Raw genomic sequence first — 113,906 nt, forward strand, 5'->3', positions numbered from 1 at the left:
CCCACATGACTTTTTAAAGAACTATGACAGGGCACCTGGGTAACTCTGACTGTTAGGCATCTGATTCTTGCATTCAGGTCAGGGTTTATGGGATTGAGTCCCTTGTGCTTGGAATCCTCTCCCTCCCTCTTTGTCTGTCCTTCTACTGCGTGTATGTGCTGTCGCTCTCTCTGTCTCAAACTTTTAAATAAATAAATAAATAAATAAATAAAAGAAATAGAACCTGACACATTAAAAAAAAAAAAACTATGACAAGCAGTTTTAAAAATCTTTATGGAAGAGTAAAGGGCAGAGACCCAAGATAATTTTGAAGAACAAGAAAATATTCCTTATTATGTATTAATACATAATTTAAAGGTCATAATAATCAAGATTTTTGAATTAGCATATGATAAGATAAATAGACCAGTGGTTTGGCAAATCCAAAAAGACAACCAAACTTGCATAGAAAATCTGTAAAAATGGCAGAAATGGCAATTCAAACAAAATGGGCAAATTTCTATTCAAATCCATGATGCTGGGACTTTTTTTTAATGTTTATTTTATTTTTGAAAGAGCAGAAAAGGGGCAAGAGAGAGAGAATCCTAGGCAGGCTCTGCAGTGTCAGCATAGAGCCTGACACAGAGCCCAAATCCACGAACTGTGAAATCATGACCAGAGCCAAAGCAAAGAGCTGGACGCCCAACCAACTAAGCTAACCAGGTGCCCCAGGACATTTCTAATCAACCGCTAAGAAACCTCATACCACACTCAAAGAATTCTAAATACCTTAACAGGTCAGAACCTAAATATTAAAAGCAAAACTTTAAAGTTATGGGGAAATACATGTATGATCTTTAGGACGGGAAAATAATTTTTTTAATATTTATTTGTAGATTGATTTTTATTACATTAAAGACTTGTATGAAAACAGATGGTACTGGGGCACCTGGATGGCTCAGTCGGTTAAGCATTGAACTTTAGCTTAGGTCATATTCTCGTGGCTAGTAGGTTTGGGCCCCCCATCAGGCTCTGTGATGACAGAGCCCAGAACCTAGAGCCTACTTTGGATTCTGGGTCTCCGTCTCTCTCTGCCCCTCCCTGCTCACACTCTGTCTCTCTCTCAAAAATAAACAAAAAATTTTTTTGGAGCAGATGATACTACAGATTAGAGGCAAAACACAAAAATATTTGCAACACCTAACAGATAGGAAGTGCTTATCACATATAAATAACTAAAAGTCAACAAGAGAGAAGGACAACATGAGTAGGCAGGAAAATGGCTAGGGAACATATTAAAGATGCATAGCTTCTTACAAAATCAGAGTAATGCCACTCAAAACCCAGAGAGATTTCCTTCCGTAGCTATCATTGACAAAAATGCAAAAGACCACATATTAGCAATGGGGGTATGGATAAATTTTCATGGTATCATGCTTTCCAGACTTTAAACTAACAAAGAGTGGGCTTTTGATATTTTTTAGACATCTCTGAAGATGTCATTAAAAATCTAACAGGAGTGGTTTTGATTGGCAAACTCTGATGATTGTTCCTTGGAGGTCAGTTCTCATTGTAAAAAGAGCACCCTTTAGTTTCTTGCTTTTGTTACATTAACTATTAATGATTGAGGAATAAAGTTTGTCACATTTTTGTGGGGTTTTGAGTTTGCAACAGATGACTCTTTTCATAACAACTTATTGGACATCTCTTTTAATATTCTTTTTTTAGGTTCTTAATACTTTTTTAAAAAAATAAATAGTTGTTTAAAAAAATAAAAGTAAATACTTGTTCATATATTTTTCTCTTAGATCAAATGAATGCCTCAGGACCAATTAAAGAGAAGATGGGGATTTTCAAGATACTAGAAAATTCTGAGGATTCCAGTCCTGAATGTTTGTTTTAAATTGGAGCTAAAGACTGTCTTTAAAGTTCTTGTTTACATCTAGTCCTTTACCTGTATTGGTTTTAAAATCCAGATTATCCACTTTGCTTTTTGGTTGTATCAGTTTACATAATGAAACTTGTACCATTGCATAATTAATAGATGGTAATTTTCTGAGCCTTATTAAGAACAAGGAAGTATTCATAGTAAGTTTAGATTTTCCGTTAATTTTTCAGGCTCGGTAAGATTCTTGGGTACAGGCTGATGTGTACTTAACCACTGCCAGATTTATACAGTCTTCCTGTGGAAGTTTAAAGTCTTTTTCCCCCCCTTTTAGGAGTACAGTTCATGGGTTTGGGGTACTTCATTTATGGAGTAGGCTTTTGATGGGGGAATGATTGGGATTATGCTTTCTGGTGTTGAAATAAGAAATTATTTGATTTTAGAGTCTATTTCTATAAAACAGCTTACTGAATAAATGTTTGTTATAAGATGATCTCAGATTTTTTTTTCCCCAGGAAAATAATGAGTCAGGTGAAGTAATAGCAACAAAAGTCTGGACTAGCATTGTTACTCAATATAATTATGTTGACTTGATTTTATTTATTAGTGGTACTGTACACATAGTACATGTGAAGATTACAACTGGACATTGGTTAATGCAGAGAAGGCTCTCAGAGAAACTGTAGGGTCTTAACAAAAACAAGGCCAAAAATTGAAAGTTGTAATATATCGTGCAAAACAAGAATAGAAAAAGAGAGAAAAGTCCTTAAAGATGTAAAGTAGTAGGAGTACATAGTACCCCAGAGAAGAAAACAAGATGTAGGAATGTAAGTAATATAAAATTCTTAGGATATAGTAGAAGAACATAAAGACCAAAATGGGAACAATTTAGGGCCTGTTGTATGTATGTCAGATTGTAAGGAAGAGAGTTCCTGAATGCTCTCTGAACCATAAGTTTCTGTGTAGGTTGTTTGTCTCTTGTGAAAATGTTATTGTATTCAATATAGATTAGATTATCTCTTCCTTCAGGTAATTGAATTATGACTCGGAAGAAAAACTGTTTTGAGAGAATATTCAGATCAATAGACTGCAGAGCAGGTGTATTAAGTGGGAATGTTTACCAATCAGTCATGCTGGCCAATCATACCTGTAACTTGGTTGCTTAGTGATCCAACTAAGTTTCCCTAGTCTGTTCTTAATTGCTCATGAGTAGGACAGGAGTTTGACAACAGTGCCATGCAAATGACAACCAGACAATAAATGGTGTCTTAAGGTGTTACTTGAGCATTTAACTCCAGGATATAGGTACAGGATATAGGATTATGTTTTCCAATGACTTTCATGGGTTCACCTCTGTCCTCACATCTGTAGTAACTCCACCCTCTTATCTTGTTCCCCATTGGCCCTGAGAAAATAGAAATAATCAGAAAAGAACTTGGAAAAGTTGCTCCCACCCCTTCCATAAACCAGCATCTGTGTTCCTGTGTCCTCCTTTCCTGTTAACTATGGATGTATCATCCTGTCTGGAGCCAACAGAAATGCCTCATTCCTTTCTTTTACAGAAAGTTCCTTGAAAAGTTGTCTTTGTTTACAATTTAAGATATAGGGTTGTGTTTCTCATAATGAAATCTGTGGACATAGCTCAGGAATTGTAGCTTCTATGTGTGTATTCCTTTTAATCAATCCTAAACAATTCATATAATAGAGACAACTATCTTTTCTCCTCTTCTGTTTTTTTTCCCTAGATTTATTCACTGTTCTCCGTTGGAACAATCCTTACTGAGATCTCCTGTCACCTCAATTTGCTTGCTGTTTAAGCAGCAGTGTAACCTCCTTAACAATTTCCTGGGTTTGCTCATTTCTAGCAAACCCATTGGCCTGGTTTTCCTTCCTACTTCTCTGGTTCTTCTTCTTCCCCTTTGCTATTTCTTTTTTATATCTTTGACCCCTGGACATTAGAATGTCCCAAGCAGAGCCTAGGACTCCCTTGATGGTCTTATCTCATTGCTTTAAATAGATGACTCAAATTTCTTTATTTCTCTAGCCAGAATTCTTTCCCCTGAACTCACATCCAACTGACTACTTGACATTTTTAATTGGTTGCCTGATAACTCAAACTATCACAAGGCTGAGCTTGTGCTCCATCCTTTAGAGACTATTAAAACACATGCATTTATTTTTCAGCCTCCAAAATCTTGTGTTACCATCTCTTCTGTTCTCTTCTGGGAGTTTAATACCTCTTTCATCCTATTATGTTCTCTTTGTTCTAGATTTTAGCAAGGAAGGGGCAAAAGGGAACAGATGTTCTCATTCTGTGATGCTGAAATATGCTCCCTACTTTGCCTCATATACTCTTTATCTCAAAGAATATTCTCAAACAGGACTTGTCTTCCTTCAGTTGGTCACTGTCATGAAAAATACTTAATAGCTTTTGTTGTTTTTCTTCACAGTCTTCCATATCCATGGACGGTTCCTTATGTGTTGAAGAAGTGTAGTGAAAGTGGTACTTGAACATTTCTAATCTAAGCAAACATGTTTGATAGCATTTTTCACTAAAGTCAGTAATTGTATGATTTTTTTTTAATCTTAGCAGTTTGAGGTAATACTTTATGAAAATACTTTATGAAAAGTAATAGTGTTATAATCAAGACATTAGGTACTTCTATTAGTTTTTATGGTCTATACTCAAATTATTTTGCTTTTGAGCTTTTTAAATTAATGCTAGTTAATTTTTTTTATCTTGTTTGCTGTATTAGCCAGTACATCTCTGAAAATAACATGTTTTTTATTACTTCACTGTCAATTATGATTACCTAATTAAGCCCAAGGAATCATACTTAGGAGTAAAATTTTAAAAACTTTTTTTAAATGTTTGTTGGGGCGCCTGGGTGGCTCAGTCGGTTGGGCCTCCGACTTCGGCTCAGGTCAGATCTCACATTCGTGGGTTCGAGCCCTGTGTCGGGCTCTGTGCTGACAGCTAGCTCAGAGCCTAAGCCTGCTTCCGGTTCTTTGTCTCCTTCTCCCTCTGACCCTCCCCCTTTCATGCTCTGTCTCTCTCTCTATCAAAAATAAATAAAACGTTAAAAAATTAAAAAAAATAAATAAAATAAAATGTTTATTTTTTGAGAGCGACAGGGTATAAGCCTGCAGGGACAGAGAAGGGTGGGGAGACATAATCCGAAGTAGGCTCCAGGCTCTGAGCTGTCAGGGCAGAGCCTGACACGGAGCCCAAACCCATGAACTATGAGATCATGACCTGAGCTAAAGTCAGATGCTTAACCAACTGAGCCACCCAAGCGCCCCAGGAGTAAAATGTAAAAGATCTCTTGCTGTTCAGTTCTTTGGAATCATTTATGATCCTGACTTGACTTACTACCATTACTGTTACATTCGGAGATGTCATTTCTTGTCAAAATCTAGTGAAGATTGTCTTTCCATTATATACATTTACATCCCTAATTTACCTAATAATGCTAAATCTTTTTTTTTTTATTTTTTAATGTTTTATTTATTTTTGAGACACAGAGAGACAGAGCATGAACAGGGAGGGGCAGAGAGAGACGGAGACACAGAATCGGAAGCAGGCTCCAGGCTCTGAGCTGTCAGCACAGAGCTGGACGTGGGGCTCAAACCCACAAACATGAGATCATGACCTGAGCCAAAGTCGGAGACTTAACAGACTGAACCACCCTGGCGCCCCAATAATGCGAATCTAAACAGGTTTTGTTGATCCATTCATCAGGTGATGGACAGGAAGAATGAAATATGGCCAAATTTGTAGCAAAGTGGATGGACCTCGAGGGTGTCATGCTAAGTGAAATAAGTCAGGCAGAGAAGGACAGATACCATATGTTTGCACTCATAGGTCTAACAGAGGACCATAGGGAGGGGAAGGGGGAAAGAGCTTGGGGAGAGTGAGGGACACAAATCATGAGAGACTATTGAATACTGAAAACGAACCAAGGACTGAAGGGGGAGGGGGACGGAAGGAAGCGGGTGATGGTCATGGTGGGGGTCACTTGTGGGTAGAAACACTGGGTGTTATATGGAAACCAATTTGACAATAAACTATTTTTTAAAAAAAATAAACAGGTTTTGATTAGAAATTAAAATCATTTAAAATTTTATTTAAAATATTTTTACTGGGCGCCTGGGTGGCTCAGTCGGTTAAGCCTCTGGCTTCGGCTCAGGTCAGATCTCACGGTCGTGGGTTCGAGTCCCGCATCAGGCTCTGTGCTGACAGCTAGCTCAGAGCCTGGAGCCTGCTTCCGGTTCTGTGTCTCCTTCTCTCTCTGCCCTTCCCCCTCTCATGCTCTGGTTCTCTCTGTATCAAAAATAAATAAAACATTAAAAAAAATTTTTTTTAATATTTTTACTTTTTTTTTTCAGAATTTTATATACTTTTGGTTTACAGTTGGCAAACTATGCTTAAAACTCCCACATAATGTAGTCCAATTGCACATGAGTAGGATGGGAGTTTGACAATGGTGCCAAGCAAATGACAACCAGAGAATAAATGGTGTCTCGAGGTGTTACTTGAGCATTTAATTCCAGGATACAGGCAGCTGTAATTGATGGTAAAGTTGTTTGGTCATTCCTGTGGTCTAGAATGTGCTTGTATAAATTTTTCAATTTGATTGAAATGAATACACACTAAGGTGCATATTAGTGGCTCAGTCAGTTAAGCATCAGACTTCAGTTCACATGATCATGTAGTCCATGAGTTCAAGCCTCATGTCAGGCTCTGTGTGGCACAGAGCCTGGAGTCTGGTTCGGATTCTGTCTCTCCCTCTCCCCCTACCCTTCCCCTGCTTGCTCTCTTTCTCTCTCAAAAATAAACATTAAAAAAAATTTTTTTTTAAATAAACATTTAAAAGCTCCAATTCCTGAGCTATGCCCACAGATTTAATTATGAAAAACACAGCCCTAAAGCATAAATTATCCATAATTTTTCCAAATCTTCCTTTCACAGATTTTCTGTCCTAGCCAGATCAATCTACAGATTGACCCCCACGTCACTGCTGAATCTTATGTTTCTTTCCTAAGTTTTGTTACTTTTTAGATTGTTCAATATATGTCACTGACTTGGTTAAATGTCACCATCTTAAGAGGTCTTTCGGGAGTGTGTGGTATGATTACATGAGCTGCTCCTCTTTTAAGTGTCCAACTTTGGCTTAGGTCTTGGTCTTCTTGTTCATGAGTTCCAGTCCCACATCAGGCTCTGTGCTGATACCTTAAGACCTGGAGCCTGTTTCAGATTCTGTCTCCCTCTTTCTCTGCCGCTCCCCTATTCATGCTCTTTCTCTCTCGTCTCTCAAAAATTAATGTTAAAAAAAATTTGTAAAATATGCATCTATTCATGCTCAGTACTCTACCAACACTCACCCTATTAAGGCGGTCAAATGAAGGTTTCATTCCTTTATGAGCTTTATAAGTTATTTACTGAAATATGAAAATAGCATAATCATTAGAGAAACATGGCAAAGTTCTTTTTTACTACTGTGGAGGTATAACTTCTTTCAGGGGAGTAAAAAAAGAATCTCTGGTGAGAATAGATCTGTTACATTTATATTGCCTTTCTACCTCTTCTGTGTACCATTTATTACTGAATTTTGAATAAGGTTTGTGTGTTTTGCCACCCCAAACACTTATTTTGAGAGCGAGTGAGAGGGAGAGAGCCTACATAGGCTGGGCTTTCAGCACAGAGCATGATGTGGGACTCCCATCTCATGAACCCTGAGATCATGACTTAAGTTGAAACCAAGAGTTGGTTTCTTAACCACCTGAGCCACCCAGATGCCCCACTTAAGTTTCTTTCTCTGGTTACTTGAAAGATATAAGATGAATCCTACCTTAATGCTTTATCAAAATGAGATGTGACATGACTTTTGTGCTGCAGAACCAGGCACAGACTCACCTGGGAGCACTGAGTGCAGGTGGCTTTCCTTCACTCTATTTCTCTCAGTTCCAAGGTTGAACCTGTTCCTACTTGTTTCTCCATTTTCCATTGAATCCATTTTGTACCAGCACTAGGGTGCAAGAGAAGTGCTACTCGAATATTAGATGACTTATCACAAGGTAAGTTTAATCCTTCCATGGAAGAGTATGGAAAGTTTAAGATCTGAATGGACTCTGAGAGGCACCAACAATGCCAAAGGTAATCAGAAATTCACAATTCATCAATTATTATTTGGATTTGATGTTTGGTCATGTTCCTCACTTAAATATTTGCATGGTTGGCTCCTTGGCATTCAAGTCTCAGCTCACAGGTCATTTGAAAATGAATGTCCCTCATCTATCCCTTCCTCCTGCCAAAGGATCTCACCTTCCCCATCTGTCAGCCTCTCATAATCTCCATGAGACTGGGCACTTTGTCTTTTTCACTGTATAAAAGAGCATGTTGGAAACAAAGGAATAAAATTATAAAGGAGAACTAGATGAACACATGAAATTTAAAAATACGGACTTTGTTTCCTAGAAAAAGTTTAGTTTACCAAGTGCTGGACAGAAAGGATAAGGAAAACTATACCTGGATGCATTGTAAATAAAATAACCTCAAAGAATTTCTAAAACTAGATCATTCACAAATAAACAAAGATCAGGAGACAGTCACATGTTTTTAAAAAAATACCATAAAATTTTCAGTGTGTTGAAAAATTCCAACCTAAAGTTTTATATCCCTCCTTTGCCATCCCCTAGATGCGCACATAATGTTCAGCTGATCCAGTAGGTGTTCAAAGCTCCTGTGGAAAAAGAATAGAGGTGTGATGTAATTTTTTAAGTTCGTTTGAGAGAGACCACACAAATCAAGAGGGACCACCAAGCCCTCCCTGGGGTAAGGATGTTCTTGATCTGCTTGGGCAACAATAATTAAACCAAGCCACCGTTCCATATAGATGGCCTGTTCACCCTGGTAAGACCCTGATAATCCACCAGGGAGCACCCCTCTGGGCAAGCCCTTATTCTGCTGGGCCTCATGAGCCCCATGTCAGGGTGGCAGCCCCATGTTGCACACAACTCTCAATATGTGTGCACTTTGGCTCTCCAAATAGGGCAGCTTCCACCTTGTCCTTGTGAGTGGTAAGTGTTCTCCCTACCTCTTGGGCCAACATACCCCATGCTAATCCTTCAGGAGGATGCCCTCTACTCAAATCCCTTGCAAGGCAGCCCTATCTTCTGCATCAATACCACTCAAACTCTTGACACCTCATGAATAAACAATAAGTCTCAATAATAAAAATGCAAAGAAACTAAAATGGGCATAAGACGACAATTTGCAAAGAAAAGCATACTGTGTGAGAAGGTAATCATTTAATCATACACCAGAGAAAAGCACAATGAGATACTATCCACCACAGAAAATATTAAGAGACTGAAAAGACTCCTTGAAGATAGAAGTTAGAACTCTGGGGCATCTGGGTGGTTCAGTTAAACATCTGACCAGCTCAAGTCATGATCTGTTTTGTGGGTTCTCTTCCCTCTTTCTGCTCCTCTACCATTTGTACTTTTTCCTCTCAAACTTTTGAAAAAATTAGAACTCATACTATGTTGGAGAGACTATAACAAGTTACACCCACTTTGGAAAGGATAGGCAAACAACATTCATGTGATCTCTGCCAACTAAAGTTTGAAATGCCAGGAGCACCTTCCAGGTTAGGGTTACTGAAGGCCTGACCCCTCTGAATACTGCAGGAGGGTAAGTTCAGAGATTCGGGGAACATTGGGTCACCCCTCTGCGCTTGTTTCCACATCTGTACACAGAGCCCCCAGTTTTCCAAAACTAGAGAGCTGTTCTCAGAAAATGAGTGGTTCACATGATACCAGCAAACTTCCCAGGAGCATACGCTTTACCACCAGGATTTTTAAGTTAATTTATTTTGAGAGAGATTGAGAGAGTGTGTGCATAAGCAAGGGAGGGGCAGAGAGAATCCCAAGCACTGTCAGCACAGTGCCTGATATGAGGGCCAAACCCACAAACATGACCAGAGCCGAAATGTCAGCTGCCCAATGACTGCCACCCAAGCACCCTCCACCAGATTTTAAACTCTACTTGAGGGAACCTTCTGCAGAGTCCACTGAATTCACTGGGCATCCAGAAAAAAAAAAGTTCATACATTTTTGTATCAAAAATTCTGATTTTTAGAGCCTTAAAATATTTTGTCAAAATTACTGTTAACTTTTTATAGCCTTTTAGTTTGTTTCAAGCTGCATTATTGTTACTTTTTACGTGTCATAAATGCTCTCGAGTATTAAAAGGCACAGTTTCTTCATTGAATGTTATTTCTGTCCTAGCTGTGATTACATCCATTGTTAGTGTTTTAAACGTATTGTGCAATCTTTTTTGGTGCCTTCTTTGATCCAAATATTTATTTAGGAGTTACAAAATTTGTGCCTAGATGGCTCAATCACATTAAGCTTCAGACTTTATTTCGGCTCAAGTCACCATGTTGCGGTTTGTGGGTTTGAGCTCCACACTGGGCTTTGTGCTGACGGTGTGGAACCTGCTTGAGATTCTCTCTCCCTCTCTGCTCTGCCCCTGCTCTTGCTCTCTCTCTCAAAATAAATGTTTTTTTTTAAATTTACATTCAAATTAGTTAGCATATAGTGCAATAAGGATTTCAGGAGTAGAATCCAGTGATTCATGCCCTATATGTAACACCCAGTGCTCATCCCAACAAGTGTCCTTAATTCCCCTTACCCATTTAGTCCATCTCTCCACCCCAACCCCTCTAGCAACTCTTTGTTCTCTGTGTTTAATAAGAGTCTTATTGTTCCTCTCCTTATTTTTATATTATTTTTGCTTCCCTATGTTCATTTGTTTTGTATCTTAAATTCCTCGTAAGAGTGAAGTCATATATTTGTCTTTCTCTGACTAATTTCACTTAGCATAATACCCTCTAGTTCCATCCATGTAGTTGCGAATAGCGCAATTTTATTTCTTTTTTGATTGCTGAGTAATACTCTGTGTGTGTGTGTGTGTGTGTGTGTGTGTGTGTGTGTGTGTACACATCACATCTTTCTCCATCAGTCGGACATTTGGGCTCTTTCCATATTTTGGCTATTGTCAATAGCACTGCTATATACATTGGGGTGCATGTGACCCTTCGAAACAGCACACCTATATCCCTTGGATAGATACCTAGTAGTGCTACTGCTGGGTCATAGAGTAGTTATATTTTTTATTTTTTTGAGGAACCTTCATACTGTTCCAGAGTGGCTGCACCAGTTTGCATTCCTAATCTTTTCTCTGCGTCCTCACCAACATCTATTGCCTGAGTTGTTAATGTTAGCCATTATGACTGGTGTGAGGTGGTATCTCGTTGTGGTTTTAATTTGTATTTCCCTAATGATGAGTGATGTTGAACATTTTTGTTCAACATTTTTGTCAACTAGCCATCTGGATGTGTTCTGTAGAGAAATATCTATTCTTTTGCCCATGTCTTCACTGAATTATTTGTTTTTTGGGTGTTAAGTTTGATAAGTTCTTTATAGATTTTGGATACTAACCTTTTTTTTTTAATATTTATTATTGAGACAGAAACAGAATGCAAGTGGGGGAGGGGCAGGGAGAGAGGGTGACCGAATCCGAAACAGGCTCCACGCTCTGGGCTGTCAGCACTCCCCTGTTCCAAACTCTGGAACAGGGAGATCATGCTCTGAGCCAAAGTCAGATGCTTAACTGACTGAGCCACCCAGGTTCCCCTGAAACTAACCCTTTATCTGATGTCTTTTGCAAATATCTTCTCCCACTCTGTCAGTTGCCTTTTAAGTTTTGCTAATTGTTTTCTTTGCAGTGCAAAAGCTTTTTATCTTGCTGAGGTCCCAAGAGTTCATTTTTGCTTTTGTTTCCCTTGCCTCTGGAGACATGTTGAGTGAGAAGTTACTGTGGCCAAGGTCAAAGAGGTTTTTGCCTGCTTTCTCCTCTAGGCTTTTGATGGCTTCCTGTCTTACATTTAAGTCTTTCATCCATTTTGAGTTTATTTTTGTGTATGGTGTAAGAAAGTGGTCCAGGTTCTTTCATTCTGCATAATTGCTGTCCAGTTTTCCCAGCACCACTTGTGGAAGAAACTGTCTTTGTTCCATTGGATATTCTTTCCTGCTTCATCAAAGATTAGTCGGTCATATGTTTGTGGGTCCATTTCTGGGTTCTCTATTCTGTTCATTGATCTCAGTATCTGTTTTTGTGCCAGTACCATACTGTCTTAATGATTACAGCTTTGTAGTACATCTTGAAGTCAGATTGTGATGCCTCCAGCTTTGGTTTTCTTTTTCAGGATTGCTTTGGGTTTTCAGGGTCTTTTCTGGTTCCATACAAATTTTAGGATTGTTTGTTCTAGCTCTGTGAAGAATGCTAGTATTATTTTGATAGGAATTGCATTGACTATGTGGATTGGTTTTGGTAGTATCAACATTTTCACAATATTTGTTCTTCCAGTCTGTGAGCATGGAATATTTTTTATACTTTTTGGTGTCTCCTTCCATTTGTTTTATAAGCTTTCTATAGTTTTCAGCATATAGATTTTTCACCTCTTTGGTTATGTTTATTCCTAGGTATTTTATGGTTTTTGGTGAAGTAAACCTTTTAATGTTTATTTTTGAGAGAGACAGCATGAGCAGGGGCAGGGCAGAAAGAGAGGGAGACACAGAATCTGAAGCAGGCTCCAGGCTCTGAGCTGTCAGCACAGAGCCCAACGAGGGGCTTGACCATGAGACCATGATCTAAGGTGAAGTCCAATGCTTAACGCACACACCCTGATAAATAAACTTGAAAAAATATTATAAAATTCGCAAGCAGTTGCTCTGTTTACTTCACACTTTGTTTTTAGTTATTCTGAAATGGGATTACAAAAAATGATCTCCATTACAGTGTTTAATTATTTCAAAGGTTAAGGATCTTTTGTTGTCCAAAATGGTGAATTTTAATACTTTTTTTTAATGTTTTATTTATTTTTTTGAGACAGAGAGAAACAGAGCATGAGCAGGGAGGGGCAGGGAGAGGGGGAGACACAGGATCAGAAGCAGGCTCCAGGCCATGAGCTGTCAGCACAGAGCCCAAAACAAGGCTCGAATCCACAAACATGAGATCATGACCTGAGCCAAAGTCGGAGGTTTAACAGACTGAGCCACCCAGGCACCCCCAAAATGGTGAATTTTAAATATTATGCAATCATCTATTAACATTAAAGTTACATCACTTCTTGGGGTGCCTGGGTGACTCAGTCCGATGCATGATTCCATAATGATATATAAATAGCATTGAAAAACTTGATGACTAGTTGTATAGCCTCAAAGAGTCTACCCTCAAAATATTTCTTAGTTACAAATGCTATTAAAATAATTTTAATGGAAGAGACTGACAAAACATTCCTAAGTAATCAAAGCGAACATCCGTAATGGGCAGATGGAAATTTGTTTGTGACCTAATAGGATACAATAAGAAGAACATTCTGTGATATTCATAGCAAAGATGCATAACCTGTGCACACCTGGCTGGCTCGGTCAGTGGGGCGGGCAAATCATGATCCCAAGGTTGTAAGTTTGAGTCCCATGTTGGGTGTAGAGATTACTTAAGACATTTTTTTTAAAAGATGCATAACCTGAATCTAATCATGAAGAAGTCCCAGACAAGCCCGCATTGAGGGACATTTTACAAATATATTCTTCAAGAGTGTCAGGGTCGGGGCGCCTGGGTGGCTCAGTCGGTTAAGCGTCCAGCTTCAACTCAGGTCAAGATCTCACGGTTCGTGGGTTCCAGCCCCGCATCAGGCTCTGTGCTGACAGCTAGCTCAGAGCCTGGAGCCTGCTTCAGATTCTGTGTCTCCCTCTCTCTCTGACCCTCCCCTGCTCGCGCTGTCTCTGTCTCTCAAAAATAAAATAAAAACCATAAAAAAAAATTAAAAATAAATAAATAAATAAAAGAGTGTCAGGATCATGGAAGTTAAGAAAAGGCTAAGGAACTATTCCAGACTGAAATAGATTAAGGAGACATGACTACTATTTGCAACATGTGATTATGGTTTCTGAACTGAATATAAAGGACATTATGGGGACTTTTTGATGAAACATTAGTAGAAATAGAGATTGATACTAATACATCAATTTAAATTTTCTGACTTTGAGAGAGCGCCGAATCCTAACCACTAGACCACCAGGGAACTTAAATTTTCTGACTTTGAAATTAAATTTTGTTTATATGAGAGAATTGTATTGTTTTTAGGAAACACCAAAATATTTCAGTTTTGGAACTTCAGGTTAGCAATTTTACTCAAATGTTCAAAATAAATAAAATTCTTTATATGTAGTTCAAACTTTTCTATACCCTTAGGGTTGTTAACAGTAAATTATAAAAATATACATATGGAAGCAGCAATGGGCTCAAATCTAAGCTAAACAAACCCTTCTCAAAAGAATTGACATTGCCAATGGGCATCTGAGAAAGTGCTAAGTAACATGAAGCTTCTTGGAAATGTGAATTAAAACTACAATGAGTTTACTACATTGTAACTACATACCTGTCAGGATGGCTAAAATGAAAATAAGCTGAATATACTAGTGTTGCCAGGAAAGTAGAGCTACTGGCAATCCCATTGTAAAATTTTTCAACCATTTGGATAATTCTTTGGCAGCATTTACTAAAACAGAACACGTGCATCTCCTGTAATTGTACCTGTGGATACATGCTGAACAGAAGTCCACTACATTGAGATACAAAAAAAGCCATCTATAGGAATGTTAGTAACAACACTTCATAATAACTTCATACTAGAATACACCCATGTGTCCATCACAATACAATGGGGAAAAAAAACTGGAATAGTTATAAGACACTGTAAGAAACCCTAATTAATGAGTGCTATTTATAACATGAAGAAGCTAGATACTAAGCTATAATGTATGATTTAATTTATATAAAGCTAATACAAACTAATATTTTTGCCCTATATAAAGGCTAAAACTAACCTTTGATGTGATATTGGATATAATTAGGGAAGAGGAAGGTACTCAATAGGAGAAGGCATAAAGGGGCTTCTGGGGTCTTGGCAAAATGAATTCTTGGCCTGTGTGTTGGTTTCACTCTATAGATTCAGATGATAATTCACTGAGCTAAACTTTTAAAACTTTATATTCTGCCTCAATGAAACATTTATTTAAAAAGAATTTTTTTTCCTTTTTTTAAATTTAATGTTTATTTTAGAGAGAGTGCATGAGTGTGAGTAGGGAAGAGGCAGAGATAGAGGGAAACAGGATCCAAAACAGGCTCTACTCAGGAACTGTGAGATCATGACCTGAGCCGAAGTCAGGGCTTAATCGACTTAGCCACCCAGGAACCCTTAAAAAGAAACTTATTTTATTTTAATGTTTTATTTTATTTTTGATCCAGAGAGAGACAGAGCATAAGAGGGGGAGGGGCAGAGAGAGAAGGAGACAGAACGGAAAGCAGGCTCCAGGCTCTGAGGTAGCCGTCAGCACAGAGCCCGACGCAGGGCTCGAACCCACGAACGTGAGATCTGACCTGGGCCGAAGTCGGAGGCTCAACCGACTGAGCCACCCAGGCGCCCCTATTTTATTCTTTAATATTTTATTTTTGAGAGAGAGACAGACAGAGTGAGCAGGGGAGGGGCAGAGAGGGAGACACAGAACTTAAAGCAGACTCCAGGCTCTGTTGCAGAGCACGACATGGGACTTGAACCCACAAACCACGAGATTATGACCTGAGCCAAAGTCAGACATTCAACCAACTGAGCCACCCAGGCACTCCCCAAAAAGACACTTTTAATTAACACTTCTACCCTTAGGTCTATAGTATTCTGTGACTGTGGAGGGCTTCATGCTGATGCCTCCCTGACCATTCGTTTGGGCAGTGATGGGAAATCACTTCAGTGTGCAGTGTCCCTGAACTGGGACTTTTTTTTTTTTTTTCATTTATTTTGAGAGAGAGTGAACCTGGAAGAGGCAGAGAGAGAGAGAGAGGGAGGGGGGGGGGAAGAGAATCCCAAGGAGGTTTGTGCAGGGTCCAACACGGCTCGAACTAGTGACCATGAGATTGTGACCTGAGCTGAAATCGAGAGTAGGAAGCTTGATGAACTGAGCCACCCCCACACCCCAAGCTGGATTCTAAGGCAAGGTCTTGTACTTGATGAGCTGGTGATTCTTCACTTTACAAAGTCAGCAGTTCCTTATTCCACAAACTAACATAGAGATTACACTAAGGATTTCTGATCCCTTCTATCTTGAATCATTAGTCACTCACTTTATAAAAAGAAAGGGTGAGACAGGAGCCTCAGTGAGAGGAAGGATGAGCAAAACAGGGACACACATCTCCCAAGTAATAAAATGATTGCTTTAAAGAGAGCCAAGGAGGGGTGCCTGGGTGGCTCAGTCGATTGAGCCTCCGACTTCGGCTCAGGTCAGATCTCACATTCGTGGGTTCGAGCCCCGCGTCAGACTCTGTGCTGACAGTTAGCTCAGAGCCTGGAGCCTACTTCTGGTTCTGTGTCTCCTTCTCTCTCTGCCCCTCCCCCTCTCGTGTTCTGTCTCTCCCTATATCAAAAATAAATAAAACATTAAAAAAAAAGTTAAAGAGAGCCAAGGAGAGGTGGTGCCTGGCTGGCTTAGTTGGTAGAGCGTATAACTCTTGATCTCTGAGTCATTCGTTCAAGCCCCACCCAGGGTGTTGGAGCCTATTTAAAAAAAAAAAAAAGAAAGAAAGAAAGAAAAAAAGCTATGGAGTTCATTAGATTGTGTGGCTCTTTTAAATCTAGAGCTATGTGAGTGAGGCAGCAAAATTAATGTTTCTCTTTGCCCTTGATAAATTATGAAGGTTCACCGAGACTTGGACTCTAGTTCTAAAGGTTATAAATCTTTTCTGACTCCTGTTTTAACCAACCTGTGCTGCCATTATTGACTCAAATGTTTATGTAAAAGTCACTGAGTCAGGTAAGTCCTAGAATAGTGAATCATACTCAGTTCAATAAACGTGGTGAAACTTACTTGCACTGAGTGTTTTTCTTCTGTGGATGTACACACCACTCAGGGGATGTAGGGCCTGAGCTCTACCACCTGCAGTCTGTGTATCCTTGGCAAAGGTGCCTCAGCTGCCTCAGCTCTAAAATGGGAATAATTTTATCTTAGGCAAAGGTGACTGAGTGTATCAAAAAAGAGATGATGTGAAAATTCCATAAGTTGTCAATATCTCTGTAAACATGAGGGATAAAATATTGTGTGACTGGGGTCTTAGTAACACTTACTTTTCTTTAGTAAAAGAGCTTGGAAATGTCTGCACTAGTCAGTTTAGAACAGATATGATATTTGCAGAACAATCCTTTGTACAAGAATTATAGTTAGTGATCTGATAATGGTCATCTTTTATTCGATCAATATCTAGATCCTCATGATCACTGAAGGTCATATGGTCAGGTCTGCATGTTTTGCTAGTTCTGTGGGGTTTTTGGTGTTTGTTTGTTTTTAAGATTTTTTTTTAAGTAATTAAACCCAATATGGGGCTCAAACTCACAACCCTGAGATCAGAGTCCCATGCTTTACCAACTGAGCCAGCCAGGTGCTTCAGTTCTGTGGGTGTGTTTAATGAATTCCCTGCTTCCCATTCCCATTCACTGAATCCATACCTTTTGTTTTAAAGTCTTCTATTTCTTGGGGCGCCTGGGTGGCTCAGTCGGTTAAGCCTCCGACTTCGGCTCAGGTCAGATCTCACGTTGGTGGGTTCGAGTTCCACGTTGGGCTCTGTGCTGACAGCTAGCTCAGAGCCTGGAGCCTGCTTCCAGTTCTGTGTCTCCTTCTCTCTCTGCCCCTCCCCCTCTCATGCTCTGTTTCTCTGTATCAAAAATAAATAAAACATAAAAAATTAAAAAAAATAAAATAATATCTTCTATTTCTTGCCATGCATACTTCATTATTTCTAACAATGCCAGGCCACAAAAAGCAACACAAACAGCTATGTCTGGAAGTGACTACGAGATGGGGGAAACCATAGCTTCTCAAGTCTTGCTCCCTAATTTCTGAGATTGGCATTTTTCTTAGTTACCTGAGCAAGTTTTACCTCTGCAGTGATAAGAAATCCTTATGTTTTATTTTTATTTTTTTAATTTATTTTTATCCCTATGTTTTTATTTTTTTTGAGAACTTAAAGTCCTTTTATCCTTGGAATCAAATAAATAAAGGTTTCTTTTTAGTGAACTCTATTATTTTTGTGAACAGTCAGGTGTACATACAGAGGAACTAATGTTTTGGGGGTTTGATTTTGTTTTCCTATCATTGTTGAGGTGGCCGTAGTGTGTCACATATGGGCATAGTGAGCATCAAAAGATCTCAATTTGGATCCCACTTTTGTCACTTGTAAGCTGTGCGGCACTGAATGGGGCTCTTGTTGTCTTCAAATTTCCCTTCCTCCATTTGTAAAATTAAAATTCCTTTTTCCAGTGTTTGAGGGAACAAGATTTTGATTGCAATGTGTACAGTAAAACCTTCGAGTATGAGTAACTTGTTCTGAGTGTTCTGCAAGATCCACAAACAATTCTAATAAATTTTAACTTGATAAATGAGTGATGTCTTGCAATATGAGTAGTGTGTGTGACACTGAATGTCACATTATCACAAATGAGCCAATGGTTCTTTCTGTCTCTCTTGTTGTGGGGTTGTGGTGATCATCAATGCAATGTCAGTTCCATGAAATTCTCAAAAGGAGGCAAAAGCAAGTGTATTGGATAGGTTCCTTGTTAAAGCTGCATGAAAAGAAGAAGATTCCATTGAGCCAGTAGATATCATTGCTTTCATTAGTGACGGTGAAAGTTGTCTTGTTTCCCTCAGACTAGCCACAAAGGTTTTCAAAGGTAAGTGCAGGTCAATTTGTTTATTTTCTTCATATTTTGTATTTTCTTTGTTATTTTGTACTATATTACAGTATTATAATTATTTTTGTGTGAATAATTTTGGGTTGTAGAACAAATCGTCTGAGTTTCCGGTATTTCTTATGGGGAAATTCACTTTGATATACAAGTACTTTGGATTACCTCCTGAACGAATTGTGCTTGCAAACCAAGGTTTTACTGTATAAGTCTACTTAGCTAATTATTTGATACATGTTTGGACAGTCAAGGGTTATGTTACCTAGTTTACGTTTAGATAGTTGTAATGTTAGTACAGTACCCTAAAATATTTCAAAGAGCTTTCATTTTCTTGGACAAAATATACTATTGTGTTTGATAAACCATTAAAGGATAAACTTTTTTATAACAAGGATTCCCCCCCCCCCCAAATCATACATTCACAAACTGGTCATTAATAAAAATCCAGAATGTTTTGCAAATTTTGTGATCAAATCATTTACTTCACTGGCTCTCAATTGGAACCATCTAGAGTGTTTAAAAAAAAAAGAAAAAGAAAAATATTACCTGGGCTCCAACCCAGACCTGTTAGAATCTCCAGGGCAGATATTAGAAGCAAAAGAAGAGTAAAGTACACTGTACTTTTATCTTTATCAGTGGGTCAAAGTCCCTTTAAGAGAGAGATTAAAGTAAATCTAGCTGATTGGTTACCTTGGGTCTTGGGTCATGTGGAATTGCCGGTGAGTACACGGAAGCTTTCAGGCTCACAGTTGTCTTAAGAACACCTCCATGGATCTACTTGTGGTTCTGCTGCTCTGTCTCTCCTGTTGGCTTCTCCTTTCTCTCTGGAAACAGAATCCTGAGAAGGGGAAGCTCCCGCCTGGCCCTCATCCTCTCCCTTTTATTGGAAATATCCTACAGATAGATGTGAAGAACATCGGCAAATCTTTATGCAGTGTAAGTGTGCTTTTTGCTCCTCCAGCAGTTTGCAAATGGTATGTAGGCAAACCAGTACTTTTAAATAAAATATATTTATCAAAATATATTGAATTATAGTATATTAAAGACATCAAGATATGTCTGTAAGCAATACTCCTTGTGGAATATTGTCAAGAATAGTGGAATAAGGGGTGCCTGGTTGGGTGAGTCAGAGCCTGAGTCTCTTGATCTCAGGGTCATGAGTTTGAGCCCCACATGGAGTGCAGACATCACTTAAAAAAAAAAAAAGAATAGTGGGATAAAATAATGTGTTCTATGAGTAGAGAAATATTTAGATCGTTCTGTGGTAGCATCAAAATGATCAAATGGCAAAAGCCAGGAATGTTGCTGCCCTTCTTTTGTTTCAGAGCCATTTGGTATGATTTCTGGCTGGAGGTAAATGGTAAGGAAGGTGGTTTGTGACTGGAGATTTTATTCAAGAAGTCATCTACTATATAAACTATGTGTTTTGTTCAGAATAGTCATGAAAATTGAACTCTGAAGAAGCAAACTGTGCCTGATGTCAAGGAAGTAGATTTGGGTTCAGGACTAGCATGAGTAAATGAAAGTAAAAAAGAAATCCTCAGGGCCGCTAGATGGTAACAGAATCCCCTTCGATTCTGCACAAAGCTACTATCTGTCCCCATGAATGCTGCAGAAAAGAGGCAATGGTCCTTCCCTGAAATGCATGTCCTAACACTGCCTCTATGATGCTTGCGCTCTTTTTCTGTTAGTAATACCAGATCTCAAAGTGGGGTTGACCTTAGCATCATCTGCGGTAATTTAAAAAAAAAAAAATACATAGATTTCTAGTATCCATCATAAGGCTACAACGTCAGAATCTCCAGGGGTTCGCTTTATAGATGATCCTGAAACCATCATCTGGATACTGGTCCCAAGGTGGGCACTGGGGGCTGGTAAATTACTCAGGCATCAGAGGTCTGCTAACCAGGGTTGAAATTTGGGTGTTCTGTTATTAGACACTGGAAATGTATACGAAATTCTTTGAACTTCGATCTCTTTATAAAACAGGGTAAATAAGGGGCGCCTGGGTGGCTCAGTCGGTTAAGTCTCTGGCTTCAGCTCAGGTCAGATCTCACGTCCGTGGGTTCGAGCCCCGCGTCAGGCTCTGTGCTGACAGCTAGTTCAGAGTCTGGAGCCTGCTTCAGTTCTGTGTCACCTTCTCTCTGCCCTTCCCCCTCTCATGCTCTGTCTCTCTCTGTATCAAAAATAAATTAAAAAAAAACCATTTAAAAAATAAAACAGGGTAAATAAACCTACCTCAAGGTGTTGATGTGATGATTAGTTGTAATAATCTGAATACCAATAGTCCAGGTCATTGCCTGTCACATCAGAGGCCCTCTCTCTGTATCAGCTGTAACCATCTTATTTATACAGAAAATCCAGAAATAGGTGAAGCTACATTCAGCAGAATAAAAACATTAACAATATGATGATGATATCAGGCTTAATCATGCACACACAAAAGAATCATGCACAAAATATAGCCAAATTGTGACCTCTTTGGGTAATAAATACATTTTCTTTGCATTTCTCAGCTCTCAAAAACCTATGGCCCGGTTTTCACTCTGTATTTGGGCATGAAGCCTGTTGTTGTGCTGCATGGATATAAGGCAGTGAAGGAAGCCCTGATTGATCTAGGAGAAGAGTTTTCTGCAAGAGGAAGTTTCCCATTAGCTGAAAGAATTAATAATGGGCATGGTAGGTATGCTGGTATGCATGTTCAGCACCGGTTATGGGGGTAGGAAGAATGAAAACAGGAATTTGAATGGGCAACTCTGCAGAACTTGGCTCATCCACAAGGCTTCCTCCTCTTTGCCGAGGATATCTGTCCCAGTTTCTGTCTTCCCTCTGATAGGAATCCTTTTCACCAATGGAAAGACATGGAAGGAGATACGGCGCTTCTCCCTCATGACCCTGCGGAATTTGGGGATGGGGAAGAGTGGCCTTGAGAGCAGAGTTCAAGAGGAAGCCTACCACCTTGTAGAAGAGTTGAAAAAAACCAACGGTGGGTTATTCTGTAACTCTGACCTTGACAAGCTGTTCTCTTGCCTACTAATATCTTTGGAAACATTTCAGCCCTCTTGTGGAGGAGAAAGGGTGTGCAGCAGAGCTTTTGTGTAACTGTGCTTGTTATGTGTCCTTTCATGACTGCATACAGTGTGTATATAAAAGGTCATTTAATCCTATTCTGTCTCAAATTTGCTTATTTCCAAATCATTACATCATGAAGGTGGAATGTTTGGGGACTCGTTATTTTCAAAGAGTTAGCGAACAATGTTTTTCCCATAATGTAAATGTGGATCACCTATTTCAGAACATGTCACCACAGAGTACTTGTCAAATGGACACAGTGGAAATGGCCTCATCACCCCTTGATGGAGCACATGTAACAAGTGACATGTGCTTTTACTTAATTGGTCTATATGTGTTTGGTCAGCTTCATTGATCTGTCTGATGGTTTCTTCCCAGGCCCATGTCTACATTTCTGACAGTAATGATACTTTTTTATGGTTGTAATTCCTCAGGCATCTTTAGTGTAGCCCTTATCAGTTGTGATTTCCCTGTCAACAGCTATTTAAATTTTTTAAATTTAAATTCCAATTAATTAACACAGTGTTATATTAATTTCAAGTGTACAATACAGTGATTGAACACTTTCATACATCACTCAGTGTTCATCACCAATACTCTCCTTAATGCCCATCATCCATTTAACACATCCCCCCCACCTCCATGCCGGTAACCACCAGTTTGTTCTCTGTAGTCTGTTTCTAGGTTTGCCTTTCTCTCTCTTTTTTTCCCCCTTTGCTCATTTGTTTTGTTTTTGAAATTCCACATATGAGTGAAATCATATGGTATTTGTCTTTCTCTGACTGACTTATTTTACTTAGCATAATACACTCAAGCTCCATCCATGTCATTGAAAGTAGCAAGATGTCATTCTTCTTGGTGGCTGAGTAATATTCCATTGGTTATATACACACCACTTCTTTATCCATTCATCAGTCAGTGGACGCTTAGGCTGTTTCTATAATTTGGCTCCTTCATGTAATGCTGCTATAAACATCGGAGTGCATGTATCCCTTTGAGTTAGTATTTTTGTATCCTTTGAGTAAATATCTAATAGTGGAATTGTTGGATCATAGGGTAGCTCTATTTTTTGAGGAACCTCCATACTGTTTTCCAGAGTAGCTGTACCAGTGTAAACAGTTTTAAATTATCAGTTTGAGTTATTTAATGTTGCTCCCTATTTACTGTAGTATTGTTTAATATATATTAAGAAATATATGTTCTAGCATAATCCTGAAAATTACACAAATACCAAGTTATAAAATGATTTATTTAACTAAGTTTCAACCTATACAAAGCCCATTTCCCCAGCTGCTTCCTTTACCAAGTTCTCATACACGAAGCCAATACTCTCCCTGCTCTAAATCAACCCAGGGTCAGTTACTGAAGAACTGGGGAACACCCCGGTCACCCAGAGCCTTCTGCAATTATTTGAAAGATCTAATCATAAATGTACTCAGCATACCTGCCCTGCCTTGCTCACTCCTTCCCATGAAAACCCCAATAAATGCTCTGGCCAATGCTTTCCCCCTCTTCCCTCTGCCTCCTGATCTACATTGGTGCTTCCCTCTTGGATGATATGCCCCTCCTCTTGAGAAGTCTATATAATAAACTATCTTTTCAATTGCTATCTTCTCCTGATCTATTGGCCTCATCATCTAAATAATAACAATGCCAAGTGCATTTTGAAATTGCATTTGGATTTGGGGTTAGAACTTTTATGGTAACTATTTACCCCCCTTTGCCAGCTCTAGTGACCTATGAAGTGCTTGTCACAGTGAATCTGATTTTCAGCCTGGATTCCAAATTACCCTGCTTTTTAGTTCTTTCAAATGAAGTGAAAGATTAAAAACCAAATTTTAGCTGTGAAACACACACACACACACACACACACACACACACACACACACACACACACACAGAAATCTCAAGGCCTTCCTAAATTATTCCCTACCTTCTAAAATAAGTTTTTGTAAAAGTTTTCTATCCTTGCATGTTTCACCTGAAAAGGAGTCTGGAATGGGGGCATTTAACTAAACATATTTAATATTTTTTTAATTCCCTTTCATTTCTTTCTTATTTTTGATTCAGGTCTCCTTAATTACGTTGATGATGTCAATTTGGGGGCCTTTTTCATATAAAATTTATTGATCATTTGATTATAGAATTCATTTAAATATTTTCCACTAAAAAGTTAAAACTTTTACTCTGCAATTTTTCTGTAAAATTACTTAATTGACTTAAATTGACTTAAATGATAGTCCAATTAAAAAATTTATAACAGGGGCGCCTGGGTGGCTCAGTCGGTTAAGCCTCCGGCTTCAGCTCAGGTCAGATCTCACGTTCGTGGGTTCGAGCCCCGCGTCAGGCTCTGTGCTGACGGCTAGCTCAGAGCCTGGAGCCCGCTTCCGGTTCTGTGTCTCCCTCTCTCTCTGACCCTGCCCCTCTCATACTCTGTCTCTCTCTGTATCAAAAATAAATAAAACATTAAAAAAATTTTTTTTAATTTATAACAATATGGGCTTCTTCTTATGGCTATATATAGCAATATTCCAGAATTCCACAAGAGGGCAGGCTGTCCAAATTAACGTGGGGCCTGATGGACGCTATTGGATAGACACTATTTCCTAGAGAAGGAAGTTATTCTTTTCTATGTTGCAATAAAGAAATAAAAGGACTTTACTTATTGCCTTTTATTTTATTTTTTAAAAATTTTAAGTAGGTTCCATGCCAAACACGAGGCTTTATCTCATGAGCCAGCCAGGCGTCCCAGGACTCTATCAAGTTAATCTTTTTTATCTGCCTTATCTGTGACTTACGTTTGAAATGAAGATTTCTTATTTTATTTTAGGCAGACAACTCTGTATTATAATTTGTATTCATTTGTGTTAATTTTTCTTCTACATGAATAGCCTTTGCTTTTTTAATGTTTGTTTCATCAAATATCTGAAAGTTTTCCAGGGGTGCCTGGGTGACTCAGTCGGTTAAGCCTCCGACTTCGGCTCAGGTCAGATCTCACGTTGGTGGGTTCGAGCCCCACGTCAGGCTCTGTGCTGACAGCTAGCTCAGAACCTGGAGTCTGTTTCCGGTTCTGTGTCTCCTTCTCTCTCTCTACGCCTCCCCCTCTCATGCTCTGTCTCTCTCTGTATCACAAAAAAAAAAAAAAGTTTTCCATAATCTTCTTTCCTTTAATCTTTTCCTCTGCTGATTTTACACATGATTCACTTCAGCTATTCGTTGTACATTAAAGGTTTCCAGGTCCTTAGCCATTTTCTTCCTTCCTACATGAGTGCTGATTGTCTACAAGCTTACCAGACAGGTGTGATTCTTCATTCATATCCTGAATTATTATGTGGTTTTTTTTTAATTTATTTTTAGTATTATTATTTTAAGTAATCTCCACACCCAATGTGGAGCTTGAACACAACCCCAAGATCAACAGTTGCACGCTCCATCTACTGCCACGCACCCCTGTTAGTATTTTAAAAGTGGCTTCTTGGGGGAGCCTGGGTGGCTCAGTGGTTAAGTGGCTGACTTCGGCTCAAGTCATGATCTCACAGTTTGTGGGTTCGAGCTCCATGTTGGGCTCTGTGCTGACAGCGCAGAGCCTGGAGCCTGCTTCTGATTCTGTGTCTCCTTCTCTCTCTGACAGTCCCCCGCTCATGCTCACTCTTTCTCTCTCTCAAAAATAAATAAATGTTAAAAAAAAATTTTTTTTAAGTGGCTTCTTGGAGCAACTGGTGGGCTCAGTAAGTCAAGTGTTCAGGTCTGACCTCAGGGTCATGAGTTCAAGCCCTGAATTGGCTAAAAAGTAAAAGAGAGAGGGAAGGAGGGAGGAAGGAAGTGGCTTCTTTAAATTTTTTCCTTTGTTCTTCAAAATAGTAGTCCCATTGGGTCAAAATCAAGTAAACAAATGTAGTAATGTAAATGGAGTATTTGGAAAAAACGATTATTAAACAAGGATGGAATGGGCTTCACTTTTAAGGGAAAAGTAACAAGTTGATTTTAAGCTTACTGAAATTTTCACTGATAAGGGAATTGATAGGTCACTATTGCTTTAGAGGTTCTAAAATTAGCCTTATTTGTTATTAACAACAAAGACTTTTATATGTATATTTTGATGGTATTTAATAAATCCTTCCTTTTTTTTTTTTTTCAACCTTTCCTATTCTTTAGCTTTACCCTATGACCCCACTTTTATCCTGGGCTGTGCTTCCTGCAATATGGTCTGCTCCATTATTTTCCAGAATCGTTTTGATTATACAGATCAGACCTTAATTGGCTTCCTGGAAAGATTTAATGAAAACAGCAAGATTTTGAGCTCCCCATGGATCCAGGTGAGGTCAAGATCCTCTCTTCCTGAGAAGCTACTTATACTGTTTTGTCCAACAAGCCCAAAATTCTATATGAACCATACTGTGAAGTGAATGAAAACTAGACATTTTGGATATTATAATGTGGTAACTGTGGGTATCAGATTCTTCCTTCTTGAGATTTGTTTGTTTTGCTTGCTATGGTTTTGTGCTAGTTTGTTTTTTTGTTTTTGTTTTGTTTTTGTTTTTGTTTTGCTTTCTATAGGCTATAGATGTTTATTTAGTGACGTTTCTTAACTGTTTTTGCTAAGTCTCTTCTTTGTCGTGTGAGGTCTCCAAATTCTCAGTTCCTTTGGCTTGTATTGTATTAAGCTAATGTTTTAATGGAAGTTTCCTTGAATGTGAGGAACTGAAAAGAAGGGAGAAAGAGGAGGTGGAGGGAGTAAAGGGAGTGGGAAAGGGGAGAGAGAGAGAACTAGAGGGAAAGAGGGAGGGGAGGGAGGAAGGAAGGAAAGAATGAATGAACAAACTCTTCCAGATTGGCTCTGTGCTGGGACACTCCTTCAATGCTTTCATCAGACTGTTTTCAGTTCTTTCTCAGCTTGCACTGAGCCAAGATCAACCAAGGTAAAAGCTTAGGGTCTTCTGAGGTCTTTTCTTAGCCTATGTCCTGCTTTCTAAACTTTAAATTTCTATATTCCTCAGTATACATAGGTGCTTTTGAATGCCCTAATTTCCAGAAGATACTCTCTCCTCACCTTTTCTTCCTAGGATTTTGGTGTTGTATCTTATGCCTTAACTAATCTTTGCCCCAGGAGGCTGTGGGTTATTCACGTGCCTTAGAGTTCTTGAGATATACCTACTGCTTTTCCACTCTGACTTTTTTTTCTTTTTAAATTTTTTTTAACATTTATTTATTTTTGAGAGACAGAGACAGATCATGAGCAGGGGAGGGGCAGAGAGAGAGGGACACACAGAATTGGAAACAGGCTCCAGGCTCTGAACTCTCAGCACAGAGCCCGACGCGGGACTCAAACCCACAAACTGTGAGATCATGACCTGAACTGAAGTCGGATGCTCAACAGAGTGAGCCACCCAGGCACCCCTCCATCCTGACTTCTAAGTTAGATGAAACAAAGGCAAGAGTCCTTCTGATTGCCCTAGAGAAGTTGCAACAGAGAAAACATAATTTAAAAAAATTTTTTTAATGTTTTATTTATTTTTGAGAGAGAGAGAGACAGCATGAGCAGGAGAGGTTCAGAGAGAGAGGGAGAAACAGAATCCGAAGCAGGCTTCAGGGTCTGAGCTAGCTGTCAGCACAGAGCCTGACGCTGGGCTCGAACCCACTAACCGTGAGACCAGGACCTGACCTGAAGCTGGATGCTCAACCCACTGAGCCACCCAGGTGTCCCGAAAACACAATTTTATTATGAGGATGATCAGCTCTAGTCTTTCTTGAATTAGAAACCAGAGTCCCACTCAAGAAGCTGCCCTTGTTAAGACCACTGCCAAACTGAGGAAAGAGGTGGGACAAGGACAAATTAAAAACTCCACAGAGCTTTCCCACCATTTTCAAGTTGCCTTTTTCTTAATTCAGCATTCACTTGATTGATTTGTTTTCTAGAGTTTAGAAAAGTTGATTCTCATGGTTTTTGCTAAAATTTTCAGCCTTTTCCACCAGTCATACTTAGTGAATTTTTGAATACCGAACTTACCCCCCAGGGCAAGCGTCCTGGAGTGTGCATCTGAGAAAGATAGTTGAAACCTTTATTTCACAGACAAGAAGACAAATGTCCCAATATAAAGCTGGTGGAATTCAAGCCCGTTGGTTCCCTGGCCCGTGGTTTTTCACTAAACCTCAAACCTCAGTTTCCATAAGCTACTTTGGTAACTGCCTGGAAATATGACCACAGCAAACCATGGGCATGCAAGCCCTTGCTGGAAGGTTCCCATTGCCCACCAGGCTTGTCCTCCACTTACTTAGTGACCTCTTTATCACATTACTTAGCAGAAGTATGCTGACTTAGGAAAGAAGAGAATATCTCCTTTAAGAAAAGAAAACATTTGGGACCACAGATGCTACCAGGGAACACTGACTAGGGAAGTTTTGTGCTGTATATCAGGTTTCCCAAACTTCCTTAACCTTGGTCTTCTTCTATAAAATGTGTATCATAGTAATTCATATCATTCTATATTTCAAGGTTGTGGGGAGATATTAATATTTAAAAAATGAGACAATTGGGGTGCCTGGGTGGCTCAGGCAGTTGAGCACCCAAACTCTTGATTTTGGCTCAGGTCATGATCCCAGGGTTATGGGATTGAGCCCTGCTTTGGGCTCTGTGCTGACAGCATACAGGGTCTGCTTGGAACTTTCTCTTTCCTCTTTGTCTGCCCTTCCCCCTAGTTGCACATTCACTTTCTCAAAATAAATAAACTTTAAAAAAAAGGTTTTTCTCTTTCTCTCCCTCTGCCCCTCTGCCCTGCTCATGCTCTCTCTCATTCTCTTTAAAAATTAAAAAATAGGCATGCCTGGGTGGCTCAGTCAGTTGAGCATCCAAACTTTTGATTTCAGTGCAGATCATGATCTCATGGTTCACGAGATTGAGCCCCACATCGGGCTCTGTGCTGATAGCATGGAGTCTGCTTGGAATTCTCTCTCTCCTTCTCTCTCTGATCCCCCCTTTCTCTCAAAATAAGTAAATACACTTAAATATTCATTTAAAAAATTTAAATTAAAAAAAGAAAATTGATCTAAAGACACTTTAATTTTTTAAGGTTGATATATGCATATAGGAAATTATTATTATCTTCCATCATCTGGCCAGGGTTTTCTCCCTTAAATATCTCTATGAGCATTAGACAGTTACTTTATATGAACAATATAAAATGCTCCCCCAGAAGATAGGGGCCATTTTTTCTTCGTCTCATTTCTTTAATGTTTTTAATTTAATAATTAAAAAATTTTTTTTAATCTTTAAGGTCTACAATATTTTCCCTGCTCTCATTGACTATCTCCCAGGAAGTCATCACAAAATATATGAAAATCTTGCTTATACAAAAAATTATATTTTGGAGAAGATGAAAGAACATCAAGAATCCTTGGACACTAACAATCCTCGGGACTTCATTGATTATTTCTTGATCAAAAAAGAACAGGTAAAACGTTGGCGACAGATAATTTATTTGTTTGCCTGCATTTTTGGGGTTCACTGATTAATCCTGTACTTACTGGGGATGTTTAAATAGTCAGGCAAGAAATGCTGGACAAACACCTGAGGTATCCATATATGCATGTATCCATGAATGCACGGATCTGGATTGAGCATCTTGGAAGATCTAAGATTGAACTGCTAAATAACTGGAATACATGGAACCTGTTTGTTAGGTTTCTACCTGAAAAGAAAGAGAATGTAAACTTTAGGGGATATGAAAATATAAACAAGTTAGAAATGACAAAATATTGAGCCATAAAATGAAGGTGGATGTGATTATGTCACAGTATGTAGGAGAGTTAGAAGGAAAGGCTTAACCTCACTAGGCTTCCTCCTTGTTCTGAAGGTTGATGTAGATCCTCCAATATTTGCAATAACGAATAGGGGAGGGAATTTCAGATTGGTAGAGTGGTATGAGGAGAGGTTCAGAGGTGTATATTGGCAGAGAGATTCGATGGGTAGAAGAGATAAGCCTTCACTGAGTGTAACCAAACATGAATTTGGACAGATACAGAGTTGGACATTGGTGTCTGTCAGGTAACTGTAAACCTGAGTGTTGGCGTGACAAGTTTTGATTTGATCAGGTAGGTGGATGAGCCAAAACAAGAGTGGAATGTAAATAATTATTGAGGAAGATTATTCTGGGAGTCCTGTGGAATGATCTGTATGGTATGAATGGGACTCAAGAACCAACTGTGAGATTTTTCATTTCTTTTGATTTTGGCTTGATGGGAGTCTGGACCATGGAAATACAGAGGATCCTGAAATCAAATCACGTTGTTCATTTTATCACATCTCAGAGATCTATAGAAATTGTTTTTAGTTGGAGGAGAGGATAAGTAGGGATTATATGGGAAGTTTTAGTAATAAGAACAGATATAGTATTTGAGAAGTTTAACCAAGGAGTGAAAGATTTAGACAATAAATCTGAATAAGTGATAGGTAGGATCAAGTTGGAATCGTGACAATAGTAATGAAGATGCCATAAGGATATTTTATCTCTCTGGTAATCATCTGATTTGAGAATCTGATTAAAAAGTATAGACATCTTCCCAGAAGAATGGACCTACTTGAAATTTTTTTTGCATTCATTTTGAGGAAATACCTTGATACTAAGAAGCCTCTCCACTGATCCTGGGCTAATGAGGGCTCTGACATCTCTCATATTTCAATTAATAGTATTTCCTTAATAGTATATTTTAAAACTTCATTGTTCCTCTGAACTTCATCATAGTATTTAAATTCTAGTTTATTCATTTTTGTTGTTGCTGTTAACATCTTCATTGAGTATAATTCACATACCATACCCTTCACACATTTCAAGTACAATTCAGGAGTTGTGTATTTTCAGAGTTGTGCTATCACCACAACAATCAGTCTGAACATTTTCATCACCCTGAAAAGAAGCCCCATAAGCACGATCAGAAATCTCCATTGCCCCTGAACCCTCTCAGCTTCCAGCTTCACTGCTCTACTTTCTGTCTTTATAGATTTGCTATTCTGAATGTTTCATATTAATGGACTTCTATAGTATATGGTCTTTTGTTCTAGCCTCTTTCACTTAACATCATGTTTTCAAGGTTCATTGATGTAGCTTATATCAGTACTTCATTCCCTTGGTTGAATGCTGTTCCAGAGTGGATATGCCATATTTTATATATCCACTCATTGGTTGATGAACATTTTGGTTGTTTCTGGTTTTCTGACTATTATGAATAAGCTTCTATGGACATCTGTGTGCAGGTTTTTGTGTATACCTATGTTTTAGTTTCTCTTGGGTATGTACTTGGTAGTAGAATTGCTGGGCCATATGATAACTTTGTATTTAACATTCACTTCAACAGAAGGAAATGCTAAAAATGGTTTATAAGTGCCCTACTCTTTTTCCTGGCCTTAGGATAATTTTGGGTTGGTAACATTAGAAAACTGTGTGAAGATGATATTACCAGTAGGTCTAGCAAGTACAGCTACTGAGTGGGTTAAGCCTGTCTTAATGGAGTTGATTACATGTTAGGCATGCCACAGGTCACTTGGGGATTATGAGAACCTTACTAAATTAATGCTGCTGTAGAGGAAGGGATAGGAAGAAATTATTATTATTATTATTATTAGTATCTATATTTGTATTTTAGTGAACTCCATAGTTATTATTTCAAAAGGCCCTATGGTTATTGTCAATTTTGTGTGACCCTTATCTTAAACCAACTTTGGTTGTCCTTATGAAGTGCTTTTACATACAGTTTATGAGATTTCTATCCAGTCAGTCTCTTATCCTCAACATCTGCATTTCCCCTGCACTCTCCTTCATCCCTTATGAGTAGTTAATGCCTAAATTTTCTGTCTTCATGTCTATAGTATTTCTTCTATCTGTATATCCCCATTAATTCCTGCACTTGTTTCCTACTCCAAGTTGTCTCCTGCCTCACATCTGGAATGCAGTAGTGGCTGGCCCCCTTTTGTCTTTTTAAATTCATTTTCACTATAATCTGTTTTAGGATGTGCTGCCATGTTAGCTTTTGTACATTTTCAACCTTATAATGAGATTTTAGGCAGTATAGAATCCACATAAATTCTATAATAGAAGAAGAGAATTACAAATACTTGATCTTGGCTTATACCATTTTTCGAGATATCACTCTAATTTACTCATTTCTATCTGTTCAAACTGTGTTTGTCTACCAACAAGAGAAAACCCAGCTAACAATGTTTTAAGGAAATAGCAGGTTTATTTATCTCATATACAATGAATTTCATGTTGAGCCATCCAGGACATGTACAGTAGCCCTGACATATCATGGACTCAGATGCCTTCCATTTTTCTTTAGCATACTTATTGTATAGGCTTTATGTTCATGCTCAAATACTCAGTTTCAAGATGATGTTTACACCACCACCACCTATGTATCTGTGTTTTGAGTAAAAAGAAGGAAAGAGAGAAAGTGGCATCAATAGGCCATTGGTAAGAAATAGGTTGCTTGGCCTATTTAGCTGCAAAAGAGGCTGGAAAGTGGAATTTGTAGGCAAGCAAGAGATAAAGGAATAGGAAATGAAGATTGGGTCAACTAATCCATACAGTTTTCCATATCATGTAGTTGTTATTTTAACAATGCCTTCTCCAGTTTCTAAGTTTGCTTCACTTGATAACAATGTGCTATTTGAGATTTATTGTAATGACATATGCTGGCCAACCATCAAATAATTGCATCGAATAATTCCTAGGAAAACCACAATCAGCAGTTGGAGTTCACTTGTGAAAACCTGGTAGCCACTGCAAGTGATTTGTTTGGAGCTGGGACAGAGACAACAAGCACCACCCTAAGATATGCTCTGTTGCTCCTGCTGAAACACCCGGAAGTCACAGGTACAGCCAGCATGGCGATCAGGGTGAATTTCAGAAATGATGTTGGGAAGACAGTCTTAGGGTCTTCCATCTTGTTTCGCTTAGAAAAGCTTTATTACTGAAATTCCTGTGCCACCAGCTCTAATATTTCCAAAAACAAAAAGGGAGATAAGTGAGGCAAATTCACACCATAGTGGAAGATGCCTGAGAAGTGAAGACACTGTGAGTGATAATAATAGCAAAGGCAAAAAGCTATGGATTTTATCAATAAAAACTTTGGATACGCATCTAGATTTTATGGGAAAGGATTTGTAGCAGGCACAACCAGCATAAATTGAATATCAATTTTCCTAAAAGAGGCTACTTTGAACTGTAGATATGTTCTTGGAGAAATTTTTCTTGGTGTCACTGGGTGTTTCAGTCATTTGTGCATCTGGCTCTTGGTTTCAGCTCAGGTCATGGTTCCAGGGTCATGGGATTGGGCTTCGCATCAGGCTCCATGCTGAGTGTAGAGCCTGCTTAAAGTTCTCTCTTTCTCTCCCTGTCTCTGCCGTTCTTCTCTGCTTGTGCTCTCTTTCTAAAAAATTAAAAATAGAAAGGAAGAAAGATAGAGAGAGAAACAAGAGAGAAAAAGAAAGAAGAAAGAAAAAGGAGAGAAAGAAATCTTTCCTTATTCTGAATATGTAGTATTCTTTTTTATTTTATTTTATTTATTTTTTTAATTGACGTCCAAGTTTGTTAGCATACAGTACACAATGATTTCAGGAGTAGTTTCCTTAATGCCCCTTATTCATTTAGCCCATCCCCACTCCCACAACCCCTCCAGTAACCCTATTTGTCCTCCATATTTAAGAGTCTCTTATGGTTTGTCCCCCTCCCTGTTTTTATATTATTTTTGCTTCCCTTCCCTTGTATTCATCTGTTTTGTATCTTAAAGTCCTTATATGAATGAAGTCATATGATTGAATATGCAGTGTTCTAATGCTAGGGTAGGGAAGATGGGTGTTTGTTGAAATATAGCAGAAATTTGGTGAGAAGGCCTGAGAAAATTTCCAGTCTGGGAAGTATTTTAGAATTATAAAATTAAAGTTAGATTTATAAAAGATAACATGCTATTTAGACAGAATGTGGTCTAAAGGATTTTTTCCTTTTTAATTTTTTTTAACTTGGTTTATTTTTAAGTAGGCTTCCTACCTAGAGCAGAGCCTAATGCAGGCTTGAACCCACAACCTTGAGTTCAAGACCTGAGCTGAAATCAAGAGTCAGACACTTAACCAAATGAGACACCCAGGCACCCCATTTTTTTCTTTTTAAACAACTTTATTTTTTTCCACCTTTTTGATATATAATTAACAAGTAAAAATTATATATACTTCTACAATGTGATGATTTGATATACATGTACATTGTGAAATGATTGCCATAATTAAGCTAATTAACCTATTTATCATCTCACATATCTACCTTTTGGAGGGGTGAGGTGTGGTGACAACCCTTAATAGCTACTCTCTTAGCAAATTTCCTTTTTTTTAATGTTTTATTTATTTTTGAGAGAGAGAGAGAGAGAGAGAGAGACAGAATCTGAAGACAAAGCTCAGGCTCTGGGCTAACTGTCAGCACAGAGCCCGATGCAGGACTCGAACCCATGAACTGTGAGATTGTGACCTGAGCCAAAGTCGGACGCTTAACTGACTGAGCCACCCAGGCACCCCTACTCTCTTAGCAAATTTCAAGTGTACGATACAATATTATTAATCACAGTCATCATGTTGTACATTAGGCACCCCAATTTATTCATCTTATAACTAAAAGTTTGAACCCTTTGACCAATATCTCTCCATTTCCCCCACCCCCAGCCTCTGGCAGCCACCATTCTACCTGTTGCTTCTATGAGTTTGACTTTTTAGATTCCACATATATGTGAGATCATGCAGTATTTGTCTTTTTGTGCCTGGCATATTTTACTGAGTGTAGTATCCTCCAGTTTCATCCATATTGTTGCAAATGCCAGATTTTCTTCTTTACTGGCTAAATAATATTCTGTTATTATCCTTTTCTTTATTGCTCTATTAATGGACACTTAGGTTTTTCCATATCTTGACTATTGTAAATAATGCTGCAATGAATATGAGAGTGCAAAAATCTCTTTGAGATGCTGATTTCATTTTCTTTGGATATATGCCCAGAAGTAGAATTATTGGATCACTGTTAGTTCAGGTTTTAATTTTTTTGGCAACCTCCATACTGTTTTCTATAATATCTGTACCAATTTACATTCATATCAGTGCACAGGGTTCCCTTTTTTCTGTATCCTCACCAATATATGTTATCTCTTGTCTTTTTGGTAATGGCCATACTAATAGGTGTAAGGTGACATCTCATTGTGATTTTGACTGACACATCCCTGATATTCAGTACCTTTTCATATATCTATCGGCCATTTGTATGTCTTTGGAAAAATGTTTATTCAGGTCTTGTGCCCATTTTATTTTAGGTTAATTTTTTTTGCTGTTGAGCCGTATGAGTTTCTTATATATTTTGAATATTAATCCCTTATCAGATATATACTTTGCCAATGTTTTCTTCCATTCCATAGGTTACCTTTTCATTTTGTTGATTATTTTCTCTGTTGTTGTTGTTGTTAAATAAATTGTAAGCCCTTTGTGGGGCTCAGACTTACAACCCCGAGATCAAAAGTCGCATGCTCTCCTGACTGAGCCAGCCAGGCACCCCCATATACTACTGTTTTGATTACTATAGCTTTGGAATAGAACTTGAAATTAGAAAGCGTGGTACCTCCAGTTCTGTTCTTCTTTCTCAAGGCTGCTTTCACTATTCAGAGCCTTCTGTGATTCTGTATGAACTTTCGGATTTCTTTTTCTATTTTTGTGAAAAATGTCACTGGAATTTTGATAAGGATCATATTGCATCAGTAGATCACTTTAGTTAATATAGGCACTTTAACAATACTAATTCTTCTAATCCATGACCACAGGATATCTTTCTATATAACTGTGTTCTCTTCCATTTTTTCATCAATGTTCTATAGTTTTCAGTGTACATATCTTTCACCTCTTTAGTTAAATTAGTTAGTAAGCATTTTATTCTTTTTGATGCCATTGTAAATGGAATTGTCTGATTTCTCTTTCAGATAGATTATTGTTAGTGTATAGAAACACAACTGATTTGGGGCACCTGGGTGGCTCAATCAGTTAAGTGTCCGGCTTCAGCTCAGGTCATGATCTCACGGTTCATGGGTTTGAGCCCCGCGTCAGGCTCTGTGCTGACAGCTAGCAGCCTGGAGCCTGCTTCGGATTCTGTGTCTCCCTCTCTCTCTGACCCTGCCCTGCTCGTGCTGTCTCACTCTGTCTCTCAAAAATAAATAAAAAACATTAAAAAATTTTTTAAAAAAGGAGTTTTATTATTTAAGAAGTCTGAGTCCAGAAAAATGGTATTTGCCATAAAAGTTTCTTTTTGGGTCAATAGTTTTACCTTTTATGAACAACTTAAAAAATGTTCATAAAACTTCTCTTCAAGCATATTCTGCTTATGCACAGCAAATCAGTTATACACATAATTTTCTGAATCAGGATCCCATTGAAATGATAAATTAATTATAAATGAGCACTATTCCTGTTTAAGTCTGAGAAAAACAGTAAACAGTTATCAATTTCAACAGATTTCTAAAGCATAGAGAGTGAATGGAGGGCTGATACCAACTCAGAAGGGAGATTGATGTTTTAACCTAAATGTCAAAAAGGAAGATTAATTATGGGTAACAAGCCCCTACAACTACATAAGGCTCAGTATTGAAAGAACCAAGTCTCAAGGAAGGTAGAGGGAGATTGGAGTGGAAAACAGGAGGCTCCCTCTGGCCAGATTCCCTGTACAACTTCTCTTAGCAGGTAACTGGTTGCCCTCCACAGAAAAGGGAGGCTCACTCTCTAGAGAAACTGAACCTAAAAGACCTTGCACTCAGGGACACTTAGCAGACACAGAGAAAGAGTGAAGTGTAGGGCTTAAAAGAAAGACTGAGTAGTAGTCCACTTGAGTTCTGAGACCCTTAGCTCCTTTCTCCATCCTCTTCCCAAAATTCAGCAGCCAAATACTGACTGCAGTGAATGAACAATTTCAAGAGAAAAGGCCTTCTTCTTCTCCCATCTAGACCAAAAATTTCTCACCAAATTCCCAGCAAAGTGAATAAAATAATAATATTCTCCCTAAGACAGAGGGTCATGGAATTTCAGAACACCAGGATTAAAGAGAAATTCATAAAAACTTTCAGAGATAAATCAAGTAATATATGGCATTAGAATTCTCAAGAGCGACTATATCTTGAGTATTAAGGATATTTTCAGATCTATAAGCTGGCAAAAAACTTACCATCTGATTTTACTTTCTTAGAAATATGCTAGATGGGCATCTAGCTGGCTCAGTCAGTAGAACATGTATCTCTTGATTCAGAGTTATAAGTTGGGGCGCTTGGGTGGCTCAGTCAGTTGAGCGTCTGGCTTTGGCTCAGGTCATGATCTCACAGTTAGTGAGTTCGAGCCCCACATCAGGCTCTGTGCTGATAGCTAACTCAGAGCCTTTAGCCTGTCTTCACATTCTGTGTTTCCCTTTCTCTCTGACCCTCCCCTGTTCAAGCTGTCTCTCTCTCTCAAAAATAAATAAAACATTAAAAAATCTTTTTAAATAAGTTTGAGCCTCACTTTGGGTGTAGAGAATACTCAAATTTTTTAAATTAAAAAATATATATACTAGAGTGTATGCTCTATATAGATATCTGAAATCAAATCAGAGAAAGTCATGGGCTCCAGGAATCAGGAGATCTCATGTAGGAGAATGGAAATGGGAATGTGCTGGGCACCAGGCTTAGAAAATATCCATTTCAAATTGGACTAGGTGGGATGTGAGGGCGATCTGGCTGTGACATCTGTCACCCCATTGATCGCCAGGGTTGATTCGGCTGATCTGGCTGGCTAGACGGGTGTCCCCTTCCTCCCTCACTGCTCCATGTGCGTCCCTCCCGAAGTTGCGCGCTTAGTCGAAGAGGACGATCATCCCCGATAGAGGAGGACCGTTCTTCAGTCAAGGGTATACGAGTAGCTGCGCTCCCCTGCGAGAACTTCCAAACAAGCTCAAATTGGACTAGGTGGACAAAGCAGATGTGAGAGGAGATACCCAAGAAGAAAGAGAAAGGATCAATCATTTGAGCTTTTATAATAATTACATTACTAGGAGTTTGAAACATCTACCTGAGCATTTGCCATATTTCTAAATTAGGAATTGAAATAAGCACCCGTAAGACCAAGAATGTACAAAAGATGAAACATAATCTTAGTTGTTACACTTGTATAATATTTATTATAGTCCTAATACAAACAATGAATATTGAGATAATCAGAAAGTATATAAATATATTGGGGAAAATGGAGTAAGGAGAAGCATGTGGGTGGGTGTATCTGTCTGTGAATATGTGCATTTTGTATAGGGTAGGGGTTGAAATGTAAGTCCTGATCTCTCACCAGAACATCATTAGACGTTGTCTAAAAAAGAATAAGTCGTGGGGGGCACTTGGGTGGCTCAGTCAGTTAAGCATCCTACTCTTGATCTCAGCTCAGTTCTTGATCCTCATGGTCACGAGTTCAAGCCCTGCAATGAGCTCTGTGCTGGGCATGAAGCCTACTTAAAAATAAAGAAATAAAAATAAAATAGAGGAAAAAAATAAAAAAGTAAGTTGAGAAATAGGAATAGTCACCATTTAGAAACGTGAAGCATAAATTTCAGAAGAAATTGCTAGAATCTTTCAAACTTTTAAACCTTTGGGAAATGTGGGAATGAGAGAAGATATCATTGTAAGGTGCAAATAAATACATACAACATACGTTCAGTCGCACAAACCATACATACAAATACATTAGCTATAGAATTTGATTTTTAAAGTATATTGTTGTGATATGAAAAAGATACTTGATCCCTGTTTTCCTTTCTTTGAGGACAGCAATTTCTTGAGTTAAAATGTACTATTAAAGGGCGCCTGGGTGGCTCAGTCAATTAAGCGTCTGGCTTCGGTTCAGGTCATGATCTCACGGTTCGTGGGTTTGAGCCCCTCTGACAGCTAGCTCAGAGCCTGGAGCCTGCTTCAGATTCTGTTTCCCTCTCTCTCTGACCCTCCCCTGCTCACACTGTCTCTCTCTCTCAAAAAAAAAAAGGACTATTAATATTTGAAACATTCCATCATTTTTATTTGTATTAATGATCCTGCATGCTAATATAGGTGTGCACAGATTTTTCTCAAAGCCTAGCTTGTATAAGAGTCATATGTGTCAATATTATGGCAACTCTCTCTAAGATGTAGTTCTGGGCACATAACAGATGTTCGTGATGATGTTAGAATACCTCAGAGTGTTCATAGAACTGGAATTGGCATGCAAATGTGTATGTAATTTTTCACTTTTTTCATCAGTCTTTTTTGTGCTTTATCAGCTAAAATCCAGGAAGAGATTGACTGTGTAATTGGCAGACACCGGAGCCCCTGCATGCAGGACAGGAGCCGAATGCCCTACACGAATGCAGTGTTGCATGAGGTCCAGAGGTACATTGACCTTATCCCAGTCGACGTGCCTCATGCAGTGACCTGTGATGTTAAATTCAGAAACTATGTCATCCCCAAGGTAAGAGCTATTTCTCCTCCACTGACTTTAGTGCTCTTGAAGTTCGCCTATTCCCAGTGTTGGTCCGGTCCTTTACCAATACCAGATGAGAAAGGTGCACAACTCATATATGTGGCAGCTTGATGGATTTTGTGTTGTTTCCAGTTTACAGACTTTTTTTAAACTTTATTTTTATTTTTATTACTTTTTTTAATTTAAAAAAAAAATGCATGAGCAGGGGAGAGTCAGACAGAGAGGGAAACACAGAATCGGAAGCAGGCTCCAGGCTCTGAGCTAGCTGTCAGCACAGAGCCCGACGTGGGGCTCAAACTCACGAACCGCGAGATCATAACTTGAGCCCAAGTCAGATCCTTAACCGACTGAGCCACCCAGGCGCCCCTAAAGTTTATTTAAAAAAAATTTTTTTAAACATTTATTTATTATTGACAGACAGAGGTGAACATGGGAAGGACAGAGAGACGGGGAGACACAGAATCAAAACAGGCTCCGGGCTCTGATCTGTCAGCACAGAGCCCAGCGTGGAGCTCAGACCCACAAACCGTGAGGCCACGACCTGAGCCAAAGCTGGGCGCAACCCAGGCGCCCCTGTTTGTTTATTTTTGAGAGAGAGAGACTGTGCAAGTAAGGGAGGGGGCAGAGAGGAGAGAGAACCCCAAGCAGGTTCCACACTTCCAGTGCAGAGCTCTATGCAGGGCTCGAATTCATGAACCATGATGCGGGGGGCCAGCCCACGCACCCCAGTCGAAAGGTCCTGAGTAGGGAGTTGGTGTTGGCGCAATATAAGAAAGAAGACAGACAACGACAAACAAGACAGACAACAGGCATGGTGGAAAAGCCACGTTTTACTTAGATGGCCAGGGTCTTACATACCATGGGTGATTACATCATTTCTTTAATGGTTACATAGTTCAAGATTTTTGAAGTAAAGACATGCTCCGGAAAAGGTCATTTTTATCAGGACAGTAGTAGATAAAAGGAAACAAGTCATTACAAGGGAGGGATTCCCCAATAATAGTCTGGCTACAAGCGGAAGATGAGCCTGAAGAATTCTATGAGGAGAGATTTACAGTCCTTAAGGCCCTTCATCAGTGATTCATGGGCAGGACGCTTATCCTTTAATATGCAAATTTTATGGCAGAGGTTTGGGTTAACTCCCTACACCAAACAAAGAGCTAGAAAACAAAGCAAGGGGAGGGCCAGGTTCCACTGACTGAATGAAAGCCTAAAAGTACATGTCTCTTTACAAAGCAATGAGAAAATCATAGGATGAACAGAAGCCACATGTGCGGCCCAGGAGGCCAAATATTGTTTGAGGGTTATTTTTGCCTACTGGGCCCCAACACCATGAGATCATGACCTGAGCTGAAACCAAGAATCGGATGCTTAAGCTACTGAGCCACCTAGGTGCCCCACTGAGGCTACAGACTTTTATGACAGGTTTTGATATTTGGCTGTGTAAGTCTTCCAAATTTTTTCTGCTTCTTTAATATTGTTTTGGCTATTAGCCATTTATATTTCCAAATAAATTTGTATCATTTTTTCATTATCCAAAGCATTTGGCTGTGATTTTTATCAGGGTGATAATAAAATAATTTAGAAAGAATTGAAATGTTGCATCTTGAATTTTTCAATTCATATATATGTTATATTCTCCCAATATATTTGGTCTTTCTTTCTTTAATTTTTTCAATATTGTGTTCAGTGCAGTGGCTTGTGTATCTATTAGGTTTTTCCTAGATAAGTGGTATTTTTGATGTTATTATAGGTTGTATAATTTTTAAAATATCTTTTCTACCTTTTTTGTGATATGGAAATATAATTGATTTTATTTTTTTGATGACCTTAGATCTAGCAACCTCTCCAAATTCACTTATCATTGCTAATAAGTTGTGGATTTATTTGTGATTTCTATACACATAATTCTTGAATCGGGTTTAATATATTTTTTAATGTTTATTAATTTTATTCATTTTTTTAACATTCATTTTTGAGAGAGACAAACAGAGTATGAGCAGGGGAGGGTTAGAGAGAGTCAGTGAGACACAGGATCTGAAGCAGGCTCCAGGATCTGAGCTGTCAGCAAAGAGCCCAATGTGGGGCTTAGACCCACGAACCATGAGATCATGACCTTAGCTGAAATGGGAAGCTTAACCACTGACTCGCCCAGGCACCCCAATGTTTATTTATGTGAGAGTGAAAGAGAGTGCAAGTAGTGGAGGGGCAGAGAGAGAGAGACACACACACACACAAAATCTGAAGCAGGCTCCAGGCTCTGAGCTGTCAGCACAGAGCCCGAAGCAGGGCTCGAACTCACAAGTAGTGAGATCCTGACCTGCGCCAAAGTCAGATGCTTAACCAACTGAGCCACCCAGGTGCCCCAATATTTTTTTTTAATAATTAATACTTGAACTTTAAAGTTTATATACTTACAATGAGCTTTAATTTAAATATAAATAACCATGGATCACTCAAGACTACTGTGTTGGACAGAATTGATCTAAGGTATTTTTCTTTTTAAGATAATACTTAAAATTTTACCTTAAAACCTTAATTCTGCAACATTAAAAACTCAGAAAATTAAAAATAAATATAATTTCTTTCAGTGGCCAAAATCTTGAACTGAAGTGAATCTGTCAATTGCTTATTGATGTCCTTTGTGTAAATATTCATGATTTGCGAAAGAGGTATCAATGTGTTTGATTATATGATACCACGTTATTGGGAGTATTTAAAAATTTATGGGATATACATCATAATATCTTTCTAAAATCATCAAACAGTTCTGAATTTGAAAACATATTAGGCCTCAGGAGGTTCAGATGAAGGGCTGTGTATTTATACTTTCAAGAAAACAAGTGTTCATATTTTATGGGCTGATATAGAAAAATAAGAAGATGCTAAAATAGTCATGCTATATATAACTTTGAAATGGTTGATAAAAACAACTTTGGAGGGGTGGTACATGGCTGGCTCAGTCAGTAGAGCATACGACTCTTGATTTTGGGATTGTGAGTGCAAGCCCCACATTGGGTGTAGGGACCACTAAAAAAAAAAATACGTAAACTTAAAAAAAAAAAAAAAAAACACCTTGGGGCACCTGGGTGGTTGAGTCAGTTGAGCATCTGACTCTTGATTTCAGCTCAGGTCATGTTCCCAGGGTTTTGGGATTGAGCCCCGCATCCCGCTCTGTGCCGAGTGTAGAGCCTGCTTAGGAGTCTCTCTCTCCCTCTCCCTCTCCCTCTGCCCCTCTCATCCACTAGCAGGTGCACACCCATGCTTTCTCTCTAAAATAATAATAAAAGGAAAGATATGAATTTACATATTAAGCCAAAAAAAAAAAACGTTTGGGGGAGAGATGACTTCCTCTGAGTTGCAGATAACCATTTGTGCTTCATCTGGTTTTCCCGTTATTTCCCAGCCAGGGAAATGCCTGATCAGAATCACAGTTGCATGCTTAGGACAGAGGGGTGAAAGAAGTGACACTTGTGCAGAGAGGGCTCTTTCTCGTCTGGGTTTTCTAAGTGAATCAGGTGCTTCCTTCTGCCAAATGTGTTCTAAAAATAGAAAACTCAAGTAGGTATTTGAAGTGCCAGACAGAAGGATACAAGTTCAGGAGAACCTCCGTAGAAACTCTGGGTTGGGTACGCTTTACTATAATCTTGAATACATTTCTTAATCCTATATACCTTGGTTTTCTCATTTGTAAACTGTTTATAGCACTGACCTTCTTTACCTCACTAGAATGTTGCAAGAATCCAACAAGGTATACAAAATACAAGCTAAAAGTATGAGACACCCTTTTCACTTATTAGATTGATGAAGTCAAAGGCTGAGAAAATGTTGTATTAGTGAAGATGTATGTAAGTGAACACTTTCAATCGCCACTGGCAGGAGTATAGATAAGTACTTTTTTTTTTTTGGAGGACATTTTGGCACTATCAGAAATAAAATATAGAATCCTCTAACACAATAATAATTCTTGGTATCTACTACAAGTATTAACAGAGGAATATTAAAAAAATAAGTCCTCGCATCACTGTTTATAATTAAAATATTCTGGGTTTTTTTGAGAGAGAGAGAGAGAGAGAGAGAGAGAGAGAATCTTAAGCAGGCTCCGTGCTCAGCACAGAGCCCATCATGGGGCTTGATCCCACAACCCTGGATCGTGACCTGAGCTGAAATCAAGAGTTAGATACTCAGCTAACTGAGCCACACAGGTTCCCATAAAAATATGCTTAAGGATCTGAATGTTCATCAGTAATGTAATGATACATTCATATTTTATAGCATGAATAAGGCAGATGTATATATGTTGATATGGGCCAGCATCAAATTATTTTTTTGTTACTTTTTATGGAACAAGTACTAAAACATGACAATGGCATCATTGCCTCTAAGTAAGTCTAAATACGCTTTCAAATTATACCTTGTTTAGAAGGCTAGGCAATGCATCTACAGAAGTACTGCATCTTGAGATGATTTTCATCAATGATTCTAGAATTCCTAATAAAATTCCTGCTGTGTCTCTCAAATTCAAGTAAAATTTAAAAAATCAAGATGAAGTGGATGCTTGTCATTTGATAAAAAAGAATAAAGTTCTAGGTGGAATAAACATGTAGATTTATTTGCCTGATATATATATTCTCTGGAAGGGCATATTCTATGGAAGGACATATTACTAGTTGTGAATAGTTGTTTTGGGGAAGTATTTAAATGGCAGGGAGACCTACTTTTCACCATATGCTTTTTGTGATTTAGTGCATTCCTCTATTTTTAACTTGAGGTATAAGTTATAGAAAAGAAAATTCACATTTTTAAGGGTAAAGTCTAATGAGTTCTTACCAATATGTGAAGTCAAGTAACTACCACTACAACCAAGATGTAAAACATTGCTATCTCAAAAAATTCCCTCACTCTCCATTTACAATCAATCCACTTCCCCCAGTTCCAACCCTTGATATGTTTTTGGTTCTATGGTTTTGCCTTTTTAAGAATGTAATATAATAGAATGCAACATAAATAGACTAACTTGTAATCAATATAAATAAGCCTTCATCTTTTTTATGTGACAGAATGTGTTTGAGATTTATCTTTGTTATTGGATGTATCATTAGTTTGTTCTTTTTTTGATGAGTGATTCTCCATCCTACAGAGTACCACAAATTATTTATCCACTCACTCGTTGATGGATATTTGTGTTGTCTCCAATTTGAGGCTATTTGAATAAAAGTGCTGTGAACATTTGCATACAGGGTTTTTTTTTTTTTTTAATAGAGAGAGAGACAGAGCATGAGAGGGGGAGGGGGAGAGAGAGAAGGAGACACAGAACCGGAAGCAGGCTCCAGGCTCTGAGCTAGCAGTCAGCACAGAGCCTGATGCGGGGCTCGAACCCACAAACGTGAGCTCTGACCTGAGCCGAAGCCGGAGGCTTAACCGACTGAGCCACCCAGGCGCCCCTGCATACAGGGTTTTATGTGGATATAAATTTTCATTTCTTTTGGGTGAATGCAGAGTGGGGCTTTTGCTTACCTGTTTAACTTTATAAAAAACCATCAAATGTTTTCTAAATGTGACTGTGATATTTCACATTCCCACTAGCAAAATATGAGAGTTCCAGTTGCTCCAGGTACTTTCCACCACTTGCCATTGGTGGTCTTTTTTTTTTAATGTTTATTTATTTATTTTTAGAGAGAGAGGGAGGAAGAACACAAGCAGGGGACAGGCAGAGAGAGATAGGGAGAGAGAATCCCAAGCAGACTCCATGCTGTCAGCTAAGATCCTGACGCGAGGCTTGAACTCACAACTGTGAGATCATGACCTGAGCTGAAATAAAGAGTTGGGTGCTTAACACACTGAACCACCCAGGTGCCACATTGTTGGTGGTTTTAAATTTTAGTTACTGTAAGTGGTTGTGTAGTGACATCACATTTTGTTTTATTTCTGTTTTCTGGATGCATGATGATGTTTGACCTCTCTTCATGATTGATGGGCTCTTCATATATATTCTTTGGTATATTCCTATTTTGTATTGTGTTGTTTGTCTTATTTAATTACTGCAATCCTTCATATATTTTATACACAAGCTTTTTATTAAGTGTAAGTGTTGCTAATATTCACTCTTTGTCCTGTCTGGAAAATTTTTTGCCAATACAAGTTCCCAAATATTTGCTCTTTTTTTTTTTTAATTTTTTTTTAATTTTTGATACAGAGAGAGACAGAGCATGAGGGGGGAGGGGCAGAGAGAGAAGGAGACACAGAATCGGAAGCAGGCTCCAGGCTCTGAGCTAGCTGTCAGCACAGAGCCTGATGCGGGACTCGAACCCACAAATGTGAGATCTGACCTGAGCCCAAGTCGGAGGCTTAACCGACTGAGCCACCCAGGCGCCCCCAAATATTTGCTCTTATCTTTTCTTCTACAAGTTTTATGCTCTTAGCTTTTGTATTTAGGTCAATGATACATTTAAAGTTCATTTTCACTTATAGTGTGAAGTACTAATTATACTTCTTCATTCCTTTTGTTAAGGGACACCCACTTGTTCCAGCATCTTTTATTGAAAATATGCTTGCTTTTTAAATCTTAAAATAACACTTTCACATATTACTTGTCTTAAAATGTACAAGGCAATAATTTTGAAAACAAAATTATAGACCTTAACTATGATAAACTTAGAGGATGGAATTTCCTTACAATTTTGAATTAAAAAAATTCAAAAATCAAAATAGCATTTAAACACACACACACACAATGACTGTATAATGTTTTGTGTATATATAAATAATACATATGAAAATGTGTAAACATCTATATTTTAAGTACATATCTATCTGTATGCATTGATCTATCACACTTAACACCTAAATACTTTAGTATGTGTCTTGTAAGAACAAGGGCTTCCTGCATAGCAATAATAGCATTCACACTCAAGGAATTACCATACATACAATAACTGTATCTAAAATATACCTATCATTACATTTTTCCAGTTATCCTAAAATGTCTTTTTTTTTTTTTGATGTTTATTTATTTTTGAGGAAAAGTGAGAACGGCAATGTGGGAGGGGCAGAGAGAGAGGGAGACAGAGGATCTAAAGCAGGCTTCATGCTGACACTAGAGAGTCCAATGCAGGGCTTGAACTCACAAACTGTGAGATCATAACCTGAGCCAAAATCAGTGCTTAACCAACTGAGCCACCCAGGCACCCCCTGCTAAAATATCTTCTATAGCTTTTTTTGAGGGGGCATCTAGTATCTAATCAAGGAATAAATGTATAATTTGATTATCTGTCCCTTTACACCCCTTTTATAAAGAACAGTTCCTTTTTATTTGTTTCACTTCAACACACTAACAGTTTTTCAGAGTCCAGGATAGTTGTCATGGAAAATATTTCTCAGTCTGGTTTTGTATAATTTTTAGGGTTTTTTTTTTTTGAGAAAGAATCTTCAGCAAACTCCATGCTCAGCAGAGAGTCTGACATGGGGCTCAATCCCATGATCCTGGGATCGTGACCTGAGCTGAAACCGAGAGAGTCAGATGCTCAATCAACTGAGTCACCCAGGTGCTCTGTGCGATATTTTTTTAGAGATAAGATTCCAGTTCTGTGTTTTGTAGAAGAACGTTATATATGTGATGTTGTATATGTATCACATTTTGGCTGGATACATATGATATCAATTTATATCATTATTGATGATGCTAAGGTAATCACTTATTAAGGAGGTTATCTGCCATGGGGCGCCTGGATGGCTCAGTCGGTTAAGTGTCCGACTTTGGCTCAGATCATGATCTCATGACTCATTGGTTTGAGCTTGATGTCAGGCTCTGTGCTGACAGCTCAGGGCCTGGAGCCTGTTTCAGATTCTTTCTCAGTGTCTCCCTGACTCTCCACCACTTGCTCTCTGTCTCTTTTTCTCAAATATAAATAAACATTAAAGAAAAAAAGGAGGTATCTGCCATAAATCTTCATTGCTGAAGTTCTGTTTTTCTTAGGTAATTAATAAAAAAATCTATAGCCTGGTACTTTGAGACCTTATAAATATCCTGTTTCCCAAATCATCGATCCAACAGTTTTAGAACTAATTGATGATCTTTACCTTTAAAAAATGATAATTTTCCCAATTTTACCGTGTGTGTGTTTAGCTAGGATTCATCTATAACAAAGAATTCCCCTACAATTTTAAATTAGAAACAAATTGCATTCTAAAGATAAATTCTCAGTACTTGTTAGTGTATTAATATTACCTAAGAAGTCATTTTTCCTTTTGGGAAAATTTTCTTTTTTATTGTAAAATATACAGAATGTAATAGTTACCATTTTTAGCTATTTTAAAGTGCACAGTTTGGGGAAACTGAGTACATGCACAGAATTGTGCAGCCACAGATACTGTCTAGTTTCAGAACATTGTCATCTCTCCAAAAGGAGATCCCATACCCGTCAAGCAGTCATTCCCTACTCCTCTCGCCTCCAAGCCCCTGACAACCACTAATCTGTTTCTATCTGTATAGACTTGCCAGAGTCATTTTTTGAAAGTAATTTCTGTGATGTGTATGGGGCTCAAACTCACAACCCCAAAATCAAGAGTCACATGCTCTACCAACTGGGCCAACCAGGCACCCTGCCAGAGTCATTTTAAATCAGATCAGATCTCTATTATAAAAAGCCCTATGAGGGGCATCTGGGTGGTTCAGTCAGTTAAGCGTCTGACTTCGGCTCAGGTCATGATCTCACGGCTCATGGGTTCGAGCCCTGTGTCAGGCTCTGTGCTGACAGCTGAGAGCCTGGAGCCTGCTTCAGATTCTGTGTCTCCCTCTCTCTCTGCCCCTCTCCTGCTCATTCATATTCTCTCTCTCTCTCTCTCTCAAAAATAAGTGAACATTTAGAGGCGCCTGGGTGGCTCAGTCGGTTGGGCTTCCGACTTCGGCTCAGGTCAGATCTCACGGTCGTGGGTTCGAGCCCTGCGTCGGGCTCTGTGCTGACAGCTAGCTCAGAGCCTGGAGCCTGCTTCCGGTTCTGTGTCTCCTTCTCTCTCTGCCCCTCCCCCTCTCATGCTCTGTCTCTCTCTGTATCAAAAATAAATAAAACATTAAAAAAAAATAAGTGAACATTTAAAAAAAAATTTTAAGAGCCCTGTGAAAAGATTCTAAATAGTCCTGACTTCTCAACTTTTCAAGAGCCAGCAGAGGCTTCCATTTTATTCTATCTTATCTTATTTTATTTTTTTTCCATAATATTTTATTGTCAAATTGTTTTCCATATAACACCCAGTGCTCTTCCCCATAAGTGCCCTCCACCATCACCACCACCTCTTTTCCCCCCTCCCCCTTCCCCCTCAACCCTCAGTTCATTCTCAGCATTCAATAGTCTCTCAAGTTTTGCATCCTTCTCTCTCCCCAACTCTCTCTCCCTCCTCCGCTCCCCCTGGTTCTCCATTAGGTCTCTTTTGTTTTCCTTATTTTATTGTTTAATTTTACTTTATTTTTAAGTTTAAATTCATGTTAACATAGTGTGGCTCAGTCGGTTAAGCATTGACTTCGGCTCAGGTTGTGATCTCACAATCTGTGAGTTCGAGCCCCATCAGGTTCTGTGCTGAGAGCTCAGATTCTGGAGCCTGCTTAAGATTCTGTGTCTCCCTCTCTCTCTGCTTCTCTCCTCTGAGCTCTCTTTCTCTCTCAAGAATAAGTAAACATTAAATTTTTTTAAAAAACACATAGTGTAATTAGTATTGATTTCAGGAGTAGAATTTAGTGATTCATCACTTAAACGTAACACTTAACGTTCATCCAACCAGTGCCCTCCTGAATGCCCATCACTCATTTAGCCCATCTCCCATGTACTTCCCTCCAGCAGCCCTCAGTTTGTTCTCTATAGTTAAGTCTCTCTTATGGTTTGCCTCCCTCTCTGTTTTTATCATATTTTATTTTTTCCATATGAGTGAAATCATATGATATTTGTCTTTCTCTTTCTTGGCTTATTTCATTTGGCATAATACACACTGGTTCCATCCATGTTGTTGCAAATGGTGAGATATCATTCATTTTGACTGCTGAGTAATATTGCATTGTGTGTGTATATATATATATATATATATATATATATATCACATCTTCTTTATCCATTCATCAGTCAAGGACGTTTGGGTTCTTTCCATACTTTGGCTATTGTTGATAGTGCTGCTATAAACATTGGGGTGCATGTGCCCCTTCAAATCAACAGTTTTGTTTTCTTTGGATAAATACCTAGTAGTGCAATTGCTGGGTTGTGGAGTAGTTCTATTTTTAGCTTTTTGAGGAAACTCCATACTGTTTTCCAGAGTGGCAAAACCAGTTTGCATTCCTACCAAGAGTGTGAGAGGGTTCCCCTTTCTCCACTTCCTCACCAACATCTGTTGTTTCCTGAGTTGTTCATTTTAGCCATTCTGACAGGTGTGAAGTGGTACCTCATTGTGGTCTTGATTTGTATTTTCCTTATGATGAGTGATGTTGAGCATCTTTTCTTTTTTTTTTTTAAGTTTTTTTTATGTTTTTTTATTTACTTTTGAGAGACAGAGAGAGATAGCATGAGCAGGGGAGGGTCAGAGAGAGGGGAGACACAGAATCTGAAGCAGGCTCCAGGCTCTGAGCTAGCTGTCAGCACAGAGCCCGACATGGGGCTCGAACCCATGAACCATGAGATCATGACCTGAGCCAAAGCCGGCCGCTTAACCACTGAGCCACCCAGGCGCCCCTGAGCATCTTTTCATGTGTCTGTTAGCCTATGGCCATAGGATGTCTTCTTTGGAAAAGTGTCTATTAATGTCTTCTGCCCATTTTGTAATTGGATTGTTTGTTTTTTGGGTGTTGAGTTTGATAAGTTCTTTGTAGATTTTGAATACCAACCCTTTATCTGATACATCATTTTCAAATATCTTCCTCCCGTTCCATTGGTTGCTTTTAGTTTTATTATTGATTGTTTCTTCACTGTGCAGAAGCTTTTTATCTTGATGAGGTCCCAGTGTTGATTTTTTAAAATGTTTTTTTAGTGTCTTTAATTTATTTTGAGAGAGCAGAGAGTGAGCGGGGGAGGGGCAGAGAGAGAGGGAAACAGAGAATCTGAGCAGGCTCCAGGCTCTGAGCTGTCAGCACAGAGCCCGACGGGGGGGCGGGCCTCAAACCTTTGCACTGTGAGATCATGACCTGAACCGAAGTCAGATGCTTAACCAACTGAGCCACCCAGGCACCTCCCAGTAGTTCATTTTTGCTTTGGTTTCCCTTGCCTCTAAAGACGTGTCTAGTAGGAAGTTACTGTGACCGAGGTTAGAGAGGTTACTGTTTTCTCCTGTAGGATTTTGATGGCTTCCTGTCTTACATTTAGATCTTTCATCTTTGGAATTTATTTTTTTTTCACATAAAAGTTCTTAGTTTATTAATCCTCTCATGAAAAATCTGCACAATCACCAGAGAGTCACAGCAGAATCTTTACTCCTTCTTTTTGCCAGCACCAACATTGGCTTTTGCAGTTCCCCTGACTTTCTTCATTCTGTTCTTGCGTTCCTTTCGCTGTTTTCTTGATGTCTTTTTCTTCTCATACAGGCCATGTCTTGCAAGTCTATGTTTGGGTTCGTTTTTCTTCGCATAATCCAAGGAATCATAAATCATGCCAAAGCCGGTTGTCTTGCCACCTCCAAAATGGGTTCTGAATCCAAATACAAAGATGACATCTGGTGTGGTCTTGAACATTTTGGCCAGTTTTTCCCGAATTTCTGTCTTAGGTACTGTTGCCTTTCCAGGGTGAAGGACATCAATGACCATCTGTTTCTGCTGAAGTAGTTGGTTGGTCATGAACTTCCTGGTCCGGATAGTTACGGTGTCATTCATGATGGCGGTGGAGCTTCAAGCAGCCGCAGAGGAAAACAGATGGAATTTATTTTTGTGTATGGTGTAAGAAAGTGGTCCAGGTTCATTCTTTTGCATGTCGCTGTCCACTTTTCCCAACGTCGTTTGTTGAAGAGACTATTTTTTTTCCATTGGATATTCTTTTCTGCTTTGTTGCAGATTAGTTGACCAAACATTTGTGGGTTCTTTTCTGGGCTTTCTATTCTGTTCCATTGATCAATGTGTCTGTTTTTGTGCCTCTACCATACTCTCTTGATGATTGCATCTTTGTAATATTGCTTGAGGTCCAAGAATTGTGATGTCTCTAGCTTTGGTTTTCCTTTTTCAACAATACTTTGGCTATTTGGGGTCTTCTCTGGTTTTATACAAATTTTAGAGTTGTTTGTTCTAGCTCTGTGAAAAATTATGGTGTTATTTACATAGGGATTGCATTGAATATGTAGATTGCCTTGGGCAGTATAGACATTTTCACAATATGTTTTTCCAATTCATTAGCATGGGATGTTTTTCCATTTCTTTATGTCTTCTTCAGTTTTTTCATAAATGTCCTATAGTTTTCAGCATATAGATATTTTACTTCTTTGGTTAGGTTTATTCCTAGATATCTTATGGTTTTTGATCCAATTGTAAATGGGATCAATTCCTTGATTTCTTGTTCTGCTGCTTCATTATTGCTGTATAGAAATGCCACAGATTTCTGTATGTTGATTTTATATCCTGCAACTTTGCTGAATTTATGTATCAGTTCTAGCGGTTTTTTGGTGGAGTCTTTCTGGGGTTTCCACATAGAGTATCATGTCATCTGAAAAGAGTGAAATTTGACTTCTTCCTTGTCAATTTGGATGCCAGAGGCTTCCATTTTAAACCATAGTCCACGTAAGATATATGAAAACCAAAGTGATGAAATAGAGCAGAGTGTGGGACCTACACCATCGTCCAAAGACAGTGATCAGTAGAGGGCATTCAGAGGTCTGGCCCCCAAGTAACCAAGCACTCAGCATTTCAAATCCTCTTGGAGGACACTTTGCCAACCTTACTAGCACTGGTCTTAATCTCATCCCTGTTTAATACTTGGTGTGTCTGGCTAGAAATGCCGCTGCCCTTCTTTGGGCCTGGGATTCCTCATGGATAGATCAGAAGATTGAACTAAGTGATGTGCAACATTTCTTCCACCTCCACAACTTCTTTGTAATGCAGTTTATCTTCATCTATTCACTCCAGGGCACAAACATATTAATATCAATGACTTCTGTGCTACATGATGACAAAGAATTCCCCAACCCAGAGATATTTGACCCTGCCCATTTTCTGGATGATAGTGGCAACTTTAAGAAGAGTGACTACTTCATTCCTTTCTCAGCAGGTAATAAACATTAATTTCCTTAGGTACTGAAGGGGACAAGATATTTTTGAGTGATCCGTTGAAACTTATTTGGTGCCTAGCTAGGACTGATAGAATTGTCCTTTGTCCATGACTGGAAGCATCACTCCCAATGCCCGTGCACTTCCCCCACTCACCATACAACCCCATTATTGGAACTTTGGCTTGGTGACCCACTTCTTCCAAAGTGAATAGGTTCATTGAATTCTGCCTCTAGATAGATCACACAACTACCAAGAGCTCCTCTTAGCAGGTGAAAGTCATTTAGACCTTACTCACTCACTATGAAAGAGGACTATAACTCCTCAACTTTGAGTTAAATATCTTCTATGTGATATCCCCCACTCCCCAGAGTGGGCTCCAGAGTTACAAGTGTCCACAAGCACAGAATGGGCACCAAAAGGGCTCATCCCCTAGTTAGGGAAACAGATTAGTAAATAGATTGTTGTAATCCAGCGAGACTAGTGTTGTGGAAGAGGAAAGCACAGGTTGCTTAGGAGATCAGAGGAGGAAGCTGCTTGCTTCCTGATCACTTTATGAGGCATAAAATGGAATAATCAACATTCTAATAGAAAGGGAATTTGAGCTGCCTCACAGGAGACAGGGAGCAAGGGAAAGAAGAGAAGGTAGGGCACATTTAGAGAGTCAACTATAGGAGCAGGACGTTTCAATAGATCAGGGCAGTCAGAACCTGCCAACTAACTAGGGCATTAAGGAAACCTTGAATACATGGCAGAATACCATGCAGTGTTCCCAAGCACCTGATCTTCCTCTGCTCAAGTTCAGAGATCTGGGATCCACATCTACAGTGTGTGTTCTGAATCTCTGGCCACAGAGTCACCTTTATTTATCTGATAGCTTTTGATGCCTGCTTTGGCTCTTGTGCCATACATACCGAGATTTCAAAGACTGAGCTTTCCTTACAAGGAACACACATTCTAACATAGTAGAAAAAGAAATAGAGAATCATGATTCAAGGTGATGATCCATACTTTAATGGAAGAGTGAATAAGATTCTGAGGAAACCCAGAGAGGCAAGACTGTAGTTCCCAAAGCAATCATAAAGATTATAAAGTGGAAATGACATGTGACATAGGTCCTGGAAGAAGTATAAGAGAAGTGTACCTTTACCAAAAGGAACAGCAGGAGATACTGATGGAAACTTCACAATGTATTGGAGATTGATGAAGAGTTGGAATGTCTAGACCCAAGAGTAGAGATATGAAGGGTGGAAGGAGGGATATGGCTCATCAGACTGAGAACAGAATGTGGAGGGCCAGTTCAACCTATTTGACCTCATCTCATAGATCAGGGAGGCATTTAATATTTTTTTCTTTTTTTAATAAAAAAAATGTTTTTAATGTTTTATTTATTTTTGAGAGAGAGAGACAGCATGAGCAGGCAAGGTCAGAGAGAGAGGGAGACACAGAATCTGAGCTAGCTGTCACCACAGAGCCTGACGTGGGGCTTGAACCAATGAACTGCAAGATCATGACCTGATCCGAAGCCAGACACTCAACTGACTGAGCCACCCAGGTGCCCTGGCATTTAATATTTTATTTTATTATTTTTATGAGGAGTGCTATTTTTGACTGCTTGCCAGTCAATGCGCCTGACTGATCATTTGTCAGGGGGCTTTCCCAGGCCTAAGATAGATATGCCCTCCTCCAGAGAGGCTTTGTGTTTGTAGTTCCCAAGTCCCTAGAGTTATTTTTTTTAATTTTTATTTATTTTTGAGGGACAGAGACAGAGACAAAGCATGAATGGGGGAGGAGCAGAGAGAGGGAGACACAGAATCTGAAGCAGGCTCCAGGCTCTGAGCTGGTAGCACAGCCCGACACGGGGCTCAAACCCACGGACCGTGAGATCATGACCTGAGACGAAGTCAGATGCCTAACCAACTGAGCCACCCAGGCACCCCCATTTAATATTTTAAAGTGAGAAAGTGGCACATTTATTTTTTTATTTTTATTTTTTAAAAAGGTTTATCTTGAGAGAGAGAGCACATGTGCACACACATGTGCATGAATTAGGAAGGGGCAGAGAAACAAGGAGCGAGAGAATCCCAAGCAGACTCCATGCTGTCAGGTAGGGTCCCAATGTGGAGCTCGATCCCACAAACTGTGAGATCGTGACCTGAGCTGAAATCAAGAGCCATTAGCTTAACCGACTGAGCTACCCAGGTCCCCACGAGAGGACACATTTAGACATGTGCTTTTGAAATCACATGAAAATGAAAAAACTTTGTCTAAATTTTGCACCAGAGGTAGAAAGGGAGACACAGATTTATGAGCTCCCTTTTCTCAGTCCTCCTCCTCCAAAGCACTTGGACAAGTGGGTGTATTTCTACAAAGATTTATGGAAACTGGGACTGTGAAAAGTGCAGTTATAATGTGGGGATACATAATGAAATGCTTGATGTAGGCCTAATGCTCAAGAGATTTGTTGAATGAAAGGTTCCGATTAAAATACTAGGTGAATAGCAGACATTTCCCTCCTTCTATCCATCTATCCCTCTAGCCATCCTGCCAGCTCTGCATCAGTTCAGCCATTCATCAGATACTCCTTGTGACATACTTCTTGTGACAGTTCAAAACATAATGTTCAAGGAACACATCTCTTGTGTTTGTTATTTTCAGGAAAACGGATGTGTGTGGGAGAAAGCCTGGCCCGTATGGAGCTGTTTTTATTCCTGACCTCCATTCTACAGAATTTTACCCTGAAACCTGTGGTCGACATAAAGGACCTTGACACCACGCCCATCACCAATGGGTTTCAACATATCCCACCCCCCTACCAGCTGTGCTTCATTCCTTTGTGAGGAAGGGCAGACCGTCTGGCTGCTGCTGTGCTGTTGTAATTCCTCCTCCTCTTGGGTGTCACCCACCTCCTTCTCACTACTGGGGATGCTTTCTGTGACCTCTCACCTCATAATTCCCTGTTGCCTCCACACACACTGAACATCCAGCCTCCATTAAAGGAGAGTTTCCAGAATTTCATTGCACAAATGGTATGCTGTACTGTTCTTTATATTCAATAGCTCTTGTATTTGCCACCACAGATGCTAATACTTATCAAATATTGGGCTATTACTATGTTATCGTGAAACAAAACAAAATGGCTAACCCACAACCATCTGTCCTCTGCATGTTCTAAATAGAAAGCACTGCTATTTGCTGAGCTTTCCTTCTTTTGTGCATGATACAGGTAACAAATGGAAGAAAACAGAGTTCAAGGAGGCCACACTGGTCCTCATACTGATAAGCACAGAGAGGAGCAAAGTGGGAGAGCTCAGAAAAGCTCTTTTGGCTGCATGTCACCTAGAGTTACTTGAGGTTTGGATTTTTTTTTTAATTTTTTAAATTTATTTTTAAGAGACAGAGAGTGTGAGCAGGGGAGGGTCAGAGAGAGAGGGAGACACAGAATCTGAAGCAGGCTCCAGGCTCTGAGCTAGCTGTCAACACAGAGCCTGATGTGGGGCTCGAACCCACAAACCATGAAATCATGACCTGAGCCGAAGCCAGACGCTTAACCGACTGAGCCACCCAGGCGCCCCTTGAGGTTTGGATTTGAAAGTGAGCAAAGTTGTATCCAAGAGCTGAGTAATGGAAGATCAACAATAGGGAGGAAGGAATAATTACCATTAGAATTTATTCCTCTGGGGCGCCTGGGTGGCTCAGTCAGTTGAGCATCTGACTTCGGCTCAGGTCATGATCTCATATTTCGTGGGTTCAAGCGCTGCGTCTGGCTCTGTGCTGACATCCCAGAGGCTGGAGCCTGCTTCACATTCTGTGTGTCTCTGTCTCTCTGCCCCTTCCCTGCTCATGGTCTGTCTCTCTCTGTTTCTCAAAAATAAATAAATATTAAAAAACAAAATAAAAAAAAAATTCATTCCTCTGCTTTGGTGCCACTGTGAACACCAAAGCTTTGACATGTTCTCATTACTTAGTGTTTCAAATTTAGAGTCAACTATTAACATATGCTTTCATACTGCTAATCAATTTTCCTTTTTGTAAAGAAATTTTTAACATTTATTCATATTTTGAGAGATAGAGATAGTACAATGAGGGTAGGGGCAGAGACAGAGAGGGAGTCACAGGCTCTAGGCTGTAAGCTGTCAGCACAGAGCCCAATACAGGACTCGAACTCACCAACTGTGGGATCATGACCTAAGTTGAAGTCAGATGCTTAACTGACTGAGCCATCTAGGTGCCTCTAATCAGTTTTTCAATGTGTCATTTTTTTCTCACCAACCTAGAACAAAATCCCTGGGTGTCTAGATATTTTTTTTCTGCTCTCCACCACATCGTTTTACATCTAACATAAGTGTGATGCTATGATCCTAAAGTCTTTATCTAAATACTTTATTGGGGCTCCTATGTGGCTCAGTCATGTATCTGACTCTTGATCTTGGCTCGGGTCATAAATCTCATGGTTCATGAGATCAAGTCCTGCATTGGGCTCTGCTGACACTGCAGAGCCTGCTTGGGATTCTCTCTCTATCCCTCCCCCTCTTCTATGTGCCCTCTCTCCCTCTAAATAAGTAAACATTTAAAAGAAAAAAATAAAAACTTTAAAACATAGACAACTGAACATCATATAGAAGTCCAATAATTTTCATCTTTTTTCTTTTTTTAATTTTTTTAATGTTTATTTTTGAGAGAGAGAGAGTGTGTGAGTGGGGGAGGGCAAAGAGAGAGGGAGACACAGAATCGGAAGCAGGCTCCAGGCTCTGAGCTGTCAGCACAGAGACTGACACAGGGCCCGAACTCACAGATCATGAGATCATGACCTGAGCCGAAGTCAGACAACTGAGTCACCAATGTGCCTCTCATCTTTTGTTCTCTTATGGCTTTAAGTATATGAAATGAAATCTAATAACTTTTTGCCTGCTCACCTCCTAGAGGAAACCTTTTATATTTCAGCATTAAGATAACATATAGGGATAAATGTGCATATATTATATATACCCATATACATATGAGATTTAAAATGTTTCCTTACAGCTGGGCTCATATTATACATAATATTCTATAACTTGTTGGTCTTCTCCCATACCATATGACAGCGAAAATTCTAAGTAATAAAAGCATGAGTAGATTATTTCAATGGACAGATTACAGAATAAGAGATGAAATGGTTACTAAACAAATGAAAAGATTTTAAAAATAAAAGGTACAAACTAAAACTGCATTATATTCCTTTAAGCCTTGATTGGCAAAAGAATTTAAAAGTTATTTATCTGTTTATTTTAAGAAAGAGAGTGTGAGTGGGGAAGGAGCAGAGAGAGAGGGAGAGAGAATCCCAAGCAGGATCCGAGCTATCAGTGTAGAGCCTGATGTGGGGCTTGATCCCACAAACAGTGAGGTCATGATCTGAACGAAAATCAAGAGCCGGCCATTTAACTGACTGAGCCACCCAGGTGCCCCACTCCCCCTTTAGTTAAGTTTTTTATTATTTATTTATTTTGAGAGAGAGCGTGAGTGGGGAAGGAGCAGTGATTGGTAAATGAAAAGATTTTAATGGTAGTATTAGCAAATGTGTGTGCCAACACGTAGTGCCTTGTTCTAAAGTTACTGTCTCTATGACTCCTATCCTGAGATTCTTATTGAAACGTGTAGTCTCTTCTCCATTGCCACTTCCCATCCTTCAGATTCTGAATCTCCTTACAATGCTTTTACCACTTCTCAGGTTTTGTATTAAGTAATCTTTCTCATAAACTTAAGAGGCAGATAGTGTTTGTATTCATTCCCTAATGCTGCTATAACAAATTACCACCAAGTTAGTGACTCAGAACAACACAGATTTACTATCTTATAATTCTGGAGTTCAAAAGTCCAATATCTGTTTCCTTAGGCTAAAATCAAGGTGCTGGCAAGGCTTCCTTCTGAAGCTCAGGGAGAGAACCCGTTCCCCTGAGTGTACAGCTTTGAGACACTGCCAGAATTCCTTGGCTTGTGACTCCTTCCTCCCATCACTCCATCCTCTTGCTTGTCTTCCTCTGCTTACTCTAATCTTCCTACTCCAAAGGACCTCGCCATTGTATTTGGTCTACCTGGCTAGTTTAGGATTACCTCCTTATTTTAAAATCCTGAACTTAATTGTATTGACACAGTTCCTGTGACCCTGTAAGGTATGTAAACACCCATCCTGGGGGTCAGGACATGGACATCTAGACAAGGAAATATGATACTTAAGCACTTCCCTCCCCCTGCCACATATATTTCCCTTAATTCCTAGACCAGACCCTGAGGTTAATTGTTCAGTAAATATGTACTGAATAAACACATAGATCAAAGAGTTAGAAGACCTTCAAAGAGGGTTTTAGGATATAAGAAGGTCCCTCAACTCCCGCGAGAAGTCCTCTTGTATCTTAATTATTATGTTTTTCTATAAGGAAAAAAATGCTTAAATTTCAGTAAGGCAGTTAAAAAAAAATCCACAGGCCCAAAATGATATCATTTAGGCTGAAGTCCCAAACTGCAGCTTAATATATAATCTAACTGCAATTTCAACCTCTGCCAGAGACGTAGTCTTAGTCCAGAGTATTTTAGCAGCTCCCATGAAATGCCACTTGGGTCCTCTCCACTCCCCCAAAGAAAGATAAGTCAATCTGCATGATAAGGCACCTTGCTTTTCTCCTTAGGAAGCAGCCACATCTTGAAACAGTCCTTTTGCTAATAACACTCTTGCCTTACCCTCCTATAAAAACCTTCTTTTTTGTATATCTTCATAGAGTCCTCTCTGTTATTTCGATGGGATGCTGCCTGATTCAGAAATCAGTTAGATCTTCAAATTTAGTTGGTTGAATTTTGTTTTTTAACAAGGCTTATTTAAACTGATCTTACTTAAAGTGTTTCTTTAAAAAGAAACAAGCAAATCACACCCAGACTTCCCAGTGATTATTTTTCCTAAGATTATTAGATGTAGGCTACCCATATCTTATTCTTCCACTGTATAATTATAATAGCATTTGATGGTTGAGTTATGAGACTAATCTCATAGTAACTAGGTAGACTTCCAAAACTAGAAGGCTTCCTTCAATCATTTAAAAAGATAATTTTATTAAAGGCAATTTTAAACCTCTAAGTATCGTGTTTGCAAAGAGCCAGTTTCATCATTCAAGAATATCTACTATGAAGTTCTTAAAAGAGGTAAAACTAATTGCTAGGAGAGTGGTTGCTTCTGAGGATGGGGATTGCCACTAAGAGGTGGGAAGGAATCTTCCAGGGGGATGGGATTGTTTTGTACCTTGATATGATGTGATTACTCAGGTATTGGTGGTTGTTGAAACTGTGTGAGCTGACCAGAAGGTCCAGTGCCCCACCCGCCAAGTGGGCAAGATGTTTAAGGCCATTTCAAAAAGGGAAGGTGTTTCAAGTATCTGAAAGTACGCCTTTTCTCATATCCTGATCAGGTCTGACCACATTTTATACTTGTCCTTTTGAGACAGAGAAGGTGAAGGGACCCCATGAAAAAAAGCCATTTTTTTTCTTTGCTGCTTTTCCTGCTTCTATTCTTGCTGGGACCTGCACTCCCACTTTACACATGCCTTAATATATGTCCTCCTTATAAAGGTCAAGGAGCTAATGTTTCTTTGGAGTCTTCCAGCACAATAGGTAACATTTAAGGAGTCACCAGGCACGGTCGTCATAAACGTTCTCCAAGACCACTGATTCCAAACATCTTGATGCCAAGACCCAGGGCTTCAGGGAACAAGTGACTTATGAAGGACACCTGGACCCTATCCTTGTTCTACCCAGCTGCTGGATGCCTGAGGATGTGTACACCACACCACAATCATCAGTGGAAACCCCAGGTGCCAAGCAAGGATGAGACTCCCTCCTTTCCTTTCTGAGTCTTCCGGACACTCAGTCTGTGTATGTTCTCTCTGTGTCCTCAATAAACTCTGCTTCCACCTCCTCTTGCCTCATGTTTGATTTCCATCCTATGTGAAGCTAAGGACCCTCTTGGCTGGTCTTGAGGGACCCCCCTCTGGGTCTCTGGACCCAGCCTTTCTATATCACTTTCAAGGTATAGCTGGTCTTCGTGTTTTGCATTCTGATTAGTGTTAATCTGGATAAAAATGCTTTCTGATGCCAAATAATAAAATATTTAAGACCAGGCTGGTAAGTGCATATGCAGAAACTCTCCAGGCTTTTTTTTTTTTTAAACATCTATTTATTTTTGAGAGAGAGAGATAGATCATGAGCAGGGGAGGGGCAGAGAGAGAAGGACACACAGAATTGGAAGCAGGCTCCAGGCTCTGAGCTGTCAGCACAGAGCCCGATGCGGGGCTTGAACCTGTGAACTGTGAGATCATGACCTGAGCTGAAGTCAGATGCTCAACCAACTGAGCCATCCAGGCATCCCTCTCCAGGCTTTAAAAAAATCAAACCATTGTTTTAAAATAACTTGTGCTATTTTGTTTTCTTTTTTACTAAACTAATACATGTTCTCAGGGAGTCTAGCTGGCTCAGTTGGTAGAGCATATGACTCTTGATCTCAGAGTTGTGAGTTCAAGCCCTGTGCTAAGTGTAGAAATTACTTTAAAAATAAACTAATACATGTTCTGTGTTGAATGAGTCAAAACATCAGGTACTTTAAAAAAACAAAAGAGAAATTACATAATTTCACCACCCAGTAGCTACTTTTAAAATTTGGGAAAAATCCCTTTCTGTACTGTTTTCTTTAAAATGGAAGCTATGGGGCGCCTGGGTGGCTCAGTCGGTTAAGCCTCCGACTTCGGCTCAGGTCAGATCTCACGTTAGTGGGTTCGAGCCCCGCATCAGCCTCTGTGCTGACAGCTCAGAGCCTGGAGCCTGCTTCCGGTTCTGTGTCTCCTACTCTCTCTGCCCCTCCCCCTCTCATGTTCTGTCTCTCTCTGTATAAAAATAAATAAAACATTTTTTTAAAATTAAAAAAAAATTAAAATGGAAGCTATCTGGGGCACCTGGGTGGCTCAGTCGGTTAAGTGTCCGACTTCGGCTCAGGTCATGATCTCACAGTTCGTGGGTTTGAGCCCCACATCCCCACATCGGGCTCTGTCCTGAAAGCTCAACCCCTCCCCTGCTCATACTCTTTCTCTCTGTGTCTCGCAAAAATAAATAAAATGGTAAAAAAAAAAAAAAAGATTTAAAAAATAAATTTAAAAAAACATTCCTTTCTGGCTTGGTACATTCTGAATGTTTTGTGACCAAGACAGTTCCCTGAGTAGAAAAGCAGTGAAGTCACACTGGAACCTGCTGGAGAAGGGAGTGGGAAGACAGGACTGACCCTGTAGCTTTTTGCCGTCACTCTGCCTCTCCTGGTCACAACCTGCTTCTGCAGAGAAGCTTGTGTCTCCAGAGAGGGGCCACCTGGGGTCTGGAGTCATGGAGGAAAAGTCACTTTTCTTTCATGGAATCCTGCCTGTCCTGACCTACAGGAAGCAAAAAGGAGCACATGGACAGGCAGAATCTGTTGCCTATAGCATATTTTAACCACATTTCAAACACTTAATGCCTTTGTCAGGGAGATATGAAGCTTGAGTCACAAGCTGTTATAATCATCCAAAGGGCAATGTTGTTTTTCTACCAGCATTTTGTGTACTATCCTATTGCAGAGATTTTTGTTCAAGGCCAGCTTGCAGACAACAAAATTCTACAACAAAAGTGATAGCATGATGATAAATACTTGTGTAGTGCTACTGTGTGCCAGGCGTTGTTCCAAGCACTTTATCTACACTAAATCTTTCAATGTTATATTGTTCCAAGGCCATCTTTGAAGGATAACTCCATGTCAGAGTTAAAGTTATCAACCCAGTATGCCTTGTTTTTCCTTTAAAAAATCAAAGCCTATCAAATAACAGCATAATGATTCTCTAATAGCTGCTTCTATTTTTCTGTATTTTAGGGAATAATATAGATTGGTGCGGTCTTTTGCAACATTTCTACGGTGATCAATTACTTTGAGTTTTGATTAACTTGGTCTTCTGTGAATCTGTCCTTAGCTCTTATTTTCTTTTAAAGAAATTGCTTGTCTTGAAAAAGAAAACCAAAGCTGGAGGCATCACAATCCTGGACTTCAAGCTGTATTACAAAGCTGTAATCATCAAGACAGTATGTTATTGGCACAAAAACACTCAGATCAGTGGAACAGAATAGAGAACCCAGCAATGGACCCATGAACGTATGGCCAACTAATCTTTGACGAAGCAGGAAAGAATATCCAATTGAATAAAGACAGTCTTTTCAGAAAATGGTGCTGGGAAAACTGGACAGTGACATGCAGAAAAATGAACCTGGACCACTTTCTTACACTATACACAAAAATAAACTCAAAATGGATGAAAGACTTAAATGTTAGACAGGAAGCCATCAAAAGCCTAGAGGAGAAAGCAGGCAAAAACCTTTATGACCTTGGCCACAGCAACTTCTCACTCAACATGTCTCCAGAAGTAAGGAAAACCAAAGCAAAAGTGAATTATGGGGCCCTCCTCAAAATTAAAAGCTTCTGCACAGCAAAGGAAACAATCGGCAAAACTAAAAGGCAACTGACGGAATGGGAGAAGATATTTGCAAATGACATATCAGATAATAATAAATAATAACAAATGACATATCAGAGGGTTAGTATCCAAAATCTAGAGAACTTACCAAACTCAACACCCAAAACCCAGATAATCTAGTGAAGAAATGGGCAAAAGTTATGAATAGATACTTCTCCAAAGAAGACATCCAGATAGCTCACAGACACATGAAAAAATGCTCAACATCACTCATCATCTGGGAAATACAAATCAAAACCACACCGAGACACCACCTCACACCTGTCAGAATGGCTAAAATTAACAACTCAGGCAACAACAGATGTTAGGATGTGGAGAAAGAGGATCTCTTTTGCACTTCTGGTGGGAATGTAAACTGGTGCAGCCACTCTGGAAAACAGTATGGAGTTTCCTTAAAAAATTAAAAATAAAACTACCCTATGACCCAGCAAATATACTACAAAGTTTTTATCCAAGGGATACAGTTATGCTGTTTTGAAGGGGCACATGCGCCCAATGTTTATAGCAGCACTAACAGCAATAGCCAAAGAGTGGGAAAGAGCCCAATGTCCTTTGATGGATGAAAGGATAAAGAAGACGTGGTATGTGTATACAATGGAGTATTACTCAGCAATAAAAAAGAATGAAATCTTGTCATTTGTAACTACGTGGATGGAACTAGAGGGTATTATGCTAAGCAAAATTAGAGAAAGTCCTATGACTTCACTCATGTGAGGACTTTAAGATACACAACAGATGAATGTAAGGGAAGGGATGCAAAAAGAATATAAAACAGGGAGGGGGACAAAACATAAGAGAGTCTTAAATATAGAGAACAAACCGTTTTGTTCATGGGGTTATGGGAGGGGGGATGGGCTAAACAGGTAAAGGGTTTAAGGAATCTACTCCTGAAATCATTGTTGCATCATGTGCTATGGGCTAATTATCCTGGATGTAAATTATAAAAAATAAATTATAGACAAAAAAAGAAATTGGCTTGGAGCTGTATAACTGGTCAACCACTGTTTAGGCCTCCTTCTAGGTTGGCTCTCTGCACCCACTGTCCCCTCCCAGCACCATGACCTGTGTTTACTCTCCCTGCAACCATCTCACCAGCCTGAACTGAGCTTGGACCACAGCCACTGAGGGGTCCAATGATCAGCTTGGCTTCTGAAGTGTCTCTCAGCTCTTTAATTTTTCACTTGACAAAAAAGAGAAACCATTTCTTAGTGACTTCCGTAGTTCTCTCCAAAGAATATAAAAATTCTCCAAATTTAGAATTAATATTTCAATTAAAAAGGAACTTTATTTAGAAATTGGCCAACTCAAAAGACTTCCTATTATTGACAGCAGTGTTTCAGTAAACACAAACATTTTATTGATGAGTCTTAACTAGATCATTGCATTATCTTTGCCTCAGGTAAGTGACATGAAGTCAATGGGAGCCCTTCACCATGCAAGCTGGAGGATAGATATCCTCAAAAGGTAGTACTGAAATTTTTTTTTATGTCTTTATTTTTGAGAGACAGAGAGAGACAGCATGAGCAGGGGAGGGTCAGAGAGAGAGGGAGACACAGAATGTGAAGCAGGCTCCAGGCTCTGAGCTAGCTGTCAGCACAGAGCCCGATGCGGGGCTTGAACCCACGAACTGTGAGATCATGACCTGAGCCAAAGCTGGCCGCTTAAACGACTGAGCCACCCAGGCGCCCCAAAAAGGTAGTACTGAAATTTATACTGAACATGATTGTATATGGCAGTATGCTAAAAGACCACAAAAAGTAACATGATTTCCCCATGAAAACTGATGTTTGAGGGGCATCTGGCTGGCTTAGTCAGTAGCCTATATGACTCTTAATTTCAAGGTCATGAGTTCAAGTCCTACATTGGATGTACTTAAAAACAACAACAAAACTGACTGCTGGGGTTATAAATAACATGATTTCAAGCAGTACAGGGCAAAATTTAAATTTATTTTGCCTGTTGATAATTGAAATTAAGTTGAAAATTATCCTATAATCTATCTTTGCAATGTATTGTAGTTTCCTATATGTGTTTCATATAATTTCTTAAATTCTAAATCTTTTATTATTTTTGATGCTCTTGGTGGATGGAATGTCTTTTGAAATGTCATTTTCTGATAGTTTCTTTCTAGAATGTAGAACAGTTGATTTTCTTCTTGAGCTTTGGACATTGGCCTTATATCCTGCTAAATTTATTAGTTTTAGGGATCTTTTTTGTGTAGATTCCTTGGTGTTTTTGCCTACAGCATCATACCATCTACAAATAATGAATGGCAAGTGTACTTCTTTCTTTTAACTGAAATGTTTTCTGTTTTTTCCTTGTCTTAATAAATGATTAGAATATCTAGTACAATGTTAAATAAAAATGGTGAGACTGGATGTCTTTCCTCTATTCTTGATCTTTGGCAGAAAACTTCAGCCTTTCTTTATTTTATATGTTATTAGCTATAGGTTTTACATGGATGCCCTTTATCAGGTTGAGAAAGTTTCCTTCCTGGTTAGCTAAGTGTTTTTAATCATGTGTCAAACAACAAAATTTAACTGAATAATTTAAAATATCAAATTGGTTTTATCAAATGATTCATGATAAGGCAACATCCTATCCAGCAAATGGAAGGGAGTTCCATGAGCTCAAGAAAAGGCAGGTTTTTAAAGGCAGAGAGGGGGCTGGAAAAAATACATTATTTTAGGTAGTGTAACCCTCCTAAGAGGGAACAGAAATTGTCTATCAGTAAATTTCCTAGTGCTGACTAGTGAATTGTATGTTGACTCGTGAAAAGTTACATTCCTGGGTGGGTTGAATCTACAGTTAGGCTAGGCATTATGCCTTGGGTTGCTGATGTGGGGCCTTAATATAAGTGACTCTTTTGGGGGCCTGTGGTTTTCTTTTTAACACAGGAAAGAGTATTGAGCTTTGTTAAATGCTTTTTCTGCATCCACTGAAAAAAATCACATATTTTTCTCCTTTATTAATATTTTGAATTATATTAGTTGATTATCAGATGTTAAACCAACTGCATGCTGAAAATAAACTCCACTTCGTCATAACAAATGATCCCTTTAGTGTAATATTGAATTCAATTTGTTAATGTTTTGTTAAGGCTTTTTGCATCTATGTTTATGAAAGTTATTGATCTGTAGTTCTTTTGCCTTGTGATGTCTCTCGTTCTGGAATCAGGGTATTACTGGCCCCATAAAATGAGTTCAGAGTGCCTTCACTTTCCTGAACAATTTTGTGTAGTATTGATTTTTTTTCTTTTTCCTTTAATTGTTGGTAGAATTAACCAATGAAGTCATATGAGTCTGGAGTTTCCTTTGTTGGAAGGTTTTTAATTACTAATACAACTTTTAAGATTTATATAGGGCTGCTCAAGCTTTCTCTTTCTTGTTGGGATAGATATGGGATTTTGTGTCTTTTTTAAAAAAATTATTATTATTTTAATTTTAGAAAGAGAGCACAAGCAAGGGAAGGGCAGAGAGAAGGGGAGTGAAAGACTCTTAAGCAGGATCCACACTCAGTGCAGAGCCCAACATGAGGCTTGATCCCATGACCCTGGGATCATGACCTGAGCTGAAGTCAAGAGTTGGATGCTTAACCAACTGAGCCGCTCAAGCACCCATGCATGGATTTTGTGTCTTTTAAGGAATTTGTCCATTTTACCTGGGTTTTCAAAGATGTTTATAATAGTCTCTTATTCTTTAATGTTCTGAAGGCACTATAGTGATGTCTCTTCTTTATTACTGATACTGGTACAATGTATGTTTTCCTTTTTTAATTTTTTAAAATGTTTTTTATTTTATTTTTGAGAGACAGAGAGAGACAGTGCAAGCAGGTGAGAGTCAGAGAGAGAGAGGGAGATACAGAATCTGAAGCAGGCTCCAATCTGTGAGCTAGCTCTCAGCACAGAGCCCAACGCGGGGCTTGAACCCACCAACCGTGAGATCATGACCTGAGCCGAAGCTGGACACTTAATTGAAACTTACTGAGCCACCCAGGCGCCCCTGTTTTCCATTTCTTTTGTTTATAGCCAGAGGTTTATAAATTTAATTAATTTTTTAAAAAGCATCAACTTTTGCTTTTATTAGTTTTTCCCTTTTGCTTTTCTATCTCTTAAAAAAATGTTTATTTGGGGCTCCTAAGTGGCTCAGTTGGTTAAGCGTCTGACTTCAGCTCAGGTCATGATCTCATGGTTTGTGGGTTTGAGCCCTGCGTCAGGTTCTGTGCTGACAGCTCGGAGCCAGGAGCCTGTTTCCAGATCTGTATCTCTCTCTCTGTCCCTCCCCTGATCATGCGTTTCTCTCTCAAAAACTTAATTGAAAAAGTTAAAAAAAATTTAATGTTTATTTTGAGAGAGAGTGAAAGTGCACTCACGTATCCACACACGAGTAGGGTAGGGGCAGAGAGGGGGAAAAAGAGAATCCCAAAAAGGCTCCTCACCATCAGTGCAGAGCCCAGTGTGGGGCTCCATTCCATGAACTGAAATCATGACCTGAGCTGAAATCAAGACTTGGACTCTCAACCAACTGAGCTACACAGATGCTCCTCTCTTTTTTATCTCATTTCTGCTTTTATATTTTATTTCGACCTTCCTTCTTGCTTTGAATTTAATGTTCTCTTTTATACTTTATTAAGGTGGGAGATGATATCATTGATTTGGGTCTTTTCTTATTTTTCTATTTTAGGTATTTCAAGGCTTTAAGTTTTCCTCTAAGTGTCCTGTGTTAGCTGTATCCCTATAAATTCTGGTAGGTTGTATTTTCATTATTATTCAATTAAAAATATTTTTCTTGTGACTTATTCTTTCACCCAATGATGACTTAGATGTGTATGGTTTAATTTTCATATATTTGGGGTTTTCTTGTTATATTACTATTTTAAAAATTAACTACTAAAGTTTACTCAGTATGGTTTCCTTTCATTTGCATTCATTAGCTTATTATGTTGCAAACTAGTAAATTGGGTCATTTATTTTAAGGCACAAAGTTTTCTGCTCTGAGTTAGAGTTTTTTTTAAAAAAGCTGCCATTTAAAGTGTTAGAAGTTCGAGTTTTCTTTTCAGAGATTTTCTTTTATTTTAAATTTATATAAATGTTTATTAACCCTTATAATCAAGTTAAAAAAGAGTTCTGTTGGATCTAGGGAAATTTATAATCTAATTCATTAGTTATTTAATTTGGAGATGTCAAGGTAAACTAATTTGTTGAGAAAACATTTCATATTTAGAACATGAAAAAGTTGTATCAAACTCTTGAGCAAGCTAGGGAATCCATTTGGAGTTCATAGCCAGATTTCTATTTCTTTATTTGCTCTTTGTTTTCTGCAGTAATTGTGTGGTCAGACTATGGCTTGAGCTAAAGATTTAACTTTAAAGTCCTTCCTGGGGGAGGGGGGTGCCTGGGTGGCTCAGCTGTTTAAGCATCTGACCTCAGCTCAGGTCATGATCTTAAGGTTTGTGAGTTCGAGCCCCACATCTGCTCAGCCTCTGCTGTCAGCACAGAGATTGCCTCAGATCCTCTGTCCTTCTCTCTCTCTGCCCTTCGTCTGCTTGCCCTCTCTTTCTCAAAAATAAATCAACTTAAAAAAATACAAATAAAGTACTTGCTGGGACAGGGCACCCTTCTTTACATTTTGACCTAGCTCATTTATATCATTGTGTGCAGCTATTTTATTTAAGGTGAAAGAGAAAAAATTACATACTCAGAGCACTTCAGATTTCTCATGTATTTACCAATGGAGGACACGAACCTCCTGATGAGCATTAATTCCCAGTACAACATGCATTTATATTGTTTATACAATTGTTGTAAATATTAAGAAACCCTTCCTGATAAGTCCTTTATCTTTTATTAAAGCCATATAAAAATCAGTATAAAGTTTTTTTTTAATTTTTAAAATTTTTGTATAAGGAATTTTTTCTAGCCTTATTGAGCTGACTATAACGTTGTATAAATACAAGGTATATAGCATAATGATTTATGCATGTATCACATAGATTACCACAGTAAGGTTAACACAGGCATCACCTCCATAATCAGTTTTTTTGTATATGTTGAGAACTTTTAATATTTATTTTCTTAGCAACTTTCAAATATATAATGTAGTTTTATTAACTACAGTCACCATGTTGTACATTACATCCCCAGAACTTACTCATCTTACGACTGGACGTTTGTACCATTTGACTATATTAACTCATTTACCCCACCCCCAACCCCTGGCAACCACTAATCTGTTCTCTGTGTCTATCAGGTTAGTTTTTTAGAGTCCATATATAAGTGAGATCATACAGTATTTGTCTTTCTCTGACTTATTTCGTTTAGCATAATGTGTTGAAGATCCAATCATGTTGCAAATAGGATGTTTTTTATGGCTAAATAATACTCCATTATATATACAGTTGACCCATGACTAGTGTAGGTTTGAAATAAGTATATAGTACATTATTGAGATTGTTTTTTTTTTTTATCCTTCACTTATTTTTTTGGACTAGTTTAAGGGGAATAGGTCTTATGTCCTCTTCTTTAAATGTTTGGTAGAATTCACTAGTGAATTCACTAGTGAAGCCATCTGGTCCTGGACTAATTTTATTGGGAGGTTTTTTTAATGTTTTTTATTTATTTTTGAGGGAAAGAGACAGTGCAAGCAGGGGAAGGTCAGAGAGAGAGGGAGACAGAATCTGAAGCAGGCTCCAGGATCTGAACTGTCAGCACAGAGCCCGATGCAGGGCTCAAACCCACAAACCATGAGATCATGACCTGAGCTGAAGCCAGATGCTCAACTGACTGAGCCACCCAGGCGCCCCTACTGGGAGTTTTTTTGATTACTGATTCAATTTCCTTACTAGTAATCAGCCTCTTTAGCTTCAGGCTTTTGTTTTTCTCTTTAAGATTTTATTTTTCAGTAATCTCCATACCCATAGTGGGGATCAAACTCACAATCCCAAGATCAGGTGTTGGATGCTCTTTAGATTGAGCCAGCCAGGTGCCCCCAGGCTTATTCTTGATTATTGGGTGCAGCTCACTAATACTTTCAGGCTTCAGCTCAAGTGGAGGTGTTTACTTGGTCCTTCTTACTTGGCCAGCTCTGAGCTCCATTTTGTTTCTTCTACTCCTGAGAATCTGCAAAAATTCTTTTCAGATTCTAAGGCTCCTAAATGATATTTTATAGTTAGCCTTTCAGCCACTTAGCACTTGATTTTAAATCAGAAATCACCTCAAGAATAAAATCATAAAATTTCAGCCTTCCCAGTATGGATTTCCCAAGCCCTCTGCTATTTTGTCTCTACAAATCCTCAGAGCTTTCTTCTCTTCCCCATGCTGACAAATTTATATGTACAGTATGTGTGATAAGTTAGAGACAGAGAGACCTAGTATATAAATGTTATTTATTTCTGGAAATTCCTGGTCATTGCAATGAAATATTTACAGGTGATAGGATTTCCTACTTGAAAATCTATGAATTTTTAGTTAAAAATTACTAAATCTACCAAAGAATTCAATCCTCAGTATTATACAAGTGTTTGGTCAAATAGTGTTTTTATTATACACTCATGATAGAATAAACACAATTTTTTGTGTTATGCTTTAGTATGTATGAAAAATAAAAGTGCACATATATGTTCAGCCACTGTCACATTTATTCCTGAATAAGGAGAGACATATATATCAGCATTTTTATATTAACAAAAATTCAAAAATACCCTTGAATAAGGAGATTTTATGTCACCACCAAATCACAGGTGTATAATACATAAATATATGTGTATACACACTTACATAAAAACTCATATTTCTGATATGTGTATTCAAATATAACCATATATACACATTATCTTCCCCTCTTCTTTGTCTTACTATGTGTATGTGTGTGTTTCCATTTGTATGTTGAACCAGTAAGGGGAAAACAAGAAGGGCATCCTTGGACAGAGCAGCGAATTCAAGTTTTACCTCATGTTATTTCCTCTGGCTAGAATGATCTTCTCCTGTTTTGTCCCTGCATGTATATACTTATACATACATACACATACACAAACATACGTCACACACAATCATTTTTTCAATGTTTATTTTGAGAGAGAGCGAGCACAAGCAGGCAAGGGGCAGAGAATCCCAAGCAGGCTCTAAGGTCAGCACGGAGCCCGATGTGGGGCTCCATCCATCTCATGACTATGAGATCATGGCCTGAGCTGAATCAAGTGGGATGCTTACTCAACTAAGCCACCCAGGCACCCCACCACAAAAATTTTGTTTTAATAACCACTAGGAAAAAAAACAGAAATTGTTCATGCCAAACTATCGAGATTATTCTTCTGGAGAACTAATTGGAGTAAGAGGTGAGTACATTTTATGTATTTGAAAAACATTTTAAACTCATAGGATACTTTTTAAGAAAGAAAATATGACATTAATAAGGTCTCTTACATTTGGTATACACTGCAGATGAGATAACGGCCTAAGATCTCAGGATTGTATTACAAAAAGAATTGGAAACTAACAGTGAGTTTTTGTTCCATGTGCGGAAATCTGAACTGAATCTTAAAGGATGAGGAAAATTAGAAGAGACAGGGTCAGGAATGTCGTTCCTGAGGTGAACAATGGCTAACACACGGGACAGAAAGCATGTGGCTGTTCCGATGAAGCCAGAGAGTGTCACCTGGCAATATGGCAGCCTGCCCCGCCCTTTCTTCAGACTGGAATGAAACACACCTCATATACAGGTGGCGGGGCCGCCAGCCCGTTGACAATCGGGGCAGTGTCAATGTCCTTTGGATCAACCAGAGATTTCAATGTAAAATGCTGTAAAATGTTGGTCAGTAGTAAAAACAGCTCCATGCGGGCCAGGCCTTCTCCAGCACAAGCTCTCTTTCCTAAAAATGGCACATAAGTTAAATGTTCATTTAATTCTTTTTCTGAGTCGGCACACAAGGAACAAAATAAATATATTAGTAGACTAATTAAACTATGCCTTTTATCTACACCAAAAACCGGTTACCTTCATTCCCTCAGTACATGTTTCTGTGTGCATGTGTAAAGGCCAGGGCAGGTCACCACAAGATGGGCCACTTTGGCATAAAGATTATTTTTAGTTAAAAGCAATCAAAACCCAGCAGATTCAAGAAAAGCTCCTTACCTCTCCCTCAACTGCCAGCTTATACCAAGAAGACAGCAATTCACAGAAACTCTTCTTTACCTAAGAAACTTCTCTGCATAACAGGGCAACCTTTGTTTTCAAAACAGCTCTCTCACCTTTCTGCTGAATCCCCAGACCCCTTCCCCTCTCAACTCAGGATGTCATAGGAACCTCATGTTGCCTGACTGCATTTGAAATTTCATGTCTGTGGATTCCCCATACCTGTGAAACTAAATCTGATTTTCTCCTCTTAATCTGTCAACTTCTCTTTTAGTCTAGCTGGGAAGGACCTTGAAAGGCAGAGGAAAATTCCTCATCCCAGACACCTGGCATCTTTGGCAGTCCACTTGAACCACTGGACACCGCTTGCCACAAACACAGCTGTGGCCTGGAGAACGCTGGGACATCTGACCTATAGGTGGCAGAAGGTAAGTCTTCTGGAATCTGAAGAGTCTGATGGAGCAAGAATGGTGAGAGTCTTCCTCTCTTTCTAAACTGAGATTAGCAGGAGAAAATACTTGTGGAACTAGGTCCTTGGGCTTAGCAGCTCTTGGTAAATTAACCAAAGATGGTCTTTGTTTTCCTTTGTTTCTTTTATGTTGTTTGTCCTAAAAAGGAATTAGCATAGGGCAGAAAGCAGGCATAGGCCCTATAACCCTGCTGTTTGAGCCAGTTCCACAGACTGATGAGTTCATGACTCTCATCAGACTGCCACCTGTTTAGAGGCTGTTGTTAAGAGACATCTTGGAAACCAAAGCTGCAAAACTGGTGGGCGTTGTTCGAACACTTGAGAGCTGTTAGAGCACTTGCCACCTTAAGAAGGCTCCTGTGATAGGATAAGTTAACAGGTTAGATTAACATCTGGTCAGTTGCCAACCTCAAGAAACAGCCGTGCAATGAAGTTCACTGGAAAACAACACACAATCCCCAACCCAGTGGCACATTCCTCTTAGGAACGAGTGTGGCTCCAAGAGACCCAGATTTAGCTCAAAGAAAAACCAGATAGGATCTTTCCTTTTCTCTTGTTCATAGAACAAGCTCCTAAGAGCTTGGCTTTGTGAGCAGTGAGAATGTGCTCTTTGGTCTCCACCATCTGGAGGATACACCTTTCCAGGTGCACCGTAATGGCCAGTTGAAAAGAAGGGGGAGAGGAGTCTCTCTCTCTCTCTCTCTCTGTCTAGCCATGCCAGCTCTCAAGGGTGTTTGTCTCAGCCCAATGGACCCTTTATATTCTCGACCTTCATTTCTTGTTAGTGCTGGAAACTCCCATTATAGGAGCACATGCCTGGTGTCACAGATTATGGTCTGTGACTGGAGGCATCTCAAGATTTTGTTGGAGACCAGCAATGAAGGCCTCCGCTTTCTTAGATTAATTATGGGAGTAAACTTTTGGTCATGAGGGCTGTGTCATCTATGCCCTTTCTCTGGATACCTCTTGTATCTTTGATTAAGGCATTAAAAGGCTTATTGGTTTGAGTTGCTCATAACAGATCTTGCTCATCAACGGCCAGATGATGGATCCTTTAATGTTTGAAAAAAGAAGAAAAACATTTTATATTTTAATTTTTTAACGTTTTATTTATTTTTGAGAATGAGAGAGAACGTGAGCAGGGGAGGGGCAGAGAGAGAGGGAGACACAAAATCCGAAGACAAGCTCTAGGCTCTGAGCTGTCAGCACAGAGCCCAGCGCAGGGCTCGAACCCACGAACCATGAGATCATGACCTGAGCCGAAGATGGAAGCTCCACTGACTGAGCCACCCAGGCTTCCCAAGAAAAACATTTTAAACTTAGTTTAATGGGTAGCCTCAGGGACTCCCTTGATAAGATGAAAGAAGAGAAACTAAACTCAAAATAAATGTCCACATTCAACATAAATTCCCCCTAAAATGCAGCCTTATCTGCCTATTTTAACTTCCCTTTCCCTATAGGATTTACTGAGAGCACTCCAACTTCATCTCTAGGTTCAAATTCTAGAGGCTCCTCACATAATTGCTGAAAGCCAGGAAAGGAAGTTAACAAGAGCAGTCTTCTACCTTCCAGGGAGCCGTAAGTAGTTCAGGACAGCTTCAGGCATTCCTATGCAATGGACTTGGCTGGTGTATCCTGGACCCCCCAAGGCAAAAGAATTTGTGTCCGCTGGACAGCAGCAAAGCTTTTAAATTATAAAGCCCTTTAAACCTCTACTTTCAAAGGATCCTACCAAATTTAGAGAGAAATTTAAAAGATTAATCACTAGTCACAACCCTTTCTTCAGAGAGGAACCCTCCCTTCAGGGATGAAACATGACCAAAATTTCTCCTAGGCCCTCATATAAATGAGCAGGAAAGGCCAATATTCAGGGACTGACAGAAGTCCAGCTTAAACTGTACAACCAGGAAGAAGGCTTTTGTTAAAATCTTCATGCAGACTTTACAAAGGCATGAATGAATCTGTTGATTCTCATTTTGATAAAAAATCTGCCTGACATAAAAAAAAGCAAATTTAGTTTAAAAGGGGGGCCAGCCCCTTGATATTCAGGCTGTACTCCAGTCCTTTGAGGAATTAGAAACAACACTTCTACAAAACCAGAGACGCAATTCTAGAAGCAAGTCAAAGCTCACCTCTCTTTACCAATCCCCAAACCTGGTCTATTTCTCTCAAAATGTTTATGATTTGGAACGGTATTGTTTAGTACTTAAAAGAAAGAGTAAATTTTAAATAGCAATTACCCTGAAACAATAGAAAAAATTTTTTTGCCTTCTTTCTCTGTCTCTTGAAATTATAAATCTAATGTCTTTGAACACAGACCACAATCATGTGAGACTGAAAAACAAGCAAGAGGCGGGGTAAGGTGACAGTGGTAGGGGAAGAGGCTTTTCCAAGTACAAACTGCTAAAATGCCTCTTATGTTCAGACTTGGAAAAAAACATGGATACTTTTCTCTGTGCCTTTGTGATGTAAATTTTCTATGCTTATCATCTCTAAGATGTAAAAGCCTTTCTTCAAGGGCACCTGAGTGGCTCGGTTGAGTATTTTTTTTCTTTTTTAAAGTTTGTTTATTTTGAGAGCGAGCGAGCATGCATGGCTGAGGGGCAGAGAGAGGGAGCGAGAGAATCCCAAGCAGGCTCTGGGCTGTCAGTGCAGTGCCAACTCAGGGCTTGTCTCCACAAACCATGAGACCACGACCTGAGCTGAGATCAAGAGTTCATGCTTAACTAACTGAGCCACCCAGGCACCCCAGCGTCAGGTCATGATCGAGCCCCACATTGGGCTCCATGCTGAGCTTGGAGCCTGCTTGGAATTCTCTCTCTCTCTGTCTCTCTCTCAAAATGAATAAACATTTAAAAAATAAATTGTAGAAGAGTTCCATTTAGTGGGCTTGAAGGCAAGTATTTATAAGGATTAGGCATTCTAAAACTCAGGAAGATAGAAACTAACCTAAGTATTTTTCAAGTTTATGTGATCTCTGAAAATATTCAGTATTATTATTTTTAATGTTTATTCAGTTTTGAGAGGGGCAGAGAAAGAGGGAGACACAGGATCCAAAGCTGTTAGCACAGAGCTTGATGTGGGACACAACTCACAAGCAGTGAGATCATGACCTGAGCCAAAGTTAGATGCTTAACCTGAGTCACTTAGGTGCCCTGAAAATATTCAGTATGAAAGTCGTTGGTTTAGAGGACCTGGGTGGTTCAGTTGGTTGAGCCTCTGACTCTTGATTTCAGGTCATGATCCATAGGGTCATGGGGTCAGACTCCACATTGGGCTCCATGCTCAGTGTGGATTCTCTTTCCCTCTCCCTGCTCACATGCACTCTCTCAAAATAAAATTGTTGGTTTAATTCAAATAGCCATGTCTTTAGAGTTATCAGGATTAAACATAAACCTTTTATTCTGCCCGTGTTTACTGAGTGTCAAATAAGTCCATGTTAAGGGGCCTGGGCAGCCCAGGTCATGATCTCGCAGGTTCAAGTCCCATGTCAGGCTCTGTGCTGACAGCTCAGAGACTGGAGCCTGTTTCAGATTGTGTGTGTCATTCTGTCTCTGCCCATCTCTCAAAAAAAAAAGTCCATGTTATAGTTTACAAAATTTGTCAGAAAAAAAAAACTTAATGGTTGACTTTGTCTAATGCCTTATAAAATTTTGTGACTAGTCTAAACATAATTGTTCAGAACAAGTAAATTAAATAGATGTAGGGGCACCTGGTGGCTCAGTCAGTTGAGTGTCCAACTTCAGCTCAGGTCATGATCACATAGTTCATGAGTTGGAGCCCCACATTGGGTTCACTGCTCTCAGCTTGTCAGCACAGAGCCCACTTCAGATCCTCTGTCCCCCTCTACCCCTCCTCTGCTTGCACGCTCCCTAAAAATAAATAGATGTAAATAAGATAAAAAGGTTCGTAGGTAAACTTTTAAAGAACTACCAAAATCTTCAGTAACATGAATTTTTAATGTTTGGCTAAGTTAACTATTAAGTTAAATTCATTGAATATCTAGATAATTTCCAAATAAGATAAACCTATGTTAAGTACTTAATGTTTTGTTATTTTATCTACTTTTGTCTCTTTTTTAAATGTTTGTTGGGGCACCTGGGTGGCTCAGTCGGTTAAGTCTCCGGCTTCGGCTCAGGTCAGATTTCACAGTTCGTGGGTTCAAGCCCTGCATCGGGCTCTGTGCTGACAGCTAGCTCAGAGCCTGGAGCCTGTTTCAGATTCTGTGTCTCCCTCTCTCTCTGACCCTCTCCTGCTTGCACTGTCTCTGTCTCTCAAAAATAAATAAAAAGCATTAAAAAATTTTTAAATGTTTGTTGATTTATTCTGAGAGAGAGAAAGTGAGCATGAGCAGGGGAGGGACAAAGAGAGAGAGAATTCCAAGCAGGCTCTGCAATGTCAGAGCAGAGCCCAATGCAAGGCTTGATCCCACAAACCATGAGATCAGGACCTGAGCCAGAATTAAGATCTAGTCGCTTTACTGAGTGAGCCACCCAGGTATTCCTCTACTTTTGTCTTATTACAGAGAGACTAAAGATAAATTTGGGTCTGTTAGTAAATCTGGTTTGTTCTTTACTGAAAGACTGTACTATAATGAAGTACATGTTTCTAAGTTATAAAATGTATTTGTAAACTTGCCAATCTAAAAATACGAGTATGACAGCTCACTGTGAAAGTGAGGGGCCTCCAACACTTATCTGCTAATCTGTGACACCAGGCAGGCACTCCTGTAATGGGACTTCTGGCACCAGAAACAAAGGTTGAGGTGACAAAGGTTCCTAAGGGCTGGGGCCTCTCACGACAAACACCTTTAAGACCTATCATGACAGAGACTTGAAGCCTCATTCTATTCGGTCTCCGCCATCTGGAGGAGGCACTTAACAGGGTGCACCTTGGTGGCCAAAGAGAATATGCTCATTGGTCACAAAGAACAAGCAAAAGGAAAAATCCTATCTTGTATACATGCACATTAACGGCTTTAGCTAGGCGTTGGGTGGCTCGGAGACACGCAGATACCTGATGGAGGTGCCACAGGGCGGGGGTTGTACGTTGTTTTACAGGGTATGGTGCCTTTTTCTTGAGTCTGGCAGGTGACCTGTTATCAAACCAACCTGTTCTGCAATCAACTTATCCTATCACAGGAGACTTTTTAAAAAATATATTTTATTTTTGGGGGCGCCTGGGTGGCTCAGTTGGTTAAGCATCCGACTTTGGCTTAGGCCATAATCTCATGGTGGGTTTGTGAGTTTAAGCCCCACATCAGGCTCTATGCTGACAGTAAGTAGCCTACTTAGGATCCTCCCCTCTCTCTCTCTCTCTTTAAAAAAATTCTATTTTTTAAGCAAAATCCACACCTAACATGGGGCACAAACCCACAACCCCGAGATCAAGAGTCACACACTCGACTTCTGAGCAGCCAGGAACCTTAGTTCTAACTTCTTTTAAGTGTTCAACCTGTGTCCACCAATCTTGCAGCTTTGGCTTCTAAGAAGTCTGTTAGCAACAGCCTTGACCTCATGTACCCATTAACATAGGGCAAAGTTTGTATGACAAATGACATAAAAGACACAAAGGAAAACAAAGACCATCTCTGGTGGGAAATAGGCCAGTTACCAAAAAGTATCCTACCAAACTCAACAAGAGTCCCGAAGCCCGAGGAACCTGTTAATCTAAATTTGGAAAGAGAGAAAAAGGACTCTCATCATTCTTGCAGATTCTCAGAGACTGACATGCTAAGAAATCTCACCTTCTGCCAGCTGTCCTAAGGAACTCTTGTCTGTAGCAGTGTGTGGGGCAAGCAGAGTCTGACGAGTTAAGGTGTCCTACTGACACATCAATTGTTGGGTGGGGAGCAAGGGTTTCCTATCCCCCTCAAGGTTTTTTTGGCTGGACTAAGAATAAAATGTCATGAAACAAACAGAAGAAAATCAAATTTAATTTTACATGTGCAGAGAATCCACACAGGCCTGGAAATTCCAAAGATGATCAGACAAAATAAGGTATCTATGTCATCTTGAGCTATCTAGATTCCAGTCATTCCTCCAGCCAAAAGAGCCTTCCATTCTACTCTGCCTGCTGATATTTTCCACATCCTTCTCGATCCAGCTCAGTTGTCATTTCTTTTATGCAAAGTTCTGTGATGTGCTCAGAGTATATAACTCACTTCTTTAGCTGTTTTCCATAACACTAGTTAATGCTTCTAAAATAGCACATTTCAGATTAAATTATAATTATTCACCTGTCTCAAAAGCAGGTCTCCAAGCCGTGTGACTTGAATAGAAATCTCAAGGAGTCTCATTATGCAGTAATGGGCCCAAAATATAGGAAGAAAGGTAAGGGGTAATAAAGCAGTATCTTGCTTTGAGATTATCTCTGGGCATTGCACATAATAGTGGGATTGTGATAGCAAGGGTTACTTGATACTTGTTTTTCTTAGATATTCAATCAGAAGGAAATCTCCTAGTTTTGTCTCTGTTTCAATTACTTCCATAGCAAAGGCCTTATTGCCCTCCTGTCTCTCCTTTGGAGTGTGCTGAATATTCTCCATTTCTCCTTCCTTCCAGCTCTATTTTGTGTTTGCCTTTAATGCCTACTCTGTGTTCAGGAAGCTGATTTCTATGGATGTATAAACCGAGAAGTCAGTTCCTTTCTGGGTTCTGAATAAATTCAGAGCATTAGATATTGAAAAAAGTCAGAGTATTTATTCCCTCGATTCTACCCTGCCAGGCTACAGTTCAGGCAGTGGCTGTACTGCTTTACTATAGACCCATTACCTGCTGAGGCATCCACTCTTTCTTTCCTAACCGTCTATCTGGGTTCCAGTGATGCCCTCCTTCCCTCATCCCTTCCAACTTAGGATGGTAACCTCTTCCTGCTGATACTAGTCCCTGAGTACTTTATAATATCTTCTTATTTTCCTTAATCCTACCCACCCTCTGAAAATTGTCTCATCATTACATTCTTTTTAATTAGCCTTTTTGTTTATTCCCAGGACACTGACAAATTGAAGGAAGATACTCAAATTTCTGTTACCCTCTGTCCCCTATCCCCTTTTTAGGAATCTCAGTGGTGGGTCCTGGTGTCAAACTCGGTGAGGGCAGACTCCAATCAAACAAGAAATAACCTGGGCTTTGGGAGTGATGCCTCTAGCCTCATACAAATGAGTTTGTCCAGAATAGCCTCCATGCAAAGCCTGCCTCATCTCACTGGCCTCTGATGGATAGATAAAAATGAAGTTTGCTTGCCTGCTGAGAAAGCCAGAAAGTAGTCACTCTTCTTAAAGTTGCCACTTTCATCCAGGAAGTGGCCAGGATCAAACTGATCTGGGTTGGGAAACTCTTTGTCATCATGCAGGACAGAAGTCAGAGATGTTACTATAGTAGTACCCTGATATAAAGAGAAACAGATAAACTGGATTATGATGAAGGTCATGGAGCTTGAAATCCTTTTGTTTTATAGATGAGGACACCGAGGCACAAAAATAATTTATTTACTCCATGTGATGGAACAAACTAATGACCAACCTTAAAAGGTTTTAAATCATGTAATGGTAGTCCAAGACACTGTTAACTGCCTCCAGACTTTGAGCCTGACACTAGCACTTGCTTTTCAAAAAATTAAGGGAGCTTAATTTTGAGTGCATTGTTGACAAGTTGATTGCAATATTGTTTCAAGATACTGATGCCACTGAAAATCTAGCTCATTCTCTTTGGAACCAAGTATGAGGTCTTCAAAACTCTACTTGAGTGGCCATATTCTTGAAAATCCTTCATCTTCCCATCAAGATGACAATCTTAGGGGTGTCTGGCTGGCTTAGTTGGTAAAGCATGTGACTCCTGGTCTCAGAGTTCTGGGTTCCCACTTAGGGCATAGAGCTTACTTTAAAAAAATTTTTAAAGATAACAAATGGGTAAGTATTACCTCCTCCTGTATGCTCTTTCAATTGAATTGTTGCGTATTATTGTAGAAATGAGAGAGCATTTATGCTTCTTAGTAGGGTGTTCTTAAAACTCATAGCATAACATAATGACTTGGAGGTTAGTTTTCAAAATCAAGGGAATCTTTCTATTAACTTAAGCTCTGTGATCATAGGTTAGTTGTTTGACATTCCCATGCCTAATTTTCATTACTAGTAAAATGTGAATGCACTAGTTCTGCACTAGTTCACTGTAAATGTAAAATGAAATAATACATGAAATACTTTTGCACAAAGATTACCACATGCAAAAATGCTCAATAAAGAGAAATTTGATGGGGTGCCTGGGTGGATCAGTTGGTTAAGCATCTGACTCTTGATTTTGGCTCAGGTCATGATCTCATGGTTCATAAGTTTGAGCCCTACATCAGCCTATGTGCTGACAGTGCGGAGCCTGCTTGGGATTCTCTCTCTCCTCCTCTTTCTCTCAAATAAATAAACTTAAATAAATAAATATTTAGAACTAAATATAAATTAATTTATTAAATAAAATTTTCAAAAGAGAGAGAATCTGTTACTATTATGATAATGACTCCATTCACAATCTTGGTATCTTAATTAAGGTCATACATTTATTACATAGCAGAGACAAAATTCAAATCCCAATCTGTCTGGATGCTTTCTGGTGTACTGTATAGCCTTTCCAAATGCATGATATAGTTCATATTGCAGAAGGGTCATGGGTCAAATGCACAGACTACATTTCCATGTAGACAAATGAAACTTTACTGAACTTCTTCCCCATAGCCCAGTTACTGTTGTGACTCATTTTCTGTCCCAGGTGGACTCAGAGACATGGCCTGATATGTAGTACCGGAAGACAATATGGGAAGCCCTAGGATAGGCTTCCATATAAAGCAAAACACTTCTCCTGGCTGATGGGACCATCTACTTCAGACTATAACAGAATAATTGCTTTGGAGTTGTCCTCACAACTAACACAAATATAAATCCAGGAAAAAATATATGAAGAAATAGCCCTCCTGCACAGAGCAAGAGGCAATCCAGGATTGTGATACTTCACTAAAGAGAAATTAGGTAGACCCTACAATCACTCTGAATTTCTGCCTGACAACACTTTCTTCCTCCTGGAGTTCAGAAAGGTGAAGGTCAAGCAAAGTGCTACTTTTTGAGCTAAGGAGACAGAGATTAAAAACTTGGCATCTAAAATTCATGAAGAAGAGGAATCTACAAACAGAGTATCTCAAAGGTATATATGACCTGTGACACTGTAAGACTGTGAGACGATGATTATGGATTGGGAGGCACATACATAGGAAACTCCATGAAGCCTATCAGAATATGACTGCTTGAGAACTGCAGGTGGATAACAGATGTTTTGCAGTGATAGAGGAATTGAGATTTCAACCCAGCTAGGATGGAGAGAACTTTCTTAGCATTTCAGATGCTAAGGTGACCCCAAACTTCTAAATTGTTGGGCTAAGGAACTCACATCAGACTAAGGGCCATGCACAAAGACCAAGTTCAGAACTGAAACTAATCCACAATGAAAGAAACATAGTAAGCCTCACAGATTGAAAAGCATCTGTCAGTAATTCAGCTGCCTGCCAAAAGAAAAGTCAATGCTCTTTAAAGGAAGACAGCATAATCCAGACTCTCACAAGGCATCATTCAAAACATTAAGCATATAATAAATTATTAAACATGTGAAAAGAAGTAAATGTGACCCAAAATTAGACGAGATCAGGTGCATTCAGGGTGGTATCGCCGTAGACCATGTGACCCAAAATTAAAAGAAAAAAATAATCCATAGAAACAGACCCCATAGTATACTAGTTGTCAGATTTATCACATAAGAGTTTCAAAGCATATCAATATATGAGTGTGTAAGAGACACAGTACAAGTCCATCCAAAAGCAACAGAGTACATGTTCTTCTCAAGCACATGTGGAATATTCTTCAGGACAGATAATACATTAGGGCACATAATAAGCATTAATAAATGGCAGAAGATTAAAATCATATCAAGCATAGTTTCGATCACAATGATATGAATCTAGAAACATGAACAAAATTGAAAAATTCACAGATTTGCATGCTACTGAACAACAAATGAGTTAAAGAAGAAATCAAAAGAGAAAAACATACCCTGAGAGTATGGGATGCAGGAAAAGCAGTTCAAAGAGGAAAGTTCATAGTAATAAATGCCTACATCAAAAATTATGAAAAATCTCAAACAACCTAACTTTACACCTCAAGGAACTAGAAAAAGAAGAAATGAAGCCCAAAGTTAAGAGGAATAAGGAAATAACAAAGATCAGGATTGAAATAAATGAAATAGAAACTAAAAAGATAATAGAAAAGATCAATGAAACTAAGAGCTTGGTTTTTGAAAAAAATGATAAGCAAAATGACTAACCTTTAGTCTCACCAAGAAAAAAGAAGACTCTATATCAGAAATGAAATAGGCTATTACAACTGCTACCACAGGAATACAAAAGAACATGAGACTACCATGGATAATTATCTACCAACAAATTAGACAACCTAGAAGATTTGGATTAATTCCTAAAAACATACAACATACCAAGACTGAATCATGAAGAAATAGAAAATCTGAACAGATCTATTACTCTGCTTGAATCAGTAATTAAAACACTCTCAAGAAACACAAGTCCAGGACCAGATGGCTTCAGTGGCGAATTCTACTAACTATTTAAAGAAGACTGAATACCAGTCCTTCTCAAACTCTATGTAAAAATAGAAGTGGGAATACTTGTAAATTCATTTTGTGAGGCCAGCATAATCCTAGTACCAAAACCAGACAAGGATACCACAAGAAAAGGCCAATATCTCTGATGGATAAAGATGGGAAAATCCTCAGCAAAATCTTAGCAAACTGAATTGAACAGTATACTAAAAGGATCATATGCATAATCAAGTGGTATATATTCCAGAGATGCAAGGATGGTTCAACATCCACAAATGAATATGATATACATTAAAAAATGAAGGATAAAAAACATATGATCATCTCAGTAGATACAGAAAAAGGCATTTGGCAAAATTCAATGTTCACTTATGATAAAAATGCTCAACAAAGTAGATAAAGAAGAAATGTACCTCAACATAATAAAGGCCATAAATGATAAGACCATAGCAAATATCATACTCAATGGTGAAAGGCTGAAAGCTTTTCCTCTAAGATCAGCAACAAAAGAAGGATGCCCACTCTCACCACTTTTATTAAACATAGTATTACAAGTCCTCGTGTAGAGCATTAGCAAGAAAAAGAAATTAAAGGCATCCAAATAGGAGAGGAAGTAAAACTGTTACTATTTGAAGATAACATGATATTGTTGATCTAAAGACTCTACCCAAACTATTAGAATAAATTGATACAAAATAATACACAAAAATCTGTTGCTTTTCTATACATTAATAATGAACTATAAAAGAAATTAAGACAACAGTCCTATTCACAATGGCATAAAAAATCTAGTAAGTTTAACCAAGGAGGTGAAAGATTGTACAATGAAAACCATATGACACTGATGAAAGAAATGGAAAGATATTCTGTGTTCATGGATTGGGGAAAATTAATATTGTTAAAATGTCCATACAACCCAAAGCCATATATAGATTCAATGCAATCCCTATCAAGATTCCTATGGTATTTTTCACAGAAATAGGAGAGCTAAAATTTGTATGGACCCACAAAAGATCCTCAATAGCTAAAGAAATCTTGAGGAAGAAAAACCTGGAGGCATCACACTTTGTGATTTCGAACTGTTACAAAGCTATATTCATTAAAACAGTATAGTATTAGCATAAAAACAGACACATAGATAAATGAAACAGAATAGCCCAGTAATAAATCCATGTATATATGGCCAATTAATTTCCAACAAAGAAGCCAAGACATACAATCAAGAAAAGACAGTCTCTTCAATAAACGGTGTTGGAAAAACTAGACAGCCACATGTTAAATAAGCTTAGACCCTAACTTACACCACACACAAAAATGAACTCAAAATGAATTAAAGAATTGAACATGAAACATAAACCATAAGACTCCCAGAAGAAAACATAAGCAGTAGCAATGAATACTATGAAGAAAATCTTATATATAATAATGCTTAGACTTCTATAAGATTGTATCAACAGAGTAAAAGTACAGGAGCATGTAGTCAGAGAGTAAGATGCCTAGGTTATGAGTGTTCCATACCTGTAGATGATTATCTTCAGTTCTACTATTGTGATGGCAGATAACCTGAGATTCTTAAGGAGTAGTACAGATGAAATACCTCTCACCTTGGGAATAAGGTATCCTCTGAACTTAGTGTCCTGAGTCACTGTATGGTGCAAATTGTTGGGGACAAGGTCAATGAATCTCTGGATCTCATGTATCACAGCATCTGTGTAGGGCATGTGGCTCCTGTCCTGCATGCAAGGGCTCCGGTGTCTGCCAATCACACGGTCAATCTCTTCCTGGACTTTAGCTGGCAAGATAGGGATCAGAATTTATGTGAAATGGAACTGTCTTTTGATTTAATCTTCTTAATCATGGTTACATTGTGGTAGGAGATTGGGAGAAGGGACAGTCACATATGGTTACAACCATAGGGAAAAAAAAGAAACAGTTTGTTTCCCAGGCAAATAGGGACCTCATTAGAGACTTATATGTACATATAAAACATAATTATACCACGAAGTATAACATTCTCTGTGTATTTTTGTTTGATAAATCAAGGATCTATGATCTTAAAGGCTCACTTCAGACCATGCTGTCTAACCACGTTGTGATTGCCAGTTTTTTAAGAAGTTTTTTAGGGGCACCTGGGTGGCTCAGTTGGTTAGGCGTCCAGCTCTTGATTTCAGCTCAGGTCATGATCTCACCGTTTGTGGGATCGGGCCCCATGTCAGGCTCTGCACCAACAGTATGGAGTCTGCTTGGGATTCTCTCTCTCCCTTTCTCTCTGTCCCTCCCCCCTCAAAATAAACAAACATTTAAAAAAAAAAAAGAAGTTTTTTAAAAGTTTATTTATTTATTTTGAGAGAGAGAGGAGAATGGGCAGAGAGACAGGGAAAGAGAGAATCCCAAGTAGGCTTCGTGCTGACAGCTGAGATCTATACAAGGCTCGATCTCAGGATTAATGAGATCATGACCTGAACTGAAATTAAAGAGTCAGATGCCTAACTGACCGAGCCACCCCGGCACCCCCAGTTTTCGTTTTAAATACCTAAGTTCCAAGAGGATAAGAACTACCCAGCGCCATAGATGTTTAATAAATAGAAGAATTGTGTCACTCAAAGGAAACACAGTGCCATTATATCCCACAAAGTATGAAAGCATGGGAATTTTGAGGCTATGCTTCTAAATTGCACCATTTGAAAAGCAGTTCTTCTTTATAATGGGAGGCCAGAAGGACCTTCAACAAAGGAGGAAAATCTGGTGCTCATGTCATGGAGATAACTTCCTGAGAGATAATTGTACTAAGATTGTCTTAACGTGCCAAAGCACAGAACATGATACAGTAGTGAAGGAAATACCCTGAGATGAGCACTCAATATAAAAAGAGGAGGAAAAATGGAAAGATTGTATTTCCAAGGTATGTTTGTGAGGAATAATTTATTTGCCCAAAAGAGTATATTTGAAAAGAATTTATTTAAATAAAGTTTTAGAGAGTGAGTCTCTATGATAAAGAAAAGACTGTAATTTTGTTGAGTCAACCCTTACACTGTGAATTCATTTGAGCAGAAGTAACTTTTGAAATAGGCGCCTGGGTGGCTCAGTTGGTTAAGTGTTGGACCCTTGATTTCGGCTTGGGTCGTGATCTTGTGGTTTATGAGTTCGAAACCTCGGGCTCTGTGCTGACAGTGCACAGTGCTTGGGATTCTCTCTCTCTGCCCCTCTCAAGCCTCCTCACCCTCTCTCTCTCCAAATAAACAAACTTAAAAAAAATGTTTTGACAAAGACACATTTATCTGGACATGGAAGACAAAGACATATCAAGTGACATCTTTTTAGAGAAAGTGGAAGGCTGACCCTTTTAGATCCTAAGAAAACTCTGCTATTGCATCTGTCCCAACACAAATCAGGGACATCCACCATAGCAGGGAAAACAAGAGCTCTGTCCTTCAAATCTCTGCTGCTGTTTAAATATTTCATTATCTTTTTGTGCTATAATCTAATTTGAATTTAATCTATCCAATGACAGGAAGATTTACTAATAGTGAAAATATTTTTTTAAATCTTTAATTTTGAGAGAGAGAGAGAGAGAGAAAGAGTGCAAGCAGGGCATGGACAGAGAGAGAGAGGGGGAGGCTCAGAATCCAAAGCAGGCTCCATGTTCTGAGCTGTCCACACAGAGCCTGACAGAGGACTCAAAACTCAAAAGCTGTGAGATCATGACTGAAGCTGAAGTCAGATGCCCAACCGACAGAGCCACTCAGGTGCTTTGAAATATTTTTTAATTTATTAAAAATAAATTTTATAGGGGCACCTGGGTGGCTCAGTCGGTTAAGCCTCCGACTTCAGCTCAGGTCAGATCTCACGTTCGTGGGTTCGGGCCCCGCGTCGGGCTCTGTGCTGACAGCTAGCTCAGAGCGTAGAGCCTGCTTTGGATTCTGTGTCTCCCTCTCTCTCTGACCCTCCCCCTCTCATGCTGTCTCTCTCTGTATCAAACATAAATAAAACATTAAAAAAATTTAATAAAAAAATAAATTTTATAAAATATTTTACAAAAATAAATGTTTGTTTGTTTATTTTTGAGAGCAAGTGAGCAGTGGAAAGGCAGAGAGAGAGAGAGGGAAAGAGAATCCCAAGCAGGTTCTACAGTGTCAGCTCAGAGCCAGACTCGGTGCTCGGTCCCGCAAACTGTGAGGTCATGACCTGAGCAGAAATCAAGAGTCAGATGCTTAACTGAGTCACCCAGGTGCCCCTAATGGTGGAAATTTTTTCCTGTGCATTGTGTAGGCAGGTAAAGCGCGGGATGGTTGTCTGTGTCGCCTTCCAGTGTCTACCTGGAATTTCATCCTGCCCATCACCTGTGACTGTACCTGTGACCTCTGGGTGCTTCAGCAGAAGCAGGAACCCGTATCTCAGGGTGGTGCTCGTTGTCTCTGTTCCTGCACTCATCACATCCCAGACAGTAGCGATCAAGTTTTCCATGGTAAATTCAGACTGTTTATTGTGTTTTTCCTAGAAATGATGTGTTAGAATTGATAAATGAAAGACCCTCAAGAGGTAACATAACTCAATAGGACACCATTATTTGGTGTGAGCACTACAGTTAAAATATAACTAGAGTTATAAACTTCCAACAAGCCCTTTCTGATTCTTCACTTTCTCATCCCCTAGTCGACCAGTTCCTCTATAATTTCTTTGGACCATAATTTTTATCAAGTCCTCACTGCTACTCACTGTCCATTCTAGCATCTAATTGCCTATTTTATTATGTCTGATTTTCTCATTCAAGCCCCCACAAACACTGATCCCCCAAATGCAGCTCTATTCCGAACCTCACCGGCATTACCCTTGACAGTTGCTCAGTTACAATCAAGATCACCTCTCCGAAAGTTCCACATGCTTGATCACTGCACTTACCATTCCCTTGACCTACTCTGTTATCTCTGTTCATCTAAGCTAGAGTTTCTTCAAAACCCACCTCATCTGTGAAGATTTCCTAGTGCCACTCCAAATGTAAGCCTGTCTAGATTCCTCTCCATTCCTGTGTTCCCTTAATGTTACATCTTCCATTCTCAGAACTTACTTGATGAAGGATGATTATGTTGTGTATCATTAATCTTGAATGTGTGTATATTTCAATCTGCTCCCAAATAAAAAAACCAGCTTCCACATCATAAATATAAAACCTCCTAAGTCACTTTCAGTGAGAATTCAGAAATATCTCAAGATACTCAATATGATTTGCACAATTAATAGGTTAGACAAGCAATTAATACATCTTTAGGAAGCACCTTTTGTTTTAATATCCCAATTTCACTGGGAAGAACAAAGCTAATCCATGAGTCACACCACCCACAAAGATGGAGAAGCACATTATACCTTTTCTATTTTGATCAGGAAGTAGTCAATAAAGTCTTGAGGGTTATTGAAGTCCAGGGAATCTTGGTGTTCTTTTACTTTTTCCACAATAAATTTATGTTGGTAAGCAATGTTTTTAAGTAACCTATTGTGACTTCCTGGAAAGTGTAGTAAAAGAGGGAAAGCATTGCAGAGCTGAAAGAGGAAAGAATCTCTCATTAATTCACTCAACAAAGTTCTCTAGGCTTATATTATGCATCAGACACTGAGTTCTATGCTAAATAGATAAAGGTAAGACACGCTTCCTGCCCTAGAACCTAACTTGGAACTGAAGGAGAGAGAACTGACAAATGTTGGGAGTTAGAGTATACACAAGTCACAAAGCAATCTCAAAACCATTTAACTTCCTAACCATAACTCTATGAAGGAATCCAGGACTATGTCACCTCTCTCCAAAGGAGAATTCTAAGGTTCAGAAAGGTTAGTCCACCATTCTCAGACACCGAACTAGTAACAGAGCTAGAGCCTAGCGTCCATCCCAGTTTACCTACATGTATTTCTAACAGAGTCACCTAAAAAGTTTGCAGGGCTTTTTTTTTTTTAAAACCAAGAAACTACATCAGAAAAGTGATAGAAATGCCAAATTAGTTAGCTTATTTTTACTTAGGAATTTTATACCTTTAAGAATATGCACAATTGCCCTTATTTATCTGGCCATTGCTAGTCCTAGAGTTTACAGACTCTGCTTTAGACAGTACCTCGCGATTTAACACCCTTGGTAGGCACTGAAGCAATTTATTCAGGCTGGTAGCATATATCAAATTAGATAAAGAATTGGGAAATTTAGATTCTGGGTCTAGCTCATTCCTTGTCTTGGCTAGGCCATTTTGGAAAATATGCTTAATATCTCTAGGTGACAGCTTCCTGGTCAAAAATGAGTAGATGCTTTGTTTTCAAGAGTCCTTTCCACGTGGAATACATCATGACTTTTTGATCCACACAGAATTTCAGTTCTTAATGATCATACAACAGAATACTAACATTTTCTGACACTCTACATTTTACATCACCACCTTCTCCATCTATGGATATAAAAAAGGTTTCTCAAGAAAATGCCTTGCTATAATTGATGCACTATACTACATTTCTCTATTACTATATTTCATGTTTTAAATTTCATTTCAGGGGCACCTGGGTGGATCAGTCGGTTAAGCGCCTGGCTTCGGCTCAGGTCATGATCTCACGATTCGTGGGTTCGAGCCCCACATCAGGTTCTGTGCTGATTGCTAGTTCAGAGCCTGGAGCCTGCTTCAGATTCTGTGTCTCCCTCTCTCTCTCTGACCCTCCCCTGCTCTCTCTGTCTCTCTCTCTCTCAAAAATAAATAAAAAGCATTAAAAATTTTTAAATTAAATTTCATTTCAATACATTAAATTGATGTCACTAATTGGATACAAATGATAATTTGATAAACATTATGTTAGCCATTTGGGAAAGAGCAAAGGACTGAGGTAGGCATGAGTAATAGATTACCTAGAAAATTATTTCCCATTTATTTTTATTTTTCAAGATTTATTTATTTACTTATTTATTTAGGAAGAGATGGTGTGCAAGTGGGGAGGGGCAGAGAGAGAGGGAGAAAGAGAATCCCAACCAGACTCCACACTGTCAGCATGGAGCTTGACTCAGGGTTTGAACCCACGAACCTTGAGATCATGACCTGAGCTGAAATCAAGAGTCAGATGCTTAGCCCACTGAGTCACCCAGGTGCCCTGAAAATTATTTCCCATTTAGAAAGAATCTTGACTGGGGGCACCTGGCTGGTTCAGTTGAAAGACCATGTGACTCTTGATACAGGGGTCATGAGTTTGAGGCCCATGGTGGGTGTAGAGATTACTTACATTAAAAAAAAAAAAACCTTAAAAAGAATAAAAATAAAGAGAACCTTGACATTATTACCTGTATCCAGGCGTTGCTTGAAATTAGGAGGTTTTCATGAAAATAATTTATCAAGAGTGACAGTTTCTTATCATCATACTCAAAACGATTTTGGAAAATAATGGAGCAGATCACATTGCAGGGAGCACAGCCCAGAAGGAAAGTAGGATCAAAGGGAGTTGCTAAAACAATAAAAGTTAAAAGAGCACAATTTTCATATAAATCTTAAGTTGACTGTTTAAAACAATTAAGGAGGGTTGACTTCCAGGATTTTTTTTAAGTATAGGAATTCCCCAGACACATGATCATCACTATAAACTCAACATGCCTAAAATTTATTGTTTCCCAAACACTGGATTGTGTATAATCCAGTCTATTTATTTTCCCCAAGTGTTCTCCCTGGGGAATACCCCAAGAGTTCCCCCAAGTATTCCCCAAATAAGAGTCACAGGATAATTCACAAGAATTACTGGGCACAACCTGGGTAGGCATAGGTCAGGAGCATCCAAAATAATGGAATACTATACTAGTCTATTAATAATGTTCTTGATAAACATTTATAGATTAAACATGTAAATATATTCACTATATTAAATTGAAATTTTACAAAACAATATGCACAGTATAAGCCTCACATCTGTATTCCTCTTCTGCCAGGTCTCCCACCCTTTCCTTATTGATAGCCCTCAAAAGTCTAAATAATATTCATGGAAACTCTACTGCCACCTCCAGAAAGTTATTCCAAGAAAGAAACAAGTACAAATATTTGTAAAAATGGCATTTTTAATGTTAATAGCAGATTTTTAAAAAGGGGGGATACAACCTGTCTGGACAATATATAGCATTGGCAAAAGAACACAATGACGGGGCACCTGGGTAACTCAGACAGTTAAGTGCCTGGCTCTTTGTTTTGGCTCAGGTCATGATCTCAAAGTTTCATGGATTTGAACCAACTGCACCAGCAGCGTGGAGCCTGCTTGGGATTCTCTCTCCCTCTTTCTGCCCCTCCCCTACTCATGCTGTTTTTCTCCAAAATAAATAATAAGCTAAAAAAATAATATTGAAGACTATAGATGCTGGCGAGGATGTGGAGAAATGGGCACCCTCCTACACTGTTGGTGGGAACATAAACTGGTACAGCCGCTTTGGAAAACAGTGTGGAGGTTCCTCAAAAAATTAACATTAGAACTCCCCTATGACCCAGCAATAGCAGCACTGCTAGGGATTTACCCATGGGATACAGGAGTGCTGATGCATAGGGGCACATGTACCCCAATGTTCACAGTGGCACTTTCAACAATAGCCAAATCATGGAAAGAGCCTAAATGTTCATCAACTGATGAATGGATCAAGAAGATGTGGTTTATATATACAATGGAGTACTACATGACAGTCAGAAAGAATGAAATCTGGCCATTCGTGGCATTGTGGATGGACCTCAAGGGTGTCATGCTAAGTGAAATGAGTCAGGCAGAGAAGGACAGATACCATATGTTTGCACTCATAAGTCTAACAGGAGAGACTTAACAGAGGACCATAGGGAGGGGAAGTGGGGAAAAAGAGTTAGAGAGAGAGAAGGTGGCAAATCATGAGAGAGACTCTTAAATACTGAAAACAAACTGAGGGCTGAAGGAGGAGGGGAAAAGGGGACAGGGAGGGTGATGGACATTGAGGAGGGCACTTGGGGGGAAGAGCACTGGGTGTTATATGGAAACCAACTTGACAATAAACTATAAAAAAAATAATAATATTGAAAAAAGCCCACCATGGCAATTCACCATATAGAAAATAGTACTATAAGGTGGTGGTGATGGTGGAGGGCACTTAAGGGGAAGAGCACTGGGTGTTATATGGAAAACAATTTGACAATAAAATATTATGGAAAAAAAAAAGAAAATAGTACTATAATGGGGCACTTGGGTGGCTCAGTCAGTTAAGCATCTGACTTCAGCTCAGGTCATGATCTCCATTTTGTGGGTTTAGCCCTGTGTCGAGCTCTGTGCTGACAACTCAGTCTGGAACCTGCTTACAGTTCTGTGTCTCCCTCTCTCTCTCTCCCTCCCCTGCTTGTACTCTGTCTCTCAAAAATAAACATTCAAAAAAATGTTTTAAGGTGCCTGAGTGGCTCAGTTGGCTAAGCCTCTGACTTCAGCTCAGGTCGTGATCTCACAGTTTGTGGGTTCAAGTCTCACACTGGGGGCCCTGTGCTGACAGCTCAGAGCCTGGATCCTGCTTTGGATTCTGTGTCTCCCTCTCTCTCTGCCCCTCCCCTGCTTGTACTCTGTCTCTCAAAAATAAACATTAAAATAAATTTAACAAAAAAAAGTTTTAAAAAAAGAAAATAGTACTATCTCCTTAACAATGTTCTTGGGAAAATATTTAATATTGAGGTTCAAAAACCATATATGTCTTATGATCCTGGTCTTACTCCTTCCTTGCCAAGACTCCTGCCCACCCCTTCCTCTTCCACCTCCCCTCCCGGTATGGCAGGTGCAGCACAAACACACGCACGGAGCCAACTCATGCTGCTGAGGCGCCCTCCATTCACACCCATACCCCTCCTCCAGGTGAGCTATCTAGCAGCACTAAGCACGGAGAAGGATCTGGCGTGACTCCTAATGCGGAACGGGTTTTTCCCCTGATTTTACTAAGTTATGATTGACAGCACTGTGTAAGTTTCAGGTGCACAACATAATGACTTGACATACACATACTGTGAAATGTTTGCAATGTTCTCAAGAAGTTACTTCATTTTTCAAGTTATTGTGGCCAAAACTACTAGCTCATTTCCCGAATCCTTCTCCTCCTTGCTTTCCTATGCACACAGAGAACCACATCTCATCTTAGAGCTGGTGTGGTCCTGAGACTGAGTTAGAGCCCACGGAAAGTGTGCCATTGCCATTCCTGGCCCACTGAAAATATCATTTGCTCTTTTCTTTGTTCTTTGCTCCTCCTGCTCCCCTGGAGAGAGATGAATCCTGGGCGACATTGGAAGTCAGGTGTTGAAGATGTCAAAGCTCCTATCAACCTGGTGCCTGAAGAGGCTGGCGTGCCAACCCTTCACTTCACTACTGTGACATGAGCAAAAAGTAAACTTCTGTGGTGCTTGAGCCATCAGATCTCTCTGTAGCCTATTTGAAAGAGCATGTAGTCCTCCCAAACTATTACTGTTAAATACATAAAGAAATACACACCATTGGTTTTTTTTAATGCTTCCACTAGACACAAAGCTTCCTCTTGAATTCTGTCTTCTATAGTCTTCTTCCCCATCCCCAGATTCCGCAAAACCATGAGGGAGAAACGCCGGACTTGCTTCCATCGTTCTCCGTTGCTGAAAACAATTCCTATCAGGGGAAAAAAAAAAAAAAAGAGGGGTGCCTGGGTGGCTTAGTAGGTAAAGGGTCTTTTTTTTTCTAATTTTCTTTTAAATGTTTTATTTATTTTTGATACAGAGAGAGACAGAGCATGAGAGGGGGAGGGGCAGAGAGAGAAGGAGACACAGAACCGGAAGCAGGCTCCAGGCTCTGAGCTAGCTGTCAGCACAGAGCCTGACGCGGGACTCGAACCCACACGTGAGATCTGACCTGAGCCACCCAGGCGCCCAAGGGTCTGACTCTTAATCTCAGCTCAGGTCTTGATCTCAAGGTCATGAGTTCAAGCCCTGAGTTGAAAAAGAAAATAGCCTCTAAAAAGAGAAGAATGACCTCAATTGCCATGCATTCTAGCTGAGTCTTTTATCTCAGCAAATGATAAAGACACTTAAGCAGGAATGTAAATATGGTGTGGTGCCAGCCGTAAGAATTCCCAATGAGCCCTGCTTTACCTGCTTTCTGTTAGCCTGGCCTCGTATCTGTCAAGACTCTTGGTTTTACATGTTACTTAACTCTTCTTTACCATCTCCTTCAACCTCAGAATAAGCCTGTGAACCAAGGTTTCTGTCCCCATTTTACTGATGATCACAGAGGCAAAATGCTTGCTCTGTGGATCACACAGCTAACACATCATGGTGACTCCAAGTCGTAGCTGAAATTTTCAGGGCCGATTTTTGTATGTTATAAGTGAACTGTACGAGAGGCAACTAAGAGAGTCCATTCTCAAGAGAAGGAGAGAGACAGCACTCGTGCACTGGAAGGAAGTTCATGAAAATCTATTCCTCTGATAAGAGACACAGCCACTGCCCTCCTCATTTTAACATTTCCCTTCTGTCTGCAATATTTCTGCCATGAAATATGGTTTTAACACCAAGGAAGGTCAGTATCAGACTTCCAAACGCCAAGACAGTATCAGGAGAAAAAATAATTCTTGTCAGAGACTTGTCCATAAAGATTTTAAAGAACAATGTAGAGGAGGAAATTACCCCATTCAGGTCTTATCTCTTTTTTCAGGAATCCAGTGACCCACCAGAGGACTGGACAGTTTAAGGCCAGCTCCAGAAACAAATGGAAGACAGTTCAAGTACTTAATAAAAAACCTTTTCTAATTTCACTCTCAATCCACACGTACTATGTGTTTTTCTATAATTCCCTTTCCAGGGATTACTTCTGCTTTATGGATTGTATTCTATTGGATTCAAATATATCTTATGCCTTTTTTTTTTTAGAAGAATAAAAGACTGAAGTCAAGGCTGGGAATATTTCAAACCTATGCTGGTTCCATGCACACTATGCAAGTTTCCTACACTCGTCTCTTGGCAACCGTAACTCAGGCCAGAAAGGAAAATGTCTGGTGGCTAGGATAACTGAGTCATTTTCCTGCTTCTTTGTCTCTCTCTTACCGTCTTCACTGAAATGAACATTATCCTAACTGGCCATATTTTAAAATGAACACAAATTTATAGCACGTTAATGGTTAGATGATTTGCTTTCATTGCATTTTATGTTTCACAAAGACACCTTGTCATTTTCATAATCTAAAATATGGATTAATGATCCTTTATAGAAAAAATGCTGGAATTCTGATGTTTTCATAGGTTTCTCTAATACTTATAATTTCTCAATCTTTTAGCTTATTTGGAGTCTTTGCAACTTACAAACCCACATACATTCCCCAAATTGAGACATACCTAGTCCTTGGATGACTCTGTCCAGCACTGGGAAAGGGGCTCTGCCAGAAAACACCTCACTCTGATCAATTAGAGCTTCCTTCACTGCTTCATACCCGTAGATCACCACAGCGCGCTCGGTGCCAAAGTACACGGTGAACACAGGGCCGTAAGTCTCTGCGAGCTGGGAAAGGAACAGGAGGTGCAGGGGTAATGAGGATTTCAAAACTAAAAATGTAGAGAAGTCTCTTTACTAAAGGGACATTTTATATTCACTCACCCGATATATAAAAGATTTCAACTTCTAGAACTAGTAATTTAACCAATCACATTAAGCGGTAATTATATTATTAGTCACATTGTTATCTTCATCAATAGTTAACCTTTATTCAACTCCTACTCTGTGGCGGACATTATGGATTTATTCATATTCTTTTATTAACTTTTATCTGCCAAACCTACAATTGCACCGAATTTCTCCTTTCTTCCTATAGTTACAACAAATAATGTGTTTCTTGTCCTGTTTAAGGGAAGTTCCTCCAACTTGTCCCAGGTGTAGACTACTAATCATCCCTCAGTATCCACTCTCCACATCTTTTTAGCACTAGAGACCTCTAAATACATAAGGACATGGCAACGTGGCCATGTGACTTCCCAGCTTCCCTGTGTGGCCATGTGACTAAGTTTTCATGAACTGATATTCGCAGAAATGACGTGTCCAAATCCTACACTATTACATAAATGGTAATTGCATGCCCTCCATTCCTCCCCGTACCTGGGGACTGAAATGACAGCACAGAGACAACAGTACTGCCTCCATGCACATGAGAACAATAGCCTAGGTGCCCAGGATGGTCAGCTACAAGACTAAGAAAAACTGGTTCTCTAGCTGACCTCAAGCAAGAGAGGCAGCCCAGCAGCACTCACCTCTATATCATTCTGTGAGACAGAAATAAGCTCTTACCTTCTTGAAGCCATTGTGTTATTGGGATCTTTCTGTCATGGCGGCTTCTTTGGTATCCTAAATGACTCAGCTTGTCCACGGTTTGAGTTCTCCTGCTACCTTACAATTCATTCTCCATAAAGCAACCAGAGTGCTCTTTTCACAAGGCAAATGCTAACATGAGAGTCCTTTACGCACATTAATAGCATCACGTTGATCTTGTGCTAAAGACCCATACTCTTTTTTTCTTAATGTTTATTTTTGAGAGAGAGAGACAGAGACAGAGACAGAGACAGAGACAGAGAATGAGCAGGGGAGGGGCAGAGAGAGAGGGAGACAGAATCTGAAGCAGGCACCAGGCTCTGAGTTGTTAGCACAGATGATGTGGGGCTTGAACTCACGAACCACCTGAGCTGAAGTTGGACGCTTAAGCAACTAAGCCACCCAGGCGCCTCAGAACCAATATTTTCAAAAGCCTTATAAGACCTGCATTTCTGGCAACTATTTCTCCAATCTTGTCCCAGACCATGTTTTTACTTACTCTCTGGTAAGTAAACAACCAAATTGGTCCTCTTTCAGAGACAGTCACAAGTAATTCTCCTTCAGACTGAAACAGCGTGGAACCAACTTCCACCTGTATTTTGTCTGGTTAATGCTTGCACATCCTTTAGATCTCAGCTTCACTTCCTCAGAGCACCCCTGGCTGACATTCCTCCCATCCCTGCTGCATGAAGCTGCATGGCCTCTTTCTATTGTGTCCCTGTTACATGGTTTGTAATCACACACTTACTTGCATGATTATTTTACAAAACATGCCTACCCTACAGACTGGAAATCCCATAATTCCGGGGTCTTTTCTTTTTCTCATTTACCATTGAAAGTCCCCGGCACTGGGGCACCTGGGTGGTTCAGTTGGTTAAGCATCTGACTCTTGATTTTGGCTCAGGTCATGATCTCACAGTACATAGGATCAAGTCCCATGTCAGGCTTTTGCATAGAGCCTGCTTAGGATTCTCTCTCTCCCTCTGCCCCTCCCCTGCATGCCCTCTTTCTCTCTGTCTCTCTCAAAAATAAATAAACTTAAAAAAAAAAAAACCCAGCATTAAAATAGTGCCAAATAAGTAGATATTCAAAAACTTGATGAATATATGATACAAAGACCCTGTGCAAAATAGAATTCTTATTCATATTTTAAAGAAATGGAAATTAACACTCAGAGAGATCTTTAAAACATGCCCAATGCTGAGGGCTAACAAGCAGATGAGCTAGGGTGCTGCCATTATCTCTTCGAATCTCTTAGTCCAGAACACAGAAAGGAGCTTCTAGAAGCTCTGCTCTGGTAACTAGCTGTCTCAGCGAAGACAGATTTCAGACAATCCCTTCAAGATTTAGAGAGGTATTGCTCTATAAATAGTTAGGACACACGTTCTAGAGAAAATATAATAGGAACAAAATTCTGGAACTTTTAAGTTATTTCCTGGATTTAAATCAACATGTGTTTTTAGGAAATTTTTAGTGTTGTGATCTGTAGATCAGTAGAACTTTTTAAACTGAAAACAGTTTCATTGCATTAGAGTTTACCAAAGAATAATTACTAAAAAAGGGACCTGCTTACTCTATGGACAGGAAATTCCTTCTTTTGGGAATTTCAACAAGTCATTTCATGGATCTCATGCCCTCTGGCAACCTTCTAGCTGGGTATCTAATGAACACTTCCCTTTAAAATCACTTCTTTAAAACTTGGTGGCTGGGACCATATTTTATTTAGATATATGGTTGCAACTACAAATAGTTGAAAAAAAAGTAATCACACTTACCTTGCTTATGGATTTGCTGACATTATTAACATTTATCTGCAGAATATTTCCGATGATTGGCAGAGGAGTAGGGCCAGGCGGTAGCTTCTCTTTGGCACGGTTTCGATTCCAGAGGGAAAGAGGAATCAAACAAGAAAGACAAATCACCAGAACTATGAAAAGATCCATGGTTGTGCTTCGTGTAAATTCAGTTGGAAGCTTGGAATCCAAGAATCCAAAGATTTTATAAATACTGAGTGCAAGCTGGTCATCAAACATAGACTAAAGCTTTGACCTTTTGGTACTTTTTTATCTTCAGTGGACTTTGACCCATTGGTGAAGATTAAAACAAGTCACTTAGTATTGATAAATATCTAGGTGTTTTTTTTTTTTTTAATTTTGAGAGACAGAGAGAGACAGCAGGAGCAGGGGAGGGTCAGAGAGAGAGGGAGACACAGAATCTGAAACAGGCTCCAGGCTCTGAGCTAGCTGTCAGCACAGAGCCTGACATGGGGCTCGAACCCACAAACCATGAGATCATGACCAGAGCTGAAGCCGGACGCTTAGCCAACTGAGCCACCCAGGCGCCCCGATAAATATCTAGGTTTTCAAGTGGTAATCTCAACTAAAAAAATAACTCTTACTTCTTCAGAGATGGTCATATTTTAACAGTAAAACTGAAAAGTATCAGATTTTCAAAGGGCTGGAATTCATGATCTTGACAAATAATGAAAGAGTATCTCGTGTCAAAATGTATCATTATATGAACACAAGAAATCAGCACTCTCTTAGTGCCTTTTCACAGAAAATCCAGGAAAAGACCAGAATTAAGAGACAGAAGGGAGAAGGCAGGGTGAAAAAGAAGAGTATAGGGAGCTAGTCTTTCCTAGAAAAGATACCCCAACTCTCTTGGCAGAGCCCTTTTTCTGTATGTCAAGGGTTCCTTTTTATTATTTTTTTTAATATTTATTTTTGAGAGAGAGAGAGAGGAAGAGAGAGGGAGAGAGAGGGAGAGGGAGAGAGGGAGAGAGAGGGAGAGGGAGAGAGGGAGAGGGAGAGAGGGAGAGAGAGGGAGAGAGAGGGAGCGAGCAGGGGAAGGGCAGAGAGAAGGAGACACAGAATCCAAAACAAGCTCCAGGCTCCAAGCTGTCAGCACAGAGCCCAACATGGGACTTGAACTCACAAACCATGGGATCATGACCTGAGCCTGATGTGTAACCAACTGAGCAACCCAGGTACACCAATACACATCGGGAGTTCTGACCCACTTAACTCCTAAAGTGGATGCAGGGTCAACAGACATTACATAGGAGACAGGAATCTACCAAGTCAAGGAAAGAAATCACTCAAACAGTGGAAGGTCTCTTGGCTATGTGTCACCCATCCCTCCCTTGTACATCCATTTCCAATGAGGGTCCCATAATCAGAATACATTGCATATTCTTAAGGGGTGAGGAAATATACTCCAGAATTCAAATTAATATTTAAAAGTGTCTAGAAACTCAAAGACATGAACAAAACTTCAAGACTCAAAATATATTTGAGAAATTCCAACAAGCCATGACAAATACCACACTTTTTAAAAAACCAGAACATTAGGGGCGCCTGGGTGGCTCAGTTGGTTAAGTGTCTGACTTATGGCTCAGGTCATGATCTCAGGATTCATGGGTTTGGGCCCCGTGTCAGGCTCTGCCCTGACAGTGCAGAGTCTGCTTGGGATTCTCTCTCTCTCCCTCTCCCACTTGTGTGCCCTCTCTCTCAATATAAATAAATAAAACTTAAAAAAAAAAAAAGAATACTAACCCCTTGAAGTAGTTAACTCTAAGAAAACAAAAATGGTTAAAATAAGTAAAACATCATAAGATATATTTAGCCATATAAAGAGAACTTATTAAAAAAGTTCTTGGTAATGAACAATATGATTGCAAAAACATTTTTGAGAGAGAGAGAGAAAGAGCAGGAGCACACACAAGCAGAAAGAGGGGCCGAGGGAGAGGGAGAGAGAGAATTTTTTTTAAAAATTACTTTTAACATTTTATTTATCATTGAGAGACAGAGAGACAGAGCATGAGTAGGGGAGGGGCAGAGAGAGGGGGCGACACAGAATCTGAAACAGGCTCCAGGCTCCAAGCTGTTACAGAGCCTGATACGGGGCTCAAACTCACAAACAGTGAGATCATGACCTGAGCCCAAAGTCAAAAGCTTAATGACTGAGCCACTCAGGTGCCCCTTGAGAGAATCTGAAGTAGGCTCCATGCCCAGCACAGAGACTGATGCAGGGCTCGATCTCAAGACAGTGAGATTATGACCTGGGCCAAAATCAAGTTGGACACTTAACTGACTGGGCCACCCACATACTCCCAAAACATTATGTATTTTATTTAAATCTAGGCTACTTAACATATAGGTATAATAATTTCAGGAACAGAATTTTATGATTCATCATTTACATACAACACCCGGTGCCATCCAACAAGTGTTCTCCATGCCCATCACCTATCTAACCCATCCCCCGCCCCCAACACCGTTCAGCAACCTTCAGTTTGTTCTCTGAATTTAAGAATCTTTTATGGTTGTCTCCCTCTCTGTTTTAATCTTATTTTTGCTTTCCTTCCCTTTTGTTCATGTTTTATTTCTTAAATTCCATACATGAATGAAATCATATATTTGTCTCTAACTTCACTTAACATTGTACTCTCTAGTTCCCTGGCAAGATTTCATTATTTTCGACTGCCGAGTAATTCCCTATGTTGTAATATATGTACCTCATCTTCTTTATCCATTCATCAGTTGATGGACATTTGGGCTCTCTACATTCTTTGGCTATTGTTGATAACGCTGCTATAAGCATTAAGGTGCACGTGCCCCTTTGAATCACCACTCCTGTATCCCTTGGATAAATACCTAGTAGTGCAATTGCTAGGTATTCTATTTTTAACTTTTGGAGGTCCCTCCATACTGTTTTCCAGAGTGGCAGCACCGGCGTGCATTTCCACCAACAGTGCAAGAGGGTTCTCCTTTCTCTACACCCCCCCATCAACACTTGTTGTTGCCTGAGTGGTTAATGTTAGCCATTCTGCCTGGTGTGAGGTGGTATCTCGTTGTGGTTTTGATTTGCATTTCCCGAGCAATTTTTCATGTGTTGGTTGGCCATCTGGATGTCTTCTTTGGAGAAGTGTCTATTCATGTCTTCTGCCCATTTCTTCACTGGGTTATTTGTTTTTCTGGGATGTTGAGTTCAATAAGTTCTTTATAGATTTTGGGTACTAACCCTTTATCTGATACGTCATTTGCAAATATTTTCTCCCACTCTGTCAGTTGCCTTTTAGTTTTGCTGACCAAAAACATGTTTTAAAGGAACAAACATGTTGAGTAATAAACTAGATTTAGCTGTATTTCAATTTATTTAGCAGGAAGACATTGGGAAACCAAATGTTTCCCAAGAATAGGATACAATGTAATAATAATGAAAAGTACAAAGCTAAGTGGTATAGACAATAGTTCTAGAAGTTCCAGTGAATTTGATAGCAGTTTCAAAAAGAGAGAAAAAAATATTTTTAAAAACAATTTTTGTAATGTTTTTTATTTATTTTTGAGAGAGAGACAGAATGAGCAGGGGAGGCGCAGAGAAAGAGGGAGACACAGAATCTGAAGACAGGCTCCAAGCTCTAAGCTGTCAGCACAGAGCCCGACACGGGGCCTGAACCCACAAACTGTGAGATTATGACCTGAGCCGAAGCCGGACCAACTGAGCCACCCAGGCGCCCTGAGAAAAAAATACTTAAATGGAAAAATAAGCAAAGGAAACTGAAGAAAAATTTCTTAAACTGATGAAAAATACAAAAGTTCCACCAAGTTTGAAGCAGAATTAAAGTAAGGAGACCCACACACCCACAATCTTCTGAGACCTCAGAACTTCAAGAAACAAAACAAAACAAAAACCAAACCTAAAAATCCTGGAGCGGAAAAGGAAGTTATAAAGAATAATGATTAGTTTAGAATAAAGCTTCCTACATATGATGCTTTTACATGACAGACTAGAGAGGAGAAAGGTATTGAAAGATTCAATAGGAAATGATTTTCAAAATTATTATTCTATGCCAAAATAGAATTCAAATATGAAGTCAAAATGCAGACATTTTTGAACATGTAAACATTCAGACATTTTATAACCTTGAAACCATTTTTAAAATCATTGAGAAAAAGCCCAACAAAATAAAAATGTATCCAAGACAGGCACCTGGTGACTCAGTCAGTTAAGCATCTGACTCTTGATTTCTGTTCAGGTCATGATCTCACAGTTTGTGGGATCGAGCCCCGCATCGGCTCTGCACTGACACTGTGGAACCTGCTTGAGATACTCCCTCTTCCTCTCTCTGTTCCTTCCCTGCTTGTGCTCACTCACTCTCTCTCCCAGAATAAACAAACTTAAAAAAAATGTATCCAAGAAAAGGGAGAATGCGGGATACAAAAATAACGTGCAAAAGAGAACTTTTTATTTTTCAAGACAAAATGAGTCTTTAATTCAGTTTCAGAAAAAGATGTCATGAATCTGGATTATAAAAGCAGCTTGTTTTTCCAGAAATAGAAAAGAAAGAACCCATAGTAGATTCAGTGATAATTTTCTGGATCATCCTTTTGCATCCAAAGCTGTATATCTTCTCCCCAAAGCACTTGCTTCAAGAGTCAACTGACCCTCTTCATTTCTGTCCAGCTGGGGCAGGCTCATTCCCCTCCCCCCTCGCCCCTCTATTTCAGTCATACTGTGTGGGTCCTGAAGACCCTGGGCACAGAACAATGAACAGGACTGTCCTGTAAGCCAACAACCCACAAGCAGTGGCACCCAAAGTCCCATGCCCAGTGCTGGTGGCAGAGGCCATAAAACTGAACCTTCTTCTATTGTCGAGGGACGAAGGAGCCAAAAGCTGACCACGAGCACAAATCAAGGCCCAATACAGAGAGAGAATGAGGGCTCCTAGGCCCAGAGTAGGCTACAAGCTGGGAGCAGGAAAAGGGAAGTTTTGAGTCATTCCATCTTTAGAAATAGGGGGAAACTGGACCTCCTCCCACTGCCATGGTTCCATAAGGTACCCCACATTGAGTGTCAGATCCCAGGGCAGGTGTGACACAGGCAAGGGAAGACAATGCAAGTGTGGCTGTGAGGATCAGTGGTGGCCCCAGACATGAACTTCACAAGTTCCCAGGGACCAACAGGGCCAACAAGCCAAAAAGACAGACGCCTGCACTCGCGGCCACACCTGCACCACGGTGTAAACATTGCTGTGGGAAGAAACCAACTGTAGAGAGTGACATGCCGAGACAGAACCAGTGTTCTTACTCCAGGACCTCCCCGTCTCTTCTTGGGCGCTGGTTCCCAGAAAAATAGCATTTCTGATGCAGAGCTGAGGACTAAGGTGGGCACGGAGACAATGACGGCCAACGTGTCTCAACAACGGTGCAGCCATTCTGCGTTCTGGCTTGGATGGAAGTAAAACTTTCTGAATCTAAATAATGATTGATAATGTGATAGTAAAGCTTGAAGAAATTAAGTTATTTTTCATTTAAAAAGGGGGCTATGGGGTGCAGTTAAGTGTTAGACCTTGGCTCAGGTCATGATCCATGGTTCAGGAGTTCAAGCCCTGCATCAGGCTCTCTGCTGTCAGTGCAGAGCCCACTTTGGATCCTCTGTGTCCCCCTCTCTCTGCCCATCCCCCACTGGTTATCTCTCTCTCTCTCAAAATAAATAAATTTTAAAAATTAAAATAAAATTTAAAGGAGCTAAAAATCTAGATGTTTTCAACAAAATAGGTAAAATAATCTAGAATGAAAGGAGTTGTCCCTGTTGTGAGAGCTGTGTGTCTTACTTTCATAGTCAAGTTTTATGTGGGTTTTCAGCTATGCAGGTGTTGGCTCCTCCTTATCCCTGTGTTGTTCAGGGTCAACTGTATGACTTTTGAAATCTATACTGGGAAGTATTTAAACTAAATTACATCCTACAAACATCTGTTGAATAAGTACCTTGCAGACTCACTTGGACATCAAACTATTTGTTAAAATACTGAGTTGACAGTTTCACAGTGGATAAATAAAAAGGAGAGTTCAGGAAAGTTTGTCTCTTTGCAATGTTTATTTAGTTTTTTTAGAGGGCGCCTGGGTGGCTCAGTCAATTCAGCATCCAACTTCATCTCAGATCATGATCTCACTATCCGTGGGTTTGAGCCCTGCGTTGGGCTCTGTACTGACAGCTCTAAGCCTGGAGCCTGCTTCAGATTCTGCATCTCCCTCTCTCTCTGCCCCTCCTCCGTTCATATTCTCTCTCTTTCTCTCTCTTTCTCAAAAGTAAACATTAAAAATAAAAAGGTTCTCTTTATTTACTTTTTTTAGAGAGAGAAAAGGGCACACATGCATGTGCTCTTGTGGGGGAGGAAAGAGGGAGAGAGAATCTTAAGCAGGCTCCATGCTCCTAGTGTTGAACCTGGGATCATGACCTGTGCCAGAATCAAGAGTCAGACACTCAACTGCCTGAGGCACCCAGCCACCCCTGTCTCTTAGGAATCTTTAGAACTCTCTTCTTCCTCCTCCTCCCTCAGAAGAGCACGGAGCCATGAGGACACATGCTGACCGTCAGGGCCTCTGAAGCTGCTTGTGGGCCCAGAGCAGGCAGGCTCCGCCTTGTCACTGCCTGCAGCACCACGTGCACGTGCGCGCCGGGCCCAACCCTCACCACCAGCGGTCACTGCAGTGTGCGCACCTGGCGGGAGGGTGCGGCCCTGGGGAAGGGGGCACACCGCCACCAGGGCCGTGCAACAGCCAGCGAGCCCTCAGCTGGACTGACTCGTGCTGTCCGGCACCCGTGCTAAGTGAGGGAAAGCAGTCACAGAAGGACAAATACCGCATGATTCAACTTAAATGAAACATCCAAAATAGTCAAACTTACAGAAACAGAGCAGAATGGTCTTTGCCTGGGGCTTGGTGGAAGAGGAAATAGGGAGTTACTATTCAATGGATGAAGGGTTTCAATCACATAAGATGGAAAGTTCTAGAGACAGCTGTACAACATTATGCCTACAGTCAACAATACTGTATTGTATACTTAAAAATTTGAAGGGACAGGGGCACCTGGGTGGCTCAGTTGGTTGACTGTCCAACTCTTGACTTCAGCTCAGGTCCTGACCTCATGTGCGTGGGACTGAGCCCCATGTCAGCATCATCTGTGCTGTCAGCATCAGAGCCTCCTTGGGATTCTCCCTCTCTCTGCCCCTCCCCCGCTCTCTCTTGTTCTCTCTCAAAAATAAATAAATATTGAGAAAAAAACTAAAACAAAAACTTTGACTCAGATACTCTCACTCTGTGCTCACTAGCTTTCTTGGATAGTAAACTTACCCTTTAGCTACGTCGTTCAGCATAGCAGCTCTCTTCTGAAGCTAACGTTTTAGAATGCTTCTCAGACTGCAAAACTATCTGAGGCCGCGTCACACAAAACTCCGGAACCTATTTCATTCTTCAGTAAAAGAAAGTGGAATACCCATTTTCGCAACTGCAACATTGGAACGCTACTCTGGACATCTTCGCTACGAAGAACGAATTTTGAAAAAACACACACTGATTCATGAAGTAGCCACCTCTTAAGAAAAAACACACCTAAGACAACTCAAGCTCACTGTGCTCAAACCACAGCCATGAAGCTGGATCGTGCATCATCCAGAGAAGGATCACATCTCCTACTGTCGACTCCGCCCTTCAGTTTTCTCTATCATTCTCTGGGTTATCTTGTCTCTCCAGTCCTGCCAGGCAACTTGAACAGAAGATGGCCATGGACACATCTGTTTAAAATCATTTTAAGAAAAAGAATCAAGGTGGGGTGCCTGGATGGCCCAGTCAGTTAAGCATTGGATTCTTGACCTCAGCTCAGGTTGTGATCTCACGATTTGTGGGTTCAAGCCCCGAGCTGGGCTCTGTGTTGGCAGTGTGGAGCCTGCTTGGGATTCTCCATCTCTTTCTCCCCCTCTCTCTGCCTCCCCACCCTGCCTGCATTCTCCCTTTCTCCTTCTCTCTCTCTCAAAATAAAAGAACTTTTTTAAAACTTAAAAGAAAAGAAAAAGAAAGTGAATACTATCCATGGCTTTCCAACTTTTATAATTCTATTTTCATCTATCCCCAAATTCACCTCTCTTGTTATCAAACCTGTGCTCTTAGGATGTTTCAACAGAAGAAAGATTCTGTTATCTCTGGATGAGGTTCATTATTTCTTTTTCAGCACAAGTCAGGTATAATCATCAGGTTGTCGTACGTTAAGTTTTTTAGCATTTAGCACTCCATAGGAGTGAATTAAACACAATTATTTGACAAAAAAAATGCCCAACCTATGGCCCAATATAAAGAAGCAAGAGTACAAGTTGGCCCTGGATACACCCATCTGTTCAAGTGCATCAGGGGAGTCCGTGGCTCCTGTACCTGGCCTAGCCGACTTACGCAAGAATCAAAATAAAATAATGTTGCCCAGAACAATGAAGTTATATTTAAATACAGTACTGGGCGATAGCTACTGGTAGTTCAGACACCAGCAGACTTGGATCCCTCCTTATCCTGGGAGTAATGAAGACGCTTTATAGCATCCACAACGCCCATCAAAATGGACACAGAAAAGCAGGTGGTGCATGCAAGCGAACTCTTCCCAGGAAGAACTATGGCCTCCAAACTGTGAAGAGTCATTGCTAAGGGACAGAAAAAAGGGCAGACACTGAAAGACGTTTGCTTCTTCCTGTAGCTCTTTAAATCACCTACTTGACCCAAATCACTGCACCTCATCCAGATCCCATGAAATTGGCAATTCAGACCAAATTCCACAGAAAATTATTTGAATGTCACTCTTTCTGACCTTCTAGACTCTACTCATTTAGGGTCCTAGGTCCTGCCCACGAACCAATTTCTCCAGTCCACTCAGTGTAATTTCAGAGGAAGAAATGTCCACTTATTTCTGGGAGTATCTCTTTTCCATGTGTTCTAGAATCTTCCCTCTCCCATTTTGGTAAAAAACCTTGCACCCACACTTATGTCTTTATAAGTATCTTTATTTCCTTCCCATGTACTTTTTCCACTTGACCCACAACCACCATTTAAATCTGCCACCCAGATCTTTCCCACTTTGGTTTAACTTCTCAAAGACAAGATCTTCCTCCATTACTGAAATTTCTCCCTCCATCATCTCCTTCCTTCTAAACTGTTCTCTTTAGTTATGACTCACCAGCAAATCCTCTTAACCCATCCAAAGGCCACCCACGTATCCACCTTCCTACTAAATCTGGTCTATTCCTTCTTTTTTTAATGTTTATTTTTGAGAGAGAGTTAGTTAGTTTCTGGAATGAACTCTGCACTGGCAGCAGTGAGCCTGATGTGAGGCTTGAATTCACAAATCATGAGATCATGACGTGAGCTGAAGTCAGACGCTTAACCAACTGAGCCTCCCAGGTGCCCCCATTCCTTCTTTTTAATGTCTTTCTTCTCCTTTTGCTCCTTTGGACTTGCCCAACTGATTATCTTCTTATATCCACGAGAACACAGAGAGACAATCTTCATATAATCTTTTTAAAGTTTATCCATTTTGAGAGAGAGAGAGAGAGAGAATGCATGCATGTGCATGAGCACGGAAGGGGCAGAGATGGAGAGAGAGGATCCTAAGAAGGCTCTGCACTGTCAGCACAGAGCTGAGGTGGGGCTCCATCTCATGAACCGTGAGACAAAGACCTGAGTCAAAATCAAGAGTCAGATGCTCAACTGACTGAGCCACCCGGAATCCCAAACTTCCTGTAATCCTCTCTGCAGTTCCATGGCTATAATGATTCCCAGACTCTCAGATACTAGGTCTAGAAATTATAGACCTCCAGCAGGCCCTTGAACCACCCGCTCACTGTATCTCAAAATATTTCAGGGAATTTCTACATAACTTCCTTCAAATATCACCAGCAAGCACATCCTTCTTGCTCAAATTTCCACCTAATCAAATTTAAAATTTCTCACTCAGTATTCAGATCACTCCATATACCAAACTCCAATTCCTTGTGAGTCCAAACCCAATTTTACTAAATCACTTAAAGCCCTCTGCTCCCTCTACCCAGTCTTCTTGCCAATCCACTGTCCAGAGCTGGGCATATCCTCACCGTATACGCAAGCCCCTTCCCATCCTTCACAGCCAATCTCTGCCATCGCTTCTTGTAAGCGCACTATGACTGCACTATGGTCAATCATCAATTACAGCTTCACGTTAGAGCACAGATTTTACATATGCTGCTTCTTAAAAATTACAATTATTTCATCCAAGACATAAGAATATGTATATTCTGCCTTTCTTCAGTTCCACCTTTACCACTTACCAAATAGGGACTGTGTTTTATCTTTCTCTAACCTTCTAAGACTGAAAGTCCACCAGGATGCTCCGTGCAGGTCCACGCGCACAGCGCCTGCTGTTGTAAATGCTTGCCAAGTGGTAGTGTTTGCCCAATCACCTCCATGCCTCCAGAGAGAATAAAATGATAAACCTCAGATCCTAGTTCACATTTGTCCTGCTCCATTTTGACCAGAAAGAGTCAAAGAAGTTCCAGTGACAGTAGTGTCCACGATTCTTGGTATTCCTTTAGCTCTCCAAAACAAAACTTTAAATCAGCAGTCTTGTCAAATAACTTTGTATGACTTTCCTAGATAGAATGGATGAAAGAGGGGATATTAAGCTTAATAGAGGAGGCCTCATCTATCTAATTAAAAAAAAAAACTCGGGGTGCCTGGGTGGCTCACTTGGTTAAGTATCAGACTTCAGCTCAGGTCATGATCTCAGAGCTCATGAGTTTGAGCCCTGCGCTGGGCTCTGTGCTGACAGCGTGGGGCCTGGAGCCTGCTTCGGATTCTGTGTCTCCCTCTCTCTCTGACCCTCCTCCACTCTGTCTCTCTCTGTCTCAAAAATGAATAAATGTTAAAAAAATTTTTTCTAAAAAGAAAAAAAACCCAGGGCACCTGGGTGGCTCAGTCAGTTAAGCGTCCAGCTTCAGCTTGGGTCATGATCTCACAGTTCGTGGGTTTGAGCCCCGCATCAGGCTCTGTGCTGACAGCTCAGAGCCTGGAGCCTGCTTCTGATTCTGTGTGTCCCTCTCTCTCTCTGACCCTCCCCTGCTTGCACGGTCTGTCTCTCAAAAATAAGTAATAATTTAAAAAAACATTTAAAAAACCCAACTCTAAGTATACAGACACAGAAAAACTAAAAGGATGGAAAAAGACGTAATATTCAAACCCTGATCAAAGAAAGCTGGGATGGCTAGCTTAACATCAAAGTAGATTTCAGAACAGGGAATATTACCAGAGATAAAGATTTTCATTTCATAATCACAGAGGAGTTACCTCATTACAAGATATAAAAGCTTTAAATGTATACGTACCTAAAGCAGAGCTTTAAAAGGTATAAAACCAGGGTCTCTGGGTGGCTCAGTCAGTTGAGTCCCCACTCTTGACTTCAGTTCAGGTCACGAGTTCACAGTGTGGGATCAAGCCCCATGTTGGGCTCTGTGCTGACAACACTGCTTGGGATTCCGTGCACACACTCTCTCTCCCTCCCTTTCTCAAAAATAAATAAATAATCATTAAAAGAAAAAAAGATATTAGACCAGGAGTGCCTTGCTGGCTCAGTCAGAAGAGCATGCAACTCTAAATCTCAGAGTCATGAGTTCAAGCCCCACACTGGGTGTAGAAATTACTTATATAAAACCAAACTGATAGAACTAGATGAATTCCTGATTATGGCTAGCGATTTCAAGTGTCCACTCTCACTAAATGATTGAACAAGTAGACAGAAAATCAGCAAGAAGATAGAAGACTTGAGCCTAATTACCTTGAAACTCTCAACCACCTTGACTTAATTTAGTTTATAAAACACTCCATCCTAAATAGGAGAATACACATTCTTTCCAAGTACATATAGAATGTTCACCAATATAGACTATGATGTGGGCTACAAAAGAAACTGAAAAGAGTTTAGTTCCAACTCACAGTGGAATTAAATTAGATATCAGTAACAGAAAGATAGCTGGAAAACTACCAAATATTCAGATATTAAGGACAACGATGGGGCACCTGGGTGGCTCAGTTGGTTGTGTCTGACTCCAGCTCAGGGCATGATCTCATGGTTCGTGGGTTTGAGCCCCGCATCGGACTTTCTGCTTATAGCTCAGAACCTGGAGCCTGCTTCCGATTCAGTGTCTCCCTCTTTCTCTGCCCCTCCCCCACTCGGTGCTCGCTCACTCGCGCTGGCGCTTGAGCGCGCTCTCTTTCTCTCTCTCTCTCTCTCTCTCTCTCAAGAATAAACATTCAAAAACAATTTTTTAAATAGATACCAAGCACAACGCTTCTAAATATTCCACAGGTCAGATAAGAAATCTCGGGAGAAAATGGAAACACTTTGAAATGAATGAAATTGAAAACACAGGAGTGTATCAGATTTGTGGCATGCAGCGAAAGGCGTGCTTACAGGAAAATACATACCACTAAATGCTTGTATTGAAAAGGAAAAAGTCTCAAACCAACGTTCTAAATGTCCACCTCAAAATAATGAGAAAAAGATCATCAAACTAACGTAAGGCCAAGAGAAAGAGGAAAATAATAGAGATCACTATAGAATTCAAACAGAAACCAAACAGAAAACAGGCTGATGGAGAACAGAGGAGATAACAAGGCAGGACTGCTGCTTCAAGAAGGGTGAGTGACTTGGCTAAGTTCCGCAGTTAGGAGCATTAGACTGGGTCACCCTGGGGAAAAAGCCCAGTCCCTTCCAGAGTGGGAGGAGCCCGGGGGAGAGCACGTCTGGCTGAGGCAGGTCTCTCCCCAGCAGAGTCACCAGGTATTCGGACCCCTCTCCTCGGGGCGGGCTGTCCCACGGCAGACAGGCACGGTGGGGGAAAGCCTTACATAAAAGCAGGACTCCAATGTACCAAACACACTTGGGCGCAAAACTAAAATGGCATTCCCTCAGCCACATGGTGAAGCCCACAGCCCAGATTCATTCTGTTGGTGGCTCATTTTGCTTCAGTCTGTCCACTGTCCTTGGCCTTTACCTGCCAGCACCCACCAATCACTGCAGGAAATGGGATCTATGGGCTCACATCACATCAAGGAGGTCTGAGGGACAAACCAATAAAATCCTACCACAAGGTAACTTCCATGGGACAGGAAACAGCCAGATCTGCAGCTTCTGTGACACAGACCAAGGCACAAGGACATAGTTAGATTATTTAATTTTCCGTGTTAACGGCCCACACTGCGCTCGTTCCTCCCGCCGCCAGGCTCCGCCCACCGGTGCGTCAGCAGTGACGGACCCACACGCCAGGCCTCGAACAACAGCCTCCCACCACATGCAAGACTGGTCACCTTTTCCTCAGACTCCAGGATTTTCTACAGAAGCTGGAATGAGGCAGACTATTCTTCTTGGTTCCCGCTTCTCCAGTAGCATCTCATAATCTTGGCCTGTGCCAAGGTTGCCGAGAGGATAATGCTTTAATCCGGGAAGAGTGTATGGAAATTCACTGTGTGTCAGAAGTTAGAAACAATCCACCATGCATTCCCCTTCGGTAAATACTAGACACAAATCTCAAGATACATACATGTAATCACAATGCAGTAAACCCTCTCTTAAAATCAGATGTTTTGCCAAGGTTTTGAAGTGTATTTGTCACCAGAACTGGCTGTTGCTTCAATGCAGTATCTTCTGCCAAACAGTTAAAGCAATTCAGTTCCTTGTTGGCTTAATCCCATTGGACAGAAATGCTTTCTCTTCAGATTGGTTCAGTGACATGGCATCAAGAGAATATTTAGAGGAGGAGGGCAGTCAGCCGCAGCCTGACCACTCCGACAAATCCCCCGGAGCTCTCAGCCGGGCCACCCGCGCTCATCCACAGAGCAGAAGCCACCGCGGTCCCTGCAGTTACCACACGTGCTTGTTCACGACCCTACACATTCTGTTTCTCATTTGCAACAAGTCCCTGGTTCCCCACCTATGAAACTGCCTACTGGTGGTAGGGTTTGTGATGCTGTGGAGCAATACAGTAAGTATAAATGCATTTTGCAATCTGTAAAGTATAATCAACCTAAGGGATCATTATACCTGATATACTTTCTAGATGCTACTCACTCCTCTAGAGCAGGACGCTTGGGGAAAAAGAGGGAGGCAGGTGAGGGAGCCAACCTTCAGCCCATGCCCAAGGGACTGGGAACATCAGGCCACCCCTGCAACACCCTTGCTCCTGCCACTCCCAGCTCCTGGCATAGAACAACGGGGCGCACAGAGCTGAGAGGTCTGCCCTAGTGGCCCATTGGGGCCGGGGAGCTCTTCGCTGTCTGGCAGGAGGGGAGCCCCAGTCAGTCTGCTCTACATTTAAATCTGTCTCAAGGGCGTCTGGGAGGCTCAGTTGGGCTGAGCGGCCAACTCTTGATTTTGGCTCAGGTCATGATCCCAGGGCATGGGATCAAGCCCCTTGTTAGACTCACTGAGCATGAAAACTGTTTAAGATTCTCTCTCTCAGGGCGCCTGAGTGGCTCAGTCGGTTAAGCCTCTTGACTTCGGCTCAGGTCATGATCTCACATATGTGGGTTCGAGCCCCACGTCAGGCTCTGTGCTGACAGCTCAGAGCCTGGAGCCTGCTTCAGATCCTGTGTCTCCCCCTCTGTCTGCCCCTCCCCCTTTCATGCTCTATCTCTTTCTGTATCAAAAATAAAGAAAAACATTAAAAAAAAAAAGATTATCTCTCTAAAATAAAATGAAAACAAATAAAATAAACTCTGTCTCAATTCCAGGACTCCCCACCACTCCCAGCCCCCACCAGCCTGTGCTGGCCTTTCCATTCCTTACCTGGACCAGGGCAGAGGCCTTCTACATGGTCTGTTTCCACTTCTGCCCACTTTGGTGAGTCTTTGACATGGAGTACAAATCAACCATTTAAACGGGTAAGTCAGTTTAAGGTATGTCCCTGTCGGGGGGGGAAAAAAGAACAACTCTCCAATTAAATCCTACCTCAGAAAATAGAAATCCAAAGTCTCTGCCATGGTTGTCAGAAGTGTGTTTTCCCAGGAAGCACACTGTGACCTGGAGGTCAGTGTGAAGACAGCTTACAAGGGGAGCCCGGGGACCACGGCCTGGGCAGGGGAGGCGGGGAAGGGAGCAGAATCAGCCTGGGGAGTAGGCTACGAGCACCACAGACATGACGGAGGCCTCAGCAGACCCTTTCGGAGCTGTCCAGGGCCGGGGCAGGGGGCCAGGGCGGCCACGCCTGCCTCTCCAGGCACCAGACCACCTGGGAAAGGGAGTGCTCTTCAGTTGATGGAATCGGCCCTCCACTGGCAGCTCAGGAACCAAGTCCTTGGGCTCTGAAGGGGTATCCTGGTGATGCGACAAGGCCAGGTTTGCGGGAGTTTTCATGTGACTCAAGGCCACCCCTCCCAGGTTCTGGGGGCCAGCCT

The 113,906-nt window shown here is 39.9% G+C and overlaps 3 protein-coding genes and 1 pseudogene across 4 annotated transcripts in view; 2 read left to right on the forward strand and 2 right to left on the reverse strand.

The window, feature by feature from the left end:
• Window positions 1–2,357, forward strand: part of HELLS (helicase, lymphoid specific) — a 40,497-nt gene extending 38,140 nt beyond the window's left edge. For both annotated transcript variants that reach the window (XM_029916365.1, XM_029916359.1), the window contains one exon: window positions 1,788–2,357. In XM_029916365.1, coding sequence (XP_029772225.1) covers window positions 1,788–1,882 — 95 coding nt within the window. In that variant the 3' untranslated portion in view covers window positions 1,883–2,357. The remainder of the gene's footprint in view (window positions 1–1,787) is intronic.
• Window positions 2,358–19,488: 17,131 nt separating this feature from the next.
• Window positions 19,489–55,577, forward strand: LOC115273354 (cytochrome P450 2C41-like). The gene is made up of 9 exons (XM_029916374.1): window positions 19,489–19,662; window positions 21,243–21,405; window positions 21,563–21,712; window positions 25,954–26,114; window positions 29,070–29,246; window positions 32,522–32,663; window positions 39,132–39,319; window positions 52,410–52,551; window positions 55,209–55,577. The coding sequence occupies exons 1-9, from the start codon at window positions 19,495–19,497 to the stop codon at window positions 55,388–55,390; spliced, it is 1,473 nt and encodes a 490-aa protein (XP_029772234.1). The 5' UTR covers window positions 19,489–19,494; the 3' UTR covers window positions 55,391–55,577.
• On the reverse strand, window positions 50,698–51,186 carry LOC115273363 (annotated as a pseudogene).
• Window positions 55,578–71,320: 15,743 nt separating the features above from the next.
• Window positions 71,321–98,606, reverse strand: LOC115273367 (cytochrome P450 2C21-like). The gene is made up of 9 exons (XM_029916398.1): window positions 98,439–98,606; window positions 95,700–95,862; window positions 93,832–93,981; window positions 90,659–90,819; window positions 88,723–88,896; window positions 87,714–87,855; window positions 84,966–85,153; window positions 79,960–80,101; window positions 71,321–71,983 (listed from the first exon to the last, which is right to left on the reverse strand). Exons 1-9 carry the CDS (start codon window positions 98,604–98,606, stop codon window positions 71,802–71,804), a joined length of 1,470 nt encoding a protein of 489 aa, XP_029772258.1. The 3' UTR covers window positions 71,321–71,801.
• Window positions 98,607–113,906: the final 15,300 nt, after the last annotated feature.

Source organism: Suricata suricatta, chromosome 2 (genome assembly GCF_006229205.1).
Source record: "Suricata suricatta isolate VVHF042 chromosome 2, meerkat_22Aug2017_6uvM2_HiC, whole genome shotgun sequence".
Lineage (NCBI taxonomy): Eukaryota > Metazoa > Chordata > Mammalia > Carnivora > Herpestidae > Suricata > Suricata suricatta.

Coding starts and splice junctions, on each gene's coding strand:
- LOC115273354 (XM_029916374.1), top strand. CDS start 19,495: ATGGATCTACTTGTGGTTCTGCTGCTCTGTCTCTCCTGTTGGCTTCTC. Junction 21,406..21,562: donor AAGAATTAATAATGGGCATG/GTAGGTATGCTG, acceptor TCCCTCTGATAG/GAATCCTTTTCACCAATGGA. Junction 32,664..39,131: donor GAAACACCCGGAAGTCACAG/GTACAGCCAGCA, acceptor GTGCTTTATCAG/CTAAAATCCAGGAAGAGATT.
- LOC115273367 (XM_029916398.1), bottom strand. CDS start 98,606: ATGGATCTTTTCATAGTTCTGGTGATTTGTCTTTCTTGTTTGATTCCT. Junction 87,856..88,722: donor TCCTGATCAAAATAGAAAAG/GTATAATGTGCT, acceptor CATCATTTCTAG/GAAAAACACAATAAACAGTC. Junction 80,102..84,965: donor GAGGATACCTTATTCCCAAG/GTGAGAGGTATT, acceptor TCTTTATATCAG/GGTACTACTATAGTAACATC.